General features: G+C 44.5%; 3 protein-coding genes across 4 annotated transcripts; 2 read left to right on the forward strand and 1 right to left on the reverse strand.

Moving 5' to 3' along the window:
• Positions 1-13,401: 13,401 nt before the first annotated feature.
• LOC112554584 (zinc finger protein basonuclin-2-like) lies at positions 13,402-48,933 on the reverse strand. Of its 2 annotated transcripts, none has more exons than XM_025222427.1 (5): positions 47,412-48,933; positions 46,764-46,836; positions 42,307-42,409; positions 26,994-27,232; positions 13,402-16,717 (listed from the first exon to the last, which is right to left on the reverse strand). In XM_025222427.1, exons 2-5 carry the CDS (start codon positions 46,776-46,778, stop codon positions 14,033-14,035), a joined length of 3,042 nt encoding a protein of 1,013 aa, XP_025078212.1. In that variant the 5' UTR covers positions 46,779-46,836; positions 47,412-48,933; the 3' UTR covers positions 13,402-14,032. The 2 variants fall into 2 exon arrangements, with proteins under 2 accessions (XP_025078212.1, XP_025078213.1); XM_025222428.1 differs by lacking the exon at positions 47,412-48,933 and adding an exon at positions 46,931-47,297.
• Positions 48,934-49,971: 1,038 nt separating this feature from the next.
• LOC112554495 (centlein-like) lies at positions 49,972-105,559 on the forward strand. Its single transcript, XM_025222278.1, has 30 exons — positions 49,972-50,041; positions 51,255-51,325; positions 52,836-52,900; positions 53,224-53,312; positions 54,849-54,977; positions 56,079-56,163; positions 86,966-87,047; positions 87,869-87,972; positions 88,191-88,247; positions 88,864-88,961; positions 89,111-89,220; positions 89,410-89,462; positions 89,726-89,809; positions 90,154-90,264; positions 90,437-90,501; positions 91,130-91,283; positions 91,940-92,038; positions 92,302-92,420; positions 92,757-92,857; positions 93,128-93,213; positions 93,450-93,538; positions 94,046-94,132; positions 94,457-94,649; positions 94,967-95,064; positions 95,457-95,628; positions 96,059-96,254; positions 96,697-96,842; positions 97,585-97,716; positions 104,975-105,106; positions 105,461-105,559. Exons 2-30 carry the CDS (start codon positions 51,280-51,282, stop codon positions 105,548-105,550), a joined length of 3,072 nt encoding a protein of 1,023 aa, XP_025078063.1. The 5' UTR covers positions 49,972-50,041; positions 51,255-51,279; the 3' UTR covers positions 105,551-105,559.
• Positions 105,560-105,795: 236 nt separating this feature from the next.
• LOC112554496 lies at positions 105,796-109,760 on the forward strand. Its single transcript, XM_025222279.1, has 6 exons — positions 105,796-105,930; positions 106,353-106,412; positions 106,912-107,193; positions 107,422-107,619; positions 107,753-107,827; positions 108,291-109,760. Exons 1-6 carry the CDS (start codon positions 105,796-105,798, stop codon positions 108,372-108,374), a joined length of 834 nt encoding a protein of 277 aa, XP_025078064.1. The 3' UTR covers positions 108,375-109,760.
• The last annotated feature ends 6,355 nt before the right edge of the window (positions 109,761-116,115 follow it).

The following is a 116,115-nucleotide window of genomic DNA, read 5'->3' on the forward strand; positions in this document are numbered from 1 at the left end:
AAAAAAATAGAAGGCAGGTTTCAACTTTCAATCTTTCATGTTAATGGAGAAAAAAAAAAAAACAAAACAAAAACAAAAGGGTCATATTTTATTTAAGTTTCGTAAAACTAAGGCTATCGTGGTCAACACTCTCATTTCAACGCATCCTTCCCCTCTCCACACACACCTAAAGTCTGTTTAATACACTTTGTTATTTGATTAGTTGACCAATCCTATTAGGATGGGTGGCGAGGTGGAATAGTCAGATATGAAACATTGTATATTCTGTGGGAAGCTCCTGAACTCGGGTACGGAATTTAAAAGCTCAGTGAATATGACTGATTACTTCCCTTTGTATGACGAGGGGACATAACTTGGATATCTCAGTCACCAGGGCACATCAGAAAACAGCCCACCAGGCGGAGAGACAGGTGTAATAATAATAATAATAATTTTTGGCTACACAAATATATTACCTAAATAAACGTAAAAATATATCAACAAATATACAGATAGTACAAAACAACCCCAAAGTATAGTAGGAAGCTCCTATAACACTAAAGAGCAATAATGTTTGTGTCTTCACTAAAGTTTTGGACCTGTGGGAAGATCAGGAGACCTCAAATAGCACCTACAGGTATGACATTACCTGACAGTCACGCATTGCGAGGACAAAGAAGCAGGGAGGTTAGAGAAACAAAACTTGTCTCAGGTCTCTCAGTGTCATTGAGTGCGCGAGTGTCTTTCTCTCCGTCGCTGATGCTGGAAGGTGCAGACGACGGTGCGAAACGGAAGGAAGAAAATTTGACAGTAGTGACCGTGCTGAGCGCCTCGCAATCTCTTTGCCACTTGCTGGGTGCAGAAACCCTCCCATCAGCCAGACTGCTGTAGCTACAGTCAATTGCCATTCAATTTCAGCTTTTTCTCTGGCCATTTGCTAAGCTGACGGGTGCATTAAACCTTGATTTAGCATGCATTACAATACTTTTTGAAGTGGCTTTCACTGCCGTCCCCGCGGCTCTACAGGCAGACGTCCTGCCCACCCCCCGAAACTCCCCAAACCTGCTTACAGCCTAGGTGCTGTCAGCTCTCACTCTTTCTTTCTCTCTCTCCATCCTCTCCCCCCATCACCCGCCACCTTTCCGCATGCGGAGGCGGTACAGCGGCCGCTTCAAAGCGAGCTCCGGTGAGTGCTGTGACATCTCGCTGCAGGAGCCACCGGCTGCTGGTGAGATGGAGAAGGCCGGGGTGGCATCGGCGAGCGAGGCGGCGAGCTTCAAGAACACATGGCGTGGGACCCGCGCCAGGGAACAGGCGGAGAAGACTGCTCCGTGCGTGTCTGTCTGCAATCTTCCTGCTTTTCCTCACTTCCTCCCTGTGCTTCTCTCCGTGACCTGAGGAGTGTGCCGCACGCACTCGTCTCACCAACAGGCAGCTGGAGGAAGCTTGTGGACGATACATGACCTGAACGCAGGCGGGCAAAGGTCAAGCTGTTGTACACAGGTATGCATAAAGGTAGGTGTGCGTGCTGACAAAAAAAAACAATGATCCTTTAGCATGAAAGAGTGAGGGGAAAGTGAAAAGAGAGAGAGAGAAAAGAGAAGAAACAAGATGAGAAGACAGAGATGGGGAAGAATGAAGAGAGGAAAGAAAAGAAAGTCAGGACAAGAGGGAGAAGAACAAATGAAGAGAAAAGGATAAGTAAGGTGATGAAGAATCAAGGACAGTGTAATAAACAAATACCTTGTAACCGTACGAACAAATATTTCGTCAACGTATGAACAAATACCCTGTCAGCACCTGAACAAATACATATGAGCGCATGAACAAATATCCTGTCATCGAGTGAACAAAATAATACTCTGTCTCTTAGTGTATGAACAAATACCTTGTCGCAAGTCGCGTCTCCTGACCCCGGTATCCTTCCCGCCTTCTTACCTTGGTGCCAGTCCCGGGCCAGAGTTTGAGTGCTGTGATAAGGGTCACAGTTCAGTCTTCAGTACTAAATAACTACTCATTATTAAACAAACAAAACAGACAGACAAACTAAAACCAAATCAAACCCCATCAAATTTACAAAGTCTCCAAAGCAGTCCAAGCGCAACAAGACATTAAAGTTTCTAACCTTTTAAACTTTCATGAATTTGCAGCCAGAGCTTCGTTTGACACTGAACTCTCCACTGCCACTAGCTACCAGTGTTTCATGTTATCCGTCAAATCCACCCTGACTATTACTTGACTGGCGGGATCCGACCCCCTGGCCGGAAGAACATGGGTATCAGCCAACACCAAAGGGGCCTTAACTTGGAACCCGCTGACTCCGGGCAAGGGTCAGGTTTGCAAGGATGACGTGCCCTGACAGACCGTCCGTTAATCCTCGCAACTATAAACAAATTGAATTTCTAATCCCCAGGAATTCTGTTTTGCAGTCGCCGAGGACTGCCTCAAATAAGCAACAGACCGCACGCTTTTCCCAGCACGTGCAACACGTGACACGGACGCCGGTCTGATTTGCCTCCCGTACCCTCCCCCATTCCCTCTTTGGCCAGCAGCAAGATGACGGCCTAATGTCTCCTAATGTCTCGTGATCCCGCGGTAAGTCGTCTCTTCTGGTCACCGCCACCATCGTCCTGCACTGTCGGCGGTCATCTGGTGTCGGTACTCGACAGACCTCGGCTTTTCCCGTCCAAGAATTATTAGATCCGTGTAAGACCTGAGTTTATCTCTCCACCAACCCCCTCTCCGCCATATTGCGCCTGAGGGACACGTCCCTGTAACACCAGGAGCAACGTCAGAACGATCCTCTGCCCACCCATCCCCCTGTTCCCATCCTTCTACCATTACAAGAGCGCCGCCTGCCAATGTCGATATGCCCTGAATGCTGCTATGTGGACAGTCGACTTTCGGCGAGGAGCCTGGCAGAGAGACCAAAACGAGGCTTCTTGTGGAGGCGGTCGCTGCGACCTATCGTCGGGACACGATCAGCGACAAAACACTTTGTGTCATCTTTCTTTCTTTGTTTCTTTCTTTCTGTCTTTATTTCGTGCATTGGAAAGGGAAGCGACTGTCGAGAACAGCCAGCTTAAAGGATCACTCAAGGAGAAAACAACGAACCGAAAAAAGCTTCGGAGTCACTCCAGTGGACACAACCAAATGCCTTCAAAGGACAGTCAGTTGTTTAGGAGAGCCTGTCAGAGAGGAAGGGGGTTGGGGAATATCAAATATTTGACACACGCACGCATACACAAACACAGAATGACGGCGGGGGAGGTGGAGGGGGGTAAAGAAAATATCAACGGAACAGTTAATCAACTTTGATAACCGTGACGGATATGAAGCGTTGGGGCGATCGATGCCCATCTCGCGGTGCTGACAATGGTTCATTTCGGCCAAGCAATGGCTGGCATCGCTGGGACGAGCCAGTATGGCGACCGAGGCAGTGACACGGAGGGGTCCCGGGCCGGGACGCGCGCCTCGCTTATTGACCGCGCAGCCGCAGACCGTACCTCCACAGCAGCCCCTGGGGGTCAAAGGGCACGCCGCCTTATCTCCAGAAGCGGAGGTCCCCGGGGAGCACCCTGGAGACCTTCCCGATGACCAAGGTCTCCCAGTTCTAGCGGTCAACTGGGCCTTCCACCCACCGGGGACCGAGAAGTGGTATCTGATGCCAGCAGCTTCGCTGGACCTCCTGGGCACAGGCGGAAATCGTCTGCTGGACAGACAACCTCGTGATCTTCATTTCCGGCCAGTTGCACGCCTGTCTGCTGGGCGGACCTACGGAAGGTTTGTTGCTGACACAGTCTGCGATAAAAGTTTGTGGTTGCTGACCTTGCTTCGTGAGAAACTGTTTGCGCTGAACAAAAGATGCTGATGGGGCTTTTAAGTAAGAACAATGAAACACTGGGATTTGGAGAAATAGACAATAAAGAAAAAAATTAATTAACGAAGTAACACACAAATGAAAGAATGAAAAGAAGGAATAAAGGAAAAAAAACCTATACAATGAGGAATTTATGTTCAGGAAGGGATAACCATACACCACCACGTAGACAAAAATAAATTAATAATCAAAAAATTCCACAATATTAGGAAAAAAACAACAAATGTTGAATTGGCTGTTGTTTTGACGGAGTCGTCACGTGACACACACAACATTCAAATAGCAAACCTCACACCAGCTTTCCTCCCCTCAAAAAAGTGTCTGAAATAAATCTGATATGGATACATGTATTTGAGCTTTTCATTTTTTTTTCTTTTTGCTAGCAAGACCTCCTCCAGAGGTTGACTGAAAATCGTTCTTCCTCATCCTCCTTATCGTCGTCAGTTGGGCTGTGGATCTCAAACTCTAAGTTGTAGATATTGACATGTATTGTAGTTTCCTTTTTACTCAAAACAGCAAGAAAAACACTTGCTAAAGAGCCTCGCGAACTATTGTTGTTATCAAGGGAGACACATGCCCAAAGTCTTACATTTCTCTTTATCTTTTAAAAGCTAATTACTTTATAAACAGCGGTAATGTATGGGTCACACCGGTACAAGGAGGTTGCACAAATGGGGTTAAAAACAGAAAGTGAAATAGGATTGCACTGGAAAGTCAAGGATGGGAACAATTTACTGCACTCTTTATCTTCCTTTTTTTTCACTTTTCTTTCTTGTGCGAGGAGAAAATGGCGGAGAGAGATGTTGTGTGGCGTGATAAGTAGTCGGGTGTCTAGATACACTAACAGCTTTATTTCCATTCACTCTCACCATATTCTGTGAGACGAAGGGAAAAGGGTCTCAAGGAAAAAAAAGAGACACAAAGAACAAAAAGAGCCTTGGTATCATAAATAAGAGGGAGCTCTAAGTAGGGATGAAACACATTATTTCTAGAATCAACATCAGCGACAACTGCGTACCGACTTCTTGCTCCAGGGTGCACAAACACATTTCAAGTGGGGTAGGGGTGGGGTGGAAAAAAAAACAACATACAAAGAGAGGGGTGTTCTCTGTCAGCTTCTTTAAAATTTGAATTTAACTGTTTTTATCTGTAGCTGTAGGTTATTAAATGTATATTAAATATACACTGAGGTCTTCTCTAAATACCTCAGTAGCTCCCCCTCAAGCGCTGGAACATTTTCTCGCTTTCACTTCCACACACACACGCACAATGAACAATCGTCTGATAGAGAGAGAACTCTCAAAGTCTGTTTTTAAATTTCTTTATTTCTAAAAAGAGACTGGCTTACCGTCAGCCCAAATACAAGTATAAATAATTTGCATCATCAGCGACCATTATGAATCTCAAGTGACCACGCAAAAAGGAAGGCGAGGAAGCTACAGTTCGTTTCGATTGGCTTTGTGTAAATGCCTGACAGCCTTATGTTTGGCGACTAAACAGTGCATGATTCGTTTACAAAGGTGAAAACAAGTTTGAACTCTTCGACTTATCCCAGCGCGATAAAACAAGTCTCGAAGCAGGTGTCCTGAGTGGCTACTGTTTGCATTTGTCGTAAACTTAGGGCCATGATTTCCAGAAAGCTGAGACAATGATGATCACTGCTATCGACCACTGCACGCATCCTTCCGTCGGTGATAACTTGCAAACTTGTAAGTACAGTGACAAACCCACACACGCTACGTATATCTGAAACTGCCGTAACTGTTCAGTTACAATTTACAATCACATGTTTTCCAGTAGAAACTATACAAAACAGCACACCACTTTATACAATTGATGTCTCGTAGACTAAGGGGTGTGTGAGTCGTCGTGTGTCATGTGACGGGAGCTACATTGTTTTTGTAATGAATTGTTGTTGTTGTGTTAAGATAATGTCAGCTGTACAGCAGCGCCTGTCGCAAACTTATTTATTAACCAAGCCTTCTAGAACAGGCTTACTCTTCTCGTTGTGAATATATCTTGAGTATATGTGTCTGCATGACAGTGATATCAACGCAGCATCTAAAGACGACTCTTCCCACCCGGGTTGCATACAGCAGAACATATCAGAAACCGTTTGAGATGATGACGTCACACGTTTGTTTTTTCCATAATTTAGACACTTTGAAGTTTGTGCATGACTGTACAAATTAATTCCTCAATAATAATAAATGGCATCTCCTGATAAAAGAACGTGTATATGCGTGTTGTAAACGTTTATATATATGTTTGTGTGACAGAGTGTGTGTGACAGAGAGAGAGAGAGAAAAACACTCATGAGCATATGAACAGAAAAAAGTGCGAAAAAAAAAAAACCAAGAGGCATCTTTGACATGCTTGCCACGAAAACTTAACTGAACTATCTCTCCCTCTCCTGATTTGGGTGGAGAGGAGAAAATGAGATGTCTGACAGAGTAACGAAAATGTGCATACCATAACTAACAATTGCTTAACAGTATGCAATAAGGTGCATACCATAATTAACAATTGCTTTATGCAACAGTATGCAATAAGGCAACACATGTTGGTGCATCCCTGTGGAGGGCAATGATGCTTACAAGAAACAGTTAACAGAGAATCAGGTCCAACAAAACAGATCAGCAATTGTTCTCCAAAAGTGCTTGACAAGGCTCGTCGTCAGAAAAAAAACTGTCTCTAGGTGAAAAAGTCAGTAAACGCTGTCGCCCGCAAGGAGGGGAGGGAAAAGAAATCAGGGAAGGGGGCGACAACAGACATGACACTTTGTAAGTATTGACAGTACGGGTTATTGCCAAGAATACACGTTCTGACCTAGTTTAGTCTAACTAACAAAGGTAGACATTCCTCGACAATCACAACAACAGCAACAACAGGTTACGTGGGACACAAAAGCAACTGTTGACATCTGAGAAACTTTTGTACAATATAGCTAACAATATCACTCATTAATGCTAACATTTTTGGTTATTGCAAATGTTCGACTATCCTCTACAGAGAATACAAAATGCAAGGATTGTAAACTTACAGACAAAATGGCCGACTCTTCATGTGACAAGTATTGCGGTTCCTTCTCAATCACACATCAAGTACATTTTCGTTTGACAGACAGGAACATGCCTACATAACGTAACAGTAACATATGCATATATACACACATACCGCTACTGAGCGACAAGATATCGAAAGGCATTTCCATACCGTGAAAAAGATGAGCGACTACAAAAATAAAACTATGAACAATATTCAATTTTCAAAATAAATAAAATAAAAAAAATTCATTAAGCTCCCATAAAGGGAAAAACTAATAACTAATCGTTAGAAAATGAAGGCAAACAGAATTTAATCGCCAGTGCATGAAAGTAATTACATTTTAGTTATTTAATAATTAATTAGTAAATTAGTTTTTCTTAACAAATGCATAAGGCTTCTGTAACGTTGCGATTGTGTTTGTGGACTACAGATGTGTTGGAAGTGACAAAAGCGTGAAGCTACGACATTGACCGTTTGGTCCTTCCCCAGCTGGAGACCGTTTGTCAACCGTTACCCCCTGTCCTCTCCACATCAGCAAGTGCCTACGAGAGGCAGTGTGATGGCGTTATCAACAACAAGTGAACACTCCGCCGCGGACACTCTAGTACGCGTGAGCCCGCGACAATCGGGGAGAAGAACCATTGAGACACGGGAGGGACAAGAATGGGGGTGGCGGGGGAAAGCAAAAGTGACCAGGAGGGGGAGCGAGACCGCGCTTGATTGCCGGGCGAGAGGCTGGGTGGAGGCCAGTGATGACACGTGCGGGAGGACTGGGGTGGCCGGGTGTGTGGGGAGGGGGAGGGAGGCAAGGCTACGTTGAGTCACTGCAGTCATCGAGCGTGTCCAATTCGCATGCAGCGCGTGCAGATGGCCCTCGCGCATCGATTATTGACCGTGCTTGCGCCACAGCGTCCTCGCAAGGATGGCGGGGGTGGTGATGCTGGTGGTGTTGGTGGTGGTTCAGTGGGAGGAGGGACGGCTGGTCGAGCGGAGGGACAGCGCGCGACCCGTCAGCACAGGCGCGTGCATGGCGTGTCGGCGGAACCAGAAAGCTGGTGGCCGAACTTTTCCAAACATTAACAGCAGCATTCATCTGCTGTGCCTTGAGGACAAGATCAAAATGAGGGTGGCGTAAATTGCGAAATGCTGCCTCCGTGAGGTCTATCGGTAAAATTCATTGCAGAACACTCAATACCCTGGCAATAAACCAGAGTCGCTCCCACTAGCCAACCGTGTGACGAATATCTGAAGCTACAATCTTCTGTCACATGACTAACTGTTTAAAAAATCAAAATTAAACGGCAACATAAAAACCTCACATATTTGGCACGAACATCAATGCTTTTACTCTTTTTTAGCTTAATTTTTTTTTCTAAATTGACACTTTCTGCGATAAAACTTGTCAGTGTGTTTACTGTTAAATCCACACACAATTAAGCAAACACAGGATTCAAACACAGGTTCTATACAACTCGTGTCGACTTTGAACAGTGCAATAGCCAGCGTCCTGTTTTTTTCTCTCTGGCTCAGCTCGCTAGACTTATTCATTTTGAAGAAGAATAACAAGTGTAAGAAAGAGGAAAACAAACTTTCAATAATGACTGTCCACTGGCCGTCCTTGCACTGTCTGCCGCGGAATATGTAATGCAAGAGATTCCTGGGACGGTCGTTCACGCTAGGTTAAGTAATCCGTTGGGTCAACAGCAAGCTAACCAAGGGAGTAAAAAAAAACACACCTGACTTTTCTATAGACAGTGTAATGCAATGAAGGTGAGTGACTTCTTAATAAAGTGCAACCATGCGTTTGTTGCGGTAACACACACCCTAGCCCCGCTAAGCCCGTTTATTCATTTGTTTGCACGAAAACAGTCGTGACCACGATACAAGCTATTGATTTCATATTGCTTCACGATGCCGTCTTCGTTTTATCGCCGTTAAGAGCAAAATCTGTCTTTATTGTGCCTGGCACAGAAGAGCTCGTAGCATACTTGCACACCGTCACGATTGGACTAACACCGAATTGATGACATAATTATACACAGGAAAGAAATCATAAGAACACCTCTCACAAGGAAGCAGCCTCGTTCCAGGAAGGGGATCGGCGGGTATACATTTTATGAACACTTTGGCACGTAGGGATGACGTATTCATGTGAAGGCAGACAACTCAGAAACACGCAGTTAAGATGCGCTGCGGGTTCTGACACGACTAAGTCTCGGCTACCTATCGTTTGGGAGGAGGGGCGTATGTACATGTGGCAGTATCCTCGACGTGGTAGTAAACAGTTTTAGCTGTATTGTTTGTTGAAATTTATTTTGTAAGCAACGGTTGATGTGAGGACTGCGTGGACCGGGACAAAGGACTCAATGATGACATCAACGGCAAACTGTTCATTTCTTATAATAAGGCCACCAAAAGAAGTTCAGGGGCACGGTAAAAGAATAACCATAGCAACAAGAAAGTCCGTAGTATTATTACAAAGTTAGTCAACCAAAAAGCGGATATGTAGAAAGGCCAACAGGACGAGCGCTTATGGAGCGAGGATAGCTAAATCCTATCGATCTGTTACTGATTGATTGTGTTAACTGAACAGCGAATATTGTGATTCTTCTTGCAAAGTCCAGCATTGGTAAGTAGACTTGTTTCCACATCCAGAAAGTGAGTTAACAAAACGGGTTACTGGAAATAGTTTTTCTCCATAAGTGAAGCAGTACACTTAATAGATGTTGGAAATGTTTAGACACATTTTGTAAACTTTGAAAGTTGGTGGGAGGGGCTGTGGCTGTGGTTACCGTTATTTTGACAACCCTGACACCTAGGAACAACTTCCGCATTGCATGTGATTACGGAAAGCTCACTATGGATATTTCAAACTGAAATCCAAGACAGCAGTAGAGCGCCATAAATGTTAAGGAGGACTCCAGACGCAGCCCCTCATCCCCTTTCCAATCATACAGGATTTCACTATTCGGAGTTTTTTTGGCCGATCAGTAATTGTACTGGAAACTGTAGCTAATGAAGCAAGACTGTGATAGATAGAAAAAAAATAATGACCTTTAAGTATCACGCTGCATTTTTACTTATTTAGCAGCAACTTTGTATCACAAACTCTATTGTGATTGGTCGACAACGACAAGCGCTGGAATTCAAAGAGATTAACGATGATTTAAAACGAAAGTGGAAGTGGATTCGTCTGGCCTCGGCATTTTCAAATTCCTCGGAGAGAGCTGAGTGATTGACAAACCAAAAGAAGGTCGCATGACGCACAATCTGGCCCCATCTACTTGGTAAAAAGCTCAAAATCTGTACTCATTCGTCGTACACAAATGAGGAAAAATACATAAACTACACTCTCCATTTACACCTGGCAATGACACCAATAAAATATTACATTAAAACATTAAAATACACGGCATGGGCTAGTTATCATATACACAGACCACCGAGACATCAATTCCTCCTCTTAAACTTACTAAAAATGACAACTTGCAAATACATCAGAAAAGAGGCACAATTTTCAAATTAAGGCATGAATGGAATAACGAATCTAATAAAAAGTGACAGAGAATACAGGAGTCGAACATAAGAAAGTCAAAATCTGGAAAGAATTAAAAGAATTACAGGTGGGACTATATAAGTAAAAATAAAATTAAGGCAGACTTTGACGCACACATTCATCATCAAATACATTCATATATTCGTTTTAAAATGAAATAAATATGATGGCTAAAATGCAAGAAACACAATGCATAATCTGGCGAGAATGCACAGGCTACAATCTAGGTCAATAAATTAAGAGGCATACTTTCTCCCGATTACCTGAGTGTACACACCATGTTGTGATCGCTCACCGAACAAAAAATCTACATACTCTCCGCTGACTTGAGCACCCACGATATGTATAACTTATGAAGTACATCCTACATCAATTGTACACCACAAAGCTGGACCAGTTAGAAGCTATGGTGTCCTGTAGGACAGCTGGCTAATGCGAAAGACATGCACAGTGTGAGACAGAAAGTGAACGAACAGCGAGCCGAAAACAATATCAAAACGTAATGTATGCAGACGATCTTCTCCGGGAAGTCGAAAGTTCTAGAACCCATGCGTGGTTTCTGAGTATGAAACTTGTAAAGTTAAAAAAAAAAAAAAAAAAAAGACCAACAACCTAAATCTTCCAGATGTGCTTTCTAAACTTGTGCATGCTAAACCGTTTGTACTTCTTCACAAAGTCAAGTTGCGCTTCGCGCATGGCTTTCAGGTAAACAGCATAAACTTACTCGCACAGCGGAACGAACACATCCGCTTCCTTCCACAAGTTCCTGGACTGCTTCAGGAAATTTGAGGAAGGGTGGCCGAATACGAACACTGGGGTAACTTGTTTTTAACCAAGGGTTTGTTTGACAGAGTCTGCAAACCATACGGTAGGGCCAACTTCAGGAAGAGCTATATCACCAAATTATTTTCGACTTTGCTGTTGACAAAATGTCATGAAAAGGGATAAATGGCTGAGAAACATTGAATACTGATTGGATGCCGTTAGAAAGGAGCAGTTTTTTCCCCATTAAAAAAACTGTTTTTGTACACATAAAAAAACTGTTTTTGTACAATGAACAATTGTAAAGCCTTGTCGACGAAGCAGCAAAAAAAAAAAAAAAAATATATATAAAATAAAAATAAAAAATAAATAAAAAATTGGGGGACAATATGTTGCACTTATTTTTTTAAATCAGCAGCTGCAGGCGACCAATGAGAATACAGTGGTAAGCCAAAGCTTGAATGCACGTCTTCACTTTTAGCGTCTTTCCGTTGTCACGAAGTGGCTCACAGGTCCCAGTCTACAGACAGTCGGTTCCCACTGCCCAGTAGAATCCCACTTCAATCTTCTCTGAATGAATCAAGGCTTTGTGCATCTCATCTCACCAGAAACTGATCGACTTCAGGCAGTCACAGACTAGCAGTATTTCCTCTCACTGACATCAGGTATGCCAGATGGTATACCTAGGGGGTGATGCTCAAATGTCAATCTATCCTTGCTTTGTTAATCGGCAACCTTATCCTTGCATTCAGTTTGACAACTATTCTCAAAGCAAGACTTTGCCCTGAAGATACAAAACTGGTGATCTAGTAGTAAATATTATTCGTGCACTATTTCTCAGAACGCCTTATATTAACTGTTATTAACTGTTTGGCGGAAATAAATTCGGTGGAAAGCATCACTGTGTTCGAAGGCTCTAACAGATGGTGACTATAAAATAAAGACAGTGAAATCAAACTTGTCACCTTTACTTTCTGTCTGTTAAAGTATTTTAACAGAAGGTTCATTGTAAGGGAAAAAAGAAACAGGGGCTTCTTCCTAAGATGTATTTTTACGCAAATCTGCATCGCTCGAAAGAGCTCAAGATATCAAAGATCATTGAAACAAGAAAATTGACAGCTGCCTACTTACACTAAACACGGTTAACATTTAGTTACATAGCCGTTATACATGTTAGTACGATCTGAAGACTCTACATTGCATAGTTAATTTATTTTAAATGTAATACAACACTCAACGACACATTTTCTACAAGATGGTTCATAGACTATACACATGGTTAGGAGAATGTAAAGATAGCATCCTTTTACCAGAGCTACCTAGACAACCAATCTCAAACAAATGTTTCTACAATTTGGTGCAGTTGTTCGAAAACGATAAAACAGCAGAATACTCATAATTATGCATTGAATTATTATGCATCTCAACACAGTCTTGAACACACGTTTCCGAAACAGGCTTCGGGTTAGGTGCATAAAAACGCTTGATGTGGCGGTTGTTATTGCATATCGAATGTGCCTTGTATAGCTACAGACAGGTGCATAAAAGATTCACCCTTATAAATTAATATCGATAAGTATCAATCAATAATAATTACTGTCAACAACAAATGCGTTGAGACCGTACCTTGAGATCATCTACATTTGTGTGAAAAGAAACAGGAGAAAAAAAATGCAAAATGCAGCTTAATCGTGTTACTGTGTAACTTTGTGTACAAGAGAACAAACGGAAACCTCCAAAGGAAATGCATGGACAAAACAAGATGAGAGATTGCACTGTAGATTACGAGAAGCTAATAATACTGTTGAGATTTTATTTTATCATACAGTTGGTCAAATGACCGTACGTATAACGGGATCCAACCCCTTTCCTTTGTGCTTGAATTTGGTATTTCTGTAGACTGGCATTTTGTATGTGCATGCCTGTTCTACAGGGTCATGCTAAATGCATCTCGTGTCATGTCAAAGTTTGTCTTGAGAGCGATAACTTGCTCAGGACCCGCGAGGCCAAATTTTAAGAAAGTGTAGGGCACACAAGGAAATCAAGGTTAATCTCTGAACAGGCTGGTGAAGTCAGAAGCTAATTCATAGTTTGGATTAAACACCTGTATTCACCACCAATTCGGAATCAGTTTCTTTCTCCATAAGCACACTCTAGATGGACTAAAACGAGAATGATTGCAAAGACGCCATGGCACATGCATCTACTAGAACCATATCAGAACCATTTCCACTACACTGCCTAGAGTCTGACAAGGACTAGCCATGAATCTCTACAAGTCATATGTTTTGTTTTTCGTTACTTATCATTTGTGAAGACGGTATGTGACTGAATACATCCGTTAAGGCTGTGTCTCCAAGTGAGATGCACGGGAGTCCAAGATCGAAGCATGTGCGACGTAAGGCAAGAGAATCAACACTTGTGCCACGAAGAAGCTACAGACAGTCGCTTTCAAGAGAAGCTATTCTTGCGGCCTGTGGTCACCAGACGCTGGAGGCCATTCTTGTGCCTATGACTGCGGTGCCGACGAGAGGAAAGCAGAGCCTCGGGAACAGGTCGAGCTGCCTTCGGGACGATTTGGCTCGGGTGCCGGAGCTTGTAGTGCTCTTTAAGGGCTGACTCTGTGTGGAAGGTCATGCCACAGCAGACAGGCTTGCGATGCATGGGCATGTCTTCGCGTCTAAAGCTGCCGCGAGATTCTGCTGCAGTCGTCACTGGCTCGCCGTCTTCTTCGATCTGCTCCTCCTCTACATCCTCTTCTGCCACGACGGCGTATTCTTCGCTGTTGTAGCCGTTGTTGTTGAGCTTCATTTTCTCGTTGCCGTCAAGGACCACCTGGCCGTCCACAGCCGTGTCACTCTTTTCTTCGCCAGCGCTTTCATCCGACATTTTGTCATCTGCTTCTTCCGTCCCCAGCCTGTTGTTGGCCGACGTCTCGCAAAGCGCTGCTTCTGGAGCAGGACTGTGGTAGTGGTGTTCACCCCATTGGGGAAGCTAGAGGACACGGCTACACCGGTGCTGGCTAAGTGAGCCGCTCCGTAGAGAGTGCTGAGAATGTCCTGACGCAGGGTGGGGTCAGCGGTGCTGTCCATGCTCGCATCGGCCCCAGACAACATCTTGCGGTGAAGGTTGAGGTTGGAGCTGTGGCGGTCGCGACTGCGTTTGGAGGGGAAAGCAGCCCTACACCCATCCACAGTGCACACGTGCATCAACTTGAGGTGAACGTTTTGGAAGTGGACCTTCACGGAGAACTGGTTTTGGAACAGCTTGCCACATAACGCGCACTTTCGGGGGTTTTCCTTGTCCACATACATCTCGCTACCTTCTTCGCTTCCCATTCCGCCTTCTAGCGTCTCGGAATCGCGTGAGGGATCAGAACCGTACGACTCTCCCTCATCACCGACGTCGTCGTCTCGCCGCAAAACGCTGTTGTGGTTGTGGTCGTTGTCATTTTCTCGCGTAACGTCGTCTGAAGCTGCTTTCTCGTCTTCGTCGTCAGCGTCACCGTTGATGACCAGTTCGTTTTCTGAATCGTCATCGTCTGCTTCTCTTAGTTCTTTGGACGCCAGAAGCAGTGAAGCGATCTGAGGGAAGTTGAGCGCCCCTTTACCTTTCTTATCGAGTGCTAGTGGCAGATTACTATTGGTCTTCTCCTGGTCCGCAGCAGCTGTTTCATTCATTTCATTATGCTCACTATCGCCACAGTTGGCCTCGGCGATAAGATTGGATTCAACCTGCTTCTCTCCCTCCCCTTTGCTGCTACGGTGGGTTCTGGTTCGAGTCCTTCCAGCAGCAGCAGCGGCGGTCTTGATGCCTGGCTCCTTGTCATCAGAATTGTCATCGCTTAGCACCAGAGGTTCCTCCTTCTGGGCACACCGTGTGGGAGCATTGCTCTTGCGCCTGTTGCCACCTCTTTGAGCTCCGCCATCCAATCTTCCTGTGTCATCGTCTGCGGCAACGTCTAGTTCCGCCTCTAGGCAACCGTTGTTGTCGACACTCTTCGGCGACGCGTCTTCCTTTGGTATCACCATCTCCTCCTCGTCCTTTCGTGGCTCAAGCTTAAAATTTTGCAGTACCTCCATGCTCACTATTCTCGCGCCGACTGTGGAGCTGCTGAGGTCAGTGGGCGTCTCCTGGCTCTCCATCTTGATTCGCTTTTCTGGAGGTGCAATGAAGGGAAACTGTGCACCTAGTTCCATGAAGTAGGCAGAATCCGGACGCAACAAGCCGCTGACCTCTAGCGATGTAGCCGAACGGTGAGCTGCAGCGACAACCAGTGTGGGAGCTACAACCATGGCGGGAGAGGTAGCAAGAGGGGCACTCAGCGAACTGTCAGAGGGGTTTTCGTCGCTCAGGACACCACCATCAGGAATGTCCTTCCGTTTCTGAGGCATGTGCAGTTTGGGGTTAGGGTTGGCGCTGTGGCGGTTCCGCGAGCGGCGGGAACTGAACATCATATTGCAGCCCTCCACTGTGCACTTGTGCATTTCTTTCAGGTGCACGGCGCTGTAGTGGATCTTGAGAGCGCCTTTGTCGCAGAACGTCTTATTGCAGGCCGTGCACAGAACTCTTTTCTTACCGTTTGGCCCAACCAGCGTGCTTCCGAAGCTGGCGGAAGGAATCCACTGGCGCTTGATGGGATTTGTGGATTTGCGCAGGTGACGGGCCGCGGCCTTTCGTTCTAGGTCCTGCGGCGAGTCCGGGTCCTCCCGAGTAGAATAGTCGATGGCACCCATGGACTGGTCATCGTCCGAGTCCCCTGAGTACCCAGCCGTGCTTAGGTCGCCATCTTGGGTCACGATCTTATGAGGAGTCACAGACGGCGAAGGCGCCGAGTGCACTGACGAGGGCGTGGTACTCAGGTTCCGGGGACTGTCAGATATGGGCGAGCGACGTGCGGCACTTGCGCTGCTTGCCGCTGCCGCCACTACTGCTGCAGCTGCCGTGACGGCTGATGACGGTACCGAGGAGGCCGGCAATGCGGCTGGCACTTTGTCCGTGGAGTTTGGGCTGTTGGCGGGACTGGCGTTGTTGTGGTCGCGGCGGAAGTCGTAAGGCTGCAGGTTCTGTAGGCGGCTCATTGGAGGGGTGACCAGTGGGGTGGAGGTCGCTGCAGGACTCGTGGTCAGGCTGAGCGGCCGCGCACCGCTATCACGTGACGGCGAATATGACGTCTGCGTGATGATTGGTGACGTCAAAATGTGCGCACTCGGCGGGGAGATAAAGGGCAGACGACCGCCAAACATCTGGCGCGGCTCCAGTTTCATGAAGCTTTGCATGGTCAAGTTGCTTCGCTCGATGAACTTCTTGATCTCCGACTCAGCTCTGGTGGCCTGCTTGCTGTAAGCATCCTGTTTGTCCCTGGTCTCCTGCAGGATAATCTCCTGAGCTATGGCCTTCGTCTCGCCGAACCGGAGAAACTGCTGAAGGATGACCTGCTCCTCCTCGCGGGTGGCCAGTGACCACTTGTCCAAAACTCTCCCTGCACTGTCCTGCAAAAGGGAAATAAAAAAGATGCAGTTAACCAGCCGCAATTGTTTTTGCATACAAGCAATTCGTAAATACTTTACTTGTTTATTTCTGATATTTATATGAAGTACCCGAAGACAAATGAACATTATTTGGATCTCCATCAGAAAAGTATGTTTAATGTCATAGCAGACTTTTTCATGGAGCATGACACGCCAATCTCAGTCATCTCTAGCGAGGAGCTCATACTAAAATTAAACGTATTGAATGTCAGGTCTGTAGCGTTTAAAACATTTTCGAACGTTATTATTTTGATGGTGTAGTGACATGCATCCTGATCGGTCGACTGTCGGTGTGGTGCGCGCACACGTACGCACGAACCTCCCCGCCAAACAGAGTCAGATACAGATGAAGAGAAAAAAATAATGAGGAACAAAAGAAAAACTAAAACCACGGGAGAAAGCACAGATGCATCCCATAATATTCTTTGTTACGTTATCAGAAACCCACTTACGTTTAAAAAATCTGTTATCTGAAATGTTTATTCATTACTGTATTCGTGACGCTGTATCTTCTATCTCAGAAAGGTCACGCACAAGCCGCGCAGGCGAGGCGGTGAACTTGCGCGCGCCGAAATTCGAAATCGCAGACCAATACACGCAATTTCTTGAGATAATTTCCTATTTGTTGTGTGTATGCAAGTGTAAAAGCATCTTTGTCTCCCATAAAGATTGCGCGCGCACTGTCATGAGGGAAAGAAAACAGTAGAAAGAAGCCTGGAAGCGCCCTACACACTGGGCTTGTTCTTGCACGCCCGTCTCACATCCCATGCATGAGATGCTCCCTTCTGCGGCGCCACTGTTCCCCTGTTTTATGAATGAACAGAGGTGTGGAGAGATGTCTTGTCTCTTACTGCTGTAACAAGGCTTGCACTGTAATACGCCACCTGACCAGCCGTCCTATTCTACTAATGAAGAATCTGATATACTCTTTTAAGTCTTGCTTGTCGCCGAGTAAGGATTGGCACCCCCCAGAGGCAGTGCATATTCTGTTTCTGACCGAAAGTTCACAACAGCAACAAAAATAGACTTGTCGTGATTGTGTCGAATCTAGCAGTAATACACAAAGATATTACATTCTCTTTCTTTCCCTCGCCAAAGGTGGTGGAGACGAGAACAGTGCATCTGAGGCTGTCTACAAGGAGCGGGTGTTCTGTTGCACCATCGTTTATAACATGAGCTCTGTTCGACGGCCTCGAGTCGTCAGCCCACAGCGTGAATGACTCTTCTGTCCTCTTTCCTTCATCTCTGAGCGTCGCCCCTCAGGTGGCGGATACTCGATGCCCTCCCCTTGCCAGTCAGAGTTATCTGCTCGCCGCGCAAATCGCTCCTGGCTCCCAGAAAGGCGTCCTTGTGTCGCAGCCAAATCTTCAGCCAACACATACGTGGAGCCTAGCGACACCAGACCCGACGTGGGCACGCTGCAGGAGCAGCTGACCTTGAACTTTCACCCTCGCTGTGGTCCCTCGGAAAGCCATTAAGAAAACAGCGCCCCTTATCTCTGCCTTCGACCTTTCTTGACCTCATCCTCTTCCCCCTCCATCCTTCACTTACTGTCGTTCTTGGAACAGAAAGTAATCAGGGCCTTTGGCACCAGTATTCTAGAAACATCGTAACTCACCTTTCAACAGGACACTGTCTTTCTGTATATTTAAAAAAAGCAAAGATCTACCTTGCTGATGTTATTTACGTGTGTTGAGAAAAGAAAAACTTTGTCATTATAACGATTATTTTTTTTTTACGAAAAAAGGGTTGTGAAATAGTTGCTGGTTACCGAGGGAGGTAACTCCAGGTTCCACAGGCGTACTGAGTTGGCGACGACATACAATGCTGCAAGTTGTCGCCCGTGTCATGTGTAAGAAACTGCTGCCAGTGTACGTCAGAACCCCGCTCCCTACCCTTATCAGCGACAGGACTATTATCGCTCTCTCGCCAGCAACAGCCAGCTCCATTTTGTCGTTGCACCGTGGCGACCCAGCTGCACAGCTCGCGCGCAACAGGAGAGCGCCTGTGTCCCGGGATCCCCGTTGACATGTTGATGGCAGTGTCAGGTCTGGCACCAACTCCTTCTCCAAGCCATATGACCCTCCTAACACCTCGCACCCGCCGTTCTTTTAGACAAAGGCTTTCTGCAATGTGTCCTCTACCTTCTCTTCCCACTTCCCGTGTCCCCTCGCAAAGCCCTCCCGTTTCCCGCTCCCTTCTGCTACTAACCCTCGATTCTTCCCCCTCCCTCACTTTTACCCACGCCCTTTGCTGCTTGAAACCAGACACCACGCCAAGACCAAGGAAGGGGGACGGTGAAGTCGACGGGTGGGGAGGTGCAGGAAGGAGACGGCGAGGAACGAACCATGCAACCAGCGGGACAGTAGAGGCCTGTCCTGCTTCCACAGATGGCTTCTGTTCAGCCTGCTCGGATGGTGACAGCCCGGAAGTGAGCCCCTCGGGTGAGTGGGAGGAGTAGAAGCAGTAAGACGGCAGTGACCCCCTCTCGCCCCCACTTATCGCTCTATCTGCTGGGCTGTCTTTTACCGTGAACTGCCCTTTCTGTGCCACGCAGTCTGATTTTGCCTGCGTGTTCTAGCACCCGCCATCTATCATGCATGGGCCGCCATACGCTTAGTTTAAAGTTAGGGACCCAGTCCTTCTTTGTCCTGCCTTAATTTCTGAGCATGCGTCAAGCTCGGCAACAGGTTCTACCCGTCATACATCAACACCCCGCACAGAGTTCGAGACCTGACCTCTGATGTCATTAGCTGACGAAAGTGACAGGTAAAATGTTGGTATCTTCCGAGTCTTACTGCAAGCGACAGAGGAAGAAAAAGTCTGAGAAACAGAATACACAGAATCAATCTCCTTATAAGCAGCATTATCTCCTTTTTGTGCAGTTCTGACGCAGAAATGCGAGAAAAGTGTTTCCAACATTGCTCCAAACTTAGATACTTATCACTTCAGCGATTCTGCAGTCGATTAAGATGAAAGAAAATGAAAATTGATCATCTAATTAAACTATATATACATTTATTCATCTCATCTACTCCGGATCCGGTTTGCAGCTTGTCATTTGCTAAGGGCCAGGTGGACTTGGCACTTGCGTGAAAGATACGAGGGCGTAATAATTGATAGCTTAACCTGGGAGCTCGCAGTTTTTCAAAGGTGTGATGAAAGTGATTCTAACCGTCCATGCCTTCTCTTATCCGTAAAAGGTATCTAGCTTACATCTCCTTCTCACCACCCCCGTTTAAGCTGAGAGGCAGAGGGTGTGAAAGGTGAAATCATTTCAGTAAACTGAAGCTGGCTGATGCTTTTTTTTTAAATGTCAGAAGTCACGTGGATAGGAATGTCGCAAAAGAGTGATGTTTGGTAAGCAACTATTGACGAAGGCTCAGCTATCTAAAGTTATGGACCGTCTGGTGCAGTGTAGAAGAAAATGTATTAGGAAATCTATTGAGTGTTTAGCTAATCTGCTTCTTCCAAAGCAAGGACCGGGAGCAGAGGCATTCAGTCAGAGTTGGGAGGGACAGAAGTTGACGACCAGCCTCCCAGCCGCACTAGCGGCCAGCGGACATGTCAGTGTGCTAGTCACGCTTCCGCCTACAGCCGTGATATGGTCCTGCTGAAAGTCTGCTATGAATGATGGCACTTGCTGGGTGCGGGGTGGACGGGGTAAGGGAGGGAAAAGAAAGGGCGCTGGCCCTCTCCTTCAATGGAATAGTTTGTCCCGGAGAACCCGACACACGACTCCGGTTCTCAACATCTGTTGGCGTGCGGCTGTCAAGGGGCGAGCGAGGAATGGTGGTGTGCCAGGAACCAGTCAGTGCGTGCCCGCTCTCAAGGCCAGCAGCCGCCTGGACTCGGTCATCAAGCCTGGCAGCGACGCACTGCCAAATGAGTGAGCAGTGTTTACTTTCCTGCTATTAGTTGTTGCCACTACACGATGTATCAAAGAGCATCATCTGGCAGCGATCAGTGACTGTATGTCCCCCTTCACCCTAGCACACACACACAGACACACACAGCGCTACCGAGGCAGTGAATCTTGAACAGGACGCAGGGAAGCATCAAATTTTAAATCTTCATCGCTCGCTACCACACAAGCAGGCGAAAAAAACTTACAGGTAAGACAGCGGAAGCAAATGGCTGTGACTGCCTTTAAACCTGTCTGCTGGCTTCTGGCCAACAGTCAGGTGGACTAACAATTATTTGCAGATGACGAGTCCGCGAGACCACCTGAACTCAGTTGAAATTGTGCGTACACCTTTTGAAGAACAGTGATCATTCAAAGAAAATATACACACACGAACACACGCACAAAGAAATGGATGAGACCAGCTGTTTGCTGACCACGTGTATGTGAAGAAAGTAAAAATAATGTGTGGGAAAGTGATGGCAAAAGCCATGAAGATGATGTAAGATAAATGAAGTGATGAAAAACAAGTCGCTTTGAACGAGAAGGTAGTAAACGGGTGTGGGAGGGAGGAAGGGAGGAGGGTAAAGGGAATGCAGGCGTAGTTTCGATGAGTAGTTCGTCGCACGGCAGGAGAAGTTAAGGTGCGCCGGTCGGTATGCCGCCTACGGGGCCACAAGATGTGCCACACTACCTCTGCGTCAGGGACCGTCTTGGCCTTATTATCGGAGCTCAAGCACTGGCGTTTTTAATGGCACTTTCGCGGCAGTCGCGACTCCAGGATGCCGTGTACAGGACGACTGTTGTTCGAAAGACTGGGAAGAAGGTTGGCGCGAGCATCAGAGGACTGTGCGCACACGGCCCCTGCTCGCCCTACATCACCGATAGGCAGATGAGCCCTGCCGCCGGGACCGCCAGTAAGACAAGACAACGCACAGCCACACGGGTGAGAAGAGGGGTAGGTGGGTACTAGGGGATGGGGTAGAGGATGAGAGGAGACAACAAAAAAAAAAAAAAACTTTAAACTTAAGCAAAGACGGAACACCACGAGTGGAAGGGAGGAGTAATGGAAAGGAGGCATCTGTCAGGGTCCAGGCCAGGTGGAGAAAGACAGCGAGGCTGCCGACATCATGCCGCGTGTTAAGTTCCTGCACGCCTCTATCTCTCTCACATACACACACATGTACCAACACAAAGTTCTCTTATGCGCGTGCACACACACACAAAGAGAAAGCGAGGGAAAAGAGATCACATCACAGGTAAAGATGTGGTTGCCACGCTTTACCTAGCATCATCATCATCACCTGGATGGTCTGGCACCACTGGGTCTGTGTCGCGGTTTTGTGTTTGTTGTCTGCTGCCAGCACGCTCAGACAGCAGCAGCACCAACCTCAAGACCCGCTCACTCTCACCTTCACAGCCCTTCACTCCTTTACCCTGTTTACCTGGCCCACCGCTTTTCTGCGTCCTAGAGCGGAGCCAGAAAATTAGATCGCCAGCCACCTCGAACCTTTACCTCCCACATCCTCCCCACTCCCCAGCAAGTCACATAGTAGACAACAAATAGTGACCCGCCAGCGGGCACCCCTCGAAGGTGCACCACACACACATCCGTTCACACACAAGTTGAGTGTTCACATATCACAATAACTGGGATTGGTTTGACGGGACCCGCGGTATTTGGCTGGCAGGACTGTCGTTGTTACTAGAGCTGAAGGATTGAAGCAGTGTGCAAAACCTAGGTGAGCACACACTTATCTCGGTGCTGAAGTCATCCGACAAAACATGGAATCCGTTTTTTACAGTCTGAGTAACGGCTCCGCAGATGACTGGGCACTGCTGTAGGTAAACAATACGTAATAGGTGATGTCACAGAATGATGTCACCAGAGAAAGTGCAAACAACATCAGCGTTCCGCAGATAAGGACCAGAGCGTTGCGATTCTTGAATGCTGTGAATAAAAGGCTTAAAATAGGAACTATCAGATACAAGCTTGCAGATGAATGACAAAAACAACTGCGGGGTGTGCCAGGGGTTGAGGGTTTGGTGGGGGGAGCGGTAGAAGACGGATGCCGGGCATATGTCAGAAGCGCGGTACACAAGACAGGCAAAAGACTCTGTACCGAGGTCTTGAAGATGTGTGTTAAGACACAAGAAGGGTGGGTGATAAAAGGTGAGAGTTTCTATCTGATTCAAAGTCTCGACATGTGCCGCAGGATTCATGAAGCGAGAAGCGGGTGCAGGGAGAGTACAAGAACAGACAGAATCAGCACGACACCATATCAGCATTTCCCCCCCAAAAGTCCGATAAGGAAGTGATTTCAAAGAGGAGGAAAAAAAAATTAGAACCACACCACTTGCCACATTCCACGGCACCGACTGGCATAGCCTGACAGACGACTAGATGTCAACAAAATTTTACAAAATAAATTTACAATCTGCCTGGCAGGTAATTCAAGAGGTGGTGAGGAGTTTTTTAAGTTAAAAAGGCAAATTGACTTCATCATGGCAACGTCTGCTGCCGTGTCTGCATCACCTTCAACAAAAATTCTGTGACGTCATTGGTGAGCGTTCATCATCTCGTCCAGCTCTCCTCCGGTGTTCTGACACACCGAGAGCCCTCGTGTGTACAAGTCGTCAGAGCGAGCCTCCAAGAACTTGCTGTAAGTAGTGGCCTAGGATGTCGTGCACTAACCCCCTCCCTCTCTCCCACCCGCTTTACTTGCGTTCTCACAGCCCTTCCCCTCCTCTCCACCCCCTCACCCCCTTTGGCGTATCTGAACTCCCGCGCGTGGCTTCTTGGGTTACGCAGTAAGGAGGTGAGACAGACGCACACACGCTCCTACAGCTGTTGACTGCGGCGTGCCCGACCTTTTATCGTGCTGCCAGACGACGCACCCCGCCAGATTTCCCGCTCTGCGTCACCGTGGACAAAGATACCAAGGCAGGGCCCGTTACACTGACTTGTTTACCAACACTGTTCTTTATGTAGATTGCTCTTGCTTATCTACGTCATATTTATCACGGTAAATACTTTCTGCTCTTAACAGTAGTTGTTGCTACGGAAGAAGAATTGGATCTTTCTGTAGGCAGGTTCAGCTACTACATTGTCAGTGACCAACTTTTGAGAAAAATGTCGTGTCGAAAGAAGGGGAAGGTGGATTAAAAATAGGTTGTTTGTGGGTGTGTAATTGTGTGTATGTGTGTGTGAGAGAGACGACCTGAAGAAAAGACGCAAAATGAGATTGCAACACGCACCGACAAACACGAGTATGGGTATTGAAAGGCTTCAAAGCTAGCTCGGTGTCGAAGAGCAAGTCCCACTGTGCCAAGGAGAGGGACGGGACAGCGTGCACGAATGCACATAACAATAAGAACACGCCCATGCGCGAGGCGACAAAAGGGCATGCTAGAGAAACACAAGCCAGGCGGGATGCATTCAGTGAGTTTTCGTCACGAACTGAGCATCCTTGCTCAGTGCTCTCCTCCCCAATAAGATGAAGTGTTCACTAGGCCAGTGTTCGCCTCACTGTGCTGTGCGTTACAGGGCGTTTGCCATGCATGACGGAAGTGCTACTTCCGCTCAGGTAAAATCACGGCAATAGACTTTCACAAGTTCACCGATTTTTGTGAAAACAGCCGGTCGCCGAGCTGTTCGGCGCTCGAAGACCAGACTCCCACTCCCTCCGCCTGCTTCTTCCACTCACAGACATCTGTAGAGCACACCTCCGCTCTACACTTGGAGGTGGGGGGAGGCTAACACGATGTACTTGGTGGAGACCCTTTGAGCTGGTGGGGATTTTTCTCTGCGGTACGTGCCAGGGTCGGCAGGCGAGTCGTCACAGACAAGATGAAAGACTCTCGAGCTGGCACAGTGTAACCTTACCATTGAGCCGCCAGTGACGCCGAGGTTCTAGCGGAGAGAACACAACCTTCTCTAGGTAAGATCAGGAAATGTGAGGGAATCGGTGCGTTTCCTAGACAACTTGAACATACTGCCATGATGCATATCCTAACCCCTACATATTTTTCTTCAAACGGTTTACATCTTTTTGAAGGAGACATGTTTTCAACAACAACACATCCATCAGCTGGTTCTCTGCCAGCTTCGGAAACTTGGAAAAAAAACAGTAGATCATGGGTGGGTTGCACAAATATTTGTGTTGTCATCCCCTACACCTGGCTCCATCGTACTCTGAAATTTACAAGCAGCTTATAGTACTGAGAGAGCATCGGTGTCACAAAGCAAAGCAAGTTTTATAAAGAAAAAAAGCAGTCATTCGAGTTGTCCTCGCAAAGGGCGCAATGGACTCCAACTGCTGGTCCCATGATTTAGCACAAGTAAAAACGGTGAGCATGTCGTGTTAAGTAAGTTTGATCTTCAGAATTAACGTCCCTGTTGTTTTATTGAGCTCCAGGGAGTAAAATGTATTAAGCAGATCCCTAAACATTACAGGAGTCTCAGTATGACCTATTTGGAAAGGGTCACGACATCGTGGAAGGCCTTTCAAAATCTGATATACATGCTGGTTGAATTTTGAACGGTGTTTTTTCAGTATGCCAAATCCCTAATATCCAAAGTAATTAGAACTCACTACAGGAAGTATGAGGACGGCAAATTTATTATCAAACATTAGCTGCTCAAGTCGGTGACAGCAACTAACGACGTGACATGTGTCATCTTGGCTTCAGCAAATTCAGTCTCGGTAGGTGAACTCTGGACAAACTAAAGCCTTTCTACAGGCAGCTGACAAGCAAGCCCAGAAGTCACGAAAACTTGCCCCAGGCTTAGATTAAGATATGAACTGACCACACAACATGTTTTATGTTCAAACAGTGCAACATCTGTCTTGTCCTCCGAACAAGGAAACCGTCCAAAGGAAAGCCTAAGATGTTGGCGGGCTTGTGCCGAGTCGTGGGAAGGGTGGGAGAAGGTGTACTCTAAGCCACACATTGCCCATCAGCACACTGATAGGAGCCGGAACGAGACGATAGTCATTAGCTGTAGACGCTGAGATAAGGGTGTCATCAGGCGGGACAGGCAAAGGCCGCCGCCACCATCCGTGTTTACCATACGGGGACCACCTACACGAGCCTCAAGCCGTCCAAGACCGTTAACTCCAGGATGCTTTGCCAGCTTCCGCTCACACACCAACGGCTACTGTTAGTACAAAGGCAGCAGTGGCCGACTTCTTTGAGACAGTTGTCTTACACTGCTGTACACCATTTTCTACAAGCTTTATTTTTGTGTGTGCGTTGGGTGGGGGTAATAGAGAGAAGCAGCCTCTATTTATCTGGTCAGAATTACTTCACAATAATCTAAGAAGATAATACACTAGACAAGTAAGTCGACTTATCACAAGGCTTGGCTAGTGCTTAGAGATAATCATGTCACAGTGATGCTAGGGTACCTTCGACAGCCATGTTGCACGTGCAGTCACCGCCATTGGGGATAACTAGAGAAATAACGCTTTGTGATGATGTCAGACGTTGACAAGTGTCTATATCGGCACGTGCTAACTCTATTCACGAGACAAGACTACAGAGATGACAGACTGTACGAAGTCAATAGCTGTCTGCCGGCCAGGCGTAGAATAAAGGAGTCTGGTGCTGCTAGCGTGACAGTGCAAGGGCCATAAGTTCTTCACCTGGCTAACCGGCTCAGCCGATAGTTTAGCAAACTGTTAACTTCTAGCACACGGCCCCAGTACGACAAATGTTTCAGAAACAAACAAAACACTCATACACACAAAACAATGAGAGCGGGCAAAGGGTGGGTACCTGGCGAAAGTAAATTGTATTGTATATTATTTGCAACGTCGATAAGTGAACACAAAATCTGCTTTTTAACTTTGATTTTTTGTATTTGACAAGGGAAATAATCGATGGACAAAGTCGTGGCGGAAAGCGTGCACCAAGAAAGGTGAATGCTTTAGGACGGAAAAAAAGGAGAAAGACAAAAAATAGTTCAGGAAATTTGCGGAAAGAGATTTACACAAAACGGCTAAAAGATAACTGTGAGAAAGCAGCTGCTAAGTGGCTGTGAAGCATGCTGACGTTCTATAACCACTTTGTATCGTTATAATATTTTGTCTATCACATTTCTTCCTTACTTTTATGTAGCTTTTATAAGGGGCGATAGATTAAACGTTGCTCCACGGATCAGAACCGATAAATGTACGATCGCCTCTTAAACAAAAGCACAGGAGACTGAAGCAGGCACAAACATGCTCATATACATCTCGCACACAAGCGCACAATGCATATACAACACTTTGTCCATAATAATAATTTTAAAAAAAAAGCTGAACAGAAAATCCATATATCTCTTACCTGCAGTATATAGCCCCTGGCGTAGTCTTCATAAGACCAGCCAAAACCGTGCAGCACTTGCAGCACCTCTTCATGCTGCAGCACACTGAAGAGACGGTCCAGCAGAATCTTGAGACGCACGGGCGTGGCCTGTGACCCGTACAGCATCAGGCTGGCGATGTCGAACACGATGTTTGGCTGAACGACCTCCACCTGCATCCCCAGGTTAAATGCGTGTTGGTAGCCGAGCTTGTCCAGCGCTGAAACAGTCCAAGCGGAGTGCGTTAGGAACAGGGGAAAAAACTCTTGAGAATTCTTTGATTTAGACTAGTCTGTTGGAATTTTCTAAAGCTTATTTTATGATACTATTTTCATGTCTACTCAAATATTCCCTTTGGGTTCTCGAGATGCGTAAGCCAATGGGAGAGCATGGAACATTTGTTAATTAGCCGTATAGAAATGCTGATTTCTCTTTTTGTTTACGGTGATGTTTGTATGCGTATATTTCGAGAACGAAAGAAGGATTTCAGAAAAGAGTATCTTGCACTAAGCTTTACCCAGTCATTAGAGAAAACAATGCTCATCCAGTAGTTCTTTAAGTCTCGCAATAGTATTTAATGTTTGATGCATGTCATGGTGAGGTAAATTCAGTGTTAAAAATCGTGTGATGACTAGCCTTTATTCACTGCTTTGAATCAACGATTGCTATTAAGCATGTGATGTGTAAAAGGTGGTTGCTGGATGGTATAATGTGGAACAATGCATATTCTGATGACAAGCATTCTGTGTTTGCGATTGTAAATGAATGATTGTTATGCATGGCAGACCTATACAAATCACAGGCTTCCCAAAAGAAAAGAGAAAACGCTGGCTGACAAACAGCATCAAGGAAACAGAATGATGAGCAGTTGTCAATAACATATTATGACATCCTGATAGAGATGTGGGTGAGAAGTGTCACAGAGAGCTGAGGCACCCATCAGGACACGGTGAAATTATTAATGTTAACTCTAAGACCACACTACCTAAGTGTGCAGTGAGGCGAATGTTCCTAATCAAACAGATCGCAGGTGGTAAATAGCACCATGGCCCTCCGGTGCGACGGTTAACAACGAAATAAGCAAAATGATAAAAGTATGAATAATCAGACATAGACCTAACGGTGACGGATTCTACCCAGATAGGGCGCTTATGCTTGTCAATACCCAAAGAGTCCAATGACGGGTGTCCGCAGGGTACGACATAGTCTATGAGCTTAGTGTGAATTAACCACAGAAGAAACCTTGAATGCTGAAGACGGATGTGCTGGCTGGAAGGCAAGCCACCAACCTTTGTTAGGTGACATTTGTATATAATCAGAGACAACTCCATGCAGTTTACAGACATTTGAATAGAAATCGTATAATAATATACTAATAATCGTATACTATGTTAAAGTAAGAGATCTCAGCACTCGGTAGTCGGTACTCCGCAAACTCCAAACAGTTCAGCTAAATTATTGTAAATGGCTGTTTGTGCACGCCTGGGAATTTCACAGAAGCAGATGGTAAAGACCAGACATCGACTATTTTTCGAATCATCGCCACCGTTTAGGCGGGCCTGTATGGTGTGTTTGCATCAGGGACCTGATACTTAGACCACTACAGCAAAATCGATTCTTTGGACACCCAAGACAAGGAGAGTTATCCATTTCCCTTCCACCCACCCCCCCGTCTTTGCTGACTTGCACTTCTTGGTTAATCTCTTATTCTGGCCTCTGTCTCTGTCCATGCCTTGGATATTTGGTCTCCTACCCCGGTCTAATTTGATGCCAGTCTATTCGTGCTTATTTTAATTATTTACAAATGAAAATTAATTAGCCGAAACTGCCGATCGTGCGTCGAACTGGGATACACTCGCGGTCCAATGTGTTAGCAGACTTGGCAGCAGCAGCAACAGCAGCAACAACAGCAGCAGCAGTCGTTGATGTGCTGCTGCTGTTGTTGCTGCTGTCAGCTGTCATACTTCTTCTGAACCAAAATGTCAACCGCATCTGTTTGTCTTTCACAAGACTTCAGACCAAAGCAGAGGGACGTGGGAATAAATGTGTGCCGATAAAGAAAAAAGATCGTATGTACTCGTATGTTCATGATAAACTTATTTGAAGGGATTATAACAATCTGATCAAATGAGAAGTAAAGGTAACCAAAAGAAACCCAAAAGTAGATGCAGAATTGTTTAATTTGTTATTAAAAAAACTCACTGAAATACTTTTTTCTAATAAAACAGGTTATCCCCTGAACATACATCCCTGGAAATCTCTCGACAACAAAGAATTCTGTTCCTCCACAACACCCAAACACATTTCTGGATCGACTAAACAGAGGTGACTGCAGCAAGTACTTCAGTTGATCAAACGTGTGCAGGTTCTAAAAAAGTTTTTTTTTCGGTTAGCCAGTCTCTTTTCGGACCTAGGAGAATTAGTATTCGGCTGACTCCACTAAAGAAAACAGTCACGCGCGCACACACGCACCAGGAGTTCCAGTGTTTTGCACACCAAACCAAGCTTCATACTTTGTCGATCTTTCCCTGACAGGTGCACACTTCCCAAGGATCATCAGAGCTTCATTATCGTCTCGACACCGAGTGTTCCCTCCCAGTACATGCACGAAAACACGCAGCTCAGCTACTTTGCGTGTTCAAAATTCTCCCACCTTGTGAGTGTCAGAATGCTTATCTGCTCCGTGTTCGAACTGGGTCGGTTTCAGGCTTAAACTCGTGCCAAAGCTGGTATAAAGCTAGAAACCGTCCGCATCTTCTTCTGGAAGACATTTTTGCTCAGCTGCTTCTTTGAAGTTAAGCGAGTCTTGCGTTTTGTCCTCGGAAGAGTAAACAGACTACTGGTAGTAAGGGGAGGGGTAAGAAAAGTAATCTCTTATTTCAATTTAGTTGTTGAGTTCTCGCGATAAACGTGTTGTCTTACAGTGACACCAGTTTCAGGAAAGATACATAGTTTAAACGGCGACAAAAAGGAAACGTGTTTGTGTGTGTGTATAAAAGAAGAAGAGAAACACCAACACAGACCAGCACATACGGAACCAGAACTCTTATAAATTATTTCAACAGAAGACATAATCTTTGCTCTTTATGCACCCTCGACCTCACTATCACTATGATTATCTATTCGTATCGCCTGAGAAGACCGCTGACAAAGGCAAAACAACAGAAAGCAGAAGATATTCCTTTTTGTGCACTGAGACTGTGCTCCTTGACAGGTACACAGGTTTACAAGGGCACTGCGACATTTGCACCAAGTGCCAGCAGTGTGACAGGAGAGAAGAAAGAACCTACAGAGGTTGGTTGCTGTCTGAGACGGAGCACACAAATAACTTTCAAGATGTCTATCCAACAGAATCATGCTCCAAGCCAATGCTGAATATTTTTGTAAACCGTGGTGCAAAGACTGTCAGGACATGTTGGCACGAGACTGCAGGTAGGACTTTCCATCCCTACTTGAGTACCACGAACCATGTCCCACCACCGCGTGCCAGCCAGGTGATCCCTCTCTGCCATATGCGTCTCGTCTTAAAGCTGGATATTGCGAGGGGCGGTGCAGCTTCACGAAAGATAAACAAGATAAACACGCAGAAGCCAAGCACTTTCGATCGATTTCGGTGCTAGTTGTCCTGCTGTTGGTACAAGGTGAATTCATCTTCCTTAGTCAACGAGGACAATGCTTAACTAACTCTATAAACTAAAACTAATATGTAGTACTATACCATGTTGTCCATCAAATGATTTCTTTGTCTTCAAACAACATCAAACTTCCGTTTTTACTAATTTAACGGAAGTCAAACATTAATCAAAAAGTATTTAAATCAGAATTTATTGACAGTTTTGGATCATCTAAAATGAAACTAGTGGAGATCATTAAACGTTAGTCACAAAAACACACAAAAAAGCAATTCATTAACTTTTGCGTGAGTTTCAAAGCCGAAAGTTAGGGTTGGTATCAGTATTTAGTCAGCATCAACCGCTGTGTTTGATATATCACATTCAAATTTAGTCATCACCGTGCCATGAAATGAGCTCCGTCTTTTCACTGCTAGAAAGGGCCAGCTGGACTGCTCGCTGGCGGCGGACGTCAGTTTGCCGATAAAACGCGCGATTTACCGGATAAGAGAAGCGAGTTCTCGCGGGAACTACTCTCGGTCCTGTTGCGCAGTGTGGAACACTGGAGTCAACATTAAATCTTAACTACTGAAAGACGGGGCAGGCAGGACCATTAATTCACGGGCGCTAACACAATACGACATAATAAACAAGAAACGGAGGATATCAAAGGCGACTGTATGTCTAAAAATGCGTGAAGTATGAGAGTATGCAGGACCCAGTTAACCTCGGATCTCTCTCTCTTTGCTTTTTTGTCTTTAGGCCAATGAGCATTTCACGAACTGCAATAGAGGTGTTTAAGATGAGGGTGAAAAGAAATGCACCTGGCGCATTACGCGCGGATGTGTGTGTGTGTGTGCGAGAGAGAGGGAGAGATATAGAGAGAGAAAGAAGAGGAAAAGGGATGGAAAGAGAGAGATTAGAAAGTGACAAGCCTTTAGCGATGGCTTTTACTTTTTGTCCTATATCAATCTTCTGCCACCATCTATCAGAAAGACTAGTTCCCTCCCTTTGGCTGTACTGTTCAAGGTGGAGTGCCTTACGCATCACGCGCACTCCCACACATCCACACCCAACACAACATAAAGACAGAGGGAAAAAAGCGAGGGTACAGTGGGGGAAGGGCGGGAGGGAGGGAGGGAGAGATAGACTAAGTACTAGTTTCAGCCAGCAGGTCATCAGATTCCATAATCAACTAAGCTAAGAAGTTGCTGACAAAATTTATTTCCATCAGATTGTACACCTCAAGACACCGAACAGCAGCATTCACTGAAATGTAAGTGCGGGTGGAAAAATGCTTGAAATGGGTTTTTGAAAGTCCTGGATGGTCTACGCATACTTCCAGGCATACAACAGGAAGCTGCGAAAACACTTGTTTTGTAAAGCCACAAATGCAAGCACGCACGCACGCAGTAGCGAAGCGGGATGCGCCTGTTATCACCGACACCCGTGGTGCCATGAGCCATGCCTCGTCGAGGACATGTTTTTGCATTTCCCGGCTAAAGGATAAGAAGGAGAAGAGGCTTTAAAAAAATTCAGAAGAAAGAGGATCCAGGCCAGGGCGTTTCACAGCTGTCTTGGGACTATGGTGCTACTGAACTAAGGAACTGCAGCGGAGGAAAAGAAAAAAATATGAGGTCGCATATTTCCACAACTGCAGAATTGTATATTACACCGCTACACTAATAAATACATCCGAATGGGAGAGTATCAAGAGATGTAAATTTGTGGTTTATGTAGCACGGTTAATTCAGTTTTATTCAAACTGTCATCATTTTCTTTTTTGAAGCCAACAGTTTATTTTTAAATTATAATTTTTTAATTTTAATCTTCAAGAAAATTGCAATACTAATTTTTTTAACGAGCAGTTTTTATTTAAGCAGACCTAAAACAACGACTGTCTCCAACAGCCTGAAACTTTTCCTAAAACCAAGCATATGAGTACTGTACTCGAGAGATCAGGGTTGCAACCCTAGGGACCAGATCCCCAGATCGGCGACATTACAAGGATGTCACAAGCAATGAAGAGTGTGATAAATTGTGATGATAGCACAGAAAACTAGTAATGCCAATATTATCTGCTGAAGTTGAAGTCGTCTTAAACATTTTATACTGCAAATAATTCGCAGAACTAACCAGCATTTGAAAAATAATTCAGTCGAAATTCCGATTATCTTACCAAAAACCTAAAGTTTAAGAAATATTTTCAAAAAAAAAAAAAAAAAAAAAAAAAAAAAAAAATCCATATTGACATCTTGTGTAGCACGGTTCTACGACGTTCGCTTTTTAAAGTGTTATATAAGACTTTAAGTTCAACAGAATAACCATAGAAACTAACATAGTTACATGTAATCGTTTCTGAAACCTGCCCATTCAGAACAGTACCAATAATGCTATTAGAGACACTATGAAACCTGATCTCAACACATCTCTGATCGGTTGCAAACACTTGAGCAAGGCGCTCGGCGTGTCTGTCCCCCGGGGACTAGGAAATTTGTTTGGGGCGATGCTTGATCAGAAGTGGCGACAGGAAAATTCAACAGGATACCAATCGATTGTCGGGACTTTATCCCGCACGACCACGTAGGTTGCACAACAAGGGGGACAGCGCAATTTGCCCAAAGAACACAAGACTCTGGCCAATATCGCGAGTCCTCCCCCTTCCCACTACCTCCACGGACGCCAAGATGATTCAAGTTGCTGTCCATCTGTGATATTGGTCTGGTGCCCAGAGACCAGTGGCCTGACTTCCTTGCTTGCAGCCCAGGCCCTAGGGGAAGAGAGCGAGTGCGGAGGAAAGAGACGCGTTGTCCGTGTCATCAGGCCGACCTCACGTGACATTCATGTTTGCATGCTCTAATTGTATTACAACGGAAGGAACACAGGAATTAAGTTTGCTGGCGGATGTGACATTTCAATTATATACCCTCTGTGTCTCCCAGACAATTCAATTATGACAAGAGTGCTGGCATGTGCAAGTGCATAAATATGCGATCATAGAAATGCCTTGTCAGCTGCTATTACACTCGCGACCGGTTCACCCAAGACTCGTGTCCCTTCCAAACACGCAGCAGCGGTGAGAAAAAGCAGGCCCCTGCTCCGGCCAAGCGCTCGATGCAAGGTCGGGAGAACTGGATGCTTCCCCTCCAGCACCTCACTCGGTCCAGAGTAGTTATGTTGCCCAAGGGTCAGTTAACTATGTGACCACCAACTAGCCATTGACCTAGCTCTGCCCAGGAGGTTCGCGTGCTGGACACCCTCGGGTCTGATTTCGGCTTGCTGTGACACACTCACGGCTATCTGATAAGGAACAGGTCTCGGTTCAGTTTGTCTTACAGCCTCAGGCCTAACAAATTTCGGGGTCTAGGGTCATATTAGTGAGATCACTTGACTGCTAAGCCGTCTTACTGGTCGTGATAGGTTCTTGCTTTATCTCTGCCCTAAGCAAGAGGGTAACTACAAACACTAATTATTTGTCCAGCAAACAAACCACTACTGCAAAAGACGGTACGTCAATTGTGCGCCTAAGAATTAAAATATTTTAAGTATGTGTAAATGTATTTTATGTGTTTTTTCTTTTTAATAAAAAGAAAATGCTTATTTAGTGCAGTCATAATAAAGTGTTTTTATGGTGGAGACATTCACAAAAATGGAAAAGATGACCGCTTAAAGACGACCTTCTACCATGATAGAGGACAGACTGGTTCGATCTGAGGTAGAGAGGGGAGGGCACACGCGGTGCCGGCTAACATAGTGGTCTTGTTTCGCTATTTGTTTCCAATTTTTACCCGACAAGTCCCGTCACCTCCCTACCCCGGGTTGAACCATTCTTTCCTGCATGACAGTGGAAGTTAGGCCTTTAATAGTTATTCGTCACTTAGGGAGAACTCTAGGTATCGATCAATCACCAAAACACACTCAACCGTTCGACAACACTTAAACAAACTCCAGATCAATGAACCAACTGTCCAACGATTGTGAAAATTTGGTCCATCTTACATTTATAAAAATTGTTATAGAAAAGTAAATAACTAGAAGGAAAACATATGCATTTAAACCTGCATTTCTATCGCCTTAATAATAATGATAACCACATATATCCTTCCCAATGGAAGCTCTAAGAAATTTCTCTCTGAAAGTGGACGAAGACTAGCAATGAATGATGTCCGAGAAAGAAATCCACATTGATCAATCTTTTATGTTAACCTGCTCGTTACAATAGACGGTATTTTGTTTTTGTTTACTTACTTACTTTACTTACTGCCCATTATGCCGGTCGGCACGTAGGGCAGCGATTTGTTTTTGTTTACCCTGACGCATTTCATGGCGCCGGTTTTTATATCCATTACTATTAATGTTAGCTATTTTAACCCTCCTGCGTTTATGATGTCTTGCTTTCACACTAATTTGCGCTCACGTTAGCCTGTCGTTTTCTTCACATCCATGCGATGACAAGCAGCGAGAAGCATTGTCGTGTTGAGACTGGTCACGTGATCACTAGGATGCAGTATGGTAGCACTTTGTGCACGCTCGTTCCCATCTGTTTCCTGTTTTCCTCTCAGAAACATTTCAGACACTTATCGTCACGGATTTCAGGATTATCCCAAAATGCGCTAATTGTGCAGGAAAGCAACATCTTTCATTGCATGCACGTGCCGACGGTTTTCTGAATGGGTGCAAGACATTAGCGGAACAGCATTATTCATGGTGCAAGGTAGAAAAATATCCTCTCAATACGACTTGCGTTTTGAATAATATATAACAATATGTATTATATGCATATAATATTCTCTGTGCGTGTTTGTATGCTCGCGTGAGTGCTTGCTTGCCTGCGCAATTTCTGACTAAATGACTACAGACTGCTTTCAAGGTGACCTAGCTCAAACATCTACATCACTCCCCGGCCAACCTTAAATCCCTGTTTTCGAGCTGAAAGGAAAAACATTCCGCAAAAAGATGACACCACAAAGCAGAAAGGCGAAGTCTGCTTGAAATTACAGAGACCTAAAAAAAAAAAACCTTGCTCGTAACTTTTAAGACAGGACGCACGGTAGTCGGAAGAGGTGGAAGGGAAGGGGTGGTTGTGCTTACAGAGCATGATGAACGGTGCCATGCTCGGTCCCTCTGCCAAACAGTTTTGCAGTCGTCTGGGTACACTGGGCCGTAGCCGCCAGCAAGGGGAGATAACTTCTGTCACCAGAAATTGTTATGAGTGCCGTTACAGCAACATCCTCTAATGAGCGCGGTCATTACGCTCGCTCCGCCATGACAGCCTGTAAATACGGAGAGAAAGAGGGGTGTGTTTGGACAACGGTTCACACAATTTGTGTGTCCTGCGGGAAGCGATATTAGGCGCGATCAGCGGGACAAACGCCTACGCTTGCCCACGTCCACATGATTCACAATTATGACGACTTCTGTTGACGCTGCTTGACGTTTGGGCAACGTAAACCTCCCCGGCCGTCTGACGCGCGTGTGACAGGCGAAAACACTGGACTAACAACAAATTCCGCCAGTCCTCCACCCTTCTATCGCAGCCTCTCACTGTCCACACAGAAAGCACAGAGAAAAAGACAAACATGCATCTTGCCGCTCTTCAATATGGAAGAAATAACTGTCGAAGTGGTGTCTTCCTTTACGTTCCGCAGATCTTTTGATGACCTGGGCAAGTGGTCGAAGCTAGTTGTCCCATCCCCACCTCCTCTTTTTTTTTATTTTCATACGAAGCCAACCCAACGAGGAAAAATTGCTGCCTTTCAGGCCAAAGCAATGAGATGCAAAGGAAACACCATCAAGTGTTCCTTTCATTACGTGACGGCTAGTTGACAACAAAGCTGACGAGGTTGGCCAAATGTTGACAGTGCATACACGGCTCTGACTCCAGTGTCATAAGTTATTAAAGTCTATGAAAAGAACGAATGAAGAAAGTCCGAGAGCGAAGTCAAAGACGCTGATTTCGGATGTAAAAAAAAAAAATTCAGATTTTTGCCTCTTTCGTAGATATTGATCTTTACTGCCGTTTCTCACGAGGTGTTCGGCGACAAAGAAAACTTTCTAAATTACTCAGTCTGAACTTTTAGTGAGTTCTTATTCATTTTATTCATTTCAAACTACATAATTATCTTTATTAAGACAAAACAACAGCAGCCATACTTAACACTTCTACTCATTCTTGGACGGAGACCATTATAAAGAAGGTGAAATGCATCATTTGACAAAATGCAGGAGAGAAATTATTATCATCGTTCCATTCTTATTCCTTAAAACTGAGATTTGACATTGGGCAAAAGAAAGAATAGCATGCTTGATACTGGTTACCAGACAAAAATATAGAATGTCACCTTTTCCATCCAAGCTGTAGAAAAGTTTCAGGCACTGTTAGTAAAATTACAAACTGTTTTAGGCATAGCTAGGATGCAACTTATTACTTGGACGGATAAGTGTTCCGCAGAACTGAAAATGTTTTATTTTTTCACACTTCCTTCGTTTCTACCCGGCACCGTCACGCTCATAGAAGCAGTGACAGGTGAACGTCATTCACAGCCTCCTCCAATAAGCAATTTTTTGGGGAGGGTGGAGATAACGGTAGAATAGTAAAACCCTTCAGGAAATCCAGCAAACTGCGAGCACAAAGCTGCTTGGGAAATATACGTCGATCTTTTAAAATGAAAGTAAGTGGACTTTGGAACAAGACTGTTATGTGCACAGCAAATACTTTTGAAATTTGGGACCTCTCTCCACTCCTTCAATTCCGAGATATCAATACCTAAATTTGTCTCAGAACAGACAGAAGGGAAGAGGGTATCCAGAAAACAATAATATCGGGACAGTGTTTTCTACATAAAAGCTACATCTGACACCGATGTATAGCTACGGGAACACAAATTCAATGCTTTGAGTTCAAAACTTTAAGGCAACGACTTACCCTCGCTTCATACATGTGGTAGAAATATAGCAACTACTGTAACATGCATGGCTGGCGAAAAATAAAGGACAACATGTTTACAACAATTTTCTTTATTTCTCTGTTTCTCCTCTTTCTGGAGCATTCTGAACTTAGGCAGAGGAGCAGACTATTATCGCCAATAATGGTGTCTCCTGAGTACTGTAGAGACAAGATAGCCGCAGTGAAGCCGTGTCCATTTATAAATAATAATAACAAACTATAACGCGCAGCATCACGACCAAGACAGATCGCACTCTCTGCGCAAACCAATAATAATAAATGAAAGATAACAACCAATGGACAGTGAGGTACGTGTAGGCACTGAATAACATAAAGATGAGGTACAATAGTAGAACATAAAGCAATGAAGGAATGTAGATACTATAAACAGCGTGAGATGGAGTCCTTACATGATGGTTAGCATGACAGACATTACTGCCAGGGAGTTAAGAATAGTATTTCAGGATAGTACTTTGTGAACAGATATGTTTTCAGAGAGCGTGTATGTAGCCTTGTAGTCCGAGTGGCAAATGTGATGTGGATGAGTTTCACTGCTTAGCAGCACAGAGGGAGGACGTCCGTTGTCCGTATGTGACTGTCTTTGTGGGAGGGATGATAGAATGCACGTCTGATGAGGAGCCAAGGTTTCGGCCAGGGTATGGACAGACACAATTTCAGCAAAGTAGTGTGTGTGTGTGAGCCTTTAAAGAATCCAGAGCATAGAGTTGAGACCTTGTAGTCTATTCTAGTTTTAACTTGTATCCAACGAAGAGATGAAGAAATGGTGTGACATGTTCAGATTTGCGAATTCGGAAAACGAGACGAGCAGCTGAGTTCTGGACTTTCTGAAGCTAATCAATGAGGTACTGTGGACAGTCAGCAAGAAGAGAACTGCAATAGTCTAGTTTAGACGGCAGATGAGAATTTTGGTGATTGAGATGGAAAGAGCATGGCGAAAGGAGCTGATCTTCCGGAGCTCATAGTATGCAGCACGACAGGTGTGAGAAACATGTTCATGAAGAGACATGTCATCAGATCTAAGTCACATGTTTAAGTAGCAAAAGAAATATAAGCATCGACTACCCAAACAGAGACAGGCATTGAAGTGTAAACTCTGGCTCACCTCTTTGAAAAAAATAATGCTTTTGTTTCTTTATTGTCAGTTTTAACTTGTTGTGGGTCATCCATTGTTTAATATCAGAAATACAATCTTGGATGCTCTGAGCAAGCTATCACCTCAGAAAGAGTTGCTGTACAGATGAGGAAAGACAACACAGGGAACGTCTTCAAGAGAAATTTCTCAGGAAAGAGTTGTTCGTCTTGTTTGCAAACAACTTTCATGACGAGACGGGCATACAGTTAAACACAAGCAAAGATCTCAAATCCTTCGAAAAAGTTATACCGTGATAAATCTTGAAAGGACAGGCTTGGTAATAAGCTACAATAGCTTCGACACTTTACCATGAGTACAAAACGAGTGAGCTAACCTCTTAAAATATCTTACTTCCATCATCATCCTATAATCCGGCTCCCCAAAAACAGTTTTCTAACATAACTTCCACCCGTATATTTACCGAGTACATAAGCAATAGAAATATTTGCAGCAGTTATCTATGTTACATGGAAGGTTTGAATGAATAATTATAAATCTAATATCGATTCCGAAAGAATATTTATAAAGCTGGTATTAAGTCGCATATAATGCTTATCAAAAAAGTGCTGGCTCAGATCTTATCATCCTAGTATTCCTTTTCTGATCGCTGGCGTTTTCCGCAAGAAAATATTTTTAAAATCTTTAAACCCTCACAAAGCAGACTCCTAGATGAGCGCATTTTTTATGAGATGCAGAGTTTGGGCCTAGCGGTTGCGAGAAGAGTATACCAGAAACTAATACCCTTGAACGACTGCCCTCTATTTTTATAGCATTCATCATTTTGATAGAATTGCTGTCAGGTTTCCTCGAATCTCGTCTTCTGTAAGTATTCTCAGGCCCTGTGGAGGAGGCGTGGTCATGTGCGTGATAGAGGTGTGCGGGAAAACGGCTTGGAAGGCTCGAAAAGGCCCCGGAGAGCTACGAGAGCGAAGCATACAGACGGCAGGTAGAGGCTAGGCAACTGACCCATGACAAGGATGTGCACGTCTTCAAGTCTGTCAAAATGATGTGCTAAGCTAAGCATGCGTGGAGAATTGTTCACGACCTCTCAGCTTTCAAAGCCTACACTCGACATTTCTTCCCCAAGCTCGTCTTCTGCAGTCGCATTGAATGCTGATGATGGTGGTTTAGCCTAGTCGTATTCTCCAAGAGTTCAAACTTTGCGTTAAAAACCAACCAACTAATCAACCCGGACTTTCATAGTTTCTAGTTCTAAAACTACTAACATTTAGGTATCCGCCAAAAGTTATATGGATGGATACTAGCATAATACCTCATGATATATTATATAATCATAAGGATTCAGCTTCTGCTTAGACAAGGCTATAAAGTAAAAAAAAAATATTTTCAAATTCTGTATTATTTTCTGCTGCTAGCACAAATCGCACTCTTGAATGTTTTGAAAATGACACGTTTACATGCCCGGAAAGAAATAACGACTGAGAAAGAGAGAGAGAAAAAAAAAAAATCCTTTGTACCAGGTGAGTTTTCATGTCGTCGTGTGCCAGCCTAACACGGCACGACACAGTCCTTTAGTGAACATTACAAAACCCGAGACTGAACACTACACAGCCCTACACCGCGAGTGAACTCGAGTCCAGTGTAGTTGACGCCTGGGTTTGCTATGCTCGTGCTAAGTGCTAAAATGGTGGACAACTGGCAAGCACCGAGTTACCCTTGCCTGTTCGTCAGATCCCACAACTTCTACTCAGCTTTCGTGCTTCGTCCAAAACCATTCACTACCCAAACAGCAGAAACATACAGCTTTCACCTTCAGTGGTGCATGCAAGCGATACAGTAAAGAGAAACAGCGATGATAGCATCTGATACAGCTGACACTAATATCGTAGGCGTGTCCTCTAGTGCCTACCGTGGGTTCAGTGGCGATTTCGATTCCACAGATTTAGGTTATAGATAAACATCAAATTATTTGAGGGAAGTGCCTCAATGTAGCAGGCAAAGCAGTTATTGGTGGAACCGATGAGAGTTAACTATATCTTTTCATCATCCACCCAGCTCCAGTTGCTAGTTTCTTTGGTTAACATCTGCTCATTATCGATTGGTATCAAAAATCACCTCTGAGGTACTTGCTGTCTAGTTCAAATAATGGTTTAAGAAATAGAAAATTGAATGCATTTCAACATGATTAAATACACATTCGACGATCAAGGGCAGATGAAAATGTCGATTTAAGTGAGCACTAGAAAAAGACACTGTTCTCGAGTTCTTGTTTTGCAATGAAGAAGCCATACACGTCATTTGATAACAAATACCAGACTAGATTTACTGGCTTGGTGTCGGTCTCAAACGTTTACATTTGACTGCTGCTGGCGGTAACGAAAAACATGACATTTACTGTTCACGTGACGCGAATAAGAGACGCACAAGCTTCTCACAATATCTAACGTCCTCAACAGCTATGCATTGTTCACGCGCGCAAACAGTTCATCATAAAAGAAAACTATCTCGTTCTTTCAAATTTAAGCATTCTGTTCAATGTGGAGAATCCAAGTCACAGTTTGCCAGGTCTGCTTGTTTACTATTAGCCAGGAGACTGTATTTCACAGGACTCGCTAAGCACTGTCATCATCATCATCACTCACACTGCTCTTCGCCCCGTAATACGTCTCTGTCCTTGCAGTGTACACAGGCAGAGAAAGTGCTCAACGGCGCTTTTAATTAAAGGAAGCCACTGGAACCATTTTGTGCTTCTCGTCTTCTGCGTACGCCAACATTTTTGCGGAGATGTTGCTATTGTTATTTATGAGTGAAAAGCTGATATCTGCACGTCCCGAATGTAATCTCTTTGATCACAAGGAACATAAACACACAAACTTCACCTGCTTCGTAATACTAGTAAACATCGTCTTTTCATCTGTCATCTTTCCAATTATCCAACACAACATTATCTAAATTATTCAGCATTATTACATTATCTCAGCTATCTAGCAATGGTAAATGATTCTTCTTATATTACTGACATGAAAAGTCTTTTAAAAGAAAAAAGTGTTCGACCTCACTGCCATTTTAAGCGTTAAACCTTTAGGACAAGCTAGAAAGTTGAAAAGTATATGCATGCGCTGTAAGAGTTCAGTGAAAATTCAACACTTATAATGTGTTTGTAATATGCTTAGTGTACTAGTCTGAGAACGAAACATGTAAACAGCTCAGTAATATTATAAAATACACGAAAGATAAAGTAAACATGCATGAATGCATCTCCTATAACTGTATTAGGAAAACTACGAGGTAAAAAATGTTTTAATCACAACTTTTACAGCCACGAACTCAAAGACAATCGTCACACAAAAAGTCTTAGAAAGAGAAAATAATGTAGAGAATGACAAAGCCAGACTTGTTGTATAACGATGAAACAGACGAAGAAGACAAATATGACGATGAACATTAACAATACTACAAACACCAACTGCCGTTACAGAAGTACAGTGACTTTGTTAGCATACATAAGGGAACTCGCTTGTTATTTCCACACAGACACAATGATCGACAATTTACGCAACAAGTTATCTCCCTTCCAACAAGTACACACAGACAAAGGAATCAGGTGTTTAGGTGCAACTCACCATGGGCAACCCATCCATGATTACAGGTGTCACAGTACCTCAGGCACGTCTTACCCGGAGCGAAACACTCGCACGGGCAGTTGGGATGGGTGCAGCGGATCGCCTGGAACACGAGAGAAGGGTTAATGGTGAAGCGTCTGATGATGTCTTTCAGTGACCAAGGTCTGCAGGTTCCTGGGGCCGAGCGGGGGGTCAGCTTCACGGGAGGGGGAGGGGGTGGACAACAGCACAGTGACAAGTTCATAGTTTTCAATCCACTCACTATCCTTCGAATGTTTTTACGACTTGATTTGTTGAAGACTGCCTGTCACATCTGTGTCAACAGCCATTTCAGTTCATCCTCGGCTTGAACGCTGGCAGCATATCACTTAAAAACAATATTGCGCTTATAAATTTGGAATTGTACATGTAGAGAGATGAAATGTAAATCCAATTTCAGAAATAATATCCGTTCGAGACATTTTCGAAGTTATTTCTGGAAGTATATTCTTCTGATGGCTTTATTAAAAAAAAAATAGTCCTCTCCCTATTACCAATCCTAAATTCCAAGTCCGTCAGGAAAACCAGCCAGGAACATCCAAGACAAAGCAAAACTCGCACAGAACTAATGTCTGGAATGTTTCCTTCCGCAGTCTCTTGGGTCTGTCATAGCTGTGTTTACTCATGCGTGTCAGAAACGCCGCCATGTGAAAATGTAGAACGCACTCTCCGGTAAGCGAGGGCGAGGGGAAAATAACGCGCCAAAAACCTCAGTTTCAAAGATTCGGCATTTAATGTCTTCTGGTCAGCTAGGAAGTCGGGGAGGGCAAAGCTGGGTAGCCACGCCAGCTAACTGCCCAGTCGTCTACGATAAGCCAGTGAAAAAAGAGTGACAGAGTCCGCGTAGCCGCTTTCGGCGTACGCCGACACAAGACTGCGAGTAACGGCTTCGCATTCCTTCGATACACGGAGGTGCCGACTTGTCAGCCATGCCCCTCAGTCCATAATTTCATTTCTCTCATTATGGGGGATTTCAGGATTTGTTCACTCCTTTCTCTTCGCTTTCTTTATTACACACATTGGCGGTCAAGGCACCGCGTGTGCGGCAAGCGCGAGCGGAGGGTGGGTGTCAGAGGAGGGGGAGATGCAGCTTGACAGAAAACCAGCCAGCCAGCCAGCCGCTTCTCTCTCGGAGGCAGCTAACGGCCAGAGCGACGTTGAGTGATCTGTGTAGCGTCTTCCTGCAACGCATCCCCCTCCCTCGCCAATCTGCTATCACACGGTCTTTTCGCTATCGCACTCTCTGTGCAGCAGCTTTCTGCTCCTGCCCACTGCCAAACTAATTGTTCTCGCAAAAGAGTCCCGAAGTACTTTACCCACCGTGGTTGTTTTAAGCTTCGCACTACTGTGGAACAATTCAGTTCTAAACGTGGATTTAAGCTCCATTAACACCCACAACAACTTTTTTTCATTTCACCCTGAATGTTTGCTACTGTCTTATTTTATTTTGTGAACAGATCAAAGGCGACACACAGCTATGCACGTCAATCAATTATTAAAAATTATCTAAACAAAGGAAAAAGGGGTTCAACAAATTGTGCATTACACAGCGTGAAACTTCAGTAAAGGTGGGAAAAAACACTTGAAAGCTTTGCGGCATCTACTACGTAGCTATAGTATAGATATCAACAACGCTAAATAATGATAACACATTTAAAAAAAAGGTCCGCAGCGAAAAAAAAAAATGGCAGAAAAATTACTACTGCATTTAAAAAGATGCTGTCCCAAAACTGAATATCACTAAGTAAACCCATTTTCCATCACAGATGACTGTCTATAGATGCTTTACCAGTTTCCTTTTGCTAAATATTGCGCGCACGCGCACACACACACACAAATACTTGGGGAAAAAAAGATGTCCATTTCTTTCAGATGCAATGCATCCGTGGACGAGATTTGCATTTCATCACTTGTGAATGGGTCACAAGCACAAACGACAGTCTGTGAAAAATGACAGATTTCCGTACAATAAACGGCGGGAAAAAGCACGGCACATTATTTTCTCTCCATTTATCGCCATCGAGTCGCAGGTACTTGGGGACAGTGCAAACACGAGATATTTGCAACATCGTTGTTTGGACAAAGCCCTCGAAGGGAGAGAGGGAGAGAAAGAAGGATGAGTGGGGGAGATGGGGGAGCAATCACATATGATGGCACTAAAAGCGTTATCGAGCACTAAGCGAGGGGCGACTGCGCGAACGTCATTGTCGAAGACACAGATTGTCGATGACAAACCAGTGACTGAATAACTCACACAAGTCCAAGAGTGGCCGTCTTTACTAAGTCTGGTAAAGGGGGAAAACTGTCCGACATAATAGCAGCATGATGTAAGTCGAGATTTACCGTATTTACGAAATTGAAGAAAAACACAATAAAGCTAGCTGGCTGGAAAACTTTCAAGGAATAGATTACATGTTATTAACGAGGACAAAAGCAGTTGGCGCGGCACCTGATGGGGTGACAACATTGATCGGTCGTGCTGAGATTGCAACTCTCCACCGGGATAATGTCAACACGAGCCGTCCACTCGTGGGAACCGTCCGCGCTGGTCGCAGCTGTCCTCCATAGCGACACACTGTCGGACGGGTTTCCAGGACACCTGCAATTTCTCTAGCCCTCGTCGTCGACTTCACAGGCATCGACAATTGTCGAACAGAAAGGCCCAATTGAGCTGAAACGGGTCGTGGTGCTGCAGTCTTCTAGACTAATGAAATGGGGTGCAGGGGTTTGGGGAAGGGAGGTGGTGGGTGGCTTGGCGATTGTGTGATGCAGATGAGGTGTCGGGTATGGCTGTAGCTGATTTCGCTCCCGGCTGTGGTCTGTCGCCAAGCAGGACTATTCTTCCCTCTTTGGAAAAGGTTTGCGAGGTGAGCGCCACCCAGATTAGGTATCAGAAATGAGACAGCAGGCTTTAAGCTCAGCATGAAGATCGAGCAGGTGTGACGGAGCGTTCAACGAGGTGTGACGTAAAGAGATTAGATAACTGACAGTGACATGTGATGTACTACTATTCCTATATTCCTTTTGTTTAGTGAAAAACTGTCAGTGTTAAATACACTTCATTGTTGCGTTTGGGGTAGAGGGCATGGGAATGCAAGTCATTTTCAATGTCATTTTCAATTACTGTCAACGGCGAATCGATGAGTGACAGAGAGGGAGGGAGGGGTAATGTTGTAATGACTAACACATTACAACATGCCTAGTCCTCAAGAAGGTCGATCTTCAGTACCCTGAGCCTGCTTTGTACGATAATGTCAGCATCGTCCCCACTATCCCAAGGCGGCAAGCTTGTGACATTTGCACAACATACCAGCAGATCGCGTAAGTTGGCGATGGGTGGACGGAGAAAGAGTGGGAAGGGGGTGGAATAAGGTTAAGTACAAGTTGTAGGTTGACGGCTGGCGCGCTTCCCAGTGGAATGGCTGGGGGACTCAATCGAGGTAATGAGTCCCAACGATCGAAGGCGATCGATACGTGAAAACTGTCTACCTCACGAGGACACTAAATGCCTCTCTATGACAGATCCAACAGAGTCTCTCCCTGACAAAGCGCGCAGTAGCATCATTCAGGCTGTGATTAAGGTGATTGAATGTCATTAGGCTGGTCTTTGACAGGAGGCCAGTGCTAGCCATGGACCCTGGACACTGGCCGGGAGACAAACGTGCCTGATGAATGCACAACACAGAGAGAGGACGCTTGCAATCATTTTAGCTGGGGCCCAAACTCATTTTCTTCCCTAGCGAAGATATATTGACACTGGGTTCAAATAACTGGTAGGCCAGAGAGGAACAGTGTCAAGAAATTTCATCTAGGGTTGAAGGAAAAAGCGTAAAGTCGAAAGCGCTGGCGAGAGCGAGTGAGGTTGGGGGAGCAGGGGAGCTTCAGCGCTAAAAATAGAAGATGGCTGCTTGCGCACATCCTCGCTGCCACTGGAAGGGCCCCGCTGTCTTGTTGAGTTCCGATGTGTCCTATCACCGAAACTCGCAGAACTGACTCCAAAAGTTTCACAAACTAAATTCACACGCACAATTACGTCCTTATTCTAACTCGAACCATTTCCGCAGTGGTCTAATCTCACTGGAAGACGAGGGAGAATGGTCAAAGTGGAGATTTTTACCTAGGAGGAAAAAATGACACATCGCGATGACCTCTACTATCAAGCAGCACAAGACGACTGGCGTGGCTGCTGTGCCAGGCCTGAAGAAGCGCTGTTGTTGCTCACACTAGACCTAGGCGGCCGGGCCTCGTGTACTCCGGCCATGGATTTAAACTGCGCCAGCAATAAACATGAAATCCTCTCAAACGTAGAACCAAACACTAATTCCTTTCAAACACCAGTTGGTTACTCCTACAGCGGAACGCTGGACGGATCAATAAAAAAAAAGGACGAAACGACAAAGAAGTTGTGTGGCACTTACCTCTAGCGGCTTCATCTCTAGCCTGTCAGGCGCATGCTGTTCCAGTCACCGGCAGGCTCAGGGACTCCTTGAGCTGAAACCCACACCAAACACAGGCCAAATTTAGAAGGCCGCGTCCACAGTGGGTGATTGGTAACTGAACATCTTTTATCGGGCGCCTGGCTTACTTGGGCATTTTGTTGGACTGCACCCTGTCACATACAGGGGGGTACTCTCAACAGATGGTAAGGGCCTAGCCCGTGTTGAGGCCCAGGGGGTGAATGAAGAGAGAGAGAGAGGGATGAGAGGGGGGGGGGACTTGCTGGCATTTTTCTTCGTTCTGTCTTTGTCTCTTCACTCGAAACTTTTGTCTCGGTGCAGCGCATGCTGGCTTGTCGCTGGCACATTGCCTCCCTGTGCACCAATGCTCTAGCGAGCTCCTCAAGCAACAAGCAACGACAGTAAAATACGGTCTGTCTAGGAATGTCAACAGTCATCGATCAGTCGCAGATTAGCCCTCGTGGCGTCGTTGTTTAACGAAGGTGTTTTAAATAGGAACATGTCACCTACGTCCAAAGTTTTCAAACATGAGAAGAGAACATTAAGTTATGTGTATTTACCACAAAGATGCCAAGGTAAAGTTCATTTCAAGCAAACGAAAGTACTTACTTCGGGAAGGGTTTGGGAAGAAGTTGAAAGTTGTCGTAGCCCGGGCAAGTTTTCAGCACTTTCCTTGAAAGCGCAACAGCGGGCTTGGCGAGGAGGGAACAGCGGAGAATTTGACAGAGTGACACAGCATCCCGTATCTAAGATGGACAGCGTGGCACCGCTGACCAATGGTAGAGGCCTGCAAAAGTCATTGCCGTGCTCTTCCCACGCCGAGTCAGCGGAGGGGTCCAAAAGCCAAAGAGACGCCCGGAGGAGCTGTCGAGAGAGGGTGAAGAAGGGGTGGAGCAGGGTGGGGGCTTGGAGGGCGGAGGGTAAGTTATGGGCTACGACGAAAGGAAGATGGTTAGAGAGCCTAGGCAGGATGCGGGACGTGAGATGTTGACTTTGTCCTGTCTCTGCTCCCTTCTGGAATCAGACCGGGGGGAGGTGGAAGGAGGGGGAAAGGAGGGGCCGGTCGAGCGCGCAGAGGAGCGAAAATCAATACCTAAAAGACACAGCAGGCTTCGGGCCGGGCGACAGCAACGCCCGCAACACGTAGATCTACGAGTGTGTTGGGCTTTTGTCTCGTCCTTGTCGTCGTCGTCGTCGCCTTGGGCTGTCACATCACGTCGACACTGGGAAATGAGTGACAAACTCTCCGTGAGTCCTGGCCCTTCGTCGTCCCCTTACTCACAAGGACTGCCTGTGCGCCAGCATCTGGCTGTGTGTTCCGTTCCGGCAGCTAGTAGGGGGGACACATCCGTTCTGTGATGGTCTCGACACTTGAGCTTGTCTGGCTTCTGCACCGAGGTAGCGCGACTCTCCTGGCTTCTGGCACTTTGGTGTGGTGGAAGAGGGTGGAAGGGAGGGAGAGCCGAAGAGTTGGGAGGGAGGGGGAGGAGGCGGCAAGGACACAGAGAACGAAATGAAGGGTAAAGTGATCCTGGCTGTGGGCCGCTGTCCTGGTGCCAGCGAGACGTCCCGCGGTGAAGGGGTGGCGTGAGTGTGTTGTGGTGGTAGAAGCAAGGGGTGGGGGATGATGCAGATGTCGGCACCGGCCCTCTTTGTCGCAGAGGCGGCAGCCAATGACATACCGATACCGCCGCCATGGCAGAGTCTCTCTCACGCGCACTTCCAGCCACTCCCCACCCATATACTTGCCTACCCCTCTCCCTCAACGCTACACTCTTTTCCACCCCCATCCTCACGCTCCGCTTCGCGTCACCCCGTCGCAGGAAGGGACCGTACAGCCTCCCTCTACGGCCTGTCCGCCACTTGAGCAATCAATAGCGGGTTTGCGTCTCCAAGACAGATGGCACCCCCACAGCTCCATATGGGAATGCTAATGCACGTGTCTTTCATTAAAGTTTCCTTTGATGGTCAGGGTGGGACTAATTAACTCAATGACAAGCATCGCTGTGCACAGGACTGGCTGGAGTGCCATCTCTCCCGCTCCGCCCAGCAACTGGTGTCAGGGGGATCTAGCTCCTGCACGGGACGCGACTCACAGCAAGCACACACGCAACTTTGTCAGAGTCGTCGTTGCAGAACACTGGACGAGATAAACTTTACACAAAGACACGACAAGAGACACGGTGGTCGCGTAAGCAAGCTCTCGGGTGGGATAAGGGGACAGGGAAGGGATGGATCAGAAACCTTAATGACAAGGATTTAGATATATCCTTTGTACACAACTAATACAAAGACCAGCTTGACAAGGGCATGCTCAAGACTTATAACTGGTTTATGGCTAGAAATTTGAACTACCGTTAAAAATTTCTATACTAAATCAGAAATGTTTCTGACTTTATTGTTTACCACAGCATTTTCACATTATCGGCTTTAACTTGTAGCACAGCAGTTACTGATATAAAATCTCAAAATGAAAATTAAAGTTTTCTTACCGATAAGACAGGATTAAAATAATTTAAATGTATAATTCTATCTACAATTTGAATGTCACTTTGGTAATTTTGCAATCGCACTTTACATGCTGGAAAAACGAAAAGAATTTTGTTTGCAAGATTAGTCATGTCCTTTGCTCACAATGATTAGTAAAACAATTGAATGATAAATTATGCTAGTCTCTGACCGAATAGGTGCAAGTTCATATTATTCTCTAGAGCCATTCATACAAATGAACAGCGCAACAAAGAACGCGTCTGCAGAGAGTGTGTTCCCCCGGGTAGCGGTCGCTCCCTGTTCAAGGCAGAAGTGTCGTCTGCTACTGGCGACCAAATCGATAACGACCGCATTTGCGTGACAACATGCAGATAAAGCTGCAGCGTATCGTTACACAATCGACCCATGATTGCGTCTCAGTTAGTCCAGAGTTACACACAAATTCTGTTTACCTGTTACGAAAAAGACTTCATCAAGTCCTTTTAGTCACTTCGAGAAGCAGACGACATTTGGGCAGCAAGCTTACAGTGCCGTAAATGAAATTTAAAAACAATCCATTCAAACTATTAATTAAATATTTAAAATCTTATTCTGAAATAAAATACCTATATTTGCTTTATTTCATGAGTTAAAATATTAGGAATGAAATAATAAAGGTTGCGACATTAGGTCACATGATACAAACAAGCCGTAAATCGTTCTCACATGACTGCTTAGCGGGAGAGAACGACACAAACGACGAGCATAAGGTGGTATCCAATGTAAACCTTCTACTTTTGCTCTCACACACATATGTAGCACAAGCTTAAAAACGCTAACACATGTGTTTTTAACATTTCAAACAATGAGCTTTTGCACAGTTATCTGTATTGCAACTATACATTGTAGGTAATATGCGCGAGTCTATCGAGTCCGAACTTGTCTTTTCGGACAAACAGGCGAACAGAATGTTATGTCTCATTTGTAACATTATATCTATGAAGAGATGTATTGCACATTTTCAGCTGTAAATGTCTCATCAGATAAGCGTTTTGAGAAATTCGATCAGTTTTGCATAATGCAGTCAGTATTATGATAAATCTATGATATTGGAGGGAGACACACAATGACAAAGACAATGCTTTATTAATGAGGGTGATAGTATAAGCAAACAAAATGCTTCTTTTTAAAAAAAAGTAACCTTTGCCTACAAGAGGGAAATGACTTATTAATCAGGAGAATAATGCTAAAACAACATGCACAAAATACTATGAAAATGTACGAGATAGTAGTAGTGATATTGATGCATATTTATATACTTATAACATTTGAGAGAAAATGTGTGTGTGTGTGTGAAAGAGAGGGAGGAGAGAGTATGATCACCTTGAAATGAGTTAAAGAACATGGAAAATGTTTTATCAAATATCTATGGTATGATCTCAGGAAATGCAGACTCGTTTTATTCTCCTATCCTAACGCTAAAATTGCACTGTAATATCTAGTCTTCTCATAGTCATATATCAAATGTCACCTATGATGACAATCAGATTGTTAGCATATACTTTTCTTCACATAATAATGAGACGTGTGAACTACTGGTGCTTTTATATTAAAACACACTTAATAAATATAAACTAAAAATGTGGAATGTAGGAATGTAAATCTAGTGCTCTAAGGAATGATATTTATAAGCATGAAAAAATAAATGTGGCACCAGAGAAAAGGAAACTGTGTTTGAGAAGAAGGATGCAGGTCTTGCTGTAGTTTGAAAATATAGGTGTCATATTGTTTGCAGTTTAAAAATAATTATTGTGCATATATAACATGTCAGTAGGTGTGTCAGAATATTATGTTTATTATGCCAGTGTGTTCATTGTGTTTGTAACAAAGCCTAGTCTTATTCCAAGTTTTAGGTATTGGTCTTAACAACTTGCCACCAATACACACATTATACATAATTTTTGTATGAATTTTTTGTTTTAGAATCAACTTATGTATGCAGTGATCCATGATGAAAATGATGTCAGTGGGTATCGATTCCAGTAGTAACAAAGGTATTTTCCTTGCCTGTATGATGATTTTATTCGTCAGCTTCTTGCATTCTGCCTAGTTAGCATTTATTGCCTCGAAACACCAGGCACCAAAAGATAATTATTAGTTGAGTGATCAACCTGTACTTTCTATATTCTGTTTGAATAGAACAGTTTGGGAAAGCTGGTGTATAAAAAGAGTATGAATAAAAGTGTAAATACACTCATTTTAAATCTCTGAGCATGCAGAAGCTACTCAAACATGCTACATGTCAGAGGTAAGGCTAAGGGTGAAGACCGTCATAACCTAATGACCATGATGGTGAACGTAGGTGGTTCATTGTATTAAGGGCAGAACATGCAGGGCATTCAGAGGCCAACCCTCACCTTCCACTTGCCCTGATGTAATGAGATACCTCATTTCTGTTATACTTCTTGTGTGTGAGGAGGGTAAGTGTTCCTACCTCATGTCTGATGAGGCCCTGATCTAGAAACCTCCTCTAATCAAGCACATTAACTACAGGCTTTCATTTCCGTAAAGAATGGAAAAAAACATGGAACACTAGATTGTTAAGTACACTCTAAGGTGGTGCAACGGTTAACACCTATCACCAATATAGCTAAGATTGGCGGTCATGGGTTCAGATCTTGTCTTGAGCTTGCTGTTCTTTCTCTGGATATGGCATCTGTTTCCAGGCCTGGCTGTTTTGTCACGATATAGCCTTAGTTGCTGCCTCGGCATAAAACATCAATTGTCCCCTGTAATTAACCCCAGGTACAGAAATTTAGGAGAACATGGAACAGTATACTGTAATGTTGGCAACACTTTTTTTTGTGGCTGTAGTCTTTGAATTATTACCCTGAACTGTTAAGGTTAACAGAAAAGAACCAATTTATCCTATAAAATATCAAGGATTACTTGGCATATGAACATAAAGACTGTAAAGAGATAAGCATTGCAGCAGTGGAAGAAGGCCAGGAGATCAAATTGTTAGCTTCAGTTACTAACAGAACACCATATGTTCTTTCCTTCCTCCTTTACCCACTCAAACCAGAATCCATAAGGTAACACACAGATTTTATAAGTTGTGAATATGAATCTTTATATTTGATCAATTAGCTCAGTTATGAAGAGTTCAGACATGGTTATTAAAAGATGAAAAATTATACTGAAAATCAGACAGTGCCATTGCTTTAAACAGGTTTAACAAGTACCTTGTGTCAAAGACAACAGCTGCAAAAATGTGCCATGAACATTAGAACAACTGAAATGTTAATTTTAGTGCATGAATAAATTGGAAAAAATAATGAGCAGATTAATAGGATTAAGACAAATAATCCTTGTTGTCAGTATATTTGCTTTAATATGTCATGCTTGCTAGGACATTTGCTTGGATGAAACATCAAGAGTTAAATACAAACCAAACATCTACTAAAAAGTTTCAGCAATATTTATTATCTGCTATCTCAGCAGATTGTCATAGTTTTGTGAAATAAAAACTTAGGGTAGACATTTTAACTTTTTTTTTTCCAGATCTGGATTACAGCCAGTTACTTGCTCAAAACAAGGTTTTGCAGTCTGAGCTTATTCAATGCCAGGTATTACCGAATAGGTGCAAGTTCATGTAATTTTTAAGTCATCCATCACCTTTGTAGACATTTTTAGAGAAAAATTGACATTATGTCCTGCAGAGGTCTGTGCAGGTGCAGATAAAAAATAACTATTGCTAGTTGTGATTGTCTTTGCATGCATTCTTCTGTTGGCATGCCTGTGACTGTCAGCATATGCATTTCATTTGTACTGCTAGATAGTTTGCATGTAGGACTTTATTTTTATCATCATAACATCCACTTCTGAGGTGATCAACAAATTTTTCACGGCAAAAATTGATTTTTTAAATTTGTTTTGGCATGTGTTTCAGGCTGACAAAGATTTTGTCTGGTCTCTATGGAAACGATTGCAGGTCTCAAATCCAGATGTCACTGATGCTATTTCACAGGTCTTGCAAAGGTAAAGCCACATGGGGATAATAAACATATTCCTTCAAAGTTTATTTGGAGTGCTTTAACATGATGGCAATATTTGCATCATCTGAGAGCCCAACAGTAATGGATTGTGGATTTTAACAGTAGAAATATAAAAGATAAATACTTTTCATATACAATGTTTGGAATGCTTCCAATTCTTCTTCGTATTATTATTGTTCCAGTTTGATGAGAAGATGATTCTGTGCTGTAAGAATTTTAGTATGCACGAATGTGGGGTTTTAATGGTTGATGTATTGAAAAAAATTGCTTTCTAGTTTTGTTATATTTCCTCATACAAAAATATACCTTTTGACCTAAAAAATGATGTAATGCATATCAATTCTTTATTTTCTACTTCATTTATATTCCTTTATTTCTATATCATTAATTTAGGAATGATTCAGAGAGATGATGTCATAAACTGTACAGAATTATGGAAAGAAAAATGGGAAAATATCTTGTTTTGGCAATGGACCGTCGGCCGTTATTATGTTTTCCAGTGTTATTTGATGGTAAACATTCAGAGAAAGGAGGTAGGTCTGATTCACATCCCAAGGATGGAGAACCATCATTGTTATGAAGGGAATTAAAAACTATAGAAAAGCAAGACAAGACATAAAAAAGAAAATTGTCAGTCTGTAGCCTCCACCATTAGTAGGCAGCTTTTTTTTTTCTGCGACAGCCAAAAGTGTCAGATAGATTCGCGTTTAGTTTCCCGCTAGTTACATCACGGGATGCACCTCAGCAAAGTGATGATATGCGCGACTTCTTGCCCCCAGCCGAGTCTCAAAAATAAAGTTGGTGTTTGCCTCAAATAAGGCGGGAACAGCCGGCGAGCTCAAAAGCATTTATTCTTTTTTATTCGTTCTTTATTGCATCTTCCCCAAAACACAATTCAGATGTTCAGCAACAAGAAGAGCTGTTCCTTCTTGAAAGATGATGAAAGGGTTTTATTTGAGAGGGATGGGGGGATCAATGTTTATAGTCATTATAGAACTGGCTGTAGTGCAGCGAGCGATATTTTATATGGCAGCAGTCTACAAACGGTGCATCTTGCGTAGCAGGTGCTATGATCAGTTTTGTAAACCCTGGTAATAGCTTTAGTAGACATGAATAATCAGTTTAGTAAACACTGATGATCATGTTAGTAGACATTGGTAATCACTTGAGTAAACATGGTGTCTAGTCCTGTGGCTGGCAGCTGTGGTGAGAGGAAAACAAAATTGTTTGTGGCAATGTAGTAGCGGACAGTTCCGATTGTGGCCCATCGGATAACAACGACTAGTGACACTGTTCTTTGTTGGACCCAGCACGGTGACAGGTAAATTATAAAATCCATGAGCGGAGATAAGGTTTTTTTTCCTGATGGTTTTCAATCACCACGACCAGGGGAACTAATTTTATAGCTGATCCATGTCCCGCTCTTTCTGCGCCTGTAACTCTATATCGATTTTCTTAGCACCTTGATAGCTTTGGGAATTTCGATTTTAACTGCAGCTTTTCTACCTGGCATGTGCAGAGAGAAGGAGAAAGCGGAGGCCAAAGACCACAGGGTTCTGGAGATTCTGCAGGTGAAAGACGACCGCATCGAAGAGCTGCAGAACATCGTCGCTAAACAGGCCCAGGAGATCAGCGAACTGCTGAGCAGGTGAGAGGGCATCTACCTGCCCGCATAGAGTTACAACTACAGATAGGTAAATCTTTTAGCTCTGTGGATTCTTAGAGTCCTAAGCTCAGCTTGCCGATATTATAGATGGTCTTCACGTTTTGTCCTGGGATTAGACTGTCTCTGCGTTTTTATGTCTTTTTCCGTACAAAACGAAAGCTTTTCAGGTTTGAAGTTCTTTTGGGTAGACATAAGGACTAGTGTCCATACAGAGTGATATCATTGGTCGCGCGCACGACCCACGAGAGCCAGAGACTGGGTGTGGTTAATACCCGCAATGATGACTGGCTTTTTTCAGTAACATTGATGACATGCCCAAAGCCATAAAAGGTACTGAAGCATGGTAGGGATCTTCTTTTGATTTTGTGTCATGTTTCGCTGGCGTATTCTTTTTCTTACCTTTTTTTTAGTGGCATTTTGGCATAAATCAAGCGGAAAAAAATATGAAATTTTCTAGTCTTCACGGGAGCTTAATATTTTTATATTCTTCGCAAAAAATATCGCATAGAACGCTCGAGTCTATAAAAGTTGTTGTGTGACCTCGCATAGCGACTTTGGCTTCTTTATTACTGAGCATCAATATAGAGTGAATTGTGGCCCGTCAGCATTGTGTGTGTGTGTTTAAAGCGCTATAAAAGTAATAAAAACAATAAGGCGTGAGGATTTTCCGCAGGTATTTTTACGCTGCGAATGTCACTTCCAATGGGAGGGCAGGGACCATCTGTTAGTTGGGCGTAACTGCACACACGTGACATCGAGATTTTGGCCTCTATCTGCGCACGGTGATGTTTGTAGGCGAGTATCTCAAGAACGCAAGTGGCAGTATTCAACCAGATTTTCGGGGAAATAGTAACGAATTGAGTTTTACTCAGTCATAAGAAACAAGTGCACCCTACTAGATCTTTGAGACTTATATTTGTGTTCTTTGAGTTTTAACAGAGGGAGGGATCATTCAGCCGGCGTATGGTATCGTATGTTGTGCATTTGTATTAATTGGGTAGCCTCCCGTGCCTAGGTTTTATTTTATTTACTTTTGCAGTAGCACTCAAAAAAAAAAATTACCTTTTTCTTTTTTTAAATCAGGAAAGTGGATCTTCAAGAAAAGTGCGCACAGTACCAGACTGAGGTGGAGAGACTACAGGATGCCGTCACGCCTTTAGAGATGAAGGTTAGTTACGATTCACATTTGATACCATCCTGACTTTTTCGCTCGTCTGCTGAACTCAGATTGTCAGGTACGTGTTTGGCAGTAGTTTAGTGTAGTTCTCATGTAGAAGTGTGCCAGAGGTTCGTAAAAAAGGCCTATATAATAGAGTTGCTTACCTCATTACATGTAAGGATTGCGTTTTACACGTGACACGACAAGACTGAGAAAGTTGTTTTCAGGCTGTTAGGCGATTAACACGGATCCATTCGCGAGATAGAAATCTTTGAATATCAAAATTTTCGCCAGCCTTTTGAAAGAGGTCAAGAGTTCTTTTTTTCCGTCATATCATAATCACAACTGTAGGCTCCCTTCTGGAAACGCTTCGTCGTCGTGCTCGAGGCTGTCGCATCGACTTCAGCCTTCAGTTTCATCAGTATTTAGATTAAAGTAAACTAAAAAAAAAAAAAAAATGAAATGAAAGGGAAGGAGAAGAAATTGCAGCAGTGAATATATTTAGTTTATTAGAAAATACTTAAATATTCTTATGGTAGTGAGATACACACCTTTAAAAATAAACATTCATATAAAGGTCTAAATCGGGATTTCACAGTTTCAAAAAACTCAAAACACTTGTGCATTTACATCACCTAGACTATGGGCATTAAAAGTGTTTGAAGAGCATGCAAATTGGTATATCCATTGTCTAAAGTAATACACCATAGTTGTTCTCTGTGCGCAGGAGACTGTCGACATTTAAAGGTTTTCATTTCCCAAAGTAGTTAATTTCTCAGATTGGAAAATCACTTTTAATGAGCTTAATTTAGAATTATCTAAGTTCGCATAGCTTCTTAATTAACAAATGGATTTTGGTAGGGTTTTGATAATTCCGGGAATTTTTCACATCGCTTTTACTCGATTGCTTCCTTGTTTGCTGCTTGTTCCCTTATATTCATTCTTTGTCGCTGTACATTCGGTTCCTTGTTTGCCTGTCATGGCAACATTGAGTGTCATACATAAACCTGAAGTCTGTACGCGCGATAGAGACGTCTGCTAGCCTCCAGCCTGTGCGATTCTTTGTTCCCCAAGAGATCTGCAGATTATAATTACCATAGTAATACCATACAATAGTTCTATACACAGCCGCGAACAAGATGTGAGAATGCTACTTTAAAAAAATGTGTTTTAATTGTAACATTTGGGTAAAGTGGAACAAAAAGATGTCATAGGATACATTGTAAAAGATTTTAAGTGTGGTATAGTAATGGAGTGGGTAGAGGCGTGAGATATTTGAGGCTGAGAAACAAAAGGTAAATCTTTTTTGTATAGTGTTATAACTTCGTCAAAAACCAGTTTGGGCAATCGAAAGGTCAGTAGTGGCATGTCAGCGCTTACCTTTTGTCGAATTCGAATTCTGCTTTTTACAAGTATGGGTGAAAAGTTGAGCAAGTTAAGGGAAGTTTTTTATAATTAACCCTAGCCCTAACCATCAAGTAAAATTTTTGCTTAAAACATGGTCGAACGTTCATCCATCCATATTTGTCACATGCTGAAAAATATGTGTAGTTTGGGAAATGTTCACATGGTGCTTAAACATACATAACATTCACTAATAATGCTCACATATTCATATATATTTCAACGTGACAACCTCTTTAGGATGGGTTGTATGACCCAAGGTATATATGCTTCCGGACATAAAAGTGTCCACAGACATTGAGACATGACGCTGAAAATTATGGGCTCCTGTGGATGTGGACAAGAGTAGCGAACGGTTTATGCAGGCCAGCCAGGGGAACTGCGTTACCATTGGTGACGTGAGTGAAAAGCTCTGAGCGCTGCGCACAATTGCTCGCTGATGTGCATGGCTGTCTACTGCAGGGAATTACCAATATCTTCTGGCCACACATGGGAAGGGGAATTGGGCGATGGAGGACGGGGGTAAAGTGTTAAATGCCTGTCGAGTGCTGGCTCCTGTATGCTAATCAGGAGGGCCTGCTGTCATCGATTATACTTTTGACATAGTCGGAAGTGACGCCACCCATTTGGTCGTGTCGCATGTTTTGAGCTGTGTGTAAGAAAAAGCAGGGCATTGAGTGCGGTTCTATTGTTGCTTGGAGTTTAAAAACGAGGGTCTTATGACTGTTCTTATAAAAATTCGGGATGGTGTCTCGAAGGACAAATTTTCTTAGAAAAATGTCTTTTGGAAGCATTTTGTCCTTCGTTTTTGATTCGTCTACATACCCCCCTAGCAACATCGCTAGATACTGGCAGCAGTAGGAGGAAGACAAGGTACAACAACCTTTACTACAGAAAACCTTAACCTGATTTACTTAGTTTTGTGGATTAATCGTTAGCGACGCGTAAAATTGTTCTGTTCTGTTTATTTTGATGACATCGAAATCTGTTTTTTGTTATACTATTATTACGTCATTAGAGATGCCTAGTACAAAGTCATTGGGCTGTTAGACAAATTCTTCTTCTTCTTCATCGAAATCTGAACTTGGTCAAGTCTCGTCTGTTATTAGAGAAACATTAGCATGTAACATCTTTTGCTGCTTAAAAACTCAAGAAATTCCTTACAAAATTCACGGGTACAAAAAGTTTTCCTAGCCTGTTAGAGGAGGGGGAAGCGAACTGTCTGTAACACGCATGTGGAAGTCAGGAACCCAGCTGTCTTCTGTCACCCTACCTTAACTTCTGGGTGAGTTTTCTAGCGAGAGAACCTTGAAATGGCATTCGTCTTCTTTGCAACGGTGCTCCCTGACCACAAGGTTATACAGCCGCCGCAAAGCATCGTCTGAATACAGGACTCCTGACACATGACATTCAAAGGGATGAGACTTGACGGCATGTCGCACTCTATATTCTATATTTCATTTGTTGTCCCTTGCAGTTTTAATATTTTCGTGATTTTTATCAACTGACAGAAAACGCTGTTGTCGTTCACCAATTGTTAGAAAAGCAGGAAAACTTCGAGCTGTCGCCGATCAAATGGTCGAAAGCAGGCGAACGTCAGGATGTTAAATACTTTTTGTTTGCTTGTGGTAGCAATAGAAGAAGTAGAAATAACAGCAATATGCTTAGTAGAAACAGAAGTAGATGTAGTATACCAGTAGACATAGTAGTTGTAGCAACAGAAGTAGATGTAGTAAACCGACTGAACATAGTACCGGTAGAAGAAATAGTATAAGCAGAAATAGAAAAAAAAGTAGAAAAATTAGCAACAACAGTTCAGTCGTGAGGATGACGACGAGGAGCCCCTCGGTTCACTTGCTGCCATCGTTAATTGAATGGCTGATTAGACAGGAAAAACTGAAAAACAAAAATTGGGAAAAAAAACTTCTATCCATGACATAAACTTGTATCTTCAGAATAATTCTTTTCCCGCTGAATATGACCAGTAACAGCGGCGCGCCATGAAAGGTCGGTTATGTGTGATCCCGCAGTTCTGAAGTTGGCATCCTGACGAAGATTTGTGGGCACGATTTCTCAGTTGCCTTTTGAGTAGGACATGTGTACAGAGACCCGTTGAACCAGAATCATTGTGTCCACCGTCCATGCATCCCACGCCTCCTAATATACTTGCCGTGATATAGCCATAGCTTGCTGGCTCGGCGTAAACACCCATTTCCTCCTCCTGTACGTGATTGTACGTTGTTTACACGTATGTAGGTATTTATATATGAATGCATGTTTGTGTGTTCATAGAGGATGTGCCTTATCGTGTAGCGAATGTGGAGACTTGCGTCATGGAGTCTGGTCACGTGTGTTGGGTGCGAGCAACCTCCAGATGTTTCGTGAGTTGTCGCACCTTGTACAGCCGCGCTTTCGAACGACTGTGGCTCCCTTCGACGAGACAATGACAGTGACCTCCTCTTAACAAGACAACCGCAGCAGCAGCAGCAGGTCTGACTTAAAAAAAAGTATTAGTAATTTGCTTTACGGGCGAGTTTTCAAGTGGAAAATTCAGTTTGTGCTAAGCAGACGACATTGGAGTAGAACACGTCCCGAAAAGGGAGACAACAGTTGTGATTTGATTAAGTGCCATCGCCATGCTGGAATGTTGGCTCAACAAGTCGAAGGCAAACACAGTTCCTGCTGCAAATTCCATCAGAGGAGCTGATTGGATGAAACGCACAGGGAGTGGGGTGGGGTAAAAAAAAAACCCTACTCTGTCTGCCGTGCCAGCGCTCGCGAGGAGAGTAAGTCTTGCGACACTGCCGGACATCCGCGAAGTCACGTGACACCAATGGCCGCCACCAGGAGAAAGCCGCTGCGTGTCGCCGTCCGCTGTCTCCGCGTCATCAGGCAGCCTGTCGCCTCCCGCTCCATACGAGAACAACTCGAGACACGGGGAAGCTAACTCTAATTCCATTTGTTGATGATTAATTAACGGCGCTGGTGACACCAGGGTAAGGGGAGACCGTCCCCCTCCCCTACCCCCATCCTCTTGGCCAACGGGTTGACCCTATTAACTTTGAAGGAGACAGCTCGCCCCGCCACCCGGCTCCTTCGTCTGCGGCCTGCCAGGGACCCGGCCAGCAAGGACGTGCCTCAATTCAATTATTCATAATGGAATTGTGCCGGAGACCCGGCCGTCGTGCGTTTGGTGGCTGATTTGTGGCAAATTTTGTCATTTGTCACGGAGCTGTTTTGCGGGGGGCAAGTGCGGTCGATTGTTCATGAGAAGATTAATTCATACATAAGTGATGCAGCGCGCTGTCTTGGAAGGTTGGTGAAGGTGGGAGGGGTGGGGCAGAGGGGGAGGTGACGGGGACGCCCGTTAATGTGTTATCGATGTCCCGCCCTGATCAGGAGGGACCCTAACGCATCTTGCTGTCTACCTCTTGGCCTTTTCCCTTTCGCGCCCTTCATCTTCGGTCCCGTCCAACACCCTTTCTGTGGCCCTCCCCCTGCTCCTCCGCCGGCCCCATGTTCTACATTTCTACCCCTTTCCATCACCATCACCAACACCAGGACCCGACCCTACCCGCTTGACTGCGCGTTCGTGTTTGTTGCGTGAGTGACAAACGGCAATCGTCTGGCTCGATGACTGTGCTCAAATCGCATCGTCGATTTTTTTTTCGGGATACTTCGCTTGCTCGGGACATCCCTTTTCCAGAAACACACACACACCCTCACCACCACCCTCTTGTATTCTACACCAGATTTCGCTACCCCTCACCCCCTCAACGTCCAGCCTCTGGTAAACTCTTTTTTTTCTATCTTCTTCTCATTCTCTCCCCTCCCCACATCCCTTTCGCCTTCATGTGGTCACCGAAAATGGCTGCGCGATTTTGCCGTGCCTGGGTCTCCCGTGTCATAATAATCAATCCGTGATTCATAAGTTGTGCAATAGTTCTCTCCCTTCTCTCACTCTTTTTTTTCTCTCTCTCTCTTCCCCCTTTCCCTCCCTGCCGCCGTCCCGAACTGCCCATCCAATCCCTAAGATCTCGGGCAGACCTGCCGTTCTCGCGCGTCTCCATTTTTTTCTTCTTTCTTCAGCCAGCAAGTGTCTCGCGGAATCTTCGGACCCACTTGTCGCCGTCGAGTGCCTAGCGCTGTGGTAGGAATATCGACGCGCGCTTGAGTCGCACTCGATCGGCGCGCGGAGCCTGAATGGACACAGTTGACATTTGGCTTACACGGCCCGAAAACTATCCTCCGCCGGCAGCTCTCCCTTGGTTGAAAGGAGAAACAGCTATGCCAGCATCATTTCCTTCTTCCTTCTTTCACTCTTTCACCCAACCTCCACCTATATGGTATACTAAATAAGGACATCTAGTGATCAGAATCCGCTGATGTCTTCAAAATGACAGCAGGTCTCTTGGCGGTAGAAAGTTGTGTGTGTTGAAGTAGGAGGGGGTCTAACCTTACTTCAATTCTTTGTCCACGATTTTGTCATTCCAAGAGACAGTTTGAGAAACTTTCTCGGATATTTTTTTCGTGTACGCGATTGCGATTAAAAAAGCAAAACAAACAAACGAACAACGGATGTTATGTCGTTGACAGATCCAATTATCACCGCGAGGGTTCTAAATCGGTGTTGGACTGTCACTGGCTGTGTCTCGATTTTATATACTGGACGCTAGCTGCTGATGGCTGGTGAGATGGTGAGGTCCGAGTGCCGTCGCTGGGTTAGTGGTCGCAGCTTGGTCTCCCTAATGGCCATCGTAATCCCTGATGTACAATTCGTGCCGACATTTTCACAGCCTTTACAGCAGAAACGCCACCCGCATTGATACAACTCGCGTTGACTCTTGCTAACACTAGAGATACGAGTGTAGACCGGTGTCTACAACTAAATTAACAAATGACTGCCAAGCGTGTCTAATCTTTCGTTGGTTTATTTGACAGCAAGATGGAGATTTTGCAGGATGAAGGAAAGGGATGATGGGTAGAGGGGAAATGCTCGCGTTCACCTCTTTTATTTTTTTTTTTTTTTTGTTTTTTTGTCACACTTGTAGACTAGCTTTCGAACTAAACCTGGCAGTCATCGGCAAAGCATCCACAGGTCTGTACAGCTTGATGTCTAGGGGCGTTGGGGATGGCCAGACCTCCGCCCTCAGTTCCTGGAGGAGCCTGGCACTCCGGAAGGATATGCTCCGTGGTATGTACCATTATCTGTCCAGATCAGACCAGTTGATAACTTTCCGCCTCAGGACAGGGCACTACAGATTGAAGTCATCCTTTACCGCAACCTCGTGTCATCCCCAGTGTACTTCTGAGGAGACCAAACCATGGATAGGGGAGATAAAACTAGAGAAACCCCCCTCTTGGCTGCCGGCTTTTGAAATTGTGTCTCTCATACAGAGTGTCCTGAGGTGAGATGTGAACCTGAATCTTTTTGATTTCATCGCAGTGGTGACAAGCAAGTGTTTTAACTCATTTTACTATGGGGAGCATGTCTTTCAAAGCATAATAATATACTAGTGGTCGGAGGGAGTGGGGCTTAGTGGGGAGAGGCAGGGTAAGGAAGGGCCGACTGGACAGTACCCGTATGTTCCGGCATTGTCTTTGGTCAACGTCGCTGCTTGACCTTTCCCCCATCATTTTGACCTGACCTAGACCCTTAAATGTTGATGTCAGCGTGGTGTCGCAGACACCAAGGGTGGCCGAGAGAATTGGAACTAGCCAGGCCATGGCTATCTTATCACGGGCAGGAGACTGGCTGAGTTTCTGGAGGGTGTCACGGCACCTACCTTATGAGATACAGATGCGGAGTGCTTTACGAATGCGGGAACTGCAAGCAAGTAGGTCGTGGAATTCAATAATAATAACACGAGTAAGCTGTAATACGAGTATTACGAGTGGGCTATACATGTACTCGGAAGGGGAGAGTTGGAAAATTTATTTTTTAAAATTATAATAAACAGGGATGTCACTTTAGGTAGGTGCACTGTCCTCACTGACCAACAAATTAAAAACACGGGAAAAAGGGACGCTGATTTTGAAGCCGGTGTGTTTCGCTAGGTTGATTCACAAATATCTTCACCCTTTTGCTAATTGCTGTGAATTCCCACTGTTTTGTCAGCACAGCTGTGTTATCAGGACTTGGCTGAGCCCGGCAGGTCTGTACGGAAAACATTCACGCCTTGACAGCCTGGAGACGACACACGCACGCGCGTCCAGTGCTAGCGGCTGGACTGTGAGACTGTGAGGGACCCTCGTGTTCAGGTGGTAGCGCGCGGCCTTCGTCAAACCCTTGCTGCACACCCAGGAGGTGTTCTGCTGCTGCTGCTGCTCGTGCGGCGAAGACGCGTGGGTCCGGCCGCGCTGCCCGCCAGGCAGAGGAAATGGCGTGTAAGCAGATATCGCCACATGGCCCGCGCTCTCTCCTGCCAGACCCTTGCCTGGTCCCCAGCCCGTCTCCTCCGCAATCCTCCCCATGCATTAGCCTTCGACCTTCACCCTACCCTCGTCATCATCCTTCACTTTCCTGCCTCGCCTCGCCTCGCGCGTCGCAGCATCCTCGTCCTCTTGTTATGCATCAGTCTTCAGACCCTATTGTCTTATCGCGGCCTGCGAGACCCTGGCGGTCTTCTCTGCCCTCCCTAACACCGCGGCTGTGTAAATCTTCGGCGTGGTTAACATGTAATAGAGTTGCGATCAACTTGGTACAACTACTCCCCCTTCCTCCACTTCCGCGGTTCTCCTTCTACCATCTGAATCCCTCCTCACGAAAGTACTTTTTTTTTTCTTCGCACGCGCTCGCACGCGTTTGTGGTGGGCATCTCTCCCGAGTTGTTCGCCTCCCTTCACTCGTCGATGTAATGTTGGTCGACCTTTCCGACGCTGGCTTGATTCCGCTCGCTCTTTTATCTTGGAAAGCTTGTTTGGCTTCGTCATAAAGAAGCTGTTAACTGCTGCACTTTCTGTTTCTGATTTTCTAATATCATCGTCATCAACGTGTACATCGTATTATTTCATCTTACATCTAACTGGGACGTAAGCAAGCATTTTCGTATCATCATCATCGTAGGTAAAAGCAGACGAAAAGAAAACGGAATAATGATTCATCTAGCGCGTTAAAAACAGATAAGAACGAACCAGAACAAAGTTTCTTTACATAACAGAAGTAATTCACGCAGGAAAGAGAACGATAAAGGCATGCGAAGTGACAATTTGTAAATTAAAAAAAATGTTATCGTAATATATTAAAGTATTTAACAATCCTTCAGGGCGTGAGAATGCTTTTAAAGAATATGTAATATTGTTGGAGTTTTACGCCAGCAGGTAAACTTAAATCACGGCTACTTGTAGTATTTGCATGTATCGAGAGTCTTCTTCTCTCCAAACAAACCAGGAAACCGGCGGCAAGTTCACTGGGGGCCCGTTGCATAGATGCACTATGTATGTTCAACGCCTAGCAGTCAGCTAAACTGCTAGCATTGTATCAATATTCTAGCAGACGGCGTTAGCATGCAGCTAGTGCCACTACCCACCCAGCCTTTCGTTGTTTTCCGGCAACATATGACTTGTTTACAAGTGAGGAGGTACAAAGGGATGTTCAGATGCCTAAGACATTGCTGGGTTTGAGGACTTGCTTACATTGTGTCATCCAGTCACACGCCGACCCTTTGAAGTGCACCGCTAATCCGCCACCCGACGTTCAGTCGCAGCGAGGAGCAACAAGGGTAAAGGGAGGCGAGCTGCTGAGGTTGAGTAACAGATGCTTCCCTTAACAGTGTGGTATCCTTTCAATCAAAGGTAAAAAAGGTCCCGTGGGCTGCTGGTTAGAGTTGCAGTGGCTTACCCTGTCTAGAGGATGTAGAGCCCAAGCTAGTCCTCCCAACCCTCAACCCCCCACACACTTTCACCTTCCCTCATCCGCTGGAAGCTTGGAGATTTTCCCGTCACAGTCCCAAGCGAGTCGCCAACAAGTGACCTTCTGCACTGGGTTAAGTGCATTTATCAGCGGGGCTCGCATTCACGGTCATAGTCTGTATGCTCGGTGGGTAAACTGGTCTAGCTTGGGTAGGAACAGATGGTAAATGTTCATCTAACGAGCCACCGACAGTTGAGAAGTTAACTCACCTGCCGGAGTCTAAAAGCAAACAAGAAGCGGCAGAAAAATTCACTTTTATCCTTTCTAACCAAATGGAAGCTCATCAGGTTAATATTAGCTAGCAAAAAAATTATTATATCGTAATTCGGGAATATAAAGAGCAACGTATCAAACCGAAAAAAAAAAAGCGCTGTGTCGACTGCTTCATTTATTATTATTTTTTTTTTATGGCGTCTGTTAGTCGTAAATTATGAAATCAATGAAAGCGTTTTCCAAACAGTTCTGTTCCATTATGGTTACACAGAAAAGTGTTCACATCAAGAACAATATCCGAGATATTTAACCTGTCTTGAGAAACATGATTGACACGGCAGGATTACCCAACCACCGCAAATGCGCTATTTTAGTCAGTACTTTGCGGGTAGTAGATGTACCCGCCTTGGGTAGACTAACCTGGAGAAACGAGCTTCATCAATACAAGTCCCGCAAGTGGAGTCGCCCACCCATATCACTATTACCAAAACAACACTCGATATTGTTGTGGGTGCTAGGGTTTGCGTGCTGTCTTCGATTTTCATCCTGTGATAGAAAGATGTGAGATGCATCGGTCGGTCAGTGCATCAGGAATTTAGTCCTCACCCCAAGCCAACAAAAAAGGATTTTAGGCGAAAGTGTTGGAGTAATAAAATCGTTGGAGACAATCGTCGTGTGAGAGCAACACAACAGGAGCCAAGACACCATGTTTTTTTTTTATTAGATAATTTTGTTTAGTCGTTTACTACAACTATTGAAATGATTTACATGAACAGATTCACAGATATTTGAATTAAATTCCGCGATGGCTTTAATCAGTGGCAAGGTTTGGCTGACGGCAGTGTCACATGGACGTTATCGTTTCTGGTACAAATATATGTTGTCATCAGTTCTTCCAGTCTCATTCATCTCACTCTCTCCCTGTCTCTCTTCAGATGGAGTAGACGACTCAGTTACTGATAGAATAGTCTCCCGTTGTCTCCACCTCAGATACAGAAATCTGTCGATTGTACTGTCGCAGCACTCAGCTCTTTTCACTCACTTTGGCAATCGAATTTTCTTTCACACGGACAAAGAGAAACAAAACAAAAACCCGATTTTGTGCCTATGCAGGTGCTGTTCAAATTAATTATTGCTAAATAGACAAACTTAAAAAATATTAACTTGATTAAGTTCTTAAAAAATATCAGACGTTCGTGACCTATCCGACAGCCTCTAACAGTCAGTTGCCACCTGGCCAAAAGTTCGCTGGTTTATTCTGAACTTTGACGAGTGCTGTTACAACAGGAAATAGTCTTACAAACACCACTTCACTGATCGTAACCTGAATTCGGCACAGAGAGATGACACACTACAAATTCACGAATTTCTGAGAACTCTGACGTCCTCTTAATGCACTCAGTAGTCTTTTGTGTCACCTCTGGGAGTTGACATAATTGTTCCCGACCATCATACCCACTACTTCTCCCAAATTTTACACATATACCATTTATTTTAACCTTGCGAAGTGCCGAAGAGTCAACTTCTGAATCTCAGTGTATTGGCAAACATGTTTGTTGACCAGAATTCCGAATGTCCCAAGCGTTTGTTCCCAGGCCATTGGTTTCCTGTGACCCTCGCACAACAAATGATGGTCAAACATTCGATTGAAATGGTTGGATTGAAGACTCAGGATGAGATGTCTAAATGTTCACGAGTTTCTTACTGTCCCTGACTTTGTCTCAGTGGCCGGGCAGTGAGACGGTGGAGGCAGGTGACTGTGCACAGGCCGTGAAGGGTGTAGCCGGGTGGCGGTGCAGTGTACAGGGAGCTGACGGCCGGACCACGCGCCAAGAACAGTGGTGATCGACCATCAGCCAGTGTCGTACTGCAATGACTGGACAGCAGATGATGACGGATGCGACGTCTGAGGAGGCAGATGCTGCTGCGGTACAGCAGACAGGGTGTAATAGTCACAGGGCCGCACGCAAACACTGGGTGCACGCATACATACGTATAAACGTCAAGCGGTGGACAACCAGATCTGGCTTATGTTGTGTTATTGCTGAATTGTTGTTCAGCGAAAGAAAATCTAAAAGAAGAATTACTAAGTTGTCGGGAAGGTGATAGTAGTGTATTTTCCCCCTAAAAAATGGGTTTCCTATGTTTGATCTCTATTTTTAGAACAAAATGTCTCGACTAAACGAGGCGGAGACGGTGTTAAAAAGTGAAAGGCTTCTGGTGTCTGAACTACAAACCGACACCCGACGTGAACTGTTCGTACTCCTGTGAACGCGACTGGCCTGGCAGCACTTCCACGTAGTTTGCAGCATACGTCATCACCGCATGATGCACGATGGGTAATCCATCATACGTTCGACCATCCACCCCATCCTTACAAAAAAGTGAGTTTGGTTATGAAGGGGCCGTCGAGGGCTCACATTTCTCGGAAGCAGGGAAGAGTGGTTATTGCTAATCAGTAGATGAGGGAAGGGTGTGTGTGTGTGCGCTAACCAATAAACGAAGATGAAAGAATTAGCGGAAGCGGCTCAACTGCTGAAATATGTTTGCACACTCGATGCGCTTATGATAAAAAAAAAAGAAGATGCAAGTCAGATTCTCTGGTGGACGCCCTCTGGTGGACTTCGCTGATTATTTGCCGTCGTAGATATGTGCCATCATTCCAGCCACAGTCGTTTGTGACTCGCAGATTTTACTTGCCAGCGATGTGGGTGGATGTATGCGTCTGCTTGCATGTATGCGCATGTATGTTTCGTGGGTGCATGATTAGGGCATTATGCACAGCCAGGATCTTATGTGTCTAAAATCGGTGTCTTAGTCTCAAATCTCGTGGGTTGGCTGGTTTGACAGGAAAATGTGTGTCCCGAATTTCTTCACGAACATAAAAATACATAAGCCAAAGGTGTATTACATGAAGATACTCGGTTTTAACCTCCGGTAACTTTATTAACCAAGATCTTAAACAGTTATTGTCAGTGTCCTTTACACAGAGTGTCTAAAGTACTTTGAATTCTTACTGATAACTAAAGCTTTGGAGTCGGAGGGTCTTGCACGTGGGACATCGTAATCACTTTCCCATTGCCCGCCCTCCTGCTTGTCTGGACTTTCCTTTGGTCTCAGACATCGGCCGTCGTCTGTCCCTGTGCTGTAGACTGTTGGTACAGCTGGCTGTATTTCCACTGGAGACTGTGCAGGCCAGAACAGGACTCCCCAAGGAAAGTTTGCTGTTCCTGACAGTGATTACGCCCTTGGATATCCGCGCCATTGCCACCACCTACTGGGCGCGAAGGGCCAAAGCTGTGAATGTTGAGTACGACATAGAACTGCTTAGACTTTAGCAAATTTTTAAATTAAGGATGGCGAGGAAACAATGTAAAGATGATTGAGTTACAAAACATTTCTCGATCTACGATGATATTTATACTTAAATTCGTTAAGACATTTGCTTGCAGGACTACGTGCATTGTCAGAACGACGGCAGCCGCCAGCAGATGACGCGGTAGCGGCCAGTGAGGTAGAAGGAAGCCCACCATCGTGTTAGAGGTCAGAGGTGAAGAGACCTTTAGACCTGGCAGTTGTGACCATCACAGCTGGAGTGCTGTCTTGTTTGCTGTCTTTTACAACCTCGCAGAGCTGGTGTTCGGCCGAGTAGAGCACACAGAAAAACGGGGTTACCGTGAGAAGGAGGAGGAAGAGAGAAAGAGAGGATAAAGTGAAAGTTTGTGTTTTAGTCTGTGTCTAAGCCTTTTCAAAACTTCGAAATGACTTGAGTGCAGACCAGGCTTTGAGAGCTGTGTGAACGACATTGGCAATGGGCTTGATGACATTAGATGATCTTAGTCAGTAGTCACATCAAGGAGTATGTGTGTGTGTGTGGGGTGGGTGGGCGGTCGTACCCAGTTAAAAATGCTTTATAGTTTATGACGCTTATTACAACGAATTAATATTTTTTTTACATTTTAGCATTTTGAAGTCATATTTTCATAATAATCCCCGTTTTTTTTAAATCCCATTTATTTTCATTTACCACAACTTACTCTTACCTTAGTCCCACAGTCCACTTTGATTTGACTTGTACTCAGTAAACACGTTTTTCAACTGATTACGAACAAAGGGGTAGGAGGTATTTTATTTCACGAGCGTTAAAAGCCTCGGGCTGCTGCTGAGATCACGTGCAACTGCAGGTCAGCATATGGGGGAGGCGGGTAGGTACAGGGATAAATATGATGAGAGAACTAAGGCCTCAAACGGAACAGACGTGACCTGCTTGACCCTTTGTACGTCACGGTCAGCGCAACCGAGAGACAATAGGACGAAAAATCGCCGTTGTCGGCTTTTCTAAAAGCCACGAATTTCACAACCAACAAGTCACGTGATGAAGTAAAGACTTTGAGACCACAGCGTATTTGTACTTCAAAGGCGGATCTGATACTGTAACTGTAGAATACTATAGTGAATAGTTTTTTTGTTTGTTTGTTGTTTTTTAAGAGACCAGTCGCTTGCTGGCAAGTGCTAGGAAGGGTTGAGGGTCCGCAGAGTGGGAAGGGGGTGGTGGTGGCAGGTACGGGTGAAGTCTGCGTCGGGGTGGCTGGTTGTCTTGTTATGCCAGACCAGCTGTGCTCTGTGGCTTGTACCAGAGACGCGGGGTATGGCGGAGGGTGGATAGGGAGGCGGGGAAAGATGGGCACCCGCCTGCTTGATAGTCAGGGTCTGCTGTGATGCCGGCGTGCACTCACTCACGTGTGTATGTGTGTTGGGATGTGGTTCCGTGCACGTAGTGTGAGCACGTGACACCACAGTGACGTTAAGGGACTTGCTTCAACAAAGAAAATTCTGAAGGTGATTTTATTTTGTTAATTTATATTCACGAGCCAGTAGAGACTACGTGCTTAAAACGGGTGGAAGATGAAATGAGTTTAGATGACACTCGTACAAGCGGCAGTCTTAGGTAGTAATTCACTGACTGCTGTTTGAAGTTTGTGTGAAGCCATGCGGACACACACACGCTCACACAGTGTCGAGTACAACCTTCTCATCCTAACATATGTAGTCAAGATGACTTTGCCGCCTGCTGAAGCGCTGCGTCCTGTCTGTGATGCCAGTGACTGTACTTCAAGCATTTGCAGCAGCTGGTGTGCCGCGCCGCGCACAACTTGTCAGCGAGGTGGCTCACATCCCCCTCACCCTCCTGGATGAGGTCGGAGTTTGTTGGGGGGAGGAGGGGAAAGAGAGGACCAGCCGCTCGTTGCTTTTGTCCGGCCGGCACACGGCCTCGCGCCACATCGGGCCCCGCACGGCACCAAGGGTGTCTTGTACAAGGCAGCAGCGGCGGTGGTCTGTCAAAGCTCTGGAACCGTCGACTTCTTTGCCTCTCTCTCCGTATGTGTGTGTATGTGTGTGTGTGCGCGTGTGTTCGCCGCACGAAAGTCGCGCAGGAAGCCCATCGCTCGCTCTGCCCCCACCTCCCAGTGCCATGACCATATATGTCCAGGCCCTCGCTTCTTCTCACCTGGCGGCCCAGCTCACGCGCGTCCTGGTACCCCAGGCTCTGACAGGGACCTGCAGGCACCGCGCGCCGTTCAGCCCTTGCCAGCCTGCTTGTCTCTCGCTCGCTCTCCTTCTCTCTCTCCCGCTCTCTTGCCTCTCAGCGACACAAGACACCGACGGCCCCAGCGAGCCAGCCCGCAGGAGAAGGCTTCCAGTCTGCGTCCGTTTCCTGCTTCTGTAAAGTCCCCAGTTACTACTACCCAGCCCCGCGCCTCTGATGTGCCGCGGCTAGCCCTAAAAGCCAGCATTATTCCAGAAGCTGCCCATTTACAGTTTAAAAGTTAAAAGCCTGTTTGGCACTTATTGGCCCTGTGTCTCGGTTTCCCCAAGACGGCGCATTCCCCTGTCATGTCTTCACTGTCTAGCGCTGACAAGGAGGCAGGTAAAGATGGGGGCACCTGCAAGGTCCAACTGTCACTGACAGTGTAATGCCAGGGGAACCGACCGCTTACTCGGGGTCCTCATAACCAAAACTTTTTGCAAAAATTCAGAGCGACATTTGTTGACGTAGGACAAAAGAATAATTGGGCACGTGTGTGAGTGTGTGTGTGTGCGCGCGTGCTGTGTCGCACTGGTGGGAGGAGAGAACGGACAGGGTCAGAGGTGAGGGGTGGGTGGGTGTAAAGGAACTTTGCTTATCGAAGAGACGCCAGGCGAGGCTGGAGGCTTCTCGCACCAAGTGCGTGGACCACAAGGCTAGGCGCCCAGGCCGCCGTGTGTATCAGCCCCTGTTGATCGGTCGCATCTTCTGCCTCGCCAGGCGGCGCTTGTACCGCGGAGCCAGGCGCGCGCTGCGCTTCAGTGGTAAGGACTTGGGGAAAGGACGTTGGAGGTGGGGTGTGTGTGTGGTGGGGGGGGAGTGTGAGGGGTGAGGTAAGGGATGGGGGGATGTTAGCCCTGTGATGTCTGTCCCACTCATGAGGTCCCGCGGCTGGCCGGTCGCTGTACCTCCTCCCCACCTCATCCCCCAAAACATCTTCTCCCCTCCCTTCATTCTGTCTCTCCAAGCTTGCGATGCTCGGAGGCGACGTGCCTCATTTTCCACGGTGTGTCAGCACTGGCTGGGGGTGGGGGTGGAGGAAAGTGTGGGGTACATGGGGGGGGGGTCTGTGTGTGGAGTGGGCGCGTTTCCTGACTGCAGTCAACTGACACAAGCAGCAGTTGCGGAACTTCCGGTGGGCCTGATGGCTGTTCGCCTTGTGCGCGTCTCCTCTGGGACACGACCGCCGCCTGCAGCACGCTGCCATCCTCTCCCCCCTCCCGTCCTACCTACCCCGCCCCTCCTTTATGCCGGCACTGAGCGGCGGTCACGTGTTCACAACAAAAGCGCATATATACATGTACTATGGTATTTACACCTTCTGATGTCCATTTGTATATACATGCGTGTATTCATAATTCACGCACGTGTGCATTTGCTGATGCAGTTGTACCAGCGTGTATCCCGCACATACCTTTTACCGTACATACCGTACATACACTTATATATTCCGTACTTACACAGTTTCACACATGTATTCATTCACTCTTGAATACTATTAATTTATTTTAACGGAGTTATCGACGCAAGCCCAGCTTTGTCTGTCTGTTCTGTCGCATGCGACGACCGTGCATGAACTTCTGGTTACCACAAGCAACTCACCGACACATTCATTCCCGGCCGTGCTCGGTTTTCTTTGTCCAGGGGTCTTATTCGGTCTCCATGGTAACTCGCACCGCGACATCAGTACTCGTCTACTTGACGTGAGTGGTCACCACCCCGTTTCCTCCTGACATTGAATACCTTGACTAATGCATATTTTATGGCAAGCACATGCGCGATCAAACTTATTTTTTTAATCGCGCTCGTGTGTGTGTGTGAGAGAGAGAGAGGAAGGACGGGGGCACAGGGGGGGAGGGATAATTTGTGGCTGAATGGACAGGTGTTGCTAGAATTGTGACGATATCGTGAATGTTTTAAGATGTTTTATCTTCTTAAACTGGTGTAATTTTTCCCTAATTAGGTTTATAACAGATCACGCATTATAAATGTTCCTTCAAAGGCCTATGAGACTTTAGAGACAAGAAGAAAGCAAAGAATCGGCTAAGTTCGTTGCCGGACATTAGTTCCCCAAACGAGAGGAAATGATCTCACGCCATCAGGCGGCAGTCAGGTCAGGACATCATACATGTGATGTCTTATTGTGAACCTCCCATTGGCTGTTTCTCAAAGAACCTAAACAGTTCCACGTGTCTGTGCACAGGTGAGAACACACATAGCCTTCTTGACGATGTAAGCAGCTTTTTTTTCTGCTACCCCTGTGTAAGTGTGCCAGAGGGTGAAGTGATCCCCGACGGCTGGTGTTTACGACTAATATCTACAGAATTTCTAATTAATTGACATACCTTTGGGGGAATACAAGTTAGACAGTAAGCTTAATAATACTACCCACAGAACATATACCAACACACAAGTAGTTCTTAATTTCTGTTGCCAAAAAAAAAAAAAAAAATTCTGGTGATCGAATCTGTAGACATGTGTAGAAAGTCCTTGAGAGTGAAGCAGCGAAGTCAGTTCATTGGATTCCGGCAGTAGTCTAGATGAAAGATGTCACGTGATCGCAGGATTCGGACCGGATAACCGCGTCGCCCTCAAGGGGTAGGCAGTGCAGTGTGGATGGCTTGTGGCCGGGTAGATAGCGCTGATGAGATGTGCACTAAACGCATCTTGCTGACACCTTCCCGACTCTCTCCTCCCACGCTACACGATGCACCCCGCTTAGAAACGAAAAGTGTAGACAGAAAATCACTGAAGCCAGCTTCTCCTCGCTCCACAGGACAGATCCCTAGTTTAGCACAGCTCTCTCGTAATGGTGTCCAGACAAGAGTTTAAGCTTTCTGTTTTGCAAACCTGTGTGTAAATGTGTCATCGCCAGAGGTTATTTGCATAGACCTGAAGGTCCCTAAAGCTTCAGTTCATGTGATGTTGGTAACCGAGACCAAGAACTGAAGCCGACATAGGGAAGCGCCGCCATCGGGCCATGATTTCTGACGATCTTGGACAGTTGGGTATTGGCATACTTGTTTCTTTGAAACAAACCCAAACTAATCAATGTCAGCAATAACAGCAGCAATCAAAACTTTTGATCATCGCATAATTTGTTGAGCTATACTACCGACATGGCGTCCCATGATTTTACGACCATTTCTAAATGACCCACCCGTTGACCCTCTGACGTCATGACCACACCGGTCCCACGTCAGAAGGTGGAATCGAACCAACCATTCGCACAAGGAAGGGTTCGGCTACTACGCTGACAGTTACTTTTTAGGGGGATGGGGAGATGGTGTAGGGAAGGTAGGAGGGTCATGAAAGAGAAGGTGGCTGGAGGGAGAGACTGTTGGTTGCGAGCGTCTGATTCTATCTTATCAGTCAGGCCCCGTCACCCACCACGTGGGCATCTAAGTTTATTGGCAGAATGCTTGATCAAAATTTTTACACCGAGCCATCATAGGGTGGCAGGGCGCGAGCGACGTTCACCGTCCTTTGAAGCTTCTAGAGCATGGCGGGGGTCGCTGGGCTGGATGGTGCGGGTGGGAACTGGGGTACTGCAAATCGCTGTTGCTGAGGAAGAGACGTTGAAAGAGAAAAGAGAGAGAGATTCGTCGTGGCATCCACCTTTCCGGACAATTATGCATGCATATGACTTTCATCCAGAAGTGGGAGGAACCTCTTCCGGTTTTGATGTCGGCTTAACAGAGTGTCTGAATCACATCAATGCTCACTGCAAAAACAAACAGTAAACAAAAACACACGAAATAAATACAATTAAATTATCGTCAAAATGTTAGTTTAAGATTTAGTTTAATTTATTTATTTGAATGATTTAGTTTAAAATGTCAAAATGTGTGTTCCATGGTTATGCTGTTATTACATTGTACTTTTTTTAAGCAGCTCATTGAGCCTGTTGCTCAGATTGGAAATGAGATATCAAGCATTATCATTATTAAACTTAGCAAAAACAAAGCAACAAAATGTGATGAGATTGTTGATTACATGTCGCTAATCACTAAATTATTGAAGTAAAATATGATTTAATGATTTGCTAACACTATTATTTTGGTGCAGCCAAAATGGACTTAGTTTACATTTTCAATCCTGTTACTGTTGCTTGCCCCACTCACAGCTCTACATTTCTGTCTTCACAATCAATGGTCATGTTACTTCAGACATTAACTAGACACGTGTTTATGGGTTCTCTACTTAAAATGATATCGTAAAACAATTTTTAAAGAAAAAAAACATCTATTGCTAAATAAATGCTTCCCTGCAGTTTTAATTGTGAAAAAATATTATTGAGTAATTGGTAAAATTTACCTGCGAAGCGCATCTCAGCAATTCAACCTATCGCACCGAAAGCGCCCGCTGTTCGTTTTTATAAAAGACATTTTTGTAATTTCAACAAAAAACACTGATAAGTTCTTTTGTAATAGTGGTTATAGTATTGATCGTAAGAAATCAGACACTAAGAATTGTATTCACAGTTTTAATATCTACCAAATGCATATCAAGCACATTCGCACACACCCTCATCATCCATATTTTTTTTTCTGGCAAAGGAACCGCCTACATTGTTCTGCTGTTACACTTATTAATATTATTACATGATATATTTTATGATTTATATATATATAATTTTATTTTATATTTGTTGGTAAGTGTTCCTTATTGATTGTGCATCTGATTAACGCATGTCGTTAGCTTAATAAATATTTGTCTACAAATATTACCACAATTAAACAGCGTATGATTACATAAATAAAACGGCAAAAAGTGATGTAAAATTATGTTTGTACTGGCATGTGGATGGAGGACCAACTTTTTTATCAAGCTTGTATTGTTATTATTAAATACTGGTATCCACAATAACATTATTTCATGCCTGAAAGTTATTTGTTTTGGAACTATTATGGTGATGGGTCTGCTTCTCCATAGGTCGTTCTTAACCGCTCAAGTAATGACGGTTTGACCAAGTTTGATAAGATCTATCACAGCTATGTAAAACCTTGCCCAGTGGTCGTTGGTATTTGTCCAGTTAAGACTGGCTTAATGAGCGGAGTGCACAGAACAGACTGTGAACTTTGACACTCTGCAGAGAGGTCTTTGTGCTTCAGCTGAACTGTTGACTGGACCGGAACTGCTGCCGCGCACAGTTGTCGTGCACCTACTTATGCAAAAGTCTCTTTTTCTCCATTACCAACACCTACCCACCCACCCTCACCCGCTCTATCGACCTCCGTCCTTCCCTTGGGTCCCGGGTGGAGATGTGGAAGGTGGCGACTGGTAAAGTTTGCCCGGGTCTCCACGGTTGTGAAATATGAGGCAATCAAGCCACGACCAACTTTGTCTGAAGTCTTGCAGCTGTCAGCGTGGTTCCAGAAATCGGGCAGGAACCTCCCCCTCCATCCCCGCACCATGGCGGCAGCGGAGGCTCGGGTTACCTCCCCGTGCAGCTTGTCCCTGACAGTGGCGGGGTGTGATCTGTGACCTGCTGCCTGGCAACGGCGACTTCTGGCAGGCTGATTGTAGAGGCACCCGAAATGTTGACACGGTGGGTAGTTAGGAATGTCAGCGGAGATATCCGGAATGTCGATACGTTGACACTTACAGTGTCAGCATTGATACCCGGAGTGTCGACAGGGTGGCTGGCTTGGAATCTCAACATTTGATACCCGGAATATCGACAAGAAGTTGAGGAGGAGGAGTATAGTATGTAGAACGTTTGAAGCATCACAGTGGTTCTTGAAAAATCTTGATGCTGTTTAATCATGACTTGGCTACTCTGTGGGGGACTTTGAAAACGGGTGGTTGTGAATATTGTCACTGGTTCCAGAAGGATTGGGTTGTCGGAAATGTCATTACTCATTATAGAGTCATTTAAATCCGTGTTATTGCGTGCAGTTTGGCAGCTTGACAGTTATAACTTCATTCTAAAAGAAAATTTGAACGATTTGGTTGAGTTTTGGGGTCTTACTAAAAGTTGAAAATGAAGATCAGGCTGTTCATTTTCTCCATATTTTACTGTTTTTCTTCCTTAAAGGGAAGAACGCGCGTGAAGCTTTGAAAAGTTGCATAAAGTTTAGGGTCACAATGAACGTTAGTGCCAACGATGGTTCATGAAGTTCCGTTCAGACGATAACGATCCGAAGGATGCTCCTCAAAGGTTGATGACGTCACAATAAAGCCATTGGTCGAGTCAGACCCACGTGACACGACAAGAGATTGCAGAAACATTGAGCATTCATCACTCAAGCCTTTACGACCACCTGAATGTAAGCTGAGATATATAAGCAGACTCCATATTTGAGTTCATTTAACGGCGCGTGTAAACATCTGCGATTTGCTCATTAAACGTGAGAACACGATCCTTATTTTAAAACGACTGATAACTGGTGATGAGAAGTGAATTGTTTACAACAATGTGATGTGCAAAAGTCTCGGTCCCGACGTGATGACTCACCTCAAACGATATCGGAATCAAACATTCTTCAGAGGAAGGTTTTTCTCTCTGTGGTGAGCTTTTTTTTTTTTACAGACGCCGTCTTTTTTCAAGCTCCTACCAAGGAACCAAACAATCAATTCGAATGTGTACTGTCGGCAATAGGACAGTTTGAACAAATCCATCACCCAGAAACGTCCAGCGCTCGTTAATCGTAAAGGAATCGTGTTCCATCACGACAACAGGAGACCACACACAAGTTGGATCACCCGTCAAAAGTTATTGGAGTCAGGACGGGATGTGGTCCCACACCCTCCAGACTCGCCTGACCCACGGCGTCAGACTCCACTTGTTCTCGCTCTCGTCAAGACTCCGTGCGTGGTATGATGCTCACTTCAGATGAGGCGGTAAATCACCACCTTCAGCTTTTCGCCGATAGAGACAGGTCCTTCTTTGAACGAGGAATTATGACGCTCACTGAAAGATGAAAAAAAGTTATTGAACAAAATGGCAGTAGATCGTTGTTTGATCTTTGTTCTTTATATAAATAAATGTCTTTAGAAAAACGTAGAAGTTGTTCCGAATCTCTAACTCCAAACGCAGAATCACTGACTTTGTACGGAAGAAGGTCGCCACCCTTGTAGAACACCAGGATCCCCTTCCCGCGACAGTCAAGCGGTGCAAGCAGGTCAGGTTCGGTCATGTGACTCGATACCATACTCTATGTAAGACCGTCCATCAGGGTAGCTTAGGAGTGGGGTCGATGCCGGGGAGGACACAGAAGAAGTAGCTTGATAACGGGGAGGAGATGACGGGTGGTTCTATGCAGGACCTGCTCACCAGACAGACCTAAGTGGCAAGCCTTCAATACTTCAAGCCCACCCAGCCCACCAGACATTATGTTAAAACTATCTTATTAATAAATTTTATTAATATTAAAATTATTAATATTTTTTTATAATAATAACGGAAAAATAACATGTAAAGAGAGAAGGAGGAGGAAAAGATGAGAGGGGCTGAGAAGAGTGGGGAGGGAGGGGGAAAGCAGAGACGTAGAGAAAGATAGACAGAGCGTGAGAAGGCGAGGAGGAAGAAGGTGGTTTGGGTGCAGGCCGGGGGATGGCGTGCTGAAGCGGCCCATGGAAGGTCAGTGTGACAGACACCGCGTGCGTGATGTAAATCTATTGCCTTAACTGTGGCGACAGGACAGTGTTTAGACCCTGTCTGGCCGCAGTCAGGGTACAGCTCCATGCAAAGTAGCGGGGACACCCAACAACACCAACCGCCTCCCTAACCCTTTCCCCCACAGCCCCAACACACTCCCTCCCCATCCCAAACCTTGTGTTGACCTTTGACCTGGACCTACCTCATTCCTCGATTTTGACTTCTACATCGATACCGATTGCTATATATATACTTGTGTGTAGGGGTGGATGGGTGGATGGGTGATGAGTATTACCGGCATTGCGAAACCAGACCCAGACGCCATGCTGACAGGACATAATGACACCAACGTATACAGTTGCCCTCCCTCGACTGTTGTAAGGAGAGGGTCAATCTGTTTTCACCGATTCTGTTTGGTTGAAAGCATTTCTCGCTCGTTTGATTTCACCAACAGCAATTAATTTGTCTCGGTATCTGCTTATTGTGTTGAGTTTCGGTCCTGATGTGGAGGGCTGAGAAGTAATCATATGTCGATGGCGTTAGTCCGGACTTAGCTGGGAGGGAAGAGGGAGGATATTTTGATAAGTCGACAGCTTTGGTCATGGTGTGGTAGCAGGGTGATGGTGGAGAGGTGTTGGTGTGGCTTCAGATCGTTGATTATGTGACTGGCTTCCTCCGGGTGTCGCCAGCGAAAGTGTGAAAACGGCGCCGGTGGTGTTAGGTAATGGCGGTGATGGCAAAAGCAGGAGAGCGGGAGAGGGAAGTCAGTTTTTGCGCATATTGCGTATATTTGCTATCTTTTGATAGCACGAGCACGATCGTGTGCACGACAGACCTCTTTGTCTGTCCTTGAAACATTTTCTTTCTAATTACTCTTAATTGTTTATTTTACTTTTTCTCCTTTCTCTGCTAACTTAACTAACGATACCTTTTTGATTAAACTTTCAAAACTTTCATTTGTCGTCGAGCACACGATGTCTGTTGTACTTTTTAATATTTCAGTCGTTTTGATAACGAGCTACAAACGAACCGAGCAGCCAACAAACGCTCAAGCCAACGAACGACCACCCAACTAACCAAAGATCAAACCAACCAGCGCCAAGGAAGGAAACAGCCACCCAGAGAACTATAACGATCAAACGAACCAACCTTTGAACTAATCAACCAACCAGTCACATCATAGAAAATAAAACCTTGACATGTTAGAAACGTTGGTTGCAGAGACAAAAGGATCAGGGGAGGGTTCGCGCCTGTTGGTGCCTGCTGAGAGTATCGATGCTTGTCGATCAGTTGTGACTGGGAAGTGGCGTACGGGAGACATGGCTGGTCCGGGCGCTAAGGTAGTCGCCACACTGGAGGCAAGGAGCGGCACACACGGCAGACACCGGACCCCGGGCTGACCAGTCCGGCAGACAGCGGCCTTCGACCGCCTGGCCACTCTTGCGGCACTGTATACTTCTGGAGGAAATGACAAATTTCCGTGGTCACATTGTGATGTCTGTGTCCCTTTAATCAAAGCTAGGTCTCTGCTGTGGCCTTTTGGTCTTTCACCTATTTTTTATATATTTATTTATTTTTGTAACTTCGAAGTTCTCGATGGTCGAAGCGAAAATTTACTTATGAGAAAGTATGTCCGACTTCAGCCCAACCGGAAGTGACGATGGATGTACACAGTTCAGGTTGTTTTTCATTATTGGTTTCAGATATTCCCGTGGTTGAATTCAACTTATTTTGACAGCCGCTTAGTGGAACTGTAGAGCACTTTGATTCGTTAATTTGTGTGAGCGCTTGAACGCTGGTCACAACGCGTCCCAAACATGGAAAACTTTGTACAAGTTAATACCTTGGTGGAGGTTGCTGTGGCAGTATTGTGGATAACTTAACCAACGGATCATACAAAGTAGTTAATAATAACAATAATACAAAACATAACCATAACGACGTTAACCCCTTACATCTGACCTTCCCCTGTCTAGCCCCTGCCATACATTTTTCTGTTTACGTTTTTTTTTTTATACTCAAGTGGCGAAGGAATGCGAGAGAGAGGTTTCCCAATCTGAAACTGGTTTGCGATTTGCAGGATGAACAATCCCAACAGACGACTTGTGTGACTAGCTTTCTGGGCCAGAAAATGTTTTGCCAATTTGCTGAAACGGATGTAAAAGAGGCGTTGCGTCCAAAGTGAAGTGGCGCTGCCTGGCATGGTGGTGCGAGCCATACATCGCAGCCATTGTGGCCACGGTCAGCGAGCCAGCATGCATGGTTCGATATCTTCCACAATGCTCCACCATCTCGATCTCGTCCACGCACTTCGTGCCCTGACAAAGGGGTCAGCGTGCGAGCAAGTGACACTGGGGTGGAGATTATCGAAGCGTTATTGCGCAGCCGAGTTTTAAACTGTCTTCAGGTCCATCTTGTCTTGCAGCCCGTGTAACCTCAAAGCCACGGCATCAGTACTTGGGACGCGAGGTTAGCTGTCTCTGCAAAAAGAAACCAGTCTTGGTTAGCTGGCAAGGTGGAGCAACAGGGTCCAGCACGACCACCAGGGTCATAGTTGTGTAGCTTCTGTGGAATGTTGCCCCGGGGCAAAGTGTGGAAACCAGGAGCAAGCGTCCTGAGTCTGCAAACATTGTTTTATATTGTTTTACCATCGCTGGAACTTGATAACCACCGCCCAGGGGTAAAGCGACATCTTCGACACCCGCTTTATAACTACGGAAACAGTTGTCCTCGAGGTCCCGCATGTTGCCATTGCCTGATATCAACGGTCCGAGCAGCGGCCGCAACTCACGGAGAGTGACGCGGGCCGTCAGTGGCTGTGGTGACGGACAGGCGCATGCTCGTGTTCTTCGTGCACGTGCGACTCGCTCGAGCAGGTTGTCGCCTGAGAGGGTGGAGACTGCCCGGCGGGCGCCTTGTCTCCCAGGCCATGTCGTGTGCAAGGGCGCGGTGCAGCCCCAGTCCCAGCACGCCACACCTACAAACAGCCTAATAAATGGCCATACAAGCTGGACTCAATTTAGCCGCCGCGTCTCCGCGCGGGTTGCTGCCACTTTTGTCCCGACCCCCCGGGAAGGGACAGTAAATTTGGGAAGTGTCAAAGGATACATCCCGCTTCCTCCGACCGCTGGATCAGACCTGACATTCGCTCCTTGTCTGGAGAGTTCCGGCAAAGGGGGAGCAACTGCCTGCCCTGACACTGTCAATTTGCGGCCCGTCCCCAGCGGACGGGTAGAGGGCGGCAAATGGTGGCGGGCCAAGTGGATTCAGCTGCTGTCACACGAGTCCCGCCTTCTGAGGATTGCCTCCAGAATGGATGCCGCCAGCCCGCCCGTTTGATGAATTAGGAAAGGAAGATGAGGCAAATAGTTTTTCCCTTGGTGTGGGCAATGACATTTTTTAGACTGGCTACGAATTGCGCAGGAGCGCAAAAAAACTGAGAAAAGAAAACTAGGAGCGAGAGAGAGGAGAGAGAGATAGGGGACGGCAGATTGAGGCAAAGCTTAGCTTTTTCCATTGACCAGTTGGAACGGGAAGGGGAGGTTAGCGTGGCGCAAGTGTAGAAGCTGAACGGAAGTGGCCCAGCGGCAGCAACGGCCCTGTGCCGTCCGCGGAGGGGGACAGTGTAATCTAGCGCGGCAGTCATCAAAGTGTATGGCAATTAGCTGAAGCTGTCATCTCACTTCGATAAATCACCGGCAAGCAACCTCGCCACGGCCGCGGTCATCGCCGCCACCACCACGACTTGCAGTTTGTCTCGACAACCTCATACGTCGCTCGCCGCGCGCTCGCCGCCTTCGCTCGGTTCAATGGAACTTCCATGGAAAGACTTTTAGAAGAGAATTTGTTGGAGAAGGAAAGGGAGGTGTGTGTGTGACGGGGGATGAGAGAAAACAGGGAGGATGGCTTGTTCTGCATGAAGCTTGTGTGTATATGTACATGCACTCGTGGAAATATTGTCAGAGGATTGTACTTTCCCCCTCTCTCCTTCTCCCCCTATCCCCCGAAATCTGTACGCGGTCAAAGATAATACACAGATCGTATTGTTCAAACAGCTATAAAGGAGAGACCATGGCAGATTCAAGTCCGTTCAAGAGATCCGACCGGCCGTGCTTAGAACAAACACGTACACATCGTAAAAACGCGCGTGCGCGCGGATGATCGCATGTCGCGTGCGCAGTGACGCGGAGAGGACGGATCAAACTGTGTCGCCCAACATGCACGAGGTTGCAGCAAAGCTAGTCGACGAGCGTAAAACGAGACAAGTCCTTTGGATAGTTTCAAACCTGCTGTTCTGTTGTAAGTGAATTAGAAATGGTGTGCTGTGTGTAAAGTAGTCACGTGCGCGCACACACATTGCAGCGACATTGCATGACATGCAGAGCGAGGGACAGGGGGGTACTACCGAAAAGTTATCCGAAAGACAAAACTTGATGTAATATGCTCCCATCTGCAATTTTTACTGGACAAGAATCACATCGCATCTCCCTGCCTACACCCCCTCACTCTCCTCTCCCTCCCACCCTCGTCCACCGAGTTCGTTCTGCCTTGTCTGAAGAGTGGGGCAGGATAAGGGTAGGAGAGTGGTGGAGGATGGGACACAAAGTGGGTAGCTGACCAATTTTCAGTGCAACAGCCCGGTGCCTTTCACTGTTTTATCTCCGGGAATCAGGGCCCGTGTCTTGATTACGTTTTTGTGGTTATTTAATTTAGGCCGCGCCTGCCAGGGATTTGACTAATTTGCGGCGGCACATGGCCACGCTCGGTCCGCTAGCGGCTAGCGGCGCACCACCCCGTGACATCCTCCCCCCTGCACCCCATCGCCGAGACCACCCGCCCCTCCCGCATCGCGCGGGGGTTTGGTCGCAGGCCATTGATTGCGCGGCGAGCGGTGTCGCCGGAAATCGTTACTAATCTCGTTGGCGTGTTTCCCGGCGACTTTGACGTTGTGCAACGTGGTGTACGGTGTAGCCGAGTGGAGAGGCGCAGGGGTCGCATGTCACCATTTGTCATCAGTCGCCCGATTGGCTACTTACTACTCTCCACTAGGGAGTGTACGAGGTCCGTGCGTGTGTCTGTGTGTGAGAGAGAGAGGCTGGGAGAAAGAGGAGGGTGGTCAGTAGGTTCCAGCCGGATAACCATGCACCCATCGTGGCCCCGTCTCGGTCGATTTTTCTGTCCAGCGCTTGGAAGTAGTTTGTATCATTTGTCACATGGTCACTCGGCTACATTCGTCCTTTTGTACTTCTTTTACCTTCTTTCCAGTTCTTTTGTCCAAACTTAAAATTCGGTGAATTCCTGGTATTTCAGGTTGTCGAGTCCATATGTTCCTCCTTTTACTTTCTTGTGTGTGTATGGATATATGTGTGTCCCATCGCGGTCCTCTTGCACCCCTCTGGCACCCCACCTCGTCCCCGTCCTCTGCGCCTCATCCTCCCCAGCACCAGCACGAGAGCAGGGGAACTAATGTGATTTCAGATTGTCCCAGACGCGGCAATCGATAGGACACAGTGTTACGTCTTCGGGGGTTATTAAACCGGATCAATAGCCATCGTTTACACCGAAAGAGCAGCCAGCAACAGTCGCACATCCTTCCCCCCCTACCCCTACCTCCTCCTCCCCTCCGCTTCCCAAACCAGCGAGCAACCCCGTCTTCTGTTCCCCTGGCCGGCCAGCCGGCTGGTGGGACGGGCCCGCGACTGGCATTTGGGTGACTCGCCAGTTCCAGTCCCAGGACCGGCCAGATTCACTTCCAGCACCACCCCACCCCACCCCGAGAAGCCCACAGACACACACCGACTCCCCCTGCGTGGATGTCGCCCACTTGCCGGCGGTTGGCCCCCTCCTGTTGCATGTCACCCGCCCTTGTAGCAGGGGAAGGGAGCTGTAGGGAGATAGGATGGCGATGGGACTGGGCTGTGGGTGGGGGGAAGGTTAGAGCACCGGGGGAGATCCACTTTCTGACCTACTGAGACTGCTTACGCAACACTGGCGTCTTGAGTCGCCCTGGGGTGCAGGACGTGAAGACTCTCGGAGACCAGCGTTTAGAACAGGGGCGCGAGAGCATGGGATGGCACTTTGTCTCTTTCCCCTCTCTCTCTGTCGCACGCGCCTGCACACACACACACGCGCGCGCACACACACACGCACGCACGCAGAAAGAGAGCGATAACGGTGGGAGGAGGAAAGAAAAGATGAAGTGTGAGAGGGCTTAAATGATGTCGCCGATGGCTCGTCAGTGCGTCAGTTGTGGCAGCAGCGCTTGTTTTCCCACCTCTCCTCCACATCCCTCTACCGTGCTCCATCGGTGATGTAGCCTGGAGACAAGGGGGACAATGGGTGAACGTCAAGCACCACAGACCATCAGTCTCGTCCTCCTGCTCAACCTCCTCCATGGAATCCCCGACGATACTGACGTCCAGGGAGACAGGGTGGCGGTATGGCATGGCTGTGACCGCAAAAAAAGAGAGAAGATGATAAGCTCGCAAGGAGTTAGCACACTCCACCCCTTTCCCTCTTCCTCCCTTCCCCCCACGGGCAGGACGATTAGGGAGAAGGATGCAGAGGGAAGGAGGAGGATGCGGGGCTAGGGTTAGTCGTGGAGAGGGAGTTGAGATTGCAGTCGAGCATGCTGATGGTCAGATTATCTCCCCACCCCACCCCAGCCTGCCGAGAGGGGTCGGCGCGTGTCCCCTGTTGTTAATTGATTTTTATGAAGTCACTCTGATTAGCGGGCGCTGCGGCGCGGGGCAGTTGACATGGCCAAACATCCTCCTCTAACCTCCGTGCTCTTCCTGCCCGGCGGGGGATGGGTGGGAAGGGAGGTAACATGGTTGGGTGGGTAGTGATGGGACGTCACTGTCTCGCTGCAGCGATGTCGCAGGAAGATGATGGTCCGGAGGAACCAGGCAAGGGAGTGGAGTGGGGGAGCCAGGCCTAAGGAGAGTCCTATCTCCGCACTTCAATTTTCATCCAAACTCCTGTAGTTGCTGGCTTCATCGACTGCGACAGCTCGTGATTAAATAATTGAAAAAGTTAAAGAAAATTTATCAATATCGGAAAATAAAATAAAACCGAAACAAAAAAGCCTAACAAATATTCTGATGCTTGCGATCCTTTTTCAGTACACAGCTCTCCTTTGTAGATCATGTTCCATCCCAGTATCATCTGTTATTACATAAATATATGCAGTATATATATACATGTGCAGGCAATTTTGCTTTTGAAAATGCTTAAGAAGACAAGTACCCATGCACTTCCTGTTGACCTACCACCTACACAACATTTTGCAAAGACAAAACCTTTCAGACTGTAGATCTTAAGATGCTTTCAGACAATTACAGTATATGTATGAAGTGCAAGAATACTTCTCGTCCCTATGCATAGTATTTTATGGGAAAGCGAGTACTAGTGCTTGAATCTGATGGACGCTGGTTTGATGCCCTGGTATGGTCTATCCAGCTGTCAAGAATTCCATGGAGTTCAAATGTAATTGGCGAGAAAGGAGAGATGGGAACTACCCTGTCCCAAGAAGAGTGTGGCCATGTGCTACCTCAACCCAATGACTTAGAGAAAGGGGGAGTTTAAGGGACAAACTTTATTTTTTTTATGAAATAAACTTTATATATATAAATTTTTTATCTTCTAGCTAGAAAATTCTGCCCTAAGCAAACAAGTGAGCAAACAGTTTTGTGCCTGTTATTTATGTGCATTTTGTTTTTTTTCACTCCTTGCATTAAAAACAAAATGAAAAAATGGGGCACTGTAGTGTACACGATACGATGATGACAATGATGAGTTTTATAATCCCAAATGGCAATTAGCTTTTACTAGTGTCTGTGGGTGGAACAAAGACACACTTTGCTATTGTCTATGGGCTGAACAAACAGAAAAAAACTAGCACCGACAGCTTCTTCTCACCTGGGGGCTACAGTTAGAGTTATGTGTCCCACCAGAATTTTCTCTTGGTCTTTGCTATTTTGATATGTCGTTTGGAGCATCACTGATTGTTTGGATCTTTGAGAGCATAATGATGCTAAAACAACACCCTCATTATAACAGACAAGATTTGTTCTCTTTTGTATTTTCTCAGCTCAAGGGTTTTGAGACCAAAGAGCGTAGTATGGATGAGGCCTACAGACGCACAGTTGAAGACAGCCAGCGAGAGAAACATGGTAAGCACTGCAGCCATCACTGCAGATTCAGAAGACATCTGAATCAATGTTGTCTAATTTGTCTGATACCATGCACATAATAACCACATTAAGAGCATTAATCAAGAGCAAGAGCACAAAAATAACAGAGCACACAAACATTTTCCAAAACTCATTGATAAAACTTTTGAAAGTTACACAGCTTGACTTTTGTAAAGAGCTTTGCTGGCATGTGTTTGTTCTCCCTTTATAAAAAACATTTGCCACTTAAACTGGTTGTTGCATTAAATTTCATACTTTTTAATACTTCACATCATGCTGCCTTACTCCATGTTATGAGTATGATGAATGCTTCTACACATTATCCATCCTAGCAGACATGTTATTACATTGATGAAGAATGTTGATAATAAAATAAAGCATGTATATATTATGAAAACATTAATAATAAAATAAATGTTTTCCCAAAGTTATGTGTTTTAAAAACACATTTGTGGTAAGCTGATCTTTGTCTTTGTTAGTCATTTTGATGTTTTCAGGAGAATATTTTGTAGAAGTAGATAATTTTACATAAATAAAGAAACTATAAGAATTACATAACTAGGACCAACTTAGAAGTCTATGATAAACTGCACTCGCTTCAAACCTGTGGGAAATCGCTGTGTAGGGGAAGCAATTTTTAAATGCAACAAATGTATAAGAAGTTGGTGACTTCCTCCCTTAGTAATAATTCCTGCAGGTGACTCTTAAAAAAAATTAACTTTCCCCCACTAGCAAAAGGAGGAGAAGCAACAGCTAATAATTATAATAAAAATGAAAGTCGGATCATATTGTTTTTTTAGAATTACAGAGAAGGCTGACAGCCTTAACCACAGAACTGGAAGTGGTACGAGAGGAAAAATCCAGCGTTGCAGATAAGCGCCTGGAACTGGAACGCACTGTGAGAGTAGGTGGTTCTCTATGATAGTAGCTTTCTGTTGACAGTTCTTAATGTTGGTCTCTTGGTTGAGGCCAATATCCAGAAACAAATATCAGCAGCATAGACTTGTTTCTTATCAACAATTTTCACATAGATGTAGTATGTACTAATGTTTAGTCAGAATAAACCACAAACTGAAAAACTGCTGATATTAATGAGAGTATTTCATTTTCTTTTCATTGCAGCATCTAGAAAGAGATGTTTCAGAAAAAATCTCAAAATTTGATGGTCTTATTAAGGAGGTAAGATATACACTTTCTGAATCTGTATAGGACAAAGTAATGCCAAAGCTAGTGCATTATCGCAGGATATAGACATTCTATCCCTCTCTCCCACAGTCACATATGTCACAGTGGAACTTCACATTGTCCCCATCATATTCATTGTCCACTGGCTGTTATCTTTCATTTATCATTATTGGTCTGCGTAGAGAGTGTGATCTATCATGGTTGTGATGCTGCACATTCTACGTTCACTTTATTATTATATCACCAATGCTCTACATTCTGCAGTATAGTAGAGCCCAGTTTGCTCAAGTTTTAAATGAGTGACCTTTAAACCGAATCTTCCCCTTCTAGGGTAACCATAGTGTGTCAGGTAAGTCCATTGTGACCCTCAGAATAAAGGTGATTACTAGAAAATCAAGATGTCACACTTTATTCTTTCTTTAAAATGATGATTCAGAATGGAATAATTTTACAGTGGGAAGATCATATTATGGCAAAAATTCCCATAAATAGCTGAAATATAAAGTCTTGCTTATAACGTTGACTAAAAAGTAAAATAATATAAAAATGGTGTAATATGTTTAAGAACAAATGGTTGTAATGTTAATGACATGTAATTTGAATGGTTCAGCTAGAAGACACTCGTCTTAGAGCAGAGCGGGCTGAGCGACGGATTCAGCAGTTTACTCAAGAAGTTGACTTCAAGAATCGAGAATTGGAAACTGTCAGGTGTGTTTGTGTGTGTGTGGATGTGTGAGTGTGTGTGCATGCTCATGCACAAACAATAATGCTAATTAATAAATGAGTCAGTGTATATATATATACAATGCTTAGACTTCAAAAACAATTTTTATTGCTGCTGTTGATGGTGTTGCCAGGAAAGAGCTGAAGGAATTATGGAATAATCACAACCAGCTGACAGAACACTCAGCACAGCAGGCAGAACTCATTCGTCAGCTTCAGTCTTTGCAGCATGACACACAGATCAGTGGGTGATGCTTTTGGACATCTTTGTGTTTCTGTCATTTTACTTCATCACTCATTTAACTTTGTGTTTTTGTTTGTAATTGTTAGAGAAGATACTGTTTGTTGTAGTGGAACAGAATGATCATCCCAGGTGTCAGATTACATTGTGCTGCATTGGTTGTGAAGTCTTTGTCTTTACTGTGATTTCCAGTGATAAAGAACCAAGAAGATGCATTTTCCATGGAAGCCAACTCCTTGCAGCAGGTGTGTGTGTGCTTTGCCAGTAACATCTAAGATTCTTTTTCTTCCCAAACTGTACGCATGTGTTAAACTACTCGATCCACACTTTTTTTTATCCTTTATCTTCTACAATAAAAGAATAGCCATAATTCTCCTCTGTTACAAGCGTGTTGTAAAAGGACTGACACTGTTTCATGATCCTAGTCTCAGTGCTGGGCAGGTCTGAGGTATTTGTCATGCAGTTGCCTCGTTATGAACTTTCATGTTTATGTTATTATTTTTTGTAGATGTATGCTGACATCACCTCTCGCTATGAAAAGGCTAAACAAAATGAGGCTGATCTTAGACAACAGATTTTAGAGCTGAAGAAGGTATGTTATTCATTTAACTGTGTTTGGCTTATTTCCTGCCATAGAACATAAAAATTCCTATTTAGATAAAAGTTGTTTGGGCCTTTTTTGTCTGATGAAATTGTTCAACCCCTTTCTAATCCCACTGGCCTCTGTTTCTTGTTTCAGCATCCTCCTTTTCTCTCACTCTTTTTAAGTACATGCAAACCAGTCTGTCATCTGCAGAAATGAAAAAAATAGAACTCTGGAAAAGCTTTGTCCTTTTAAAGTGACAAATTTCTTACTACTTGATAGTCTGAAAAACAGTATGCTTTGACATAATTTGATTGTATCATGAGTAAGGAGTTACTGTTGGTGCTTTCTAGGACCTGATGGATCGTGATGATGCTATATCCAAACTGGAGGGTCAGGCTAAAATTTGGAAGGAGCAGCTAAACAACATGAACCATGGAGGGAGCTTTCTGGATGTAGACCTGGTGAGAAAATTGTGATGGCAATGAAAAAGCTAAACTTGAGCTTGATATATTTTCTTCTGTATGTTTTTTTGTTTCAGTTACATTTTGTTCAAACTGCAGAATCAGATTGAAGGATTCCTTCTTTTCCTACTTGGTATTTGATGTTAGTTCTACTTGTTCATTCCGTTATTAGGCTGCAGCAGATAGAAGCACCTTGGAAGCACGGCGAGACCTGGCCGCTCTGCGGCAATTGGAACGGTATGGTCACCCTTAAATTTTATGAAACCAGAACTTAAACTATTATGTTCTTTGTTTTATTTTTGTAGACATATCATTTAGGTTTGCTGAGGCTGTAAATTTAAACTAAGATTATCAGACAACTTGCATAATTATAAGCTGCTTCAGAAATTGACACTGTTGGGTAAGACAACATTTGTTCTAGATTTAGTATCATTGCTCAAAAATTATGCATAAGTGAAAGTACAAAAATTCTTTTCCAAAACTGCTGCTATACCATAAATAATTAATTGCAAAACATAGATGTAGGCTTGTGGCTTGAATTATTGTAGGGGCAGAGGGTAATAGGTTGAAGTCTGACTCAGATCTGTGACTGGGTAATGGTCGTTCCACTTATCTGTGACTGGGGAATAGCCGCACCATCCCACTCATAAAAGGAGCTTGATTTATTGGGGAAGATAAAAGGTGATAGAAGGAAAGGGCTTCTTCTTCCACATGATGTGTCCTAGAGATAATGAACCACTTACCATTCACAGACCCTTTATCAGCATTTCCACCATTTCTGTCATATTTCTGAAGGCAGAGAATTCTGGCAAATGACACAGAATACCAAATTTTAATGAGCTTTATTTTTTTTAAAATTATATAGAACACTTGGGAAACTGGACCAGTCCAGGGAACAAGAGGGGGAAGATACTTTGGAGTTTGATGTATCATACACTCAGCAAACTGGTCGCCACTCAACTCCCTCGCGAACCATTGATCGAAAACTTGCTGACACTCAGCAACTTTTAGAGTTGAAGGTAAGGATAGAAACGTATGCAACATTCACTTCTTTGGCTTTTGAGACTTGGTTCTTGTGTTAATTTTTTACCTTGATATCCAGAAGCCTGCCATAATCACATCGCAATATGTAATGTGTATGCACATCGGAAATTTTGTTGTTCAGGAACTGTGTACCATTGCTAAATAGCAGATTGTAGTTAGTGAACCTCTTATTGTATTGACCATGTGGACTCATTAAGGATTGTTTCATCTTTCCTCAGTGTTCCAGCTGATGAAATATTAATTATTGTCTCCATCAAGCCAGTTTCTAACTTGTTACTTTAGTATGGCAGGTACCAGCTGGAATTTTCATGTTTTGTTAACCAATGTGTGTGATCTAGCCATGGTTAAACCTGCTCCATGTTATTCATTTAAGATCCTCAACTGTCGAACTTGTTGTGATCCTTGCAGAGATGTTCCTCTGTAGTGAGTGTCTCAAAATTAAGTGGGTAATAGGTTGTCACATCAAAATGCAGTTTGTCACCACATGTAACTGTGCTTCATCCCAGAAGAACCATTCCAGGTGTTTGAAAATAAAGTTTAATGTTAGATTTAAAAAAAAAAGAGAAGAATTTTGAGGTACCCTCTGTCCTTGCACTGCTAAAATATAGAAATCATTGTGAAACTTTTGCAGTGCAGGGAGTTGGATGCCATTAAAAAAGCCCACAGTCGGCGGTTGGAGCGGTTGCGGGCTGTGCAGCACAGTGAGAAGCTTCTTCAAGAACAGCTAAAGGTCATGGAGGACACACAGACAAGGTTTGGGTCGGTTATTATGGATCTCAAGAAATGCTTTATTTTCTTGTTTTGGGAGGAGGGAGTAATTTTTCTTTACTTTGCCTTACTTGTTTTTGAATGTTTGGGTTATATTAGAAAGATTAATAGTTCTTTCATTCAATTTTTTTTAAAGAGACTGAACACATTGAGTTCAAGTTTTGATTCGAAATGACAATAGAGATGTGGACTCACATGACTGCCTTCCTTGTGTGCTGTCATCAGCCACAAGAGAAGAAAGTCCAGCGAAGTGACCCAAAGTTGTTACAGAGGGAAGACAGTGATGCTGTTTGGAATGAACTTGCTTACTTCAAGTCCCAGAATCGTAGCCTGGAGGTTGAGAGGTTAGATGTTTTCTGTTTTTTGGGGGTTTTTTAACCCAAAGTTCTGATAGTTTTTCTTGGTTAGAGTTTGAAAGATATATGAGAAGATATTGTCTCTTAAAGACAAGACTGGCTCTTTGATAACATAAGGTAATAAGTATGGGGTGATGTTCCTTGTGAGGAAACTGTAGAAAATAAATATGGCGCAATGCTTGTAAGATGAGCCTTCACCCAAACTATTGTGCATGCATGCTGACATGTTTGCAGCCGTCACTTGTTTACCTCTGTACGTCTGTGCTGCATATTTATTTAGGATTTTTCTAAGCAGCCAATGTTAAGTACAAGTCTTTGTAACAGGCGAAACCTGCAAGAAGAAGTAGATGAGCTGCGAGTGCAAGCTTCAACAGATGCAGCAACACAACATGAGCTGAGAGTCCAACTCCAGGCACAGCAAGAAGGTGAGGTTTTTTATGACTGACCATGTGACTGACTGGGGTGGGTGCACATCAGCAGGATGACCAACTCTTAGCAGGGTGATAAAATGCTTATAAAATGTAAAGCAGTTGTTAACCATTCAGTTAGCACCTAAAGATGTACACCTGGCCCAATAAGTCAATGAGAGCAGTTGGATCTTCTAATGCATTGCCTGCTGTTCTCCCTCTGGCATTCAGTGACCCAATGCAAAACTGAGTTTCATTTGTCTGGGTTTTATATTCATGTACTTGCAGAGTTTGAATATCAGCTAAAGAAATGGGAAGCAGCTGGAGATGTGAATAACAAGACAGAGAGTGAGCTAGTGATGCTTAAGTCCCGGGTATGCAAATTCACAATTGGTCTTCATGTTAAGCTTGTTTCTTCAGCTTCTTGTCTTGCATGTCTTTGACTTTTAAAAAGAAACATTGACTGATCTTAAATACTGCTGAAGAATGTATTAGTGAGTAAAGAAGAAAGAGATTATTAGCAGTTAAAATATTATTTTATTGTGTCTGAACAATTGTTTAATTTATTCGAGTCTGTGTGCTCTAAAGAGACATTTTCCTCTCTATTCAGCTTCAAAACAGAGACATGCATATTGGGAAACTAGAGAAGGATTTACAGGAACTGGCATCGAATAGGGACACACTCTTGGAGGAGAAGAAGTAAGGAATGGTTTGTCTTTTTTTGTTTTTGTATGCAATGGCAAAAATGAAATGAGGAATGCTAGCCCCAATGCCTACCTAGCTTTAGCAGAGAGGACACACCCTTATGTTTATACATATACATATTTATACATAAGACTGTATTTAGAGTTACAGACAGCAATGATGGCTGGGTTTTTTGAATGATCATGATTAGAGGATGACAAAACAGGAGTATTTTAAATTCCCAATGAATTATATATTTATAACTGCTTATTCGTTATTTCTAATTTAAAATAAACACTTATTGTTTACTTTAAATATGTATAAATAATTATATCCAAATATAAAATCCAAATATAAATATTTATATCTCAATGTGTAGAAGTGTTTGGAGTTTTTTAGAAATCTGCATCTCTATATTTGCTTTTAAAAAAAAAAATTATTACTTTTTTCAATTTTTTTTGTGTAAGATCAAGATTTGTGTACATTGATATTACTACCTTTGTGACTGAAATGTTTTTACAGATTTTTTAAGAACCAAGCAAATGAACTTCAACAGGAGCTGTCTCAATGTCGGATTCAGCTAGCAGACCTTCGACAAACAGTCCAGAGGTATATGGTGGTGGTCTGATAATCATATCTGTTATTTTATCCTGTTGCTTGCATGAAAGGTCAAATGATTAGATCTGTTTCTCAAAAGTCTTTTCCATTACTCAAAACCAAGCCTGAATGAAAGATTTATGGACAATACAGTTTATATTTTCTGTTTAAATGCCATGATTTATGAATTCTGTTCAGCTACTAGACATTAATTAATTAATCCACATACTTCTGGTTTACTTTTTTTTTCATATTTTGTACTGTCATGTCATGTTACTGAATACTCTCAGGCGTATGGTACATAATATCACAATGATTTGTGTTCATAACCTACAGGCAGCAAAGAGCGTTGGAAGAAAGCTCACTAGCAAGGACTGTCAATACTGGTGAACAAAGGGAAGCAATGGGAACAAGGGAGGCAGTGGATCCTGCGCCAGAGATTGCTGCCCCTGTTTCCAAAAGGCAAACCCGACACCGGGCAACACACAAAGTCAGAAAACCTAGACGACCTGCATCCTCTGTAAAAGAGGTGATGAAACAGATCAGTTTAGTGCATATATTTTTTTACAGTTTCATAGTGTTGACGTGTTTTATAAAAGCACTACTTCCATATAGCTTTTGCCATGCATTTCCTCTACCAGCAATATGAGCACGATATGTTTCTCTGTGTTTGTCTTTATTTTTTGATTTTCATCAGCAGAAAGAACTAGCTTTTTGAGTACCAGAGAGCTGTTTCAGTTCTTCTGCACTATTTCAATTCCAGCATTATTTTGATATATGGTGTGTTTAAGTAGCAAGTAAAGCCTTTTGAGAATCTATCAATATATACATATATATATATTTCAGTACCAGAGAGTGCTGAACAGAAGTATTGAGAAAATGCGAAACTTATTCTCCAGTTTTCATGATGATGGATGGGAGGAAGTATCTGAATCTGGTGCCACGTGAGTCCCTTTAAGTATCGCAGTCCATTTCAGTACCCATTTATCCTTCATTGCTTTTCCTTTCTCAGCCCTTTAAGGGGGGGGGGTCGGTATTCAATTCAACAGGCATCAAACAGGCTTGCTTTTATCATTGGATGCCAATTTGAACTACTTGACTGTCAGATTCTTTGGTCAATTTACATTAAATTATGATGGTGTAGATTTTTGTAGCATTAATTAGTTGTCATTTTTATCCTTATTTCTTGGGCAAATAGCACATTAAGGTCCCTCATTTAAGCCTTGCTAAAGGTGCTTTACCATTAAAACTAGGGCTCATTAAAATTAGAGTTCTAGGGGAAATGAAGTATGTATAAATATGTAAAAAAAAGCACCAGCTTTTGGCATCTACACAGAGAAGACTGGGAACTAGAGGAGGAGTGGGAAGGTGACGATGACACGGAGGTGACTGGAGAGAGTCTTGGTGTTGCCATTGTTCGACATGCACACAATGCGTTTTCTGGGGACTTAATAGATTTCACTGAAATCTCACCAGCAACAGAATATGCTAGAGAACCTTCAAGACAGGTTAGCTGCTTCTGATTATTTTTATTTTAGAGGAATTTGGAAAAGCGGTTAATTTTTTTATGGATATATAAATATATTGAGATTTTTTCCTGCATTGTTGGTTTTTTCTCTAGAATTGTACATTTCTGTGAAGATTGTAATAAATATATATTTTTTATTACTGTCTGCACTGTATTAGTATGCTACTTTGTACAGTTATTATAGTTGACAGTGCTGCAGTAAGCTGTGGTGTAATTTTCACTTCATTATTGACTACTTTACACTACACAGTATTGTACATGGTAAAAATGCTGTATAGCATTTATAGTTATTGTTCACAACACTGAAGTGGACTGTGTTATCTATATATACATATTTTTTTAATACTCCTCACTACAGTGTCTAATACAAATGTGCAGTACTACTGTCATAAGGGATATTGTTGCTGCAGGCAAAGGTAGGAGTCAAGTCAAAACTTCACCAAGGTCCCGTTAAAGCAAATTTTATAAAAACAACAAGTAAGGATGCCCCCACCAGATCAAGGTCTCCACCTTCCAGAACTCATGACCACAATCCTGAGGTCAGAGCAAAGTCGCCAGTGTCACGAAGCAGACGTCAAGACCACAGTCCTCCTGTGAGAGACAGAGGTATGCAGGCCATCGGGAGATCTTGACAGCTTTTAAAAAAAATGATTTCAGGATTTAGCTTTGATGTCTACATGAGCTTCTTCTGTTTTAGGGGCTTCACGACCTTGTGTTGTTTACTCCATTGTTTAGAAACAGCTTTATGATAAGATCCCAAGTTTGAGCTATAATGTTTACTACTTGTTTTTTTTTTTAACATACTACTTGTAATCAAAAAGTTTTACAATAACTTGGTAATATAAGTTTACATTCACATACAGGTTTTTGTGAAATTTTATTACTATTTTGTTAAAAATCATTCAGTCATACATAAAGAAAAAGGTTCCAGAAATTTTACAGGAGTGCATGAAGGGAAATAAGTAGCGAAAGAATGAACTGAAATACTCATGTGATTAATCTCAAAAACAGAACATCTGGTCTTATCATAATATATGACATTTTTCAGTTATTTTGCGCGAGACTGCAACTTCACCCATCCCATGGGGGTCTATTGCCAGCACTGCGCCACAGACAGGGAATAAACAGGAGTCTAAAAATAATGGACGGCTTTTGGGGGTTCTCCGCAAGCGCGTGGCTCATCTACAACAGCAAGTTAGTGATGCTGGCTTTGAATGGTGTTGGAAAGCAGCACGGGGCATTTTTTTTTTCGCAGCATTCTTTCTGACTTGTCTGCCATTTGAAGAGATTTCATGAGGCAAAGCTAATTCTTACTGTTGCTCATTTGGGGAAAACAGACGATCTCCTGGTTATGAACGAGTTATGGTCCTGACACCGCCTTTAAGTCGATTTTTTATGTAAATCTGAACACACAGTACTGTTTGTCTTTAGCGTCTACATCTACATCAACAATAATAGCAAACAAACTAGTTCCTGTTTTCGTTATTGCCAATTGTTTGTCTGTAACTCGAACCGAAATCAACAGACCTTGTGGCAGCTTGTTCGTGAATACTGATGTCCGTCACTAGGACGCTCGTTAACCGGAGATCGACTGTCGAATGCTTGAGGGGTTTGAGGAAATAAATCCGTGTTGATGTCAGGTAGAGAACACATTTTATTCTTATCAATGGCAAACTTGCATCAACATCTAGGTTATCAACAACGGCTTTCCTGTAAAATTTAGCAGCTATCCAAGAAACTTTAGTGGTTCGGTCCATATTTTATGCAACTTTAAAAAAAATAATGACAAGACCATCTGCTTGTTCAGATATTCATACCATTTGACAGACTTCGGATTTCAAGCTGTTGTTGATCACATTGTTCCCAATCAACCCTGTTTATTTTGCGAGAGCTTTAGGGTTAAAACGATGCGGTACAGCTGTTATTTTGCTTGCAGCTGTCTGTTTTCAAAGAGTCCAGAGCAGGAGCGTTAAAGATTCTTAAAGACCTCAAGGAATCCAATCTGCAGCTTAGCAGCGACCTTGCTCAGGCCAATCAGCGACTGCGCATTGCCAAGCAGAACTGCCAGGTAGGTAAACATAGACCTGTGAGACGGCGAGACAGAGCCCTATCGTAAAATTAGGTTTTCATTCATTTGTGTGGTATGCCCAGATTGGTTTCTCATGTGTAGCCGATTTGTGGGTGTTGTATGAGGTCAGATGTAAATTTTCTCCTACACACTCAACTGCAGATGTAGGAATATAGCAAGCAGATGTCTCGTCCTTGCTTCCACGAGCTTAACTAAAGCCAAGGGTGCGTCCTCTACAGACGAGGGTGGAATCGTGAGCGGCGGCTGTCTCTCGATTGTTCTGTCGTGTCGCTGTCCTGATCTCAAGCACGTCTGTCGAGCCTTGGTTTATTTAGCAGGAAAGTGCTTCACCTTGAGGCGATTTCGCACTAGAGTGCGAGTGGGGAGGAAACTGGACCGGAGGAAACCCTCGACGCTCAGCCCTGCGGACAGATGTCACAGAAAGCGCCCTTGAGATCTGAACCCTGATTTTCTCACTGCAGTGGTGACAAGCTAGTGTTTAACCGGGCGCCGCATCTGAGCTCTGAACTTACATCTCGCAGGGTTAAATTGTTTGCGGTGCTCGTGTAGTAGGCCCGCACAGTCAGCGCTGTTAACCCTAACCATGATGATGATGATGTTGATGTAGTTTTATAGCGCGCCAGTATCCGCATCACAAAGATGCGCTCAATGCGCGGTGATCCCAGCAGCCACCAAACTGCAGGTCAAATGAAAACTTCAAAAAAGTTTAAACAAGTGAGTCTTCAGATTTTTCTTGAAAGATCCAATACTATCAAACTCTTTGGTCGAGAGAGGAAGCAAGTTCCACAAAAGCGGGGCTACATTGGAGAAGGATCTGAAACCCGCAGTCTTCTTATTAGCATTCCCTGACTGAACACTCGGTCGTTCAAGTCTGAAGTGTGCTGCTGAACGAAGGTTCCGCTGGGGTTGGTAACAGCAATGAGTTCTTGCAGATAGGCAGGCGCAAGGTCGTGAAGACAGCCATAAGTTAAGGTTAACAATTTATGCTCAATTCGCTTCTCCACAGGAAGCCAATGTAGGTCACGAAGTACAGGAGTAATATGGTCAGTTGTTTTCTTTCCTGCCACTATCCTCGCAGCCGTATTTTGCACTCGCTGTAGCCTCGACAACTCGCTCTTTGAAATCCCCCACAGGCAGCTGTTGGCATAGTCTAATGTAGAACCGATGAGGGACACAGCAACTGCATTTGCAGTCTTCTTATTAAGACTGGGTCGGAGTCGTCCAAGAGTGCGGATATGGAAATAACATGCCTTGACTACAGAACTGACATGATCAGACATAGTTAGAAGATTGTCAACATAGAGTCCAAGGTTCCGTACGGAGCTGGAGAGAGGAATTCTAGCTTGACCCACTTGGATGGAGTCTAGAGAGACTTTACTAAGGCTAAGCTTGGAACCACATAGCATCGCCTCTGTCTTCTCATCATTAAGCTTGAGTTTATTCCTCAGCATCCATGACTTGACCTCTAAGCAACAATCTTCTACAGCACAAACTGCCTCACGCACCGACTCACTGTCAGTACTAAATGAAAAAAGAGTTCAGTGTCATCTGCAAACATCTTACGGTTCACATTATGCTTCTCAATGAGAGGACCAAGCTGAGATGTGTAAATAGAAAATAGAACCGGCCCAAAACAGAGCCCTGCGGGACACCGCACAGCAGTGGAACTGTCACTGAAGAAGCTTGATTGACCATCACCCTTTGTGTGCGATCACTGAGGTAGGAATGGAACCACTGCAAGGCGGAACCACCAATGCCCACCTCCATTTGGAGACGAGTCAGTAGAGTGGAGTGATCAATGACATCGAAGGCCGCACTCAGATCAAGGAGGACCACAAGAGTCACTTTCCCTGCATCCGCACTACACAGAAGATCGTTCATAAGACGCAGAAGGGCTGTCTCACAGCTGTGCTTGGGTCTATACGCCACTGGAATTTATCAATAAGCTGTAGCGGTCCAGGTGGAATGTCAACTGCTGAGCAACGACACGCTCCACAAGTTTCGAAACAAAAGGCAAATTCGAAACAGGTCTATATGTTTTTACACAAGCTAGGGTCCAAGTTGTGCTTCTTTAAGATAGGCTTGATCACAGCTGTTTTAAATTGTCTGGGTACAGAGGCAGAGAAAAGGCTAGCATTGACTATGCGAACTAGTACAGGAAGTAGAATGTCAAGGTGCTGGAGAAGAACACTAGTGGGGATAGGATCATCCACAGACGTGGTTGGGCGACAACGCCGAACTAATTTCAATAGTTCATCCTCTGTCACTGGTTGAAAGTTAGAGAGGGGCATGCCACAAACAAGTCACTGGTTTGCTCCACACAGTAGCAACCGAGTCACTGAAGCTGTCCATGATGGTCTTTATCTTGTCTTCAAAGTAAGCACTTAGTGTACTGGCAGCGATCTGATCATCCATCTCTGGAAGAACAGGCTGAGTCACATCTTTACCCAGGAGACCATTCACAACTGCGAACATCTTGCGAGAATCAGAAACTGCAGAGCTTAGAATATTCATAACATACCGCGACGTAGCTTTGACAATGATGGCTGAACATGGCTCCTTGTATGGCGATAAATCTGACGATTCCACCTCCAGTCTACTCTTGCGCATCTGCGCTCCGCCTGACGCCTGACCTTCTTGGCTCGGCGTACCTCTGGAGTAAACACGCGGTATCAGGACGCTCAGTAATGCACCTCTTTTTTCACAGGCGCAAACTTGTCAAGAAGAGCAGTCAGGGTGCTGTTGTACAGAGCCACAAGCTCATCCACATTGTCAGGAGGGGAGACCAGGAGAGCAGAACGCTGAAGTTCAGTACGAAAAGAATCAGAATCCATGCCCCGCACATTTCTAGTGTACACAGTCTTTCTCGGTAGCCAGGCCTTGACATGCGGTAGTAAAACACACAAGAAAATGATCCGAAAGTTGCAAGACTTCCACAACAATAGACCTAACAGTGTGTGATGGCGGGTCTCGCAATAACCAGTCCAAGGTGTGACCTTACAGTGGGTAGGGGAGTTGACATGTTGAACAAGATCAAGGGAATCCAACAGCTGACAAAGTCTCTTCGTATCAGGGTCAGATGGCACATCAAAATGAAGATTCACATCTCCAAGAATTAACAAGTATTTGTTGGCAGCAGCTAGGTTGGAGACCAGGGGGGGGGGGAAATAAACTCTTCACAGAACGCTGAATTAGTCACTTTGTTATTTCTAGAGTAAGGAGGGCGATATAGAAGCAAGACATGAAACGTCAGTGAACCACGAGTGAGGGCAAAACTGAGTGACTCAAAAGTCTTGAACGTTTCTGACACCAACGGCCTCAGAAGCACGGATTTCTTGTATACAGCAGCAATCCACCACCACATCTATTCCAGACCTGGGATTGTGAATGACGAATATCCCACAGGAGTGATTTGCCTAATAACAAATTCATCTCCAGCCTCCCTAAGCCCACGTCTCAGTGGAGCAACAGCAAATCCAGTGACTTGTCAATATCATATCGTGAATGTCACAGCCTTCCTGACGACCGACTGGGCGTTGAGAAGGCCACATAACAATTGAGTCTGACTATCTGACTCTCAGACGAACTTGTAATATCGAGCGTTTCTGATGTAAGGGGGTCAACACTAGACCCATCTTCATTCACAATAGACGTACAGTGAGGGGACAGGTCTGTAAACTGGAAAGGGAATGCCGGAGTAGGGGAGGAGGGCGGAGGAACAGCAGGAACACTGGTGTCACAAGAAATTAATGAGATGTCAATAGGCACAGGGTTGTCATCATTCACCAACACAGTGGTGAAGGGGCCATCAAGGACAGATGCACTGGAGCATGAAGAATTACAGGTGTCCACTAAGTCGTTCAGAGTAGGACATGCTTCTAAAAAGACATCCCAGTTAGTACACTGAAAACAGTCCTGTAAGTGTGCAACATTGTCGGCAGCCCAGCATTTAGTGGAATGAACTGTTCGGCGTACCCGCCTGATCACAGGTTTATAAACGGGTATCAGTTGTACACTGAGATGATAGGACGCACCCAGACTGGGCAGGGGTAGAGATCTGTACGCATGTGGTACAGATCCGTACACAAGGTCGAGTGTTGTCTGACTCAGTGTAGTATGACATGTCACATACTGGTCGTAGTTAGGGAGAACTGATGTCAGATCACAGTGGTTAAAATCTCCCAAAATAAATTTTGGAGCATCAGGGCAAAGCGAGTCGAGATTGTGAGTCACATCTGCAATGCACTGTAATGCATTGGAAACATTCGCCCTGGGATGAATATACACAAGCGTGAAAAACAGCTGGGGGAACTCTCTCGGGAGGTAAAATGGGCGAAGCGAAATTGTGAGAAGTTCAAGGTCACAAGTACACATCTTTTCACGAAGAATAACGTTTTTACAGTACCTGTTGTTGACATAGAAACACACTCCGCCGCCACGCGCCTTGCCAGTAACTGCAGCAGATCTATCAGATCTAAACGGGCCAGAGAAGCCGGCGATGTCTAGATCAGCGTCACCGTCATGTAGCCATGTTTCGTAAACGCCAAACAAAGTATCCCTGTGCAATCGAAAGTTGTGTATCCACACTCAAGCTCATCAATCCTTGCCACGAATCGACTGGACATTGGAGAGCAGGATAGAAGGAAGAGGTGGAGATCTGCGTCGATCGTCCAGACGAAACTTCTTGAGTCTCCGCTTCACACCGCCTCTGCGTCCTCTCCTTCTTGATCTGCGAAGTGGAGGGAGCCGTCCGATGTCGACTTGCAGCGCCCGAAACTCCGGGTAACAGAGGGAGATGAACGAAGACGGAGCAAGAGCTCGCGGGAGTAGAGAAGCCGTGGACCAGCATGAATAAGCTGACGCATTTAATAATGTCGGCTAGTGGTAACCGGCCAGCCATCCAAAATGATAAACGCATGCCTAACACAATGAACGTAAAATCATCATCACTAGACAGACGCACACTAAGTCTATAACTTGACAACTAACACATACACAGGTGAGACGAAAGCGATGAAAAATTGAAATAAATTTGAATCCGAAGTGAGAGCTGCAGACGTCGCACAGCTAGGAGCGGCCATCTTAGTTCTCAAACCAATCACCGCCGAGCACAATTTTTGGCGCCGATGTGCATCTACCTCCTAGATTCCCCTCCGGACTCCCGGCTAGACCTGTACAATGTACTAACACGCTTTTGAAGCATTGGAGTAAATTGTATCACTTGTGGCAACAGTTACATACCCGAACTCTTAGGTTCTTGGGTTTGTGTTAAAGATGTACTGAATACAAAAGCCTCTCGTGCTTTAAAGACCCCATTCGTAGCACTGATTAATGCTCGAGCTCAAATATTACAATAAATAAATAAAAAATAAACGTTTTTGAGAAATTTGCTTAAAAAAAACCCGCTGTAGTTACTTGTTTGGACGTCGTCCAGGCGTAAGTAAAGTTAGTGTGCAGCCAGTCGCCTGCGATTTATTCCAGAGCATGGCTGACCAAAAGCATGTCTGATAAACGAGACAACAAATCTCAGCTGTTGACAGCGCAAGTGTAGGGAACATTGTTGTGATGTTGCTGAATGCACACACTAGTAGTAGTATACTGCCCATAACTCAGTTACTCGCGATCGGCGCTGTAGTTTAAAGAGTAGATTTATTTTGTTGTTTGTCGAGGCTGTAGAAGTTTTCTCCCATTTTCTTATTGGACTTTTGAAGCCTTGCCTTTCCAAAGAATTATTTGTACTTGATGACTTGTTTCTATAACTGTGTTGGTGTAGTGCTGCTGTTCACAGAGCTAAGCAGCAGGACACATAAAGGAAAAGCACTATCAGGTGCCACAGACAAGCTATAATAGAAAAAGTAATAACAAAATTCTAGGATATATAATGTAGAACATTGTCCAACATTTGTTTTACAGCAACATTATCCACATTTACTTTGTCCATTGCTGCGTTCAAAGCAGGTTTCTGATTGCGGATGATCGTAAAGGTGTCTGTGTTCTTGCTTCCTTCCTTGTTGTTGTTTTTGTCTTCTTCGATGTGTGTGCTTTTGAAGTCTTTATGGTTAGCGGTATTAATTGACATTGGATGAAAAACAACTTATGTCGTCTTAGTTTGGGTTAATTTTGTGTGCAGTGGTAATATGAGTGGAGAGCATGTTGCCAGAAGGCGCTTCCATCAAAAAAAGGGAAGTTGTGCATTAGAGACATGCCATTAGTGGATGGCGGTGGGATTTCGATATTAAAGCCAAAAAGACTGATCTTTTATTATATGGCTTCTCTGTAACATGGCTTGCCAGAGACCGCAAACATTGGCAAAGGGCAAAAGATTTGTTATGTTTTTAGATGGCTGCGGCAAATGTGTCAAGCCTCCAGTATTATTTAAAAAAAAAATATGCAGGTAGAGTGCAGTTTTTTAATGGACTTGACTGGCTCGGTATACTATACTATGTTACAAAACATGAATAAACCATCACCATTCTTGAGTACTCTGCCCAGTATCACCATAGACACACGGAGGACCGACCTCGTTCATTTCTTTCGTACGGGGCTCTGGGGTCTGAATGGTCTTCTTCACACTCTCTGTATGGGCTCCACGCAGTTCGACTATGGCCACTAGGAACAGACTCCAAAACACATTTTGTAGAACTTGCGTAACCCAAAAAACTCTGATCAAAAGTGTGTGGTTGTGTTGTAGGGGCGTGGGTTTGACCTTCCATATTATAATTTCTGGGAGGGATGTGAGGGCAGGAAACGACATCCGCCGCACGGACAGCTTTGCGGGATCCCTCAGCAAGAGAATCTGAAGGCACAGATGTCAGAACTCAGAAGCAGAAGAGCAAAGCTCGTGATGTCACTGCATGTGTCCTGGATGAGCCTAATAATAATTGCATCTTTGACAACCTAAGCGGATCTGTGTAAATTTCTGATGTCCTTGCGGTTTTTCAGCCTCTTTGGTGTGCACGATGATGCAGGCTGTAAAGGGCTTCACCGTACATTTCTGCATCAGTTGTCAGTAAACATAAGTATGTGTTGTGATATATGTCACATCAGTTCTCAGTAAATAAGTATGTGTTGTGATATGTGTCACATCCTTGTTTGGCGTCTCGTGGATAAATAAGCTGTATCCCCTTTCTCATTGCTTGGTTGTGTTTACAGTCGAAGAAACAGCAAACCTTGCAACACTCATATGGCATCAAATGCAACATCCTTTGTTTCTTTAATTTTTTTCCGCCTCGGTAAGCGCCTGTCTGGGGATCTCGAGCGAGTGCAGAAAGAAAAACAATCTACTGAACAACAGCTGAAGGAGGAATTGGCAGATGTTCCAGACAAGCAGCAGGACTGTGACAAGAGACTATTGGAGGCAAAACTGAAAGTAATCACTTTTTTTGGTATTTTTTCTAATTTTTGCCACTAAATAATAAACTGTTATGTAGAACTCTTTTTTCTTTGATCGATGAAGAAAGAAAACTTTATAAAATTGCACAAAAAGAGAAATGAACACGTAAAATATATTGTAAGGTGGGGAAGGGGTTGAGTAGAGTTTATTTGAGTTCTTGTCATAAACCACTGGTGGTGTTTCATGAAGCACGTGCAACTTTAAAATAGAACAGGGTGGGGAATAAGTATAATAGAGCTTGTTTGTTTGTAGAGAAAGGTCTTGGAAAATGTAGTATAACAAATATCGCTTGTTTATGTGTACGCGCTTGTGTGCGTGCTTGTTTATTAGATGGCCAACAGTGAAGTAGCCCGGCAAGCCGCCACCATCCGCTCTCTCAAGACTGAGGTGGACTCACTGCAGGATCAGATACGCGCCTGACAGGACAGGTCAGCTCCTTGCGGCTCATTATTTTGTGTTGCAGACCAGAGGTGGTCGGGTTTGACATTATAACTGATTGATACACAGTTTAGTAATCTAAAGTGGGATATTATATATATATCAGTCAAATAATTTAATCAGAGAGACTCGCAGAATGCATTTTAGCGCTTAAAATGTAAGTGACTTACGCAGGCGCAGTAATACCTGATGTATATCACTGAAATAATAGCAAAAGTCTTGTGCAAATGCACTCATGCTGGCTGTATTGCAGGGTGAACCACCTGGAGCGAGACAACAATCAGAAGCGCAGCCTGGTGGAGAGTCAGCGCATCAAACTGAAGGCCTTCCAGGACAACGGCAAGGCTCACGACGACGCCATGGTGAGTGGAGCTCCAGGGGAAGGCGTGGCTCAGCCTCCACGTCTCGGAGACACTACAAGTAGCGACTGTTCACAGTTCGCCTCATGATCGACCAAATTGGGTCGATGATCATATGAAATGGATGTGTTGGAAGAAGGACAGACTTTTAAACTTCGTGAGGATAGCTAGTACACCAAGCCACGAAGGCTGGCAGGGTCTTGTGTCAGAGAGCGATAAGGGCCCTGACAGATCACGTGACTTGACGTTTACTTCCCAGTGCACCGACGACCCCGTTCAGTAATGAAACTTTGCACGACACTTCTGTGCAGTACATTTATCCTACCACATGGTTTTTGCTTGTCATTGAATGTTTTTATCAGTGCAAAGACATGTTGGCTAAAGTAGACAATGAATAATTTAATGTATGGTTGATATAATTTCAGGAAGAGCTGCAGACCAAGTTGAAATTAACTAACGAAAGCACAGAGAAGATGCGAATACAGGTAAAATGACTCGATAAAATCAGTTATATCAGGTATTTGTGGTAGTACGCTAGTTCGCAACCATTGTTTCACTCGAACCGGTTGTCGATTTTTTTTTTCATCTCTGTCAGCTTTTGAATTGTCGTCATAATCTGTTTAAACTTTAAACTGTTTATTTCTTATATAGATATCTTCATCTATACTTAAGAAACACTAGATTAAATAAATTAATGTTTATTATCAAAACAAGAAGCTGAAAGGAAAATGTGTACAGAGTTAATGAGATTTCACGAGGGCTGTAAAAAAATTAAAAAAAACACCTAGTAAGAAATGTTAAAAATTGACAAGAAGTAATTTAAACAATTTTATTTGAGAAAAAGCGTCTAACGCTATGGAGCAAACGAATTTATGATCAAATATCCTGGTAATTAACAGAATGCCAGTCGTGAAAGTCTGAAGAAGCTCTTGATGTTTATCATTGTTGACAATGTTATCGCTCGTTGTTGCCCTTAACCTGCAGCTGGATTCCACCAAGAAGCGTATCCGCGTCATCACCAGAGAGAAACGCGATTACGAAGACAAGTTCCTGCAGGCATCGCTCAGTCTGGAGAAGAAGGCGAAGGAGCTCAGTGCATGTCGGGAGCGGTGTTCAGCCCTCGAGACGGCCCTGGCACAGCTGGAGGGGTTGAATCAGCAACAGCTGCAGCGGCTGGCCAGTCATAGTGAAGCAGCTGTCGACACAGCACAGGCGCAGGTGGCCGCTGCGCACAAGACGCTGAGTCGATACCAGCAGTTTGTGAGGGTGAGTGATATCAGCAGTTTGTGAGGGTGAGTGATATCAGTAGTTTGTGAGGGTGAGTGATATCAGCAGTTTGTGAGGGTGAGTGATATCAGCAGTTTGTGAGGGTGAGTGATATCAGCAGTTTGTGAGGGTGAGTGATATCAATAGTGTGTGAGGGTGAGCGAGAAATATTGTGTAGGAGAGCATCAGCTAGAGCAGGCTGTGAGCAGCTAACCTTGTTGTCTGCAGCTGTTGGCGCGAGAGCTGCTGGAGCGAGTAAAGCAGGCAAGAGTGCAGCTGCGGGAGATAACTCTAGCCCGGGAGGAGCAGGCTATGGACAGCGACGTGTCCCTTAAACGGGCTCGCGAGACTGCCCGCGACATCCTCAACATCAGCCAGTCGGACCTCGACGACATCATGAGCGCTGACGGCGACCACGAGACTGAGGTATCTCTGTGTGTGTGAAGTTACACTTCCTTTATGATTTTAAACTTAATAACATTGTTCTCTTAATTGGCACACGCTAAGAAGTCGTTGTAAGTCTGATGCTCTAATTAACGGGTAGCCATGTTGGCGACAGGTGGTCAATCCAGCGGTAGAGGAAAAGAAGGACAGAAAATGGATGAGACGCTGCGACAAAATGATCACCAGCAAGGTGAGTTATCCTCCTTGTCACCACTGGATCGTTTCTGGTTTTGATTTCCGGGTGAAAAAACTGTGGTCTGTGCCTCTAAAGTTTCTCGTCTCAAGCATTTTCAAACCTGTTCATTTCTCTTTGCATTTGGTGCGACAAACGTATACAATAAATAAATTAACTGAATGCAGAAAGCAAATATTTACCACTACAAAATTAAGTTTATTTTATATCAACTAAACAACTAATATTTGCTATTGTAAATGTTTATAAGCACAGTCAGCTGAGTACAGGAGGGGAGAGAGTGGTATCTCAATACCTACCGGTAAAGGGCATCCACGGGTGCTTACGTCTGTCAGGCGTGGCGCTCTGGGGTTGGTCATGTCTGTACAGTCATGGGAGGATAGTGGAGATGGTGTCAAGAGGGTAGCGGTCGTCAGTTATCTCCCTTGATGTTAGTGTAACAGTCTTTGTGCTGTGACAGGAGGACTTCGTCCAGCCGTTGATCAGTCTAATGCTCCAAAAGGTCGACGAAAGAGCGGACCTTATGGTGCGCGTGACCTCCTGACCTTCTTCGCCGGTGAACAGCTGGCCGCCTTCATCACGTGACCAGCGACACACGTCTTGTTCTCCTTGTTGATGGGGACGACCACCAGCAGGCAGGATAAGATGATGCCGCTGTGTACATTTCGCCGTTATTTCATTGGCAGCTGGAGACGAGATTCATGAATGCGATCCCTTCTGAGACATTTTTCAGAGTCTGGACATACGATCTTCCCCTCTCCCTCCATCCTGCGCGACTACACGAGAGAGAGAAAGAGGATGAGTGTGCAAGTGAGAATTTCGTTAATTGTACGCAGTCCCCATCATGAGAAGGTCGGAACGAGAAGGATTTTCCCACAATACGTTGTCTCCCTTTAAGGGGTTTCTACACACAAAGTGTCGTTGACAGAACTCACCTCGAAGCTGACCCTGTTTGTGTCATACGTAATGCAGTACGTAATGTCGGTCATCTGTACCACTACCAGACCATGGAGCCCTTGTCTCACGAAGACATAGCTGAACACCATTTCAACAGGTCTCTTGGCTCTTGTAGTGACTCGGGTAGTTCCGTTGCTGTGTTTTGAACAATCTTAGTTGCATTTTAATGCTTGTCTCCGTTCTTGACAAGGCTTTCAATGAAATCGGTGAGAATGGAATTTGTACTTTTGGTTTAGCATAGAAAGTGTAAATGAGAGTTACGAATTTTGCTTTCTGAGTGTGTGATATTTTTTACACTGCAGTTAGAATCATGAAATGATTTTTTTTATATTTTGCTTCCATTTCTTCCTTACATTCCATTAGGTATGAGCAGTAGTGATTTTATTTATTGTTTTGGATGGTACATGTACACTGAGTACTATTTACGGTTCACATTTATTCTTTGAAGTTTTAAGCACAGAATCCTAATTACAGGTTAAAGTGCCGACGAAAAGTTTGTTTGAAGGACGTTCACAAGCTGTTTTCACCCTGAAAATTGTTGGCACGAGAGGGCGGGAAGTAGTGATTACTGAACCTCTTCTGAACCGGACAAATATAGACGAACGTTTGTGCAAAGGTTTTACGTGACTGGTTAGTTAATAATAGTGATAAGAAGAAATATTCACAAAATGTGTGTCCATATTTGTCCGGATAAGAAAGGCCCTTAGGGAAGGCCGAAAGAGGAGGAACTCGAGCGACACACAAAATGGAGTGAGGAGGCACATGACATTCCACCCCACCCCTCTTACGTCGGGTGGTCCTAGATCGTGTCATGTCATGCTTCACCTGGGTTATGAAACCGCAGAATTACTGCTGATCATCACGTACATCTTTTAATCTGGTTAGGTAAACATGTACACGAAAAAACAATAGCTGCTGATTAAGGATGAAGTTTTTACTGTGGTTTATTGCAATAAAATATTTTCATCTTGAAGTGTAAATGCACTCGTGTGTGAAGGGTAGGAAGCGAGGAAATGAATTTCGCTGTTTTACAAAGACTGTTTTACAAAACAGAGTACTCGAAAACTACAGGAAGTGAGGAACCCAACGAGAAAGAAAGGAGAGAGCGAGTACATTTTAATTGCAAGTAACTTACCTACAGAGAAACGTGTCTGAAGTCTTTGATACACAATTCTGTAATGTCCAACAGCAGACAAAAAATCGCTTAATGCTCACAATGTGTATGTGTGTGTATATATATCAAAGTGACTGTACCTTCTCCTCACGAAGGTTTTTTTTTTTTTTTTTTTTGAAGCTGAACGAGATTCTCGTGAGACAATGTGACGTCATCGTGAACTGTAGGTCACGGTTCTCAAACGCCTGGCGTGTCTCCAACTGGTTTTTCCATTCCATTCCGCACTCATGTTCAGAAGTTTTTTGGTTGTTTGTGATCCAACAGTTCAGGCCTGTACCCCCGCGCCACACATTACAACACAGAACACGAGTGAAACAATTCTACAACACTTGCGGCGATTTAAAAATTTTATTGTCGAGTCATTAAGTGCATGTTCGTCATAATAAATTTAGATTCTCGTCGACCTTATCCTCCCATACTTTCAAAAATGAACCCACCCATCAACTCACAACAACAAAAAAATCAAGCTCTTGACCTGCAGCTTCTAAGATGTGCTATTCTACTGACATGTCACGTGAAGAGCGACTTCCTGTGTAGAGACCCAAGACTATAATGAGCTGGTTGTGAAGTCTAACAGTCAACGACCTGTAAAGGGTGGGGTCTGGGGTCAATGGCTGAGGCCAATAACGGTTTGTGATGAAGGGTCCTTGGTATAACGGATGATCAGATGGGTATTTATAGACAGCCAAGATACCCGAGACAGCACGTCACATAATCAGAGCGAAAAAAAAAAAATTCAGAAATCCACCCGTTATATCACCTCTGTACTCAAACGCCAGAGCTTCAAGACTAACTTCATGTGCAACAGAAAGAGGGTAGCTTTACAGTCTTAGGAGTGAACATTAGTGAACTGAGCAGTTTGGGTCGTCGAAGTAATTCTGTGAACGCAGGAAAAATAACTGAACAAGAATTCTCGTCTTCCCTCACTCATTCAAAGACGCTGGGGTCACCAAGAGAGTGCGGCAGAACGGTTTCTTTCCTGTGTCAGAAGCTCTAGAAGGTGTTACCTCGTGTCCTCCATGTACCCTGTATGTGAAAAAGCGATTTCTAGACAAATGCTGAAACTATAATCGAACTCCACGAAAGGAAAATGTGAAAGTAGGATCTTGTGGACATTATCTGCCCTACTCCTCCCGGTCCCTCCCCTTAGCTCCTGCTGAGTCTCGGCGGGTTTGGAAGTCAACTGACACCAGGTGTATTATTAGGTTTTGACTGACCCTTAGACACCATGAACACATGGCTTTCTTCTTCGCTAGCAACAAAGAAACCGGGCTTCCGGTACGGCTGCAACTTTGTCTCCGTGGAGGTGGCGCGTGCTGTCAAAGGTTCAGCAAGGAGACACATTTCCACCAAAGCCGTAGAAACTACTCCGCCAAATGTTCGGTGCCTGGTTTAGTGTATCACAGAATTTTGAAAGTACAGCTAAACAATTTTTACGAAGACTGTCGAACGACCAGAATTTTATTATTTTTTAACAATAGGCATCAGGATGACGATGACTTCAATAAGAAGGATGCCGATGACATGAGGACAATCGAGTTGTCCTTTCGTGACATGACCGAGAACTCTGCTTATGACGAAATACCTTCGCCAATTAATTATAATTATGAGTTATTATACTTATTATACTTATTATTAAGTAATTATGAGTCGGAAGCAAAACTAACCTCCGAGACAGCCACGTGCCTCTGGTCCATACTCCCTGATCCTCCATGTTTGGGTTTCAAGAGGTAACACTGAACAAGGAAAGGTAAAACTATTCATCATATATCCCAATGATCTACATTAACTGAGTAGCAATCCAGCAATATAAGGGTGAAATAAATGCATAAGTTCTCTTTCAAAAAAGCAACTTTCTGTTTTTAAAAAAGTTCTTTTTTAAAAGTCGATCACCACTCGGTAAGCTTCCCTTTGCTCATCCTCATGATACGAACAATCACTTACTGTGAAGGCGCTGATTGCGTTGGGACACCTATCTCTGTGTGGGTGATATTCTGGGTGATATTTTCCTGCTGTTTATCTTTTTTTTTAATTTTATTTCTACGAACAACATGAGGTCTAATTCCTAGTTCGAAAAGTGGGTTAGCTATCTTTATGTGCGATGCACGGATGAAAGATATAAGAAAGAGAGAGACAGACTGAGCAGTGAAGAAAATTTTTTTCCTGCTCGTCTTGCAACAAAGGCGAACCGAGCACCTTTTGGATGTAGCATTGTACTCAACACTATTGGGCGATTTTTAAATTAGTTTCATAGGTGGCTGCACATTTAAACATTTTCTCTCCAGATGCCTTAGAGGCAAACATCACCGCTATGTACATTGGAGTAGCCCTATATACAGTCATAAACAGGAAAGCTCGGGCCAGAAAATTCAATAAATAAGTAGACATGACACAGGTGCGAGTCTTGGAGCGTGGTGAGGAAAATGTATTTACAGAATATTTACAGATCACCACGAACACGTGTCACAGAAAACCAGCCGGGACGCCATGAACGATCACTTCAAACCTACTTCTCCCACATCCGGGTGTTTAGCAAAGGAGACACCCGTTACACAAACAGTGAGTGGCTGGAATGCTGCATCAAAACTGTGTTAGCGAACACTTAGTTCTTACAGACAGGAGAGAGAGATAGTGTGTGTATGAACGATAAAGAACGAAATAAGGACAAGAGACCACGGGAAAACTCAAGATAAACCACCAGTCATTTCGGATTACCCGACCTGAAAACAAGTAACTGGTAATTACGGAACATGTTTAACTGTAAAAAATGTACATGTTCCCCGTTCACCTAGTCTAAACATACGGCTAAAAAGCTCGTTTTTTTTCTTCTTTCTCCGACATTTGACAAATCTGTTTTGCCATGCCTCGGTGTCTTATCTAATAAACCGCATTAGAATTTCTTTAACTTTCTGAAGATAACTTTTAGCAAGAACTTTTTCTTTGGTGGAGTGGGTTTGGAAATGGGGATATATTTGAAGTAAAATTCGTTAGCTTTCCTTTGAAAAAAAAAATTCTAACTAAACAGTATAATGATAATGTTCTCTTAACACAACACGATCACATGATCACAAAGAAAATATTCATTAAACGAGCACAACAAAAGTTCATTTAATGAACAACGAGAGTTTCATTTAATGCTGATTGTGCTTCTACCTGAAACATATTCCAGGCAGAAGACATTGTTTGAGGAAGATGAATAGGACAAATGTGTAAAATGGAAGAGAGAGCTGTGAGAAGACAAGACTGCTTAGTGATGAGAGCGAATAGAAAACAAAATTACATTCAGTGCTAGAGCCACGTGCAGGTAGGTTCGGATAAAATTATTTTTTTTTCTGCTATTTCTAGTAAATCGATGAATATTTTCAGCTCTTCTAAATATTACAGTAGGTCAAGCGACATTTGAACCAGTCCTAGCATCCATTTTCATACTTTATCAAGTGTTATTGCAATGTTATGTTCCAGTGAGTATGAAGTCGGGTAGCTCACCCGAAATACCACCATCTTCACTCATTCAACGGCGACAGTGATTTAACAAACAATCCAGCAATTTATTTACCATGAGACTAAGTGCAAGTACAACGATTCAACACAAACCATTTACTAGCAAGTCGGCACCAAGCGGGCAGCTTACTCTTCCTCCTGTCTCCTCCCTTTCCCTCTGTGCTTACTGCTGAACTCAGCTCACTGTAGCGGTTGTATTTCATGAGGACAAGCGACATACCCCACATTTCTAACATTTGTAAATTAGCTACCAAATGCTTGCATGGAATATCATTCTGCCACCTCCGAGGGCGTGGCACTCGTTTTTGGATTCCACGTAGATTGTTAGTGTCATTCACGTGTGGGATTCAGACATGACTCTTTGTCTTCTCCAGGAACAGCTGGACAATTATTCTATTGTATTACTCCTACTAAGCACTTCCTATTTGACTACTAACAAGACATATCCCACTGAACTACACCTGTCTGGCTCCAAATATTAGCTTTCTATCTAGAAAGAAGTCCTCATACCTATTGTATTACACGTATCATTAACTTTCTCTCCAGGAACAAGTCATCATATCCTGTTCTGTTACGCCCAACTGACTCCCAGCATCAGATTCTTCTCCAGGAAATTGTCATCATATCCTATTGCATGACATATTCGAGTACTAACATTATTTTTGTGAGTGCGCGCACACTCAGTTTTAATGAACTCACCCGGGGTATTTAGTGGGTTAGCTATATGCACGCCTCATGTGATCTGCTACTGGACTGTGGTCAGCTGGTAGCACTTAATGTTAACTACCATCGACATCACACTCATGTGGGTATGTATGTACCTTGTGAAGTAAGCCAACATCTGGGTGTCAGTGAACGGAGGTAGACTTTGAGAACAAAAATATGCCAACGGGGGAAAAAGCTTGGGTCAGGAGGGGTTAGAACCAAGGCCAGAAGAATGCATGAGCTATGCAATGAGCTAGGCTGGTCTTTCTGGCGAGGCTGTGAGGGTGAACACTATGTATGTAAATCAATCTTATTTACTGTACTGTCGAAGCCGTAGACTTGCATGCAAGGCGCCCCTGTCCCAGCCTCTGCATAAAATACATCTCGCGAGGCTGCTGTTGAATTCGCTTTCTCAGTCTTTATTCGCCTGGTGTTTGGACCTCAGAACGAGGCTACAGGTCTGTAATGTCTACAGACTGAGTGCTCGAGTTTAGTCGATTGTGAATTTTACAACACGGCCTTGTCGGCTTCCTTCATTATGCGTCACATAGTCATTCTTAACATTCAAACAAAGTTTTTGTATAGGAATCTGTTGAATAATTATGTGTAAGTATCCATGCTTACAATCTGCAATGTTTACACATATTCAGCGATTAATAGTAAAGGTATTTCTTAATGTATAAAGGTTTGACCTGTGCTTTGTAACGAAGGCTTCTCACCTAAGCATGAATATCGCCTATCCTATCCCTATCACAACCTAAAGATGCTACAAAACCGAGAGAAATAGTTCCCTTCCTTTGCTGTGACCTCACGGGTAGGGTACGTCACCAATAGTTGGTGACATGACATGCGCACTTGTGGCTGTCTGCGTAATTGGAAGCGTTCACATACATATGAATGAAAAGAGAGAAAGAAAGAAAGTACAGATAAAAGAAATAAAGCTGACAAAAAGATTAGAAAAGAAAGATTATTCAGGAGGTTATTTTAATTCTTTCTTGCTTTCAACGGGTCCCTCCCCGATCCCTAAATCCAAGTGGATTAGCAGTTGAAAAATAAACACCCACCAAGACACTTGCAGGCACTCGCGTGCATAAACACTTACACACACACACGCTCAGTCACTCTAACACACGCACCACGTGATGACAACAGACTGTAATGTTACTTTGCGCTGTGGTTAACACTCGGCAAACCACTGTCATCGACCTTTTCTAACCTGTTAACTAGACTGTGAGAAAAGCTCCAACTCCTTTCCAATGGACCACTCGCTGCACTCACACAACCCAGCAAATCCCCAGCGCTGGCATTGGATAGCAAGTCTACGGCTGATTTGAACGTGGATCGAATGTTAACTATAGATACACCTTTCACTCAGATTATTTTCTAGCAATTTTTGTTGAATAAACAATGTGCATCTAACTCTGAAGTTCGATGTACTTCGAACAGATGGGTATGACCTCGCCACAAACATAAGCAGCTCTGGCCTCGCACCAAAGCACGAGGGGTCTCGGATCCATTCTGGACTCAACGCGTACTAGACAGTGAGGGGCAGCCAGCCATCCACCCATCAACATCCGGCGAGAAGTGTGCAGAAAAGAAGGCACATCCGGGAACTCAAAACGTCAGGAAGCAGACGACAAGGAGAGCTCTTGAAAATGAAAACGAGCTTCCGTCGAGGGGCTCTCTAAACACCGCGGCACTACGGCAGCAGAAGACCACCAGAAGCACGAGGACAGGCAGCAGTCCATCGGTTGTAGGACCCTGGCGTGTTAATAATGGACCCGTACACACCAGAGGCGCACTGACTAATTGCACCGGGGATAAAGTTGTCTGGATAATTCTCCCTAAACCAACTACCTAGAAGACAGAAAGATTTTACTGTCAGTTCATGAGCTGGGCATTCAGTGAACATACGGGCGGGCGAGGCACACAAGACATGACAGACAAC

This window comes from Pomacea canaliculata, linkage group LG13, assembly GCF_003073045.1.
Source record: "Pomacea canaliculata isolate SZHN2017 linkage group LG13, ASM307304v1, whole genome shotgun sequence".
NCBI lineage: Eukaryota > Metazoa > Mollusca > Gastropoda > Architaenioglossa > Ampullariidae > Pomacea > Pomacea canaliculata.

Excerpts from the sequence above, each read along its gene's own strand:
- LOC112554495 (XM_025222278.1), top strand. The coding sequence starts at position 51,280 with ATGATGAAAATGATGTCAGTGGGTATCGATTCCAGTAGTAACAAAG. Across the intron at positions 51,326-52,835 it reads CGATTCCAGTAGTAACAAAG|ATCTGGATTACAGCCAGTTA; the intron begins GTATTTTCCTTG and ends TTTTTTTTCCAG. Across the intron at positions 89,463-89,725 it reads AAGCCAACTCCTTGCAGCAG|ATGTATGCTGACATCACCTC; the intron begins GTGTGTGTGTGC and ends TATTTTTTGTAG.
- LOC112554584 (XM_025222427.1), bottom strand. Across the intron at positions 27,233-42,306 it reads TCATGGATGGGTTGCCCATG|CGCTGGACAAGCTCGGCTAC; the intron begins GTGAGTTGCACC and ends GGACTGTTTCAG. Across the intron at positions 16,718-26,993 it reads CCAGGGGCTATATACTGCAG|GACAGTGCAGGGAGAGTTTT; the intron begins GTAAGAGATATA and ends TCCCTTTTGCAG.
- LOC112554496 (XM_025222279.1), top strand. The coding sequence starts at position 105,796 with ATGCACTCATGCTGGCTGTATTGCAGGGTGAACCACCTGGAGCGAGAC. Across the intron at positions 107,194-107,421 it reads GATACCAGCAGTTTGTGAGG|CTGTTGGCGCGAGAGCTGCT; the intron begins GTGAGTGATATC and ends TGTTGTCTGCAG. Across the intron at positions 107,828-108,290 it reads ACAAAATGATCACCAGCAAG|GAGGACTTCGTCCAGCCGTT; the intron begins GTGAGTTATCCT and ends GTGCTGTGACAG.